The sequence below is a fragment of the Eretmochelys imbricata genome, chromosome 4, assembly GCF_965152235.1.
Source record: "Eretmochelys imbricata isolate rEreImb1 chromosome 4, rEreImb1.hap1, whole genome shotgun sequence".
In the NCBI taxonomy this organism is placed as follows: domain Eukaryota; kingdom Metazoa; phylum Chordata; order Testudines; family Cheloniidae; genus Eretmochelys; species Eretmochelys imbricata.
This window is the reverse complement of record NC_135575.1, coordinates 95,476,018-95,589,696: the sequence shown is the minus strand read 5'-3', so window position 1 is coordinate 95,589,696 and position 113,679 is coordinate 95,476,018. Positions and strand designations below refer to the sequence as shown.

At 39.6% G+C, this 113,679-nt stretch overlaps 2 protein-coding genes across 4 annotated transcripts; both read right to left on the bottom strand.

Annotated features, from left to right (window-relative positions):
- Nucleotides 1-2,146: 2,146 nt before the first annotated feature.
- NFXL1 (nuclear transcription factor, X-box binding like 1) lies at nucleotides 2,147-89,043 on the bottom strand. Of its 3 annotated transcripts, XR_013345987.1 has the most exons (23): nucleotides 88,823-89,043; nucleotides 86,065-86,232; nucleotides 84,432-84,541; nucleotides 81,318-81,451; nucleotides 73,365-73,543; nucleotides 72,960-73,121; nucleotides 72,703-72,803; nucleotides 71,909-72,023; nucleotides 71,361-71,485; nucleotides 69,463-69,585; nucleotides 65,676-65,766; nucleotides 52,229-52,349; nucleotides 47,741-47,897; nucleotides 46,715-46,806; nucleotides 40,678-40,699; nucleotides 32,915-33,055; nucleotides 26,309-26,475; nucleotides 21,931-22,000; nucleotides 15,555-15,659; nucleotides 13,731-13,817; nucleotides 10,866-11,058; nucleotides 9,714-9,767; nucleotides 4,037-4,102 (listed from the first exon to the last, which is right to left on the bottom strand). XR_013345987.1 is itself a non-coding variant. In XM_077815691.1 (22 exons), exons 1-22 carry the CDS (start codon nucleotides 89,019-89,021, stop codon nucleotides 3,929-3,931), a joined length of 2,697 nt encoding a protein of 898 aa, XP_077671817.1. In that variant the 5' UTR covers nucleotides 89,022-89,043; the 3' UTR covers nucleotides 2,147-3,928. The 3 variants fall into 3 exon arrangements, 1 of the variants encoding a protein (XP_077671817.1); XM_077815691.1 differs by lacking the exon at nucleotides 10,866-11,058 and having other exon boundaries at nucleotides 2,147-4,102; XR_013345986.1 differs by having other exon boundaries at nucleotides 4,009-4,102; nucleotides 9,714-11,058.
- Nucleotides 89,044-94,190: 5,147 nt separating this feature from the next.
- CNGA1 (cyclic nucleotide gated channel subunit alpha 1) lies at nucleotides 94,191-113,335 on the bottom strand. Its single transcript, XM_077814582.1, has 9 exons — nucleotides 113,229-113,335; nucleotides 111,247-111,363; nucleotides 107,065-107,229; nucleotides 106,320-106,382; nucleotides 105,924-105,950; nucleotides 105,714-105,827; nucleotides 98,263-98,370; nucleotides 97,387-97,493; nucleotides 94,191-95,575 (listed from the first exon to the last, which is right to left on the bottom strand). The coding sequence occupies exons 1-9, from the start codon at nucleotides 113,333-113,335 to the stop codon at nucleotides 94,191-94,193; spliced, it is 2,193 nt and encodes a 730-aa protein (XP_077670708.1).
- Between the last annotated feature and the right edge of the window lie 344 nt (nucleotides 113,336-113,679).

The following is a 113,679-nucleotide window of genomic DNA, read 5'->3' as shown; positions in this document are numbered from 1 at the left end:
CACCAGAGAAGTAACACCCCCCTAGGGAGGGTTGCATATCGTGGATTCTCAGACACAGACAAGGACTGTGGTATAAAAAGGCTGGGTTTAAACCGACTCAGGGGCCTTCTCTCTGACCCAGCACATGGACCTTCTGTCCAAGGGAAGCCCCCAATCCTTCTGGAAGGGTGGGGAAGATCGTGGCTTACTCGGGCCCCGTAACACTGAATGACTCTGGTAAGCTTTTAGCATGTATATAGGAACTTCCTCTTTTATGTTTTTTCTGTAATGCTTTAATGAACATGCTTGCTTAGAGCTGCGTGGCAACTGGAACCTGTTTCTAATATATTGTTCATAGCCCTTGGAGACAGAGCAATGCATGGGCCCTGGCTATTAGGCAGACCGGCTTGCTGGAGATACCACTGTGTAAGGCAGGGAGCTGTGCAGCCTTAAAACCCCTTGTCAAAAGAAAGTGCGAGAAAGGTCCCACCCCAGAGATAGGTAATGGCTGGAGTCCTGACACCTGACTGGGTGCTCCTGGAATGGACTACGGGGCAGATACAGGTGCAGTTACCGTAAAACTGTTTGTATTTAAGTTGGATGTATATTTGAATAAAGTGCCTGGATAGGGATAATAGTGCTGATATACCAACATGTTGGTCAAAGAGAGCTGAAGACCATTAATTCCCTCCCACACGATCTACTTGAGTGGACTCCCCCTCTTTCAGGTTTCACTTTTGCCAGTGCATGAAAATGAAGAAATATGAATAAATAATTGCAATGTTAAAGTTGCCTACTTTGTTGCTCTATCTACATTCTCTCCTCTCCCCCCCTTTCTCCCCTTTTCATCCTTTTAGTTATTAAGCAAAACCATCAAATTAACTTTATTGACAGAGAATGGATATTATAAAGGCTTGAGATAGGAGAGACCTATTAAGTCACCTTCTCTAACTTTGCAATAGTTCAGCATTGTTCTCTCATCTACAGTAGACTGGATAAAATCCTGGGGAATATAATTTTAAATGACAAGCAAGGGAGCTACCACCACTTCACTTGAGAGAGTAATTCCACAGTTTAATAGATCTCAGTTAATTTTTTCCTAGAATAAATTTAATCTCCTTCCTCCTATTTATAGCTCAGGGACTGAAATGAATCTCCAGGAGGGGCAAAGAGAAAATCAGGGGAGTAGCCATCAAAAAGGGGGATATGACAAGTAGGAAATTAACAGTTTTTCCATTTTGATCCATATCAAAGTTTACTGTTTAAGTACTGTGCGCTCCTTTATCATATTACTACTTGAGAACAAATGCATGATCTAGATTTTATTCCATGTTTATTGTCTGGCTGGGTTTTTAACAGATGACTGTAAGGTATACAGTGCCAAAAGGTATGCATGATACTTTACAGATAAATGACAGTTCTCCTGCTGCCAAGGGGCTTATAATCTAACAGCCCAATCCTCCAAAATGCTGAGTGACCCCTGAAAGGTAAGGGAGCACCTTTAACTCCTATTAATACTAGTGGGAGATGAGGTTGCTTAGCACCTTGCAGGAGTTATTCAGATTTGGAAGATGCTTTGTACTTAAATATATAGCTAAATATACTGTATTTTAAGACTAACAAGTATGTATGCTAATCAGACACTTCCCTTCTAGTACTTATGTCACTTGGGCTGATATAGACTTCCCCATTCTTACTTTCTTTGCAAAATAAAATTCTTAATATTTGAATGTTTGTTCATTATGTTGTAATGTAGTAGAAACATACTATTTAAATGATTGCAAATAAGCTTCAATATTTTCCCTATACAAGTTATAAACAATTCAAGTACTGAGTAAATCATAAAATGTGTTATTTGCATGTTGTACTTCCAAATACTTTGTTGCATCTATAAACAAACTGACTAGCTCCTCATCCAACATTAAAATGTAAGTAATCAAATGTATAAGATCATATAAGTGGAAGAGAAGTTAGTAATCTGTTGCATTTAAGATGCAGATTGTTTTAACCCACTCACATTCCTTGATGCTAGGATTCATGAATACTTATTCAACAAGCACTGCTTGTAGCAGACCTACCAACTTTAGAGAGTGCAAATGACTAAGATGCTTTTCTGTGATTGGATTATACACCACTAGTTTTGATATCTTTCTCTCATACCAACAGATCAGGAGATAATTAGTCCCTTTAATAAGAGGATGTGTCTTTTACATATGAAAAGAAATAATTTAAAAATGGCAATGTGTTTTCCTGCCAAACAAGAAATACAAATATTTAACATGATCAATGAAGTTGCCAGTATTTCCCTCCAATATTTTACATCAAGTTGATAAAAAATACTCAAAAGCAATCTACACAAAGCTTCTGCTGCAAGAGCAGACCATTTTCATACGGTTTCTCTATTTGGAGAGATGGATTCCTTCTCTTTTGGCAACAGAAGTAGAGCTAAGCAGGCAGACGCTTTACAATGTATTTGTTTTAATGAAGAAATAGCCAACACGGTCATAGAAAAAAATGAGTTCGTTTCAAGTAAGGTGAGAACTGCTTCAACAAAGCCCTGCTCACATTGATATGAATATTGGTCCGCAACATATTACTTGACAATGGAACAGACTATCTCCTCTTTTCTCCTCTCTTCATCAAAAGGAGGATTACTTGGCATAAGTGTTCACAAAAAAATACTGTTTGCTCTCTGGCCTGGAAGAGCAAAGTCCGCATTTATGGCATGGATTTGGAATAAGCCTCTACTTATCACTAAAGGAATATATGAAAGCAGAAAAATAAAGTGGGTTTTTCCTTATACTGTAAAGGAAATTTGTTCAAGAAAAAAAAGTGTCACAAGACAGCACAGCTTTGAGAGCTCACTTCATTGTCAAGCAACTTCCCATATGATCAGCACAAGTCTGCGATTCCATTAGGCTTTTTATTTTTTTTGAGGCACAGAAAAATTAAGGGTTTGAAAAGTAACGATGTGAGACCCACTGTACTGTTTGTGATAGCGCAAGCGAAGTAAATAAACCTTTTGTGAGGAAAGCTGACATTTCCACTGTGGAAAGCCCAAGTCTTCTAGACCCTTTGAAGTTCTATATTCAATAAAATGATGATTAAAAGCTGCTGAAGGATGGATCTTCCTATTTTGTTTTGTATGAATTATGATTTATCTAAATCAAAGACTAAAAATACTAATCTTTATTAAGAGTGTCAACTCAAGGCAATCTGCTGCCCTAGGCGACGCTTCAGTGCACTGCCTTCACATCACTGAAATATGGCCTGGCCACTGCTCCATCATGACAGAGTGGTGGCCAGGCCAAATCTGAGAAAGTGGTATTGCAACCTAGGGCCACACCACCACTCAAATTTGGGCTGGCTATCTCTTCTGTCATCATGGGGTCACAACATCACTCAAATTTGGCCTGACTGTCCCCCATCATGACAGAGGAGCAGCTGGACTAAAATCTTCCTTTCTAGGCAGCTGCCCAGAAATCTGCCATCCTAGGCAGCTGCCTAGCTTGCCATACACAGAGCGGCCTCTGCTTATTAAAGTGGCAAAAATACAACGTTGATTTACTGCAAATATGGCTCAATTTAACCTTATTTTACAAATGTACTGGTATGCAGTACAACCAAATTAAAAAACCTATGCTTAATATTGCAAAGTGGAGTTAATGAGACATAATACAATATATTAAAACAGATGGTGAAACTATGCAGGATAAACTGCATGACCACATGCACTGTACAACTTTAAATCATTCTACTCTGAATTCATATTTTTGTGCTGTTAACTAAGATTTAAAAGCTTCACATGCTTTTTGTTTTTCCCCTCATGACATCAATTAAATATACAACTGAACTATGAACATGAAGTTCTAGTATATACAGACTAACATTCTAGCAATAAGAGGTACCGAAAGCCCAACTGAGGAATATTACAATAGATCAAATTATTTCAGTTGTTGTAAGCCATGAGCCACGCAAGCATCACAACAGCAACTCCACATACTGGCAGCATGATAAAATTCTTATATTTTTGCCACACCGATTGCTCAACTTCTACGTCATCCTTTCTTCTCTTGTTTTTTCGTCGTCCTTTTAACCTGTTCTCAAAAGCCTCTAGTTCAGCCTAGGTAGGACAGAAAACAAATAGTTGACATGTTTTCAGCATTAAAAACTTGGAAATAATACATTTATATTTTAAATGTCAATTTATGACAAGTCAGTGGCTTATGAAATAGATCTGTATACGACTGGGGGGTTGGTAGCACCACCTACTATTCAGATTGCCCCAAACTTCCCCTTTTAAGACCTTGTTGTCAGTTGCTTATAACATAGCTAAAGTTTAACCATTAGGGCTGAACTTTTACATGCCAGATGTCTGCCTCATTAATTAATTAATTTTTATTATTATTTTGGAGAGGGAAAGGGGAATTTAAGCCAAAACTGTTCAGTCATCTCAGGGAAAGGAAAAATACATTTTGTCCAGATTAAAAAATTCTGGAGACCTCTTCTTTGAACAGCTCTAGAGCACAGACCTGATGTTTTATGGGGGTGACCTGTGTGTCAAGGATGTGCCTTTTGCCATCTCTGTAAAAGAACGCTCAAATTGCTCCAAATTATATATTTGGGAAAAAAAATCCTTTGGAAAAAAAATCACAGTTCACACATGCTCAGTAGAGACTTTTCAGATTTTAATAGCTAAAAATCATTGAAGACTCCATCCTCGCCAAGTGCTGACTAGACTGCACATGCACCATCCCACAAAGCAACTGAGCATGCTTCTGACCAGGCAAACAGAGGTGAAGCCAGACTTTCCCTGTAATGGCTGCTCCAGGCCATGGTGGAGCTGGGCACCCAAACTGACAGCAGGAGGCCCATCTCTCCTATGTTCTCCGTGACCCCATTCCTGGCACCCCGGCAGCAAGAGGAGGACCAGCTGATTTGAATGCAAAGGGGACAAAAGCCGGACAGGGGGAAGGAAAGGAGTATATTGGGAAAAGGAATCTGAAACTGGAACTGGTTGGGCAAGAAAATTAGGACTAGGAGCCAGGGAAGCAAATGAGCAATGGGGTGGGGAGATGATGAGATTAGAGAAGGGAGATCAGGATTCAGACCCAGGACGTGTGAAGGTGTGGGGAGGAAACAGGAGAGACCTGATAATGACCTGGACGTGGGAGAAAAACTGGGACTGGCTGGGCAAAAAGACAGACAAGGAGAGTGGGAAGACAGGGACAAGGAGCCATAAAGGGGGTGAGGGGAAAGACAGATTGGATGAGGAGCCTGGGGAGGCAGACTAGGTCTAGGAGCCAGTGGGAGGGCAGAGACACGTCAGACAAGGAGCAGGAAGAGAAAGGAGGGTTTCACGGTTAGGGGCAATTGAATGCTGCACTGGAGAACTGGATTCTATCCCTGCCTCTGCCACAAAATCCCTAGTAATGTAATGCTAGTCAAGCCCCTTAAACCAGAACTTTTCAGTTTTTCATAGGTGGCCACGAACTCCATTCCTCATTTTCTAGGTGTCCAATTTGATTGCCTGTGGTCTGATTTACAGAAGAAGTGCTGAGCACTTACAGTTGAAACTTAAGTCATCTGGAGCTGTGGTTTGAACAAGTGCTATATAATCCTAAGTCCTCTAAATAACTGGGTTGTACATGTCTAAAATGGGGCACTCAAAACTTAGTGGAAACTTGACCTTACTCTCTCTGTGCCTTGATTTCCCAATCTGTATGGGGACAGAGCCATCCCCTCACCTAGCAAGATGTTGTAAAGTTAAATTAACCAAAGCGCTGTACACTTTGTAGCTTCTCTAGGCTGAGCTCATTGCCCTCTATCTCCCGCCCACAAGGTTTCTCTGCACAACCCTTCCATCACCCTCTATTTCAGGGACACCCTGAAACCCCCACCTCCACATTCCAGGACCTCTGCACCCCCCTTCCCCTCTCCAGCATATGCTGAGGCTCTGTGTACCCTCCATGTCCCTCTTCCCACACACTACTGTCCCCCATTTCCCTCCCATGCCAGGGGGTAGGTGTGCCCTTATTCTTCCCATGCCCTCATCCCCTCCATTACATGGAGTCTGTATCCTCCCCAGCCCCGCCCCACCTGTCAGGGATTTCATGCGACTCCCATTGCCCTCACGCCAGGGTCCCAGTTCCCATCCCTCCCACTATGCCAGGGGTTATGCACACTTGCCCTTTCCCTCCTGCCCCTCCACCATTCTTATTTATTTTATTTCTGGGAGATAAATCATTCATGGTGTCAAGTGTATTGGGAGGATCAGCAGAGCTGAGATGGGGTATTGTTATGCTGGAAAGTGTTAACGGGTTCTTTGATCTATAAGCAAGGGTCCACAAACTTTTTGCTGCCATGACCTTGTTTTAATGAAGTATTTCCTGCCAGGACCCCCCAGATAACATGGAGGACACTATTCTGAAGAGCAAAATGGCATTCTCAGCCCAGTGGGGCCTTGCACACACTGTACGTTGAGGTCATGCCGATCCCTATTGTGTGGAGGACACCTTTTTCCTCTGCAGAATGTGACCTTGTACATATGGTGCATGTGAGGTCACGCTTCATCCATTGTTTTCTCACATTAACCATATACGCAAGGTCATGTTGTGCAAAGCAAAAGGATATCTTCCATATGTTAAGGTTCACCATGACCCCATCTGCTGATAGCCTGACCCTATTTGGGGCTGCATTCCACAGTTTGGAAACTGCTGCTCTGTAGACAACTGCAGACCTGGATGAAGCTGCTGGGCCTGCTAGCCAGATGCCAAAGGCTCCATATGTCCCCTATTTCCCCCTTCCAGTTTTTCTCTCACACACCAAAACCCACCAATAGGATCCTGTCCATTGATGCCTAAAATATTCCCATAAATGTTGCGATTTAGCAGATGTTGTGTTCAGAAGTTATCACATTACTGGGGCACTTCTCTGAGTTGAGTGTGAACATTTGTCTACACGTGAAAATTAATTCAGAAAAAGGTAGTGTGTGAATTTAAAGCAAATTTACTATTCCTGATTAATTCTAGGAGTGGTGGAATGGTCTAATTCCAGAGGCAGAGTGGACTTGTTTATATATTAGAATTAGAAAAGGTACAGAGAAGAGCAAAAAAAAATAAAAATAAAAATAAAATAAATAAAGGATAGGAACCAGCTTCCATATAAGGAGAGATTAAAAAGACTGCAACTTGGAAAAGAGATGACTAAGAGGTTTACATAAATCATGACTGGTGTTGAGTTAGCGAAAAAGGAAGTGTTATTTACTCCTTCATATAACACAAGAACCAGGGGTCATCCAATGAAATTAATAGGCAACAGGTTTAAAACAAACAAAAGGAAGTACTTCTTCACACAACACACAATCAATCTGAGGAGCTTGTTACCACGGGATATGGTAAAGGCCAAAATTATAACAGTATTCAAAAAAGAACTAGATAAGTTCATAGAGGATAGGTCATCAATGGTTATTAGCCAGGATGGGCAGGGATGGTGTCTCTAGTCTGTGTTGCCAGAATCTGGGAGTGGATGATGGGGGATGGATCACACAATGACTTCCTGTTCTGTTCATTCCCTCTGAAGTATCTGTCATTGGTCACTGTCTGAAGACAGGATAGTGGGCTAGACGGATCATTGGTCTGACCCAGTATGGCCATTCTTATGTTTCAAATTACCTTAAATCAGAATAATGGCATGGAGTTAATCAGGAATAGCTATTCTGGAATAACTCCCTGTATAGCCAAGCCCTTAGACTTCACTGTGCTTAGCCAATTAACATTTATGAAGCACTGTGATTCTATAGTGATAGGCACCATAAAAAAGCCCACAAGGAAATTAATAATTTTATTGTCAGAGCTGGGTTTGATTAACGCACAGTAAATAAAGTCTACAGTCAAATCAGCAAGGGAGGTTAAAACAAAATATTGAATAGCAGCTGACTAAGTGAGCTCTATTCATCCTGTGTGCTAAATGAGACAGGGGTCCTGTAGAAAAAAAATAGTATGTGATCATGTAATTAAAAATGGAATCATAATGCGCGCACACACGGGGGGCTGGGACAAATTAAGTTTGCATGAGCAACTATAAATCCTAACTTGTTAGGGCTTGACTTTTCACCCTTTCTAAAATGTTTTTAAAATCTTTTTGCATACATAAAAACATTTAATTACCTATCATCAGCAGGGTTTGAACCCTGACCCTCCAAGACTGCAGCAAAAGACCACCACCACTTGCGCTTCAGAACTAAATACATTAACTGCCAGCTGCAGAAGTCTGTTAACGCAGAATGAGGGATGGACAGCTAGATCTACAGGGTTGGGCAGCCCAGCCTGGCATTGCCCCTACATGGAGGAAGAGAGCACTAAGAAACTCCGGCCCCATGTGGTGCCTCTGTGTTAGGAGAGGAAAGGAAGATGGGTTGCTGGATCTAGGTGCTGGGTCTAAGGGTGGTCTATGGTGAGGACAGGGAACCTGACCAGGCACTCTTCCCCCGCCTCCACTGGGAAAATGGGGGATCCTCCCCCATGTGATGTCCTCAAAGGGGCTTGGGCACTGCGGCCATGTGTGGTACACAGACCAGCTCTCTCCTGCCCCATCTCTCTGCTGCTACAGTACAATCTGCTGCTACCACTATTTTGGCATCAGCTCAACCTTAGAATTTTTTTGTCCAGTTATCTTGGAAGGCTACCAAGATTTTCCTGGGGCATGTGAACAAGAGAAGAGAAATTGCAATTTTAAACAATTTCAAGCTCCAAAAGTGTGAGCAAGGTTTCACTGAAGAAAAAGAAAAGGCACTTCTGCAGCCTGAGTGCTATCAGGCCTGCTGCAAAATAATGGAGGTGCGAAGTTCTCAAATTAAGAATATTTTATAAGTGTGAAGTGTTAGAGGGGTTGCTACGTCAATATAGCTAATCAAGCATAGGCATTTATTTTAATAAAATATGTAACTTTTACCTTGTCAGAAGGAGAAAGCACAAACAGGGGATGTTTTATTGTACTACAAGGTCCCTAAGAAAATTGCAGCCTCCATTTAAATGCTTACAGGGTCTGTTTCTGCAACCAAAACTACATTTTCCCAAAGTTTATTTTTCTTATTTTATAAAGGTTTGGCAAAATGTAAAAGAGCAATTGCATACAAAAATACTAATTTAATACAATACTTAAGATATTTTAACTCATGAAACATGAATAATGCGTTAATCATTTATACATGATTTTGCACATACTTATAGATGTTTGGTGATGTGGAAGAACACTTCGGCTTTACTATTATAAGTCACTCATAACACAGGCCTGAGTTCTTTGGGCCAGAATCCTTAGCTGGTGTGAAAAATCTTGGCCCTTAGCATCTGAAGACAATGTACTGCAAACCTTTAGCTATGCATAAATTAACAGATTTACCAAGCGAATTAAGGCCATGTCTACACTACAGTTTATGTCGGCATAACGTATCACTCGGGGATGTGAATAAATCAGCCCCCCGGAGCAATGTAAGTTACACTGACATAAGCGCCAGTGTGGACAGCACTATGCTGGTGGGAGAGCTTCTTCTGACAGCACAGCTTCTGCCACTCACAGGGGCTGGAGTAGTTAAGCTGACAGGAGAGCTCTCTCCCCCATCAGCTTAGAGTGGCTACACTGGAGAGCTTACAGTGGCGCAGCTGTAAACTCTCTAGTGTAGCCCTGCCCTAAGACTTGGGGAGAGGTGCTGGGGTCAGAGGAAGAAGGGTTGGTACCTGTTGCCTTCGCTTTTCTTCTTCAATAGCAGCTTTGGCTTCTGCCTCTTTTATCTGTTCAAACATATACAAAATAATGGGTAACTGACATTGTAAGTTACTGATTATAGTATAAATTCTGTTTTCTGATTTCTCACAGGATCATTTTGGCTTTTCACAGAATGAGACTCATTACAAAAATACCAAAAAAGTGTAAACTTCCTCCTGGGTGAGCTTCTAATCTACTACTTAGATTGCAAGATACTCAGGGCAGAAATTGCATTGTCATATATTGGGGAAGTATCTAGCACATAGCGGGGTGCCTTTGGTTTATAAATAATAATAGCATGCTGTGATAATTTGTGAATCCGTCTATAGAATTTATTAATTGCGTTTGATACTGGGGGCTTTGTACATATCTGTGGCAGACTGCAAATTCCATTTTCAGCGTGCAGCCTTTTGCCTTCTCTATTACTTGTTTGCCTCCATGCTGGACTGAAAATTTCAAAGGCTGGTGGCAAAAGAACAACAGAGTTGTTAAAATATGATGCTCAGCTTTCCAAATGACAAAGATCAGGAGAGAGATTGCCTTGACTACAAAGTCAATTGGCAGGGCTCTCTGATCACCTGGGGATGCTGGCAGCAGGGTCACCTGACATAGGGAGCCAAAAGTTATAAAAATGGGGGGATTGGAGTTTTCTGGGCCCTTTGGCCATTTTGTCTCCAGCTAAAGAGGAGAGAGAAGCATCCCAGCATGTAGGTACCTGCAGGAGGTAGGGGCCCTGCCCAGTTCCCCCCACTCTCATGGGAAGGGTAAGCTATGAGAGGCATTGGGGTTAGGACATTTTTAGTCTTCTAAATGATGAAATAAAAGAGAAATGACATTAGACTCTGGTAAAGTAGTAAATACTTTACAACTATCCTGTTTCCCCCTGAGAGAGTTCACTGATAAAGCAGAAGGCTCAAACCTTGAGGTGGGATTCTGTGAGAGGGTGTCTAAGTACAGGGGAGTCCGAATGGTCAGCCACGAATCTAAAGGGGCTAGGCTGCTGAACAGCAGGTTTCAGTCCTCAGGATGGTGAGACAAAGGATCAGAACCCTACAGAGTGTGCCTATGGACCCCGAGGTTAGGACAGTGACTGGACTCTGTTCAGGCCGAGAGGCTTAACACACCTGGGGATCCAGTGACCCAGAGGCTTGGACTCCCTTCACAGCAGTCTTGTGGGTGGCCACCAGGGGCACTCAACCAGATCTGACACATGCAACGTTCAGCAGCTCTAAGTTCCTCAAAGATGTACTGAGTTTCCTGTTACACATTATACTTCTGGAACACCATTTCTCAGAATACTATAGTGTAAACAGTGAACTAGCAGCAAGTAGGAAAAATAAAACATTAAATATATATAAAATGAAACTATTCCTTGTACCTGAAATCAGCAAAAAAAAAAAATTTCACTCACTAATGTGAAGTCAGGGTTTAGCTTTAGCTCTTGGCAGTGTTTCTTGAAAGCAACGGCATTTCTAGACCTTTAATATTTTTAGCTATTGTATTACTCTGATAAAGTTACATTCAAAATCTGCTTAATAACCTGAAAGCAAGCACCATTTAGATCCCAACATTAAACTTGAATAGATATTTCAATTATTTATTTGCATTCGGACAGTGACAATGTGCTAAACATTGTCCACATAGACAAGTCCCTGTCCCAAATAGCTCATAATCCAAGAAGAAATGTTGAAGACAAAGTGGAACTCTCAGAAATTTACACTATATAGTACACCATGTACATGCTCATCACTGAAGGCAATTTAATAAGCAGCCCAATACCTTTGTAGATTTTCATGTACCCTTTTAAACTGTTGAGGCAGGAAGCTTAAAAAGCCACAAAAATGGCTTACAGAATTAAGAACTGCAACAAAATGCAAAGTGAAATAAAAAAGACTTTATTGGAAAAATATTTCAACCACATATACTTGTACCCAAAAAGTGTGGCGTGAATAAGTATACAAATTCCAAGTGTCTGATATTTTACCGCCACCTATTGGTAAGGCATCAGCTCTGAAAGATGAGTTAGCCATCCATGATATAACACAGCTAACGGTATGAAAGAGAGCAGCAGACTACTGTGGTTGAATTTGAACCAGGGGGAGAGGATTAACCAAAATGATCAGTGTATGTTCCACTGAGAAAATGAGGTAGAGTCGGTAGAAAAAATGTTCTTAAAAAGAAAAGAACGTGCATTAAAAGAAATCTCAAACTACTCAGCAGTGCGCATTCATTAGGCACTATTATACTGGCTTGTACAGTTAAAATGTCAGTGATTTCTGGAAACTGATGGTCACCTTGTAACACTGCAAGATGGTTTCTTTTGTAAATGTCTGCAGTCTTAATCAAAATGCTGCTCAGTCTTGATATGCTGCTCTGAACTGTAATTATGTGGAGTGTACATAATAGGAGTTAATTCTAGTTTGTCATTATCAAGCCTTCATATGTTCCAGAATATTGCCTAATAATAAGCACTTGTATAACACTTTTCAACTTCAAAGCACAGAACACTCAATTCTGAGGCAGGTACTCAGTTATCCCATGCCCAACATGTCTGTGGCAACGCATGCAGTGAAACCTGGGAGTGCTTGGCTACTAGTCTTATGCTCTGTGCACTAGACAATTCTTCCCTGTGGATTACAACAAGATTGCAAAAAACAGCAGAGGGGGTACAGCCAATTTATGCTGTCACTTGCTAGTGTTTAATTTTGAGTCTGAAAATCTCAGTTCTTAAACAGAAAAGGTCTAGTCTGAGACTGTTGAAATGACTCGTAAGATAACCAAAGTATTTTTCAGCTAAGCCATGGACATAAGTGGCCAGATTGCTTGTCGTCATCCGATTGCTGTTCAGCTGCTACTGAGTTAGTGGTTTCAGTCCAGTCTCTAGTGAACATGTGCCCACATCACTAAAATTACGATCACAAATTGTGGTCTTAGCAAAGGTGCCAAGGACTGAACAAACAAATTCTTCTATTCCTAGTGACTGATTTCTAGAGCAAGGTGGAGGCATATTGATTGATGAGAATGCTAGTATTACAACTACATGTGAGGACAAAGGATGTCAGTCTCCTTAGAAGTTGCAGTCACGCTGGCACTCTTTATCAAAACATTTTAATTGAAAAGCACCTGTAGCTAACAAGACTTGTTCAAAATCCTTCATTATACAGAGAATGGGCCAAACTCATCCATCATTTACACTTTCATAAATCCAGAATAATTTCACTGATTTCAGAGTTATTCCAGATTAAGGTCAGAATAAATGAGATCCCAGTTTAACCCAATGTATTTTCTACCAGCTATTGAGAAAGTTCTATGATTTCCCAAACAGCTATTCTAACTAATTGCAACAGGGTATATAGAAACCATATGGCTACCTTGCACTGCTTCTGATGAAGAGGGATAATTTTGGCCATTCATAGTTTCCGAGTTAAATTCATTCTCTGACATGACTGAAAATCAGTGGTAACATACCTTGAGCAAGCAATGTTCCTGGGGGACAGTTAAGAGGTGCCCCAGAATCAGAGTTGAATAACTATATAGTTTGAGGATTTCAAGGGCACGTCCTGTTCCCATTCCACAAAAATACAAAACCCTCCCCTAACAATAGTATAAAAATGGGTCCTCCACAAGGTCAACTGTGTACAGACTGAAGCATTTTTCACTCCCCTCAAAGGCTTTGCCATAGTATAGGGCACAATTTAGCCCGTGAGACAGGCTACGACACACGAGAAAAAATTACCGGAGTATTATTCTAGCATAACCCAAAAGTTCACTAACTCATACTTATGTTAAGTATTAGCATTGTGTCTACAAAAGAACTATTTTTCCACATTTAACCAAAACCAACAGTCTGAAGCAGCAGCTGTTAAACATGTACATTTGATTTGATTACATGATATTTCTTGCTGGTATTGTCTTGGAAAATAAAACTGTATTCATTTCTTTTTTTCTGAAGCAGTGAGAATATATTATAACCACAAGAGACACATTACCTCAGATGCTTTCCGTTTCATTTCCTTACACAATGTGTCACATTCTAGTGAAACCTGGCCTTCTCGTACCTTGCTGCACTGTAATTCCTGTAGGTATGAAAAAACTTCAAATTTGAAAACCACTTCTCTACATAAAGTATACAGTTTATTAATTATCAACATAAAAGATATGACAGATTTCTATTTGATAAAACATGCTATAAAAAAAGCTAATTAGAACATTTTCAAGTCTATAATTTTATTTTTGTAATTCAGTGAAGATCAAAGTATCAATACAATTAATACCGTGCAAAGTGATTTTTTTAATTAGTTATGTTTATATTTCACCATTTTCATTGTCTCCTCCACCCCGCACAGCCTCAGAGGTGGGTGGAGGCCTTTGTCTGGGCCAGCAAGGAAAAGAAAATCCTTGGCCCTTTTAAAGAATTACATCCTTAAGTGTAATGCAACTAGCACCTTGAACATTCAGGTATAGACTGGGGTGTGAAAGCATTTACTCCACTCCATTTGAGAGCAGAGTGAAAGCTCTCTCAATTTGACATTACAATCTTGGGTGTCATGGGTACACCCTGGGCTGGCATCAGACACTTATTGGGTTGTTTATTGAGCAGCAGACTTTGCAACAGGATATCAGACTACCAGAAACCGTAGCAGGTTCTAGCTAGGTTATTGCAGGGGTGAAATCTACCAGGGCTAATAAGGAGACAGAAGGGCAGATTCAGATGGGGACTTTGGTGTTTAGGGGTTTGTAATGGGTTAGGAGAGAGATCTGCCAACCTGAATCTCAGAGTGTCAAAGAAACCAATTAAGGGCTGACAAGGTAAGTCATTATACTAGGAGTGTTGGGAGGCTGGGATTTGGCCAACCAAAGCAGTATAAACTTGCTGCGCATGGAGGCTGCTGGTGCCAGGATGCTCTTCCCTCACTGGGAAAGAAATTACCTCAGAAAAGAAGTTTCAGTTCACAGTGATGTCAAAGAAGCTGTATTTCTGAGGTTCTCCTATTGAACTGGGATCCCATTTGTTCATGACTGTAGTGGCTGGAATAGGGGCCAAAGGGGGTATCTCTATCAATGGTGGTATCCAAATGCAGAAAGGGGCATGGAGACCCATCAGGGAGGATATTCAGTGCCTTGTATGTACTAAACTCTTCCTATTTATTCTTTCCCTCACAGGAGTTGGTGACGGGATGTTTGGGCACAACACTGCATTTGACTCATAGGTAGGTGGCCGGTTCATGCTGGAAATTCACTGCTGGGCCTCAGTGGTGAGGCAACTCTGTGTTGGTCTGGGTGAAGGGGCATGCTCTGGTGCCAGCAGATGCCCTTTTATGTCTGTTGGCTAGGGAAAGGCCACATGAATGGATCAATCTATTACAACCTAATGATGATGCCACCATATTTGCATTCAGATTTACACAGAAACTTAGCTGTGTCAATGGATTTTTTAAGTAATTAAATATGCACTTCCCTGATCTCTGGTCAGAAAAATGTACTTTGTTTCTTTTATCTGAAATAGTTTTGAGTGAGACTTATCATATACTAGTCTCCCAGTGGAGCTATAAAAATCTAAGTGTATTTGAAACAATTCACTGCAATATTACAATATTTGTAGGTTACAGAACAATTTTACATCTTCAATGAATACTTTGATACCAAGGGTAGGCTCCTCAGCTGACATAAGTGTTTTAGCTCCATTAAAATAATTGGATCTACTGTATACCAACTATTTACTTCAGTGATGATCGTGCCCTGTGGATGCAGAGATAAAGCAAAAAAGGAAGTTTACAGCTACAATTCTCTCAAAATTACAACATGGAATTTACCTTTTTCATTCTCTTGCATGGACATCTGAGTTTAACCTTCTGGTTGCAATTTTGAGGACAATCACCGGAATGGCAAATCTCTTTACATCGATGACCACAGGGCAACTGAGAAACAAAGAGACCGGTTCTCTGCAACTGGACTATAAAATGTTTCTATTTCAAACACAGCATTTAAACAGAAGTAAAGTCACGAAAGCGCAATTAATGTATCAGTTTCCCACGCATGTAGTAACTAACTACATGAAGCTGGGAATGGACAACAGAGGACGGATCACTTGATTACTTGCTCTGTTCATTCCCTCTGGGGCATCTCGCATTGGCCACTGTCGGAAGACAGGATATTGGGCTAGATGGACCTGTGGTCTGACCCAGCATGGCCCATTCTTAGGTTCTTAGCTTGTTCATTAATATTTGCTTTTTATTTATTCACAGCATTTTTAGTTCCTATTACTAGAAACTATGCAACATGCAAAGTATGATTTCTCTTTATGAACTTCATTTTCACAGTTTGATTGAAAACAAGATCCAGTTATTTTAAACACAAATTTTCAGTAAGTACAATATCTCCTTTAAAATGACACACACAACAACAATATACAAGTCCAGCCATGTATATTTTGGAGGGAGTAAGGTCTGGAAGAAGGGGGAAAGGAGGGAAAGAAAAAATTAGAAGCTGTTGTTCTGCATTCCATATCTTCAAGTTATATTTCAAATGGGCGAGAACAAAAACAGAAGGAAATGGAAGTTTCTACTATGACGTATTTTGAACCATAAACTGTACAATAAGGATATACTACATCAAAGGTTTTTTTAGCCTCCTTTCAAATTCAGAAAATCTTAAGTGTGAGGCTTTGAAGGACTATCCCATTTCTTGTCTTTGGGATATGGGGGACTACAAACTTTTTTCCTATTATAAGTAGAAATCCTTTAAATAAGACTACAAAAAACACAATTCAACTGCTTTTTTAAAAAAGATATTTTTATTATCCTATATGACAGACATTTTTTAATGTTAACTATGCCTGTTCTTGTAAGTGCTCATTGAAGATTTCATTAATTTCTTACAACAGTATGGTGATTATAATTAATTTAGGGATGCACCAAACACTGTATTAGATATAAAATGCCAGAGGACAGAGACATTTTTCATTTAAGGTAAAGAACTTAGCTTCACATAACCCTTTACATATCTATGAAAATACTTTTTTCACCCCTCAACTGCTAAACATGCTTTTAATAACCTAAGCTGCTACCTAAAGGTAGCACGTTTGATTAAGTGATTTATAAATGAACTTTAATTCCCAAAACTGTTCAAAAATTTTATCTGGAGATACTCATAGTTTAAAGTAAACTTTCAGTTGTAGTCAAGTGATTAATACACTCTGGAAAATGTCAAAGGGAGCCACAATTATTTTAATATTTAGGATGTGTGTTTTTCACATTTACTGGTAACTGTAAGTTTATAACATATTACATGAATAAATCCAGAAGAATTTAACATTACGTACTATTATAAAATAACCCAATGAAGTGCATATATATGTTAGTAAATTCAGATTCACAGACTTAAAAGAAGTATTGATTAACTGATTTAGCCAAGAGTCTATAGATACAGAGTACATGCTTCAATCACAGAACTTGCATGATCTTTAGATAGAAAGTTTGTGCACATACCTGTTCCTACTATGTCTCAGACAAAATTTCTTTGTGTAAGTAGGTAGCCCTAGCAATGTCGATCACTATACTATTAATGTACCTATCTTTTTGAATGGAGTACAGTTGACATTATGCAACAGTGTTTGACTGTGTTTACCTGCTGGTGAGCATAAAATTTGTCTTTTACAGGTTCTGACAAAGTTTCCTTGCACTGCTCAGCAGTGCAAGAGTCTCAAGGAAGAGCAGAAGGAACTGTGTTTGCCTCCAAGACAGAGAAATAAAATGTCAAATTATATCTAACAAACACTGCATGGCACAGCAATATTTGTACCCCAATATTGCAGTTCTTACTCACGTAAATAGTTCTGAAGTGAGTGAGATTACACACAAGTGCTACAGGACCAAGCTCCAAGGCCTACAATGTTTTTTCTTAAAGTCTCCCACTGTTGCACTGCCACCAGTGTAACATCAGGGTGGGACTGCTAGTGTAGACCACCTGTTGGCATTTCAATTAACATGAGCCGGGTTAGATAACAGTGGTAAAAAACCCTGTGCCTTCAATTTAAATTAGATCCCACTGTTGCTGCCGCCAAATTAGATCACCACTAGTGCAACTGTGGGAGAATTTTTTTAAAAAAAAAGCTTAGTGTATATACTCAGATCAATCAAGAATGCAATGTCTACATTCCATTAGCTCCCTTTTACACTATGCAAAAATCACACTCTCAGTAGTCCATAGCAACTAGACCAAATGCTGCACCTATCTGACTAGGTAGTTGACAGATGCCAAACATTTTAAAAAGAAAATCCTCTATGAAAAACACCAAAACCAAATAAACCAAAAGCTACAAGTATGAAAACACAAAATTCCAAAACTTCTTTCATCTGGGTGCCCAGTTCAAATCCTGTTCTCTGCTTCATAAGGAGTGGAAGAAGGGCTACTGCAGTTTGCTGCCTCAGCAGAGAGTGAGGCCACACCACTAGGGTGCCCGCCCATGGATTAGCATACAGATCTAGATACTGGGAATTGAGGTGATCATTTTGGTTGGCTGATTCTAAAATTTTTCCTCAAGTGCATGATCTAACTATACTATGCATAGGTCAAGGTGGAAAGTGGGAGGAAACAGCTGGTTGTTTCCCACAGGGTCAGAGCACCTGAACGGTCAGAGCTGGATGAAGGGATTTTTAAAAGAACAAAAAAAAAGGGAAATAATTTATCTTATATTATACTAAAAAATAAATAAGATAAAGAAACTAGAGATAGAAAAGAACTAGTCCATTATGTGCATATCCCTGTCAGGGTCCTGTGTGTGTGAAAATCAGTAGTAATCTGACTGAAACAGTTACCATTTTTGGGTGTTCACTGGTTTCCATAGTTCTAGTGAACAGATGTCTGTCTCTTAAACAAAACCACCACTCCTGAATGGCACTCTTTTTGGCAGCCTCAGAGGCAAAGTACAAATGGAAACAAAAATATTCCTTTCAACCCGAATTGTGGGCCCTCAAGTTTAAAGGTTAAAAGACCTATTATGTGGGGCTATGTGGGAAAGCTTATATTCCTCCTGCCATACCTTGTTCTGTGTGGCCTTTATCTGCGGGAAATTATTTCACAAGTACTGCATTTACTTTTAAAAAAAATTTACAGCAAGCTGCCTAAACTGTCAATATTTTATGTTACAACTCCAGTAATTAAACTATAGAAGGAGAAATTTTATAGCTGTACATCAGCAGGTAAAAGTTAGAGCTACTACAGGTTTTCAAGTATGACTTTTACCTTTACAGTGCTGGAACGTTAAAATAAACTATGCCAAATCACAGGTCATGTATTACTGTTAAATTGAAAACCAATCTCCTTTGTAATAGTAAATTCTGATTACAGAGAACACAGAAGAGTATAAAGAGTAATATGTTTAAGCAAAGATTGATATGGACATACAAACTTGGAAAAGTTTCTAAATTGTGAACACTTCCCTTTTAGAATTGTCCTAAACATTTACAAAATGTGTTCTGCATAAGAATTTGAGTAGTCATTACTGATCTATAATTTCCTTCCTCAGGATATTTGGTTTTACTGCCAAATAAAAAAAGCACTTTAAAAATGTTTTAACTTTACTAGCATCTCTGGCAAATCAAAGCCTTTGCTATTCCCTAAAGCAGAAAGGACATCTGAAATAAGAGAGTACCATTTGTATCAGACTATGGAAGTCCTCTGAGTAGTTTGTATAACCATAGCCAAAACACAACTACGAAACTTGGCAAAACTTTTACAGTTACTGCTATATCTTTTAAGCCACCAGTCTACGTAATTAAGGGTCTTTCACAATTCCCAACAGTAATATCAGACTTACAATTCAAATATTGCATGATTCTGTCTATTGCAAATTGCATCAATTCAAGTAAAAAAACAGTAGTGTCTAAAGGCTATGACTTAAGAAATAAAACAGTTTATTACATTTTAGAGAAGTAAATTTTTATTACTCTGGACTTCGGTGGAGGTTTCGTTACAAAGCAATGTGCAACGTGCAACAACAAGTAACAAGGTCACTAGGCTTTTCCATACTAACATGGAGCCAGTCACTGGCACTTATATGAAGATTTGCTCTCACAATAAAAAGGAAAATTACATTTGGATAAAAGAAAACAATCAAGTTAACATGGCATTGATTAGCTTTTTTTGACTTTGTCAAAATAGTATGGGAACTCATGGTGCAATGGTATTAATTACATATTATGGAGGCATTGTTTGCAGCACCATTGTTAAGGCTGAAGTGAGTTTCATCCCTGAAACTCTCACACTATCCTTCAAAGAATCTTTCCATTTACCATTGGCCCTTTTTGTAAGCCTAAACCATTCAGCTCCCACTATCCATATCACCATTCTGACCTGTGGCTTGTCTATTAAAATTTCTGGTTTCTGAAAGATCTCTCTGCCATATTCAGTAGCTGATTGATCTGCATTGTATTGTCAGTCTCTGATTTTCAAATTTACCTAAAATTCCTCTAATGGCTTTTGTGCCTGTCCAGGTCCTACTTCCATATATTAGAATATTTTCAACTTGGTTCTTTTTAAAAAAAACAAACAAACAAAAAAACCCCACAAACTTGACAGAGCTACTTTCAAAGCCTCCCACAGTGTGCAGTCCTATCTATATCCCCTAATCTTTGAACAAGTCACTTAATCCTTGCCAGAAGGGGGCCACAGTTAGCTTGGTCTTTTCAGACTGCAAAAGGTAAATATGTTCTGAGCCTGTTCCTTTGTATTTTGCACCTGTTTTACATATTAATATTTCCTTTAAGGTTGCAAGAGCTGCAGAAAGATTTTCTAGAAAATGGTAAGATATGACAGAGTGACAGGAATAAAAAAGACTAAGTTTTATTCAACTCCCATTTAAGTCAATGGCAGTCTTTTAATTAACTTTGCAGATCTGTGGCCTTCTCCAGTTCCAGTGAAGTAGATTGGAATAATCCAAGAAAGTTCTTAAAACAAAAAGAACAATTTTAAACTGGATCCTAAAATATGTGGGTTTTGAATTTTTAAGGTTGCAAGTTATGTGGTCTTGCTTTTTTTTGTGGGTTTTGCTTCTCTGTGTGTGTGTGTGAAGCTGGGTCATTGAAGTCAGAGAAGTGAGTTACAATAGTCAAGATGAGATATAGAGGAGGTTTCAGAAGAGGTGGAGTTGAGGCACTGGATTATTCAGTAAATGTTGCAGAGAGACAGGTACATTAGTAGACAGGAGGAGGAAATTTCAGAGCAAAGGACTCCAAGATTACAGAAAGTCAAATGAAAGAACTCAGTTAAGGAGGTAGATGGAGGGGATAAAACTGTGTTTGAGAATGCTCCTCTTGCCCCCAAGAAAGCACTTTCAGATACCTAGCTGAAGGAAATTGTGATAAGTCTACTTATTTACTTGCTCAAGATAAGGAGAGACTGAACAGGGAAGAGTCATTAAAAGGCACAAACATGGGCTGAAAGCAGCAGAGGGAAGGAAGTAAGAGGAAAAATAATTCTGAGCCTGGAAGGCTGGTTATGTGTTTCTTGTGAGCCTGGAAATATTGGATGGGAGGATCAGAGCTGTGAAGAGGTTAGGCAGGAAGAGAGGGATTCTCAGTCTGGGGTTTATATATAGATGTATCGCGTTTCTGAGTAGGCTCGCTTGAGGGGAGCTGGGGGAATTTGGAGTCTGAGCTGGCAGGGTTATGTGAAAGGAAATGGAGTTAACTGATGAATGAAGATTTAAGTGAACTGGCGGGCGTATGTAGGAGATAAAGGGAATTTGTGGGGCAGAGGTAGATTGGAGAGGGACAGCCTGAGGCTAGGAGAAAACAGTGAAAGTTCGGTAGAGTGATAAATATTGTCCTCCTGTCCCACCCCGCTACCCTTTAATGTAAAAATGCGTCCCAGTTTTTCACTCTCAAGTGGGGAAAAGATTGCCCCTTCTTCATACCCAACCTCCTCCTCCTATCTCCCAAGAGGATGGCTTTTCTGTAATCTCCCTGACTGCAGTATCCTTATTTCCCTTCTTGAAAATCCTACCTGCATTTGGGAAGGGAAGGAAGAAATTGCTATTTGTAGCCCCTCCAGTTAATTTGGCACTAGCCAAAGAACAACGGTATGATAACCCAGAGAGAGGTGGTGGACAGAAAACAGAAAAGAATAAATTGCTTCCTGGGAATACCAAAGAAGAATCAAAGTAAGCATTAATTTACCAATACAGCTTACCTCTTTTGGACACTGATTTTTGCAGGAACTGAGAAGATCCTTTTCTTTTAAGTCAGCACAAGTTATTTTTCTATTAAAAAAGAGAAAATGTTTAACAAGGCCAAATTAAAACTAATTCAATCAAGTATAGTTATGAACACATTTAACTATATATTTTTGCGCGGCAAAGAGATAGTTTCAGCTGCCTGCATGTTGTACAAAGAGAAACTGTCTCAAATAAAAATTCTTTAAGATCAATTGACTTTATGGACAACTCAGATCACCACCATTATGCTGGCAATTTAATAACGCAATCAGCTTCTTCACTGTCAAAGCTTAAAGCAATTGTTGACGCAGCTGACTGAGAACATTAAATTTAAAGTGCGAAGTGTTAACAAAAACAGGGAATTGTTCAAAGATATCCTGCTGGATACCCAAAACACCCAATTCAGCAGAGGTGGAAAAAAAGCCGTACTGGTTAAAAGGATACGTGGAAACAACGACACACACATGAAGCTAAAGGAATCAATGAAACATCAGTGGCCAAGAAAGTTAAAGGCATTTTAAAAAACATTAAGAACCAGAAAAGCCCTGGTCTGGTCTACGTCTATCACTAGATATAGACAGTGGAATAATAAATGTTGATGTAGAAAAGACAGAAATGTTTATCGATATTTTTGCTCTATACTTGGAATGAAGCAGGATGTTGTGGATGGAACAGAAAGTTTACCATCTGTAACAAAGAATAATGTGAGGTAGCATTTGTTAAAATTAAACATTTTCAAATCAACAGGCCCAGATAACTTACATCCAAGAGTTTTAAAGGAACTAATGGAGAAGCTCTCTGAATGGCTAGTTAATTTAACAAATCTTGGCAAATTGGGGCAATTACAAAGGAATGGAGGACTGCACATGTAGTTCCAATATTTAAAAAGGGCAAAGAAGGATAACCCAAGGAACTACTGACTAGCTAGCCTGATGCTGATATCACGTAAAATAAAGTAATGCTTTATTGGGGATTCTATTAACAAAGAATTAGAAGCTAAAAATATTAATTAATGCCAGTTAGCATGGTTTCATACAAGGTATTTTTCTGATTATTATTTTTTTTTGTAAACCACCCTTGGCCATAGGCTTGGTTGATACAGGCAGCTGTGTTGATACAGTGTATCTGGATTTCTCCAAGGCATTTGACTTAGTACCACATGACATTTTGATAAAAAAATTGCACTGTAGGGAATTAACACGGTATGCATTAGATAGATTAAAATCTGGCTTAGAGGGGTCCACCAGGAATTGATTCTTGGTACAACACTATATATTTTAATCAACAATCTAGAGGATGACATAAAAATCTCTGCTGATATTTGCAGATGACACAAAGATTGGTGGGGCAGTATATAACAGGTCACCACTAGAGGGATCTGAATTGCTTGATTAAATCATCACAATCCAACAGCCAAATGCAAATTAATATATCTTGGGAACCAAGAATGCAGGTTATACCTACAGGACAGAAGATTGCCTTGGAAAGCAGTAACTCAGAGAAGGACTTAGAAGCATCATAGATAAATTGCCTCAAAATGATGTTCCAGTATAAGGCTATGGCAAAAAAAAAAAAAAAAGAGAATGCAATCTTTAGCTGGATTAAGAAAAGGGAATATCAATTAGAGTAGGAAAGTGATCTTGCCTCTGTACAAAGCATTGGTAAGACCAACATCAGAACTGAATATAATATCAAGAAGGTATGGAGATACTGGAGAGAGATCAAAGAAGGGGACACAAAAATGATCCGGGGGTTGAAAACAAACTTTATAATGGGAGGTTTGAAGAGCTCAGCTCACTATTGATTGGTGTCTTTAAAATGAGATTAGATATAGTTTTAAAAGTTATGTTTAATTCAGCTTCTGGGGAAAATTCTGCAGCTTGTATGCATGCACTTGGGCTGGGTAGTCGTGATGATCTCCTTCTATCCTTGCTGTCTGAAACTGTGGGTTCCCTGTTCATCCCATTCCTTTCTGGGCCACAGAACAAGATTATCTGCAGTGCCCTCATCATAACTGTAACACTTGCAGACTCTGCATTAATATAATCACTATAATCAAATCTCACGCTTCAGCTGGTCACTTGCAGAGGTCAGGAAAGATTTTTTTTTTCCTCCAATGCACAATTGGCTAGATTTATTCTTCATTTCCCCCTCCACCCAGTTTTCCTCTGAAGCATCAAAGACTGGCCATAGCTGGAGAAGGGACATGCCAGATCAGTTCTCTGAGGTGGCACAGAGAATCCTTTGCAGGTGCCTTGCTGGTGTGTCTTGCTCACCAACTTCTAGTTATACTGATCACCAGATTTGTGGTTGAGAAGGAATTTTCCCCCAGGTCAGACTGGCAGGTAGCTTAGAGGGTTTTCATCTTCCTCTGCAGCATAAGGTCATCCAATATTTTGAAAACAACTGGCTGAAGACCTTACTGGAACATTATTGTTGATTTTCAATAATGCTTGGAGCACTGAAGAAGTTGTTCTAGAAGACTGGGAAAAAAGCTTATATACCCATATTTAAAAAGGGTAAATGGGATGAGTTAGTTACAGGCCCATCAGCCTGACATCGATCCCACACAAAATAAACGGAATGGCTGCCATAGGATTCAATTACAAAAGAATTAGAGGGTTACATTAATGACAATCAGCAAAAGTTTATAGAAAACAGATCCTGTCAAATTAACATCAAGTTTGGTACATAAAGTAACTAGTATTAATGTAACAGACTTCTGTAAGGCATTTGACTTGGATAACAAAACATTTTGATTAAAAAAACTTGAATACAAAATCAAGTAGGCACATGTTAAACGACTTGAGAACTGGCTAACTGGTAGGTCTCAAGGTGTAATTGTAAATGGGAAATTATCAATGAGTGGATAAGTTTCCAGGGTGGGGTCATAAGAAACACAAAAATGGCCATACTGGGTCACACCAAAGGTTCAGCTAGCCTAGTATCCTGTCTTCCGACAGTGGCCAACGCCAGGTGCCCCATAGGGAACAAACAGAAAGGTTATCATCAAGTGATCCATCCCCCATCGCTCATTCCCAGCTTCTAGCAAACAGAAGCTAGAAACACCATTCCCGCAGGGATTGGTTCTTGGCCCCACACTATTTAATATTTTTATCAATGACAGAGAAAAAAATAATCAAAATAATAATTGATAAAGTTTGCAGATGTCAAAAGGTTGCGGGAGTAGTAAATAATAATGAAGAGGACACGTCACTGACAGAAAGCAATCCAAATTGCTATGTAAACTGGGCACAAGCAAACAACGTGTGTTTTAATGGAGCCTCATATAAAGTCCTATCTAGGAACAAAGAATACAAGGCCATACTAACAGGACAGGGGATGCTATCCTGGGAAACAGTAACTGAACAAAACCTGGGAGACTATGGTAGATAATCAGCTGAACCCAAGTGCAATTCCAGGGCAATGCTGTCACCTAAAGGCTTATGCAATCCTTGGATGTATAACAGGGGAATATCGAGTAAGAGTAGAGAGGACATATTTGAGTGCTACTCAAATTGTAGACACAAAAACTAGACAGTAAGCCACAAGAGTGTTAATAGGAGATGGTTCATGAAAGAGCCGCAAGAATGATTAAAGGATTGAAAAACATGCTTTATAGTGATAGTCTCCAGAAACTCAATCTATTTAGTTTAGCAAAGAGAAGGTGTGTGACTTGATCACAGCCTATAAGTACTTATCATGGGGAACAAAAATTTAATAAAGAGATCTTCAATCTAGGAGTGAAACACATAACAAGATCCAGTAACTGGAAGTTGGAGAGACATATTCGGACTAGGAATAAAGGCACACATTTTTAACAATGAGGATAATTAACAATTTGAACAATCCACCACAGACATCATGGCTTCTCCACAACTGGCAATTTTAAAAATCAATGCTGGAAGTTTTTCTAAAATATAAACTCTAGTTTAAACGGTAATTTGAGAAAGTTCTATAACCTGTATTATGACTATAATCTATGAATTACAGAGTTTTAATTGAAAAGATCTTTACAGAACCTAGTAAGTCTGTGTACTACATTCATTCTAAAACTACCCAGGAGAATAAAGTCCATTTCTGGCATATGTTACCAAAAATTCAACTACATCCACAAACCAGTTATGCTCTTAACACTGTTGTAGAGTCTTAATATTTTAACTGGCAATAGTGAAACAGATCTGAATGGACAGAAAAACAGATGGAGATTTTTTTTAGTGCTGCTTTTTCTGAGCCACCACCAATTGTGTAATCTTCAAATAAAAAATTAAAAGACCTGACCAAGAGACATTTTAAATGCCTCCTTCCAAGCAGTCATATTTCTGAATTCAAGCTTCCCCTTTATCTACTTACATGCATTCAATATACAGGTTTGTGAGTTTGCAGTGACACTTTATTTTAAGCATTTGGACACATGGTGGACATTGGTCAGGATGACAGGGCAAAATGCACGAGTGAGGGCAGCCTGGTGGTCGTGGCTTGGTACACGCCTCCTCACAGTGAGAGCATTCTGGACTAGCCTAATAAAACAATACAAGAAAAATTATTGAACCAAACAGTTGTTTTGCTAAACATCATTTTAGTGAACTATTACATCTAGGGACAAATTTATGTAAAGAGGGAGCTTTGTTCTTCAATGAGATGTCTATCAAACTAAATATTAAAATATGTTTTTAATAGAATGGAAGGAATGCCTGCAATCGGTAGTCAAAGAGAGAGGCTCCTACGTTCCCTCCCAGACATAAAGAGGGCCACTTAAGGTTAATACTTTGAAAAACTGCCACTCAGCACTACTATAGTAAGTTTGCATCATTAAAAGTAGTTAGTCAGGAAATGCTAAAGTTAAGACAGCATATACAAAACTTTAACTCTGCACCCCCAGTGTATATTCATCATGCTGCAGTAATCTTGTAACATACTACTTCTGAAATACATTATTTTTTCTACAACAGCTTTAAAATACACTTGTACTAATGTAAGTTTCATTATGGTCCAAAAACTACTGATTTAGTACCACGTTTTGAGGGCTGCTGAATACTGCCTCAACTATGTACAAGTTACAAAGTCTACAAGAGCCCTAGTCAACAGGGCAGATCACATAGAGAGTTCGCGTTCCTTAGATGCTCATTTAGCCCTTGATTGTGCTATCAGATCCACAGGATGAGCAGATCTGACTGTACAGATGGGGCCTTAATGAGCACAGCAAAATATTTCTACACAAGATCACACTCCAGTTCATAAGTTAACCAAATTAAAGAATTTCCTAAAGAATTAGGTTGTGCATTGCTCCTCCAGGAGGACGATCTTCAAGCCACATTTCAACTCCATAATGTTCTGACTGCAGGGCTGTTCAAAATAAGGTCATAAGATTTTTTCATTCATTCATTCAGTAAGGAAAACGCCATTTCCCTCCAATCCCTCTCATTCTGCTCACACACGGTTGAGCTGTTTTCATTAACATTTAAAAGAAGTAGGCACCTCTGGGTAGTGATTAAGCATGGAAAGTGTCACCCCAAGAAGTGCACCTTCCAGTTACTCTTAACTTTCTGAAAGCAGGTTGTAAGGTTGCATAACAGCCTTCTTTAATGATAGCAGGTTAACGAATAGAACAGATATTAGTACAGTGCTTTTCACCTGCAAAGTTCTGAACAAACTTTAACTTGATGCAGGAAGGAGTCCTTGCTCAGAGATCAGAAAAATAAAACTAACCAGGCTTTTATAATAAGTCTGTAGTTTTGTATCTGCCAAAGAGCAGAGAAAAAGTCCTAAAAGTAAGGGGTTAAAAACTTTATTTAAAAAAGTATTCAAAGCAAGCTTTACGATTTACCGTTATTCTGCACTTTTTGCATTTCTCCCCCCTCAAACAGCAGTTTGAACAGCATTGGGATGGAAACCTACTATATAGCAGGCTGAAAAATTAGTACATCAGGATTATTGTATGATTAAAGTATGCATTTCAGAAAAAGGACAAAGACTCAATTCCACACGACATGGAGAATAATCTTTAAAAGGTTAAATTTTTTTTGTCTGTATTGTAGTGAGGTTTAAATTTATTCCAATAGGGTTATTTACTTAGCAAATTCTAATCCACGTTAGCACAGAGTCAAGGAAACAAGCACTATTTCCTTCAGTGGTTAATATAAATCTCATTACTGAACAGATAGAGTACACTGGGCACATAAAGCAACAGCTTTACTTTCATTCATACACTAAATGTGCCACTTTTTTTTTTTTTAAACTTTAAAACATTTACTTTAAAACATTTGTGGAATATAACAGACAGTTAATATTTAACCTTCAGAATTTTATAATAGCATTTGACTGATAAAAAGGGTAACATTTACTTCTATTGTTCTCTGACGCCGATATCTTCCAGTTAGGCTTATTCAGATGGCCATCAACATGCCATCCAGAGAGCACTTCAAACCATATAATTTCCTAGCTGCCTTCCCTATCCAGTGGCAAGTAGATCTCAGGGAGGGGCCTATGTCTCACCAGCTGAGCTCAAAATTGAGTAATGGTGAGTAATAAGGTGCTTTTTCTCACCATCAGCTCAATTTTGAGCTGGGCTAGTGAGACATAAGCCTGATCTATACACACAATATCAACTAAAGGGTGTTATTATAGACCAATTTAGTTACACTAGTGCAAACCATTACTCTTACAATCAGTTTAAACCTGGCATACGTTGGGGTTTACCTTGTGTTGGTGAATTTGCAGTTGCAAGCTAAACATCTACATAACCAGTTTTATACAGATTGGGGAGTGTCCAAATAGGGGTTTACACAGTTTTAACCTAGTTTTTTTTTTAAAAAAACAGTTTTTAGTTAAATCAGTGTAACTTATGAGCACAGACAAGGCCCTATACAGATTGTTTCTTTCCAAACAGAAACACACAATTTCAGGTAAGTAATTTGTCCTCACTCCAAGAGGCAAGTATTGTTGGAGTGTTCCACTTGTGAAGATTAAAATTTTACAGTGAGCCATGAAATGCATATAGTTAAGCTAGACTCAGAACAGAGAGTAATTGAAGGAATAGAGTAATAACCTTTATAATAATTTCTTTGATGAGACATAAAACTAAGAAAGACGACAATTTATTTAAAACTTACAGGTATCCCACAAGACTAAGATTCCATTACCTCTATTGGCTCCCTGTTTTATACTTACAACAAATTCTGCACATCCTCATCATTATTGCCTTTTGAAACTCTGCCCCTCCCTTTTTTCCATTTTAAATGAGTTCTGCCCCTTCCACTCCAACAATGCTATGCAAGATCACCAGTTTGTCTATGTCCCCAAAAAGCATATTCAAACTTCTTCCATGCTGCTTCTTAAATGTGGAATGATCTTCTTGAGTTAGCCCATAAACTCCTCCTCAAAACACACTTCTACCATGCTGCTGACGGGAAAATGCAAATTCATAATGGCTAAGCAGAGGGCCAGCAGGGATCAGAGATATTGATTTTGTTTATACCTTACGATTTAAAAAAAAAAAAAAAAAGCAAAGCAATTCATCATCATCTAATTGAGCACAGCTAGCCAAGGCAACCATGTATTTTAGGGAATGGAATGAAGACATAATGATTGTTACATCAGCTTGTTGCATCTTGTCTTAAATTAAGTAGTAAGAACCAACACCTATCCTAAAGTCTAGTAACGTGTTAGTACATTGCCTAGCACATCAGTGCCCCCAATCCAGAATGAGACTTTTGGATGCTGCCATAACAAATAAAAGCCAGAATTCTGTAACATGGAATTAAAACAGGACATTCCATCTATAGGAGGCAGCATGAAAGAAGCTTGTCAGAGAATCGGGAAAATCTACACTAAAACCTCAAATCGCTGACTTGGTGGTGATAAAAATTTAGATGAAAAAGGTTCCATGCAGTTGGCCTTATAGCTCTCATGGAACGAGGTGACCAGTTGGTTAGCATCACTGACAGGCTCTAACTACCTCTTGTTCTGTGGTGGCACTGCTTCAAGAGTCAACTGACAAACAAGTAATATACGACTGGCTAGCATCAATTTAGCCAAGGAAGATGATGGGTTTTTATAAGTCTGCCTCAGAGAAAACCCAGGGTGCATTTTTATGTCCAATTTACAGAGCACGAAGAAACCTACACTGGTAGGTGGGTTCAATGGTGGTTAGGATCAAGTTTTACAGTGAGTCCTCCTACCTCCTTATCCTGTTGGGAGTATAAGATACAACTTTCAGAATTAAAGTTATATTTTGTACCCCAACTGAATGCTGCTCAACTGTCCAAATTTCTAGCATGCCATGTAAATCCAAGATCTCTGGACTAATCATTGGACATGAAACCCTTCTTGGTGAGCTGCTCAACTGAGGTTAAGCATACCGGAATTAACAGAACCTGTATCTGAAGAGCTTGTAAAGTTGTCTTTTCATACCCATGAATGGCTCAAAGGAACTGCTGAAACAGTCAGCCCCAAAACTCGTGCCTTTGTTCTAACTAGAATTTTACTCTGCCCAAGTCAATAATCCTCTATTTGGAAGGCCCTAATAATTGGAACTTGTTAGTGTCCAAAATCATCTTGGTTGTAACATACTTTGCGAGGAAGGAACAGATCATCTAACAGACTGAAATGTTCAATGAGAAAATTTCATGAGTGGTTCCCAAATCAAGAAGGAAATGTAATCCTTTGTGAACTGAGACAATCAAGATGAACCTTTGCTACACCTCAGCAAAAGATTTACACTCTTCTCCATGCAGTATGAGGGTTCAAACACTTTTTCTTCCTCCAATTTTTGCAGGCGCACTGACCCTGTGACCCAGGGACCTCTAGTGCCAAATGGCAGAGGGCACAGGGAGTGCTTAGTTTTAAAGGGATCCCCTGCATTGGATATATGCATAATACTTCACTATGAATGGCATCTACCAAGAGCCCACTGGCATCATAATCATTGCAAAATGTATGAACAGATAATGTCTAAGGAATTATGTAGCTGTACTGAAAATTATGTTCCTAAGGTATATGAGATAAGGCAGGTCACCAGAAGGTGATAAACATGCTCCTTTCAGGTAGGAGGGAGAAGATTCTCATCTCTCCTCTGTCTGGTCACACATGTATTGTACACTTCACAACAGAGGCCTATCTGCAGTCTGAGCCAAATGCCAATCAAGAGATTGTGAAGTCGACAAGAAAGAGGCAAACAGGAAAAAGCAATTAGCAGCGGGACTTCCTGTTTATGAGTAACAGCAATGTTTTAGGGGAGTATTGCTGGGGGTACTGGGAGACGCCCTAAAGCTTTTCCACTGAGGGAAGCAGACAGCATGACTTGCCTCATGAATGAAAGATTACAGCCAACCTGGCTGTAAAATGCTGGAAGGACTTTGGGGGTAAGCATTAGTTACATAAGTCTAGGTTTTAGAATGCATGTTATGATTTTATTTTATATGCAACCATTTATTTCCAATATTTCTACCTGCCACCATTTGGATCTCTTTCCTTTGTTAAATGAACTTTTAAACTTATACTTTAACCTTATTTAAGTGCTACAAGATAAACAGAGCGATGAGCTCAGTGGTAACTGGCAAGCTGGGGAGTACTGCTTCTTTGGGAGCACTGAATCTGTAACTACTGTAAGTGTTCAGTGGAACAGGGACTGGACACTCCAATGGGACACTCGGAGGGCTCAGGGGTTGAAGTGTGCCCATCACTAGCCTGCAGAGAAACATTAGAGCCTGCATAGGCTGAGAGGGAAGTGTTTGTGTTGCCTGTGGTCAATGGAGCCAAGACTTGACCCACAACAGACACAAACAAGGCTTCCTCATGCTAAGAGCTGGCGGTAGCAGGGTGCCTCACAAACCTAGGCAGACCCAGGAAGGACCACCGACCCTTAAGTTAGATTAGGACAGACACCGTGACCTTAGTTGCCTTTACTGGCTACAGTAAGTTTTGTTTCCAGTCCTGCTGGATCTGATCAGACTGAGTATGCCAGTTCTGATGACTAACCCCCCTTTTAGTCCTATTACTACAGTGGTGTTAGTGGACCATCTTCACCTTGAAAGGGCCCTGGTAATGTGTGTTACCTACTTATGTTTAAAAATCTGTTCCACCTAGTATTTAGCTGTGACACTTTGAATACTTTTCCCAGACCTGAAGAACTGCTATGTGTAAGCTTCAAAGGTGGTCTCTCTTACCAACAGAATTTGGTCCAATAAAAGATATTACCTCACCCACCTTGTCAACTCAAAACTAGGGCAGTTCTTCATCCCTGCCCAATCTCTCATTTTTGTTTCATCGTACCTCCAGCAACTACAATCTTCTAGCCCCTGGCTTCACGTACTCAACAAGCAAATCTTATAGTGTAGGAATTTTTTTTAAATAGTCTCTAGTGGTCTCTTGATGGATCTTAACATGCAGTCTCACTACTTTTTTGTGTGTGGAAATCTCAGCCTTGTGGTTCTGACATACTTCTAGTGATGAGGTAGAATTTCTCTACTGTTAAAGGGTTTGCTGGCTTTCTGTACTGCAAGTTTGACTGGTGAGCAATTTCTCCCCAACAAACTATCATGGGGTTTGTGAACCCCCCTTACCTCACCCCTCAAGATAAACTTGGATTCCTCCCAACACTACATCAGTAGGCCACACAATCCAGGAAGAGTTGTCATACTTGACTTTGGAGGAAGTTTATAAAAATACAAAAAAGTGATACTGGACGGGGGAAAAAAAAAAAAAAAAAATCTACGTGACTACTTAGCTTTAAATGTTACAACAGAAATAATAACAGTGCTTAATATTTACAAAATAGTTAATTAACAACTATCCCAATTTTAAAGATGAAATGAAAACACAGAAAGGTTAAGTGACTTGCTAAAGGTCGCCAAGTAAGTCACTGATAGAGCTGGAAACAGAACCTTTGTTTCCTGACCGCAAATCTTGTGTTCTTGAGCCAAGAACAGACGAAAGAAAAATACAACCTCTAAAACTTACCTTTTGCCTGTCAGTATTACCATTTACTTTGGTAAATTTATGACATTCCTTCATGCAGGTATGATTCTTACAATCAAGCAGCCGTCCACAAAATCTTTTACATGAGTAGGGGCCCGCAGAGTGACATGGTAAAGGACTCGCCTAAAAGGTTAAAAAAACCCAACGTATGGCATTAGTACCACGATAGAGAACTTCTGGTGCTTCTGAATGTCTGACAAATAACCTTAATTAATACAGTAAAATGAAAAGTTCAATTAAGTTTATGTACTTGATTTTATATTATACCTAAGTAAATAAAAAAACTAACAAGCTTGCTTTCTGAAAACAGCCGCTGAATATCTGGAAAACAGACTATCAGTTTCAGACTTTCAGTGTGTTTTAGTAATACTTTGCACATCTATTGTGCCTTTTGCTAGAGACTTTCTAAGTGCTTTACAACTGTTAAAGAATTAAGCCTCACAATAACCCCGTGGAGACACTATGTATAGTGAGCTCACTCAAAGTCCATTCTAGTTCTAGAATTAAGCTCCAGAATCTCCCTACACATAGGATATATCATCGGATACATCATCTCTAAAACCAGAACTTTAAGCATATCCACTGTAACTCCACAGAGAAACAGAATGCAGAAAGGTGTCCAACATCAAACAGCATGTCAGTGTCAGAACTAGAATTTAAACTTATTCACTCCCAGTTCCCCTCCTTTAACTAATGCACCATGTTCACATTCAAAATTGTTTGTGATGCTGTCACCCATCCATTAGGAATTGAAAATTGATAATTTCACAGAGCACTGAATACAAATTTTGTCAGAATAGGATAACTTTCAGTAACTACTTACATTTTGGCTAGACTCCAACTGAGAAGTTAGGAGACTAAAGGCTCCATATTGTTACCTATACACTGACACTTCCAAATATTTTGTGGGCCTTATGCAAAGTTCTGCCCCTGCCCCATATAACTGGGCTCTCCCCACAACTCTCACATACACCTAATTTCTATAATAATTCCTTTTTGTGGCTGTGTGGACTTGGTGACAGTCCTTTCAGGGGCTGGGAAGACAGAAGATGGAACTGAAGTAGGATATCCTCAACAGGGAATCTGAGAAGTGTTCTGGATGGCAGGTTGGTTATATGATTGTGGCATGGGACATGTGGAAGGCTGTCATTGCCAGATTACTCCACTTCTCCACAGTATCATGTGGAAATTGAAGCTATCTATGCTGGCTGAAGCGTGAGCCATCTTTCCAAATACCTAGAAGTATGTGGCTCTTTGGGGTAAAAAAATTACACTTTAATATTTTAAGTTGCTTCCTTTTCTTCTCAGGTTTCACTTCCACTTCCTGACTTCAGGCAGGTATTAGTCATTCTGCTGTGAATGTCAGTGACAGATCAAAAGAGCATCTTAAAGAAAACATTATAGTGTTCCAGCAGCAGGAGACTAAACTAGAATGACTATATAATTAATCTCACTACCATTATCAGCACAAGAAATCCATAGCTTCAAGGAGGCTGATGGGGTGGAGATAATAGGAAAAAAGTTGATGAGAGTGGAAGGTCACTTTTAGAAACTGATTAGGAACAAGTAAATATGGCCTCACCATTTCCCAGTACAGATCTACCAGAAGGAGACTGCAGAGGGACAGAGCAAAAAGAGGAAGTACAAAACCTTCTAAATTTGAGCAGTTCATCCCAGTCTTTTCTGCATGAAAAGTGGTTTTGATATCAGCAACAGAACAACCTAAAGACCTGCCTGCAACTGGAAAGCGGAATTAAAACCAAAGACAAAAATATAGAGGAAGTTTAAATACTAGACATGGAGGATTTAGGAGTGGATGGACTGTTTGTTTTTGGTTTTAAAATTAGTATTTGATTACATTTTAAATAGGTAGTTAGGGAACTAAAATCACAATAACTGTACTTTAGGCTAAGACTGAACCACATCTAAAAAGGAGCTAGCATAAAAGAATGTACACATGCAGAGTCAGATTAATATAATCTATTGCCACAGAATTCAAAAATGAAATTAAAATTATGAGAAAAAACAAATTAGAACAAAATCAGAACATAAAACCACAATGGAAGACACCACCAAAATGGTTGTACAAAAAAAAAAAAAAAAAGAACAAAAGCCTGGCTGTTCTTTGCATACGGAGGTCAGAACATGTAGGGATAAAGTGAGAAAGGCTAAAAGTCAAGTAGAGTTGGACCTTGCAAAGGGAATTAAAACCAATAGTAAAAGGTTCTATAGCCATATAAATAAAAGAGAGAGAGAGAAAGAGAGAAGTGGTACCGCTAAACACTGAGGATGGAGCGGAGGTTAAGGATAATCTAGGCATGGCCCAATATCTAAACAAATACTTTGCCTCAGTCTTTAATGAGGCTAATGAGGAGCTTAGGGATAACGGTAGGATATGGAGGTAGATATTACCATATCCGAGGTAGAAGTGAAACTCGAACAGCTTAATGGGACTAAATCGAGGGGCCCAGATAATCTTCAACCAAGAATATTAAAGGGACTGGCACATGAAATTGCAAGCCCATTAGCAAGAATTTTTAATGAATCTGTAAACTCAGGGGTTGTAACATATGACTGGAGAATTGCTAACATAGTTCATATTTTTAAGAAAGGAAAAAAAAATGTGATCCGGGTAACTACAGGCCTGTTAGTTTGACATCTATAGTATGCAAGATCTTGGAAAATTTTCTGAAGGAGGAAGTAGTTAAGGACATTGAGGTCAATGGTAAATGGGACAAAATACAACATGGTTTTACAAAAGGTAGCTCGTGCCAAACCAACCTGATCTTCTTTGAGAACATAACAGATTTTTTAGACAAAGGAAACGCAGTGGATCTAATTTACCTAGATTTCAGTAAGGCATTTGATACCGTGCCACATGGGGAATTATTAGTTAAATTAGAAAAGATGAGGATCAATATGAAAATTGAAAGTTGGATAAGGAATTGGTTAAAGGGGAGACTACAGCGGGTCATACTAAAAGGTGAACCATCAGGCTGGAGGGAGGTTACCAGTGGAATTCCTCAGTGATCAGTTTTGGGACCAATCTTTATCACTGACCTCAGCACAAAAAGTGGGTGTGCACCAATAAAGTCTGCGGATGATACAAAGCTGGGAGGTATTGCCAATTTAGAGAAGGACCAGGATATCATACAGGAGGATCTGGATGACCTTGTAAACTGGAGTAATAGTAATAGGATGAAATTTAATAATGAGAAGTGTAAGGTCATGCATTTAGAGATTAATAAGAATTTTAGTTATAAGCTGGGGACGCATCAATTAGAAGTAACGGAGGAGGAGACTGACCTTGCAGTATTGGTTGATCATAGGATGACTAAGAGCTGCCAGTGTGATATGGCTGTGAAGAAAGCTAATGCGGTCTTGGGATGCATCAGGCGAGGTATTTCCAGTAAAGATAAGATGGTGTTAGTACCGTTCTACAAGGCACTGGTGAGACCTCATCTGGAATACTGTGTGCAGTTCTGGTCTCCCATGTTTAAGAAGGATGAATTCAAACTGCAACAGGTTCAGAGAAGGGCTACTACGATGATCCGAGCAATGGAAAACTTGTCTTATGAAAGGAGACTCAAGGAGCTTGGCTTGTTTAGCCTAACTAAAAGAAGGTTGAGGGGAGATATGATTGCTCTCTATATCAGAGGGATAAATACCAGAGAGGGAGAGGAATTATTTAACCTCAGTACCAATGTGGACACAAGAACAAATGGATATAAACTGGCCATCGGGAAGTTTAGACTTGAAATTAGACGAAGGTTTCTAACCATCAGCGGAGTGAAGTTCTGGAATAGCCTTCCAAGGGAAGCAGTGGGGGCAAAAGACCTATCTGGCTTCAAGATTAAACTTGATAAGTTTATGGAGGAGATGGTATGATGGGATAACATCTTCACAATGGGAAGAGTCTATCTTTGAGTTTATTTTTCATTAAACAAGGTAATTCCATAGAATTATTCATTAAAGATAGCTGCAAATAGCTTCTTAAAGCACTTAAATACTACTCTATCATGTCAGGTTTATCTACATAATTTATTAGATTGTGTTTAGTTGCCGTATATATGTTTGGGGAAGTTTTAGCTTATGTATTTTTCTGTAGGGGGAATTTTAGAAGTCTATGCACCAGCCTTTAGAAGTCACGTAATCAAAGGGGTGCAGTAACATGCAGATTTCAAATACGTTCATGAGGATTTATTTATGGCACATCTTTGGAGTTCATGACAGATTACAACTTACATGACTTAGTACTATAAATTTATCCCAAAGCCCACAAATATCTCTAATGTGGATGGGGCAGGGGGAGGAAGGATGACACTGTCTTAAAGGGGTCTGTGCTACAAGTAGTGACATACGTAGAACACAATCCTATACAGCAATGAGATATAAAAGGACACACGAATTCCAAAATCCAATGAGTGGGATTGTCCCAGCCATGCAGGAAGGAAGGTAAAATGCAGCAGATGTGATTTAATTAGGTGGCAATTTTATTAACATACCTCACCTGGAAAATACTCTGCAATCGGTTGTACAGCACAGGCCACCATTATTTCCTTAATCATTCCCACCTATTTGGGAGTACTGTTGTCAGCCCTCACCCATCCTAACCTGATCCTGGCCCATTGTTGTGACCATACCACCTCCCCATACGAGGGTAGGAGAAGCAATTGGAAAAGGGGGGTTGTCTCCCTACTGTACCAGACATTAAGAGAACCAAACCCTTTTCCCAGCTTCATTAAGGGATGCCTTTCCCAAAGTCCATTTCCAATGTCAGTTTTATGAGGGAACTGGACTCCTTACCTGCACTGGACTCTTGCTACCTGCTAGGTTGAGACAACTAGACCTAACCTCATTACCTACCCCAGTACAAACAATGGCCAATGTCCCACCTGAGCCAGCCTCTTCCAGTTGCCCTTGGCTTTGGAAACTGTCCCCTTTGCTCTCCCTGCATAGGGGAAACTTAAAGGCAGTAGGGGAAACTTAAAGGAGCCACAACCCCTTTTCATCCTGCTGAGTGGACAAAACCCCACTATACTGAGACTGCAGTGAGTACAGACTCACTGCAATCTTTGAGAAATAGCTTGAAGTGGTTGAAGTAAAACAGAGAGAAAGTCTGAGAAATGGTTGACGTAAAACAGATAGAAAGAAGGTGTGCATACATGATGTTGAAAAGGAGACTACTTACCACAAAGAAGAAATTATTTAGATCAACTATAAAATTACCGAGGTCAGTAAAAAATACTGATTTTGGTTGCACACATTAAGTCTATCTGTACAGAAGGCAATTTCTATAAAAAAATTCTAATACTTTGAAGAAAGCACATGTGAAGTGTATACCTTTTATCTAACCTCTGAAACTTTTCCTCCCACTGAAATTATGCACACACAAAACCATAAACCTAAATCTTGACTCTCACATACTTCACAAGTTTCCACAGATAAGCACTAAATGACCAAGGAAAAAAAACACCAATTTCATTTAAATCAAAGGAGACATACCGTACATATTTTTTTCATTCACACTACAGAACAATGTGTGCACAAGATTAGGACAGTTGTTTGCCAGTATTAAATATTTACTTAGTCTTTTAAAGACTACATACATCTTTGTAACATTTGACCTTCCATATTACTATACAAGATGGTGCCATTTCTACTTCAACTTTCAAAACTAATTTGTAGATGCACTTACATGATATCTACATCATCAAGCCAACAGTACATGGTGTACCAAAATGCAGACACTCATTTTATATAAAAACATTCCAGCATAAATTGGAAATATATTGAGGAAAGTTATATGGGAACAATGAACATCTGATTTAAAAACCTCATGGTTATGATTACAACAATTATGTGAATTATGAATCATAATGACCGCTAACAAATAAACTTTACACCTCGATTGTCTAATTTAAAAGGGATCTAAATTAGAATGTCACTGATATTACAAAAAGGAGTACTTGTGGCACCTTAGAGACTAACAAATTTATTTGAGCATAAGCTTTCGTGAGCTACAGCTCCCTTCATCGGATGCATTCCGAATGCATCCGATGAAGTGAGCTGTAGCTCACGAAAGCTTATGCTCAAATAAATTTGTTAGTCTCTAAGGTGCCACAAGTACTCCTTTTCTTTTTGTGAATATAGACTAACACGGCTGCTACTCTGAAAACTGATATTACAAAAACTTGACATATTAGTGAAAAGTCTGCAATAAGCCTAACAAAACACCTGCTAATGCTATCATTAAAATGTAGCTGTAATTTTAAAATTAGTGAAAAATTAATTATAAAAAGTGGTAAATGATTTTTGGATTACTTTTCTAACTGTTAAATGATTGTGAAAATTAATTACATTTTCCTCTAGAGCAGTGGTTCCCAAACTAGGCTTCGTGAAATGTTACAGGGCGTTCTCAAGAAAAAATTCCCTAACGGCGGACAGAGCTGTCCCTCAGGACCCCGGGGCCAGCAGCCCAGAGCCCCTGGACTTCCAAGAGCTAAGCAGTTCAAAGCCAGCATATCTAACACACAGAGGAGATTTAAACTTCAAGACTCCTTATAAGAAATACAAAGGGAGGTAGATTTTTTTGCTGTTCTTAAAATGAAAGAAGCAGCTAGTATCGTTTTTAAAATTATGATGAACAAGTTTAAGCTTCGTTGTAACCTGAGTGGTTTGCCTGGACTGCTCAAGACCTGAATGCTTGTATAGGAGGAATTCTTGATGTGAGTTGGCTTTTTTAAATCCCTACATGCTGTTTCACATCTGATACTCCTTGATGAAACCTAGGAGCCTTGTTGTTTAACAGGCTTATTCAAAATGATACAAGCGACAGAAGTGAGATCTCAGAAGAGTGTTGCCATTTTCATAATATAATAAAGTACTATAATGATAAATAATAATAAATACATAGTGTGTGATCAGGACGTCATAAAAACCAATTTTATATTGCCAAGATCACTGCTTTTCTAATTTATACTCAGGTAAAGGAGAAAATCCCTGGAAATGTTCATTTTTAGGAGGGGGTTCGCGAGACTCGGCATTTTAGTGAAAAGGGTTCACGGGTTGTTAAAGTTTGGGAACCACTGCTCTAGAGAAAATCTCTACTACTAGATTATAGAAGGCTGCACCAAATGAAAAGTTAATTCGCTGGATCTCTCATAGGAGAGTCTCCACCCCATGTCCAATCTTCCCACTCTGCATCTAAATCACACAGTGGCATTACCATTTACTGTCGCATATGCAATGCAAAGCCTCCATCCCTTCTGAGGAATAGTGTAGTGATGGCAGCTACTTGGACAAGAAAATTTGATGGGGGAGAGGAGGAACATTGCTTACATATAAGCCAAACGAAAAAAAGGAGCGAAATATTTAATGAAACAGACAACATGCAATTAAATACACTCACTAGTCCAAGAGCATTTCACCATTATAACCTGTATAAAATGTACAAAAACAACAATAATTTTGTGGATACATTTTAACACGGCTACCCCAATACTTGTATAAAATGTCGTTTCAAAAGCCAAGAACTCAAACTTTGATCAAACAACCTAAAATTCAACTGTTATACATTTTCTAATACAAAATGCTATAATACTGTCCTAATGAACACGACAGCACTCAAATAAAAACACTTCATAGATTTTAATGCAAAAAATACTTTTTGTAAGAACTAATTAATCAAAACAAAATGATGCACACTTCATATTCACTCAAATGGTCATTTCTCTGTGACTCACCTCATGCTGCCCAAGACATTCCCTGCAAAGAAGGGAAAAAAAATATTGAGAGAATTGCGAACAGGTGTACTCCTTAAAGCAATAAGGCATCTGAAGCAATGTCCATGTTTTGCTGTGGGAAATAATCAGTTATAAAACATCAGTTCCACAAATGCATAGAACTTCTGATGCAGCTGTGCTGCTACAAGGTCTCCTCCATAGCCACCCTACGCCGATGGGAGAGAACTCTTCAGTCAACATAATTAAAACACCTCAACAAGCAGCGGCAGCTGTCAACACTGGTGCTTCTGTCAGTGCAACTTATGTCGCTCTCAAGGGTGTTTTTTTCACATCCTTGAGTGATGTAAGTTATACCAACAAAAGTGCTAGTGTAGACATAGCCTAAGTCTGAGAGTTCACATGAATTTAAGGGCATTCCTAGATATGGCCTCAGTTAGTAGGAGTGACCAGTACCTTTTAGCAAAGATGCTCCCTAATCCACTTGTTCTAATTCTCCCCTAACACCACCCCCTTTCAGCAACAGTCTCATGGAGGGCAGCTCTACATGGCACCATATCAAGGTCAAAGGGTGGGTCCAACGTTCATGCTGCTTTTGGAGCGCAACTACACTGTTAGATCAATGTGTTAACCTCTAATTTTCCATTCTTACTTGGATTCTAATTTATCAGTTTTATAGACAGAATAAAGTATTCCAACTGCAGACTCAGCAAGGCTGTATAAAGAAATGTATTATCTTTATTGCAGAAACTTCTGAATTATTGTTTTCTAAGCATACTCCTTTGAGTCTTTTAATAGGCATTATTTTCCCTATTTCACAATTTCTTTAGAGGCTTTTTCGTAAGCGGTCTACTCCTGTAGAAATTTATTTCTTCCTTCAGATGGTCAAAGATACAAAACAATGGCGGAACCCAGGAGAGCCTAAATCAATCTTCTGCTCAGTTTGTGTGTTGATGGTGCTTACTTTCTAACTTTGGTTGAGTACCAGATTCAGATCTGCAGTATCTTTTCCGAAGAGTATCATTCTCATTCCTCTACTGGAACCTTCTATTGCAAGCTTCACTAAATTTCAGGTACAATGACCCCAATCCTCAGATCTGGCTAAAGAACATGGAGGAATTTAGGCTAGAAGGCGGGGGTGGCAATAATTGTTCTGACATACGGCAGCTACCAACAACTCCAAATGGCCTTTCCAGTTGCCACAAAACAGCAAGATACAGGGACACCCCACTGATGCTACTTTCTCCTGGCTACAAGAAAGAGTTGGGAGCACAGGAACCTTCGAGGGGCTCTACATCATTGAGGAATCCCCATATCCTGAGATGATTCATGAGTAGTCAGTTAATCTGGTTTACAGCATCTTTGTCCTTCATATCAGCACAAAATCTGTCCTAGTGCAGGAGGAAAAAGCTGGCCCAGTACGTTCACAATACTTAACTTTCCAGACATTCCTTTTAAACTCTTCATAAAGGCCGATATTAAATTTGTTTTTATCCAGCCCTTTGGCCTCTCACCTATCTAAAGTTGTCAAATAACGATTAACAGAACTACTGACAACTGTTTATGAACATGGTTGTTTTGCTTTATCCTGAAGTGTGCTTTCTACATCTCCAAGCCCCTTTCACCTCAAGTACTGAACAGGCCCCACCCTGATTAACTTTTAAAACCAGATGAGATCATGTATGTTCATCAGACTAATATCAGCTGTTCTTCAAAATATTTTGCATTTAGCCATTGTCTTTTCAAATGCAAGTTTCTCCCAACCTCAAACTATTCATTCCAGGATACCATTAGGAATGTACCATATCTGATTTAAGGAGATGTATATTTTGTGGTAAGGCACTTGACTGGAACATTGACTAAGCAGGGCAGAAATATTAATATTTATAATATTACTATTCATATTACATCATAAACAAGAGCTCAGAGACAATTTAACAACATTCTATTTTGAGAATGGTCATTTCCTTATTTAGGCCCCAAAGCTGCAAATGTTTATTCATATGAGTAGTAACAATGAAATCAGTAAGAACACTCACATGATTAAAGTGAAGCACATGCTTACATATTTGCAGTATTTTAGTGAACTCTGAATGCTCAGTATCCAACCTTTAGATATCTGTAAATGTCTTCAAGCAAGGCAAAGCATGCGTTCTTCATTCAGAGCTATATACTGTAGCTCACAGAGCTGTCTTTTGCATTTATTTTATTCAGCAGTAATGCAAGGAAACTACAGGCCTGTTTCCTGTAAGACATTGGCTTTAGCATTTAACATCAGGCTAGAAGCCTGTTAACTCTGGCACAGATAAATGGCCTAATGGTCACCTCTCAGTTTTGGGGAACTTGGAGTAGAGTGCTTAAGGGGGAAGTTTGTCCATAACACCACCAGCCAACAATAGGAACATGAGCTAACACCAGCTTTTGGATACTGTAGGATGGGAACCTCTGCAGATGTCTGACATATAGGATAATAAATTGAGATCATTAATATACTAACCTATAGGAGAAGGGCACCCCAAAATTAATAGGGTGAGGAAATACAAATAAGGAAGAGGGGAGAAACTCCTACTGAATATGCATCAGACACAGAGGCTTCAGCATAACATATTATAAAAGCGTATCCCACACTGTGGGCAGAAGGGGAGAGATATCCTTGGGAGGTGCCAGGATGATGGCCACTGGTGGTGATGAGGAAAATACTGACTAACATTTCAGGTTGTTCTGCAAGATCTGGTGCAAATATATGGATGTTCAGATATACATTCTGTATTATCTCTATCTACCTTGTTAGGTTAGAGTGTTTGTGTCTTTGCTAAATGTATGAATAAACTATTGCAAATACAGAAGAGTTCCTAAAGTGAGCGTGTTGTAACTGCACATCGGGGTTCTCAACTAAACAGTAATTTTAATAATACTGGTCCTGATCTTGGGACAAGAACCTGTCAAATCTCAGAGTGATAATTGTGAATTCTTAAGTAATCAATATACAATTCACAGATCGGGCTACAATATACGTCAAATCTGAAATGAAACAAGTGTTCAAGTTACACAACAGCAACAGAATTGACAAAAAAGTAAAATATTAAATAGGAGGATAGGTATTTACTTTCCATGCATGGTTATTCAAAATGACTGGACAGGTGAGTTTTTAAGGAGAAAATGTAGCTAATTTTATTCTTGTTCTCAGCACAAAACTGTACTCTAGAGAAAACTCTCTTACACAGCAGTTTAACACAGAAACGACATCTATATCAACCTTAAATACAGCACTGCTATATTCTTGTGTGTGTATTTAGGGGGCTTATAGCTTTACCTAACTTTAATCAGGCTGAATTTTTCCATGCGGGGTGTCTGCCTCACGTGAAATCTGGGAAATTCAAGGACAGGGCTATGGAAAAAAGGGAAAATATGTTTTGTCCATGCTAAAAAAAATTCTGATATTTTATTTGAAAAGCACTTGCAGACCCATGCTTTAGAGAAGGAATGTGAAATTTTGCAGGGGTGTGACCTGTGTTTCATGGATGTGCATTTTGCTGTCCCCATGAAAATCCATCCAAATTTGGCCAAGTCATAAACCTCTGAAAATGTGGGGAGGAAAAGAAATTGGAACTAGAAGCCTGGAGAGGGGGACAGGACAGAATCTGGGCCTAGCTAGGCAAGAAGACTGGGGATGAAGAGCGGTGGTGGAAGGTGGTGAGAGGAGACAGATTTGATGAGAACCCTGAAGAGTGGACAGTGGGACTGGCTAGGTGAAGAGAATGGAACTGGAGTGGGAAACAGACAAGACTGGGACAGGGCAGAAGAGGTCACACTGGGGGGACATGGGTAGTGTGCCCTCTACCCCAGCCTGGAAAGAAACCCAACTTTCCTGAGTTTTGTCATTTCTCTGCTATCAGCAAAGGTGTAACAAAAGTGTTTATTCGCCCTCTAGTGCTGGTCCATTTAGATTACTACCTTATGACTATTAATTACTCCAAGAGTTCAAGTGCCACGTCTGTGTGGTGGATATAAAAGCTCCAACCCACCTGATGAACCATGCTGGTGTCAGTATGATGCCATGTGATCAGATTTGTTTTCCAGTTTGCTAGGAAATTACACACACAAAATGTCTAAAAGAACATTAAGTTTGCAAAGGTAAAGTGCTTAAAAACTAAGAAATGCCAGAATTAAGGTTGCTGGTGCCACCTGAATTTGCCCTCCTTGGGTGTATGCACTATGTAATCACATACTATTTTTTTCCCCACTGTAACCCTGCCTCATTCAGCACACAAAATGGAGCTGCTCTAGGTAAAAAAAAAAAAAAAAAAAATCATACTTGTTTAGTGAAGGAGGCTGTTGTCTGTAGGACCCTGCTTCATTTGTTCCAGAAACTCGAAAGTGAGTATTGAAAGAGGCAGGAGACTACAGGAAGACAAAGGAGGGTTTCATGGTAAAGGCAGTTAAATGCTGCCCTGGAGAAATGGATTCTATCCTAGCCTCTATCACGTATCTGATTGGTGGTGGGTTGCCAGCGGGGAGAGCCCAAACTCCTACGAAGGAAATCCCAACCTCTGGATCCCTGTGTGTTTTAAGCTTCCCTGGGTCTCAGAAAGTTACAGCACTGTTTCCTTCCTTCATCCCTGTGGCACATTTCCTGCGCACCAATTCTCAGTCTACTACACCTTACTGAGTAGCCCACCTGCCTTAGGCCCCAGGACCATGCTGGCCCCCCAAGATACCCCAACAGCTGGAAAATATACTCTCCCAGAATCCCATCAAATACACAAGCCTTCTGGGTTATAGTTTAACTTTCGATAGAGGCATGTTGTAGTTGTGTATATGTTATATGCTTCACGTTTTGCACAAAGACATTATTTGCTCTTTAATTACTCAGATGAAAAATATATGGATCTTTAAAAAATAAACTCTACGTGCATTTCCCTTCACTGTAGCTCACCCTTTCCTTGGGAGTCCTTTGGGGACCACCTGCATTGGTGGTTCTCCAGTCCCCTTGCCTCTGCCAGAGCCTGCAGTAGCTTCCATCATCCTGAGGTAGTAAAAATGGCTGAAGAGAACCCTGAAGAGAGCAGTTCCTGTATTTTTATAACCTTCCTGTCCCTGTCAGGTGACTCCCAGGATCAGACTCCTCAGGTGATCACAGAACCCTGCCAGGTAACTTCAAGACTACATTTCCCACAATAAACCAACTCCTGATGGGGATACAGTGTACTGTTTAGGGATATTCCTTTTCAATGGAAGGGCACTTCAGATTTAATGACCTTCTATTAGCAATCCTATCCCACTATGCTGTTGGAATTTCAGTCCAACATGGAGGTAAACTGATAATAGAGAAGGACAAAAAGAGGATGTACATTCAAAATTGAGTCAAAAGATACATACAGAAGGTTCATAATTTCACAGAGAATTAGAATGTATCTGTACTATCTTTTACATCATCAGAGCCTCTGCAACGGAGTTCCTATGTGATGCTAGTCAAATCATTTAAACCAGACTTTTCAAAGGTGGTCACTAATTCCCCATTTTGTGGGTAACTGACACAAGATACTGGATTCTAATTTACAGAAGTGCTGGGCATTCAAAGCTGCAAGTGAAGTCAATGGGAGAAGTCCTTTGAGCATGAAGTGCTATATAATGTTACATACTCTGAAAAATAAAGTCTTACGTGTCTCAAATGGGACACCCAAAATTAGTGGATATTTTTGCTCTCTCTGTGCCTCAGCCTCCTATCTGTAAAATGTTCTTTTAACACAGCTTTGTGCATTTGTTTATACAGATTTTAAAATCAGGCACTTATTTTACTCTTCCTATCCATCCCTTAGTGCATCGAGCAGACCATTCTAAGATGCTACCTATTAGCCACCAAAAGAAATTCCCTGCCTTTAGAGATACTATGTTTCCACCAAAAATGTAAGTCAGACATGCTGCATCAGTACAAAACCTTGTAAAATTCTGAAGCACAAAAAGTGATGCCTTCAAAAACACATTATATAGCAATGAAAAATTTGATACAATTTCAAAGCAAAACTCCTTTTATACTTACGTTAGTAAAGGAATCTGACATGGGGGGCAAGGTAATGCAGTTTGAATAAAAGCTGGCTCAGATGGCTGTTCCCAAGGCCCGGCAGGTTGGTGCTGAGAGCAAAACAAATACATTGCTGTGTTTATATTATTGCATTATATAAATTGTGGCGACAACTCTGAGTCAACTGTTTAGCTATAAATATCCACAATGCCTGGTAAGATCTTAGTTCTAACAGGTCTATTTTCCCCCATCTGAAGAAATTCTATTACTAGAACTAAGACATGAATGCAGTACATGCCTGGATAATCATTTCATTTTCTGTCATGGCTAAGAATAGGAGACTGAAGGCCAAGTGGCTTTATTATACCACAAGTCACGATTTCATTCCCTTACTGTTTAACCTGAGGACAAGGACAAGTCAAAAATTAATAAAATCATTCTAAATGTTGAACAACAGAGGAAAGGTAAGTAAAATTAACAGTACATTCTCACCTGTTCAAAATACTCTACTCCAGGAGTATGATTACTTTGAAGTTCTTACTATACTTTGCACATGAAGTTTAAGGTCTGAAAGCTTCAACGTAGAGTTTCCTATTTTGAAACATAGTTTCCTATTTTGCTTCCTAATATGATAGTTTAGCAAATACCTGCCAGCTAACCATCAGTTTTAATACAGAGGCAAATAAAAATTAAGTTGACAGCTGATATTAAAAGCAAACAAGATATTAAATAAAATTGTTGACAAAAACTTAAACAACATGGGGTGGGGGGGAGGAAGAGGAAAGAAAAGGAAGACTAGATTTACCTGTGGAAATACATGAAGAATCGAGTATCAGTTATGGCCAGGATAAAAAGCAATTAGATTTTAAACAAGGCAAGTAGAAGCAGAACCTTAATTTTTCAATTAAGTATCACGCAGCATATCGATCCCTAAATATTTACTCCTAGTAGCTATACTTTCCAACATAAAATCAGGGACAGAAGTGTTCATTTTCTTGTTAAGCAGAGTGCTAGTACTTAATACATTTCTGGCTATTGTCTTACCAAGCCAGTTTGCTTCACAAGAGCTTCATCGTGGCAAGAAGCAGGACACAAGTGACCGCACTTTAACACTTTCTGGCAGGACTGACGACAGGCAGGGCAAGGACCAAAGTGACAACTGTGTTTCTCTTGGCTGGGGTGATGGCAGGTTGGTGGCCGACTAAAGTAGAAAACCAAGAACAAATACAATATGAAACATGTAACTGCAGTCCCTGGGTATATGCATTAATACAATCACAAAAAATTAGGGAGCACAGTTTACTGTACTTAATAATTTTAAATAAAACCGATCAGTTATATTTAGCAGTGCTTTGATATGCTTATATAAAGCCACACATACACACACACACAATGTATTTCACTAACTCAAAATGACCTTAACACATAATGTCTGATTTGCCATACTAGAAAAAACCACTGGTCCATCAAGTCCATTAGCCACTTCAGGGGAAGGTTAAAAAAAATTTTTTTTATACACACACACACACGCACGCGTGTGTGTATGTATGTATGTACCTACCCAGTTATAAAGAACTATGTATTAGGGAAATGCCTTCCTTCACGTTATACCTTGAGCAGGATTAAAAATTTACAGAGCTTAGTAATCATAAAATTATCCAGCAATGATATTTGACTCTGGGCCCCCTGTGGCAGTGAATTCCAAAGGCCAACAAAACACTGCAGGGAAATGCTTCTCACATATGTTCCAAGATGCACGAACCATTGTGGAACATCCATACCAATACAGACAGTCCAGCACATACAGTGTTTTCCAGCTCCACCTATTAGGAAGCAAGAAGGTAAAGAATCTAACAAGACCCCAGTTTGTCCACTATGTTCTTATATGGCCTCAAACTCTGTGGAAGCCAAGCACCTCACAAAAAAACACTGATGATTCATGAGTTCATCCTCACAATGATTGGGAAGAATGATCTCCAATTTATAAATGGGCAACAGACATGGAAGGTCCACAGAAAATGAGATATAGGAACTGAATGCAGATTTCAATTGTCACTCAAGTACTCTAATCACCAATCTTCCTCCGCCTTCCACTCCAATTTAGACACTGCCTACTTCTCACATTTTTGCAAACCAGCCTTTTGCTTTCATCGTTTCCCCACCATCTTCTTCTCAAGACAAGCTGCACCCAAGAGACTTCAGCAGCCCCATCATCTCCTCTGCTGCCTACCAACGTAAGCAGCTCTACTGAGATCAGGCTGGCTCAGCTTCCACCTTTGCTTTAAGTGAAAAGTCAAACGTGGCACTTCAGGGACTTCAGCCACTTCTTCTCAGGACAGCCGAATGAGCTATTAACTTGAAAGTGTTATGCTCTTCTTGGGCACTTTCACTAGTGCTTTCTCTCCATCCCTGTAAACCCTCATGAACCATCAAAAATTTAAGATTTTCTGGATAAGAGAGCCATTCAATCAGTTGCCATAGGCAATCGGGGTAGGTCAGCTCAGTATTTTACTTTCATTACTCTTTCAAGCACAGGAATATGAGGTTTTGCAGTTGCGTCCTGCACTTGTGCAAATGAAAGGTTTGGATGGAAGCCTTAGGTCTCCTACCCCCCGCCCCCCCCCACACACACAGAGGAAAGTTTCCATTGCTCAGCTGACCTTCAGGATACTTATCTCCATGTCCCCATCCACCTGGGCCACTGGAATGTTCTCTACCTCGCGACTGACAAACACTACCAGTTTGTCCCTCACTCCTTCAGTCTGTTCTATATAGGTTTTTTACATCATCCTCTTCCCTGTAGCATCTAAGCACTTTCCAGTAGTGCACTATATGACAAGATTAACATCTGTCACATGTGGTTTGTTCTCAATCCTCAGTTTTTCATCTATCCCCCTGGAGCTTCACAAGAACCTGGCAATTCTAGTGGCCAATTTTGATCAGTATAGGATATACTTGTTTCCCCCTCTCAAAGGCATCCTGATCAGAATCCTGTTGAAGCAGTTATGGGACAAGGTTCTGTAGTACCATGCAACCCAGGGCTTCCTAATCAATCAGGACAGTTCACATTTGCTTCTTTCAGGCTCTTCTGATCCTGGACAGTAAAGTGGCAAATGGACACACTTCTCCAGATAGGCTTTAGGGCTCTATTGAAAAGACCCAAGACGTGAAATAATCTGGTCAAAACCTCTCTTTTTCTTCTGAACCACATTGTATCCTGTGGTGAGCTACATCCTGGGTTTATTTTCAGCATCTACAATACTTCCCTCTGGCCAGATGGCATTCTGCCTCTTCCTCCAAAAATCTCCTTTTCCACCAGCTGTCTCTTCCTTCCTTTCTAGATGTTCCAATTTACCCGATAACATGGTGAACCTTTCTTTTGCTACCCTTTTCTAGTTTCTGACTATGGATACCAGTCCGAGGATATGACTTGCACCAGCATTCCCGCACACTCTAGCAGACTTGGTTCCTTCACAGAGACTGATCATCAGCTGACTTGAGTCTCAGACCATCTTAGCCCTTCAGACACAAAAGGTATTGTACTTTCACAAGTACCTTCTGATTCAGCCTGGCAACTAGGCTGAGCAAGCAGGGACCAAGTGCACGCTTACTTTCAGAATCCCTCTCCTGGATCTGGGAAAGAGTGTCACTTCTTGTCACTTCAGGCAGTCTATCTGCAGGGGAAAACTGGAAGGGCAGTTCAGCTAACACCAACTGACAATCAGTGAATGACATTTCATTACCCTCAGCTTCAAGCAAATATGCTGCATCCTGGAATTTCAGTGATTGACTGTTACAGAATAAACTGATCTATCTTCCTTGCTCTCTGTACACTCAGGGCCTCATGCAAATATGTTAATCTTTAGCCCAAAATACTAGGCAAAGAGCCAAGATTCTGCTCCCCACAACCTTACTCCTCCCGCTCCCCTCAGTGCTTAAGGTGGTGAAACAGGACAAAGAAGAGATAATACTGTTAGTCTCTTGGTGAGACAGACACCCCTGGTTTCAGGAGCTGATGAGCCTGTTGGCAGATTGGGTCAATCTTTGAATCACATCAAACTATCATTTTCCCACTCTGCCAAATTCTGCTTTTCCCAGACAGACTTCACTTCCCAGATAAACAGGTTGACATTCTTTGTGTCTCATTCACAAGCATTCAGAGAGGTGTAGCAATTATTTTGAGAACGGTCATAAATCCATCACCACCAGACAGCATCTTGCTTGCCCACGAGCAAGTAAAACACCAGGGTCACAAACTGGTCAAAGATCAGTCTGCTAGTCATAGCCACTCCCCAGACTGAGAGTTGAAGACCTCATTTCAAAGGTGTTTAAGAAGCAGTGCAGTCTTCTCTACAAGTGGTAAAGTGCTGTCAATCCAGATCTGTCCATATCTGAAAACTGTTCCTTCAGATGCAGTTCTTCACAGGGTAATAAGTTAAGATCTCTTTCATATGGTAGTGCTATAAAGTTTGCTGTGTGTCAGTGATTGTCCCTACTGCTGGGGTAAAAGAAGAGTGATGTACAAAAGAAGTTACTCATTGGCAATTTCTTGTGTCACTGTCTCTCCCATACTACATCTCACTCTTTTTCCATAAGATGAGATGCTCCCTTATATACTTAAATCTCTTCCCTTCAGTTCTCTAACTCTCCTGCAGAAAGACACTTCCTAAGAAGGCAGGACTGTGACCTTATTTATAGTTTGACAGATTCTTTGCCTCTTTGAGGTAGAGCCATGACACTGTATGTCCTGCAATGTTCCATAATGGTAGAAGAGGACTGAAAAAAATAACTGCAAGCAAATAATTTTCCTTTAACATTATTTATTTTAACTTCATAGTGAGACAGTCAAGCTGGATCTTTAACAACTCAATAGAACCATTAAACCATTTAAATATACATGTACTTAATTATTAAAACTGTTTTCCTTGAACAAAGATAGCTGACCAAATTGTTTTCAGGCCTATGCCACAGAAAAGCCTATCAAGCTATTAAGCTTTAAAACGAGCACATTCAAATCAATAAAATACATTTTCTATGGATTTCAGTGTGTTTTCCTCTTCCCATACCCAAAGACCACTGATTTCAGTGTACTTTCATATCATATACAGATTTTTTTTTAAATGCCAGCTCTATTGGCAAATGAAAAGATTTCAGTAGTGCAAGGTATAAGCCACTAAAACCATACTTCAAGGGTAAAAATGAGAACAAGGCCTTTACTCCTCAACATCAACAACTCTGACCAATTAAGAAGGAGAACTGTTGAGCTGCAAAGAGATGCAGTCTTCTGAGGACAGAAGAATAAGAGCCAGCCAACTAAAGGGGGAATCAGAGTGCAAAGGACATTGGTGCAATCATCTGGTACAGAGGAGTATAAAAACAATCCTGGGAAGACAATGGTCTTGCATACCATAAATCTGACATAATGCATCCCTCACAGAAATAGAAGCAAGTAAGTATTTAGATGCATTCAAATCCTTCAAGTCATCCAAAGAACTGGAAATTAATGTGTGCGCATAAGTCTTCTGTACCAACCTGCACAGCTCTTTGCATTTTGGAGGCTTGGTGCTACGTTCTCTGCCACAGGGTACTTTGAGAACAGTTTTACCGCAATTGCACAACACATCTACTGTCTCTGGGCATGGGTAGCAACTACCTAAAACAAATACATGAACAGAGTGATAGTCAAAATATCCCATTGCTTCTAAAACGGTAATCACCACAATTCTGAATTTGGGAACCTTTTTGTACTAATCTGTCTATGCTGCAGGGTCTGAAGAAATAAAACCTGATGTTACACTTGCATCTCGATTCAAAGTTTCAAGAACTAATTTGAAGAGACAATTTCAGATGTTTGAAACAAACATTAAGTTTGACTGTTCTATAGTGATATACTATCCAAGAAAGAAAAGTTCAATTTGTAGACTTAAAATGGAAGGCAGTATCATCAATGCAAGACAAGTCATCCTGACCAAATGGCATTTACATAATGCTATTTATATTTCACAGACTCTTATGAATGTGAAGACAGATTATAGCCTTTCATTAATTTCTGAAAGGTCAACAAAGAAAATCAGATTTCTGACATTTATAAGATGCCATTTTGCAACTTTTATCATGCTTGACAAAAATGCAAATTTGTTGCTTAACTGCACAGACGCTGATAAATTGCACCTATCTAATAAGTCTTCCTCCTTTTTAAATGATTCATATTAGGAAATACTAATAAATATTTCAAAATTAAAAAGGTAAACATCAGAGAAGGTTAAAACATCTTTTTTTAAGACTCTTCCACTCATTTTATTTATCAAATACCAAATGTAAAGTTTTATTGTGTGTGCCACTCCTGACATCAATTGCATAAGAAAGCAGATGCAGAGATGGAAAGATTCAGGTTTTCACCCAATATCTGTAACTATTTTCTTGTTAAGTTTATGAAAAAATATGTATAGTTTAAAACCATTAATGGGGATATAACTTTGCGGATAATCCTGGCTGTCTCAATGGTATCGGAGATGCAATATTTCTAGAATCAGGAGTCCTCTCACTGATAACACAAACAAACTGCCCAAAAAGGATATGCAAGTGTCCAGTTTTTATAAAAAATTAAAAGCTCTACGGCAAGGCTACACCTCAGACTCTGGATAATGCGTGTACAACTTATTTAAATATTTGCATCAATGGGGACAAATACTAGCATTTCTAGAAAAATGGAAGGGGCAGATACGAGATTTGACACATTTGGGGCTTTCCACATTTTGCATTCCTACGTTTAATACATACTTCAGAGGGTCATTCATATTTCTGCCTACTTCTGTCACTTTTCAGCTGACAAATGCACCTTTCCATGAAGAACAGGTGATAGCCATTGTGCATGCAAAAGATTCTGGAACTGCCCTATCAGTTATGCAGCAGCAGAAACGGACACACCCAAGTTAGTGATGAAAGGGACCAGTGCCATTTTCTTTGGGAAGGACATTTTTGCTGTCAACAAAAGAGGGCAGCAAACAGTACCATGCTAATGCATAAAAAGTACTTTGCCAAGGTTTGCAGCATTTTCTCATCTGTCTTGCACTCATTAAAACAGTGGTATTCCTGAGGTCAGTGCTCTTCCCTCTCTCAGTGCACAGAGCATCAAGAGTGTTAACTCTGCAGTTACTCTTGCATTCAGCACCCTGATGTTTTTATAATTTAAAAGTGAAAATAAAGTTTACATGGTTTAGGTAGGAAGAACATACCTACATTAGGGAACAGTGTAAAAAAGAAAGAACGAACAAAAAATACTCGAGGAATCACTCCTTGTTTAACAGGTTTCAGAACAACAGCCATGTTAGTCTGTATTCGCAAAAAGAAAAGGAGTACTTGTGGCACTTTAGAGACTAACCAATTTATTTGAGCATAAGCTTTCGTGAGCTACAGCTCACTTCATCAGATACATACTGTGGAAAGATCTTTTTATACACACAAAGCATGAAAAAATACCTCCCCCCACCCCACCCTCCTGCTGGTAATAGTTTATCTAAAGTGATCACTCTCCTTACAGTGTGTATGATAATCAAGTTGGGCCATTTCCAGCACAAAATGTTTAACACTTGTTTAACACTACCTCTTGTCAGTGCTAGAAAAACGGACCTGTTTAATAATTTGTTCCAGATCTTTCCAGGTCTCACAGGTCTATAATTCTCCAGGTCCTCTTTGTTCCCCTTTTTAAAGCTTGGTAGTATATTGGCCCTTCTCTAGTTCTCTAGGACCTCATCTGTTCTCCCTGAGTTCTCAACGACAATTGTTAATGGTTCCAAGATTGCTTCAGCTAGTTCCTTAAGTCCTGTAGGATCAATTTTATCAGACTCTGCCAATTTGAATACATCTACCTTACCTAAATATTCTTTAACCTATTATTCCCCCCCTATTTTGACTTGCTTTCCTTTCCCTTTGTTAATGCATATTGTGTTAATTATCTGGTCATACTCACAATTAACCTTTCTTTAGTGAAAACTGAAGCAAAATAGACATCCTGATATTCTTTTACTCTGCAGTTATAAGGTAATGATACTATGAAATAGCTTACACTAGAATAATGTATTTTTGCATTAAAACTTGAAGACCTGATTTTAGACCAAGTTATTTTCAACTGAAAATGTTCTAAACCATTTTAATATCCTTCCCTGCATCCTGAACTAGCAGTTTTCTAACTACATGAATGTTATCTTGTTCCCTTCAAACAAAAATGCATGGTTGTCAGGCAAGAAATAAAGAAAAGGCCACTTAAAGTCTCCACACATTCCAAACCATAAATGAATGGCCTCCTGTTCTTTATTCCCAGTTCTCTTTGTTTATATTTCTATTTAACACTTTGAATAAGTCTGTGTTAAAACACTACACTAATAAAGTTGGAAACAAGATTTAACGCTCCAAAAATGTCTTAAAATATACTTAGTATCAAAACAGAGCTCTCAATTTGTGACACAGAATAAGCTACACATTGACAGAGAAACCTACACAAATAACACTAAAAGGAACAAACTTTTCCCACATAAAGAAGCTACAATTACATTTGGACAGCAAAATGAGACCATAAACCCAAGTGTCTGCAAAATAAACGTCTCCAAAATTGTTTTGGAGAATTTATCATCTTTCAGCAAACACTATTGGTCCCAACACAGCCACTAATGCATCTCTTAATGTGCAAAGGAATTAATTAATTTAAGAAGTAATCTCACAACATTCCTTAATTCATAAATTAAACAACCCATGTTTTAGCCATCCAGAGAACAGTAAAACTTTAAGGCCAAACCTCATTTTATGACATTGCTGTAAAAACGTAAGGAGTTCAAAGGCTTTCTGAAAGGAAGTGGCCATTATGGAAAGAAAGAAAGAAAGAAAGAGAGAGAGAAAGAGAGAGTGTGTGTGTGTGTTTATACACACACACACACACACACTTTTTTACTAACATTTTAGAGGTTTTGGTGTATAAAATTCAGTGTATGCACATATATTAGTAAATCTAGATATGCTGTTTTAACAATTACTAAGTTATAGTAGAAGACATTAACATGTGACACTAATGTGTTCATGTGACTACGATACTATTATGATAAATCAGAACTGGCATATGAATTTTATTCTTATTTCACAGCACCTATAAATGATCAGATCTCAAAGTTTCACTTCTGCCTCATGTGTTTTCCCTGGACATCCACATACTATGTGATGACAGGCAACAGAAAGTGGAATATGATATTAGTATAAAATAATTTTAACCAGGCTGCAAGACGTATCAGTCACATTGGATTTTTATTATTCAATTTAAGCCAAAAGTTAAAGAGTCTATAACATATAACAAACTAATTATTGTATGCACTATTATTAAGGCTAAGAGTCTGTCATGGATTCCATTACTTTCCATGACCTCCATGACTTCTACAGTGGCTGGTGCTGGCTCAAGGGCTGCCTGAGCTGGGCAGCCGCAGGGCCAGCAGCAGCAGTTTGGGTGTGTGGGAGAGTGCTCAGGGCTAGGGGCAGGGGGCGGAGGACTGCAGGGGGCGGAGGACTGCAGGGGGCGCTTACCTTAGGGTGAGGGACTCCCCAGTTCTCACTGGCATGGCTTCCTTGCAGCTCCTAGGCAGCGGAGGGGTCTCCGCACCATGCGCTGCCTGAGCCCACAGCCAGCACTTGTGGCAGAAGCAGCGGAGCCCCTGTATGGCCTCTGCCTCCGTCGCCTAGGAGCTGCAGGGACATGAACCGAGTAGGAAGCCCCTGCCAGCCCCACCAACTCCTCCCCCCAGCACCAGCAGGAGTCCCAGGCCACCCCGCCCAGCACCCGCAGCACCCCTGGATCGCCTCCACCCACCCAAGTTTTAGTCAGGGTGGGTATTTTTAGTAAAAGTCATGGACAGGTCACAGGTCCATGAATTTTTGTTTACGGCCCGTGACCTGTCCATGACTACCAAAAATACCCATGACTAAAACATAGCCTTAACTATTATTCGCTTACTGTTTTAAAAAAATATAAAATGGTTTGCACAACTTATTTTCTGCAATTTGGCTGCACTAGTACAAACTACTGAGGTAGCAGTAACACCCTGTTTTTCCCCCACAGAACAAAATTAGGGTTTCCACAGTTTTGGAACCTACTAGCACACCATAACAATGAACCTGCAAGCTGAACTATAACTGAGCTGAAGTTCAGGCTAATGCTATATTCCTTCTGAGAGGCACATCACACACAGAGATAGCTCTGACAGACTGCAGACTCTAGTCAATATAAGAGAGACAGCTTAATAATGATAAAAGCTGCCAGGTAATTTGTTATTGTTCTTGTCTTTTTCTTTCACCCAAGAGTTCTGAAGGAGCTCTGATATGGAATTGTAGAACCCATCACTTAAATTAGCCTCTGTATGAAATGATTGGAAGATAGCTAATGTAATACCAATTTTTATAAAAGCCTCCAGAGGGGATCCTGGCAACTACAGGCTATTAATCCTAACTGCAGTACCAGGCAAACTGATGGAAACCTGTACTTAAGTACAGAATTACCAGATACATAGATGAACACAATATGTGGAAAAACAGTCAACATGGCTTTTGCAAAGGGAAATCTTTTAGAATTCTTTAAGGGGGAGGGGGGTGTCAACAAGCATGTGGACAAGGGTGATCCAGTGCATACAGTATACTTAGATTTTCAAAAAGCCTTTGACAAGTCCCGCTCCAAAGGATTCTAAGCAAAGTAAGCAATCATGGGATAAAATGGAAGGTTGTCTCATGGATCAGTAAATGGTTAAAAGACAGGGAACAAAGGGCAGGAATAAATCATCAGCTTTACAGTGGAGAGAGGTTAATAGTGGAGTCCCTGAAGGATCTGTACTGGGACCAAAGCTGTTCAATACAGTCATAAATGGAAAAAAGGGATAAACAGTGAGGTGGCAAAGTTTTCTCAAAATACAAAATTATTCAAAATAATTAAGTTTAAAGCTAAATGTGAAGAGTTACAAAGGGATCACGCTACACTGAGTGATTGGGCAACAAAATGGCAGATGAAATTCAGTGTTGAAAAAGCTAAGTAATGCATGTTGGAAAACTAAACCCAATTACACATACAAAATGATAGGCTCTAAATTAGGTGTTACCACTCAAAAAAAAGATCTTGGAGTAATCGTGGACAGTTCTCTGAAAATATCTGCTCAATGTGTAGCAGCAGTTAAAAAAGCTAAAAATGTTACGAACCATTAGGAAAGGGACAGATAAGAGGACAGAAATTATAATGGCACTATATAAATGCATGATATGTCCACACCTTGAATACGGTGTGCATCTCTGATCTCCCCATCTCAAAAAAGACACATTAGAATTGGAAAAAGTACAGAGAAGGGCAACAAAAATGGTCAGGGGTATGGAACAGCTTCCATATTTGGAGAGATTAAAAAGACTTGCACTTTTCATCTTGAAAAAGAGAGGACTAAGAGCAGAGACCAATAAAATCAGGACTGGTATGGAGAAAGTGAATAAGGAAATGTTATTTACCCCTTCACATAATACAAGAACCAATTAAATTAACAGGCAGATTTAAAAAAACACAAAAACAAACAAAAATACAGTAACTCCTCACTTAAAGTCGTCCCGGTTAACATTGTTTCATAGAATATCAGGGTTTGAAGGGACCTCAGGAGGTCATCTAGTCCAACCCCCTGCTCAAAGCAGGGCCAATCCCCAATTAAATCATCCCAGCCAGGGCTTTGTCAAGCCGGACCTTAAAAACCTCTAAGGAAGGAGATTCCACCACCTCTCTAGGTAACCCATTCCAGTGCTTCACCACCCTCCTAGTGAAAAAGTTTTTCCTAATATCCAATATCCTTGTTACGTTGCAGATCAATTAGGGAACATGCTCGTTTAAAGTTGTGCAATGCTCCCTTATAAAGTCGTTTGGCAGCAGCCTGCTTTGTCCACTGCTTGCAGGAAGAGCAGCCCGTTGCAGCTAGCTGGTGGGGGCTTGGAACCAGGGTGGACAGGCAGTCCCCCCATCAGCTCCCCATTCCTCTAAGTTCCCTGGGCGGACCCAGCAGGCTATCAATTGCAGACAGTTCAGCTGTCCCTCTCCGCACTGCCATGTGCTGCTCCTGCCCTCTGCCTTGGAGCTGCTCTCCAGAACCTCCTGCTTGCCGTGTGGGGGAGGAAGAGTGTGTTTGTGTGTGTGTGGGGGGGGGGAGGGGCGAAGGGGGCGGGAGAGAGAAGAGAGGGACTAAAGTCAGGGTGTCCCCCTCTGTCCTGTTCCTGCACCCTGCTTACCCTTCCTTCCATAGAGCAAGGGGACACACACGACAGGGCTCAGGACGGAAGGCGCTTCCTAGCAGCAGCTGCTGTCTCAGCTTGCTGATTTTCTTAAAAGGGCAGTTTACTTAAGAGTGGGGTCAGCGTACTCAGCCCTGGTCTACACTACGAGTTTAGGTCGAATTTAGCAGCGTTAGTTCGATTTAACCCTGCACCTGTCCACACGACCAAACCTGTTTTGTCGACTTAAAGGGCTCTTAAAATCGATTTCTATACTCCTCCCCGGCGAGGGGAGTAGCGCTAAAATCAACCTCGCTGGGTCGAATTTGGGGTAGTGTGGACGCAATTCGATGGTATTGGCCTCTGGGAGCTATCCCAGAGTGCTCCATTGTGACCGCTCTGGACGGCACTATCAACTCAGATGCACTGGCCAGATAGACAGGAAAAGGGCCAGGAACTTTTGAATTTCATTTCCTGTTTGGCCAGCATGGCGAGCTGATCAGCACAGGTGACCATGGAGTCCCAGAACTGCAAAAGAGCTCCAGCATGGACCGAACGGGAGGTACTGGATCTGATCACCATATGGGGAGAAGAATCCGTGCAGGCAGAACTCCGTTCCAAAAGACGAAATGCCAATATATTTGCCAAAACCTCCAAGGGCATGATGGACAGAGGCTACAACAGGGACACACAGCAGTGCCGCGTGAAATTAAGGAGTGGAGGTAAGCCTACCAAAGACCAAAGGATGCAAACCGTCGCTCCGGGTCAGAGCCCCATACATGCCGCATCTATGATGAGCTGCATGCAATTCTAGGTGGGCCCCTACCACTACCCGTGGACACCTGCAAGCGGGGAGTCTCACGCAATAGGGATGAGGATTGTGAGGATGAGGAAGATGAGGAGGATGTGGTGGTGGTTGAGGATAGTGCACAGCAGGCAAGCGGAGAATCCCTTTTCCCCCAGCAGCCAGGAACTGTTCATCACCCTGGAGCCAATACCCTCCCAAGGCGTGCTCCCGGACCATGAAGCCAGAGAAGGCACCTCTGGTGAGTGTACCTTTGTAAATAGAATACAGGGTTTAAAAGCAAGCATGTTTAATGATTAATTTGCTCTGAAGACTTTGGATGCATTCACAGCGAGTATAGCTATTGGAAAAGCCTGTTAATGTGTCTGGGGATGGAGTAGAAATCCTCCAGGGACATTTCCATGAAGCTCTCCCGGAGGTACACTCTGTGTTAGCCTCAGGAGAGTGATATCATTCATGGTCACCTGGTTGAAATACAGGAAATTTGTTTAAGGAGACATTCAGAGGGTGCCTGTTCCTGCTGGGCTGTTTGCCTTTGGCTGAAAAGAAATCATCCCCGCTGTTAGCCACGCAGTGGGAGAAGGCCCGTTCATGGTGAGCTGTTCGTGTTCGGCCGACAGGGATCTTCCCTGATACTAGCCACGCGGTTTGGAGGGGGGGGTGTGTGGGTGTGAAGAGATTATCCCAGAGAATTGGGGGGAGTTCAGTTGTGCTGCACATTCACCCTAAAACAGCAGCCCCTCCTTTTAAATGGCTAACCCAACGGACTTTGTTTGATATGGGAAAGGAGGGCGCTGCTGTTTGAAACCGTTCCATGTTATGAAGGTTGAAGAGGCTGAACCCTTTGCCTTACCATGGCTGTCTGCAAGCCTAATTCTGTTGCCCAGCCAACTGTGTGTGATGTCTCACACCAAACCGACAGGCACTCAATATAAGAGGCAATATGCGACCTTGTACCAAAAGCACATGTGCTATGTAATGTGAATCGCTTGATTCAGTGTGAAATAGTCTTTTCTTTGTTCTCTAAAATGTATCTTTTTAAAATATTACTCTCCCCTTTTTCCTCCCACAGCTGCAAATATTTCTACGCTCCCCCTGTAATCTCCGTCCCAGAGGCTAGCACAGATTAGAATGTGAAAAAAACGCACTCGCAATGAAATGTTCTCAGAGCTCATGCAGTTCTCCCACACTGAAAGAGCTCAGCAGAATGAGTGGAGGCAGAGTCCAGGAAAGCGTTAAATGAACGCGATGAGAGGAGGGAGGAGCGCAATGAGAGGAGACAGGTTGCAATGCTGAGGCTAATGGGGGAGCAAAGTGACATGCTCAGGCATCTGGTGGAGCTGCAGGAAAGGCAGCAGGAGCACAGACAGCCACTGCAGCCCCTGTATAACTGCCTGCCCTCCTCCCCAAGTTCCATATCCTCCTCAGCCAAATGCCCAAGAACATGGGCGGGGAAGAAGGTGCTACGGGCACCCAGCCACTCCACCCCAGAGGATTACCCAAGCAACAGAAGGCTGGCATTCAATAAGTTTTGAACTGTAGTGTGGCCTTGTCCTTCCCACCTCCCCTCATCCACCACCCCACCCAGTGCTTCCCTCCTCACGCACCCCTCCCAGGCTACCTTGCGAGTTTTCCCCCTATTTGTGTGATGAATCAATAACGAATGCATGATTTTGAAACAACAATAATGACTTTAATGCCTCTGAAAGCGGTGATCAATGGGGGGAGGTCGGTTGGCTTACAGGGAAGTAGAGTGAACCAAGGGGGTGGGTTTTCATCAAGGAGAAACAAAACAGAACTGTCACACCGTAGCCTGGCCAGTCATGAAAAGTTTTCAAAGCTTCTCTGATGCGCAAGGCGCCCAGCTATGCTCTTCTAATCACCCTGGTGTCTGGCTGTGTGTAATCGACCGCCAGGCGATTTTCCTCAACCTCCCACCCTGCTATAAATCTCTCCTCTTTACTCTCACAGATATTGTGGAGCACACAGCAGTAACAATGGGAATATTGGTTTTGCTGAGGTTTAACCTAGTCAGTAAACTGCACCAGCGAGCTTTTAAACATCCAAATGCACATTCTACCACCATTCTGCACTTGCTCAGCCTATAGTTGAACTGCTCCTTACTTCAGTCCAGTGTGCCTGTGTATGGCTTCATGAGCCAAGGCATTAAGGGGTAGGCTGGGTCCCCAAGAATAACTATAGGCATTTCAACATCCCCAACAATAATTTTCTGGTCTGGGAAGTAAGTTCCTTCCTGCAGCTGTTCAAACAGACCAGAGTTCCTGAAGATGCGAGCGTCATGCTCCTTTCCCGGCCATCCCACATTGATATCGGTGAAACGTCCCTTGTGATCCACCAGTGCTTGCAGCACCATTGAAAAGTACCCCTTGCCGTTTATGTACTGGCTGCCAAGGTGGTCCGGTCCCAAGATAGGGATATGCGTTCCGTCTATTGCCCCCACCAGAATTTGGGAACCCCATTGCAGCAAAGCCATCCACTATGACCTGCACATTTCCCAGAGTCACTACCCTTGATAGCAGCAGCTCAGTGACTGCATTGGCTACTTGGATCATAGCAGCCCCCACAGTAGATTTGCCCACTCCAAATTGATTCCCGACTGACTGGTAGCTGTCTGGCGTTGCAAGCTTCCACAGGGCTATCGCCACTTGCTTCTCAACTGTGAGGGCTGCTCTCATCTTGGTATTCTTGCGCTTCAGGGCAGGGGAAAGCAAGTCACAAAGTTCCATGGAAGTGCCCTTACGCATGCGAAAGTTTCGCAGCCACTGGGAATCAACCCAGACCTGCAACACTATGTGGTCCCACCAGTCTGTGCTTGTTTCCCGGGCCCAGAATCAGCGTTCCACAGCATGAACCTGCCCCATTACCACCATGATGTCCAAATTGCCAAGGCCTGTGCTTTGAGAGAAGTCTGTGTCCATGTCCTGATCACTCACGTGATCGTGCGGTCGTCGCCTCCTCACCTGCTTTTGCAGGTTCTGCACATACTGCAGGATAACGTGCGAGGTGTTTGCAATGCTCATAACAGCAATGATGAGCTGAGTGGGCTCCATGCTTGCTCTGGTATTGCGTCTGCAGGAGAGCAGAGCTGCAGCGGAAGCGGTGATGACGACGGATGCCACAAGAATAGATACTTATACAGAACGACAAGAGGACCTGGGAGGTGGATTCATGGCACCAGTAGAGCAGAGTTGCAGTGGAAGCTGTGGATGACGACGGTTAGCAGCCCTACTGCACTGCCTGCTGACAGCAGTACAGCGTCTGTGTGGGAAAAAAGGCGCGAAACGATGGTCTGCTGTTGCTTTTATGGAGGGAGGGGCGACTGATGACACATACCCAAAACCACCTGCGACAATCTTTTTGCCTCATCAGGCATTGGGAGCTCAACCCAGAATTCCAATGGGCAGCGGAGACTGAGGGAACTGTGGCACAGCTACCCACAGTGCAACACTCCGAAAGTTGACGCTAGCCACGGTAGCGAGGATGCACTTTGCCAACTTAATGCGCTTAGTGTGGACATATGCAATCAACTGTATAAAAAACAGATTTCTAAAAATCTACTTCCATAAGATCGACCTAATTTCATAGTGTAGACATACCCTCAAAGGAGCAATGCACATTTCTCTCTCTCTCACACAGACATACACATGGTGTGTGTCTGTCTGCCATGCTGTCTCCCCTCTCTCCATTCATAGAATTATAGAATACCAGGGTTAGAAGTGACCTCAGGAGGTCATCTAGTCCAACCCCCTGCTTAAAGCAGGACCAATCCCCAATTTTTGCCCCAGATCCCAAATGGCCCCCTCAAGGATTGAACTCACAACCTTGGGTTTAGCAGGCCAATGCTCAAACCACTGAGCTCGTGCTGCCTTGTAGAGTGTGAGGCTACATTAACAACAATGAGTTAACCCTTGAGGGCTCAGCCAACTGCTAGTTCATCATTTAGCAGTAAGGCGTCCCCTGGGAAATATCCAACCCTCTGACTTCACCACCTCAACCAAGGTTCACAATCATCGCGGTGTACCAGTATTGTTTGTTTAAAACTTATACTGTGTGTGTGTAGTCTTGTCTTGTGAAAAAAAATTCCCTGGAACTTAACCTCCCCTATTTACATTAATTCTTATGGGGAAATTGGATTCGCTTAACATCATTTTGCTTAAAGTAGCATTTTTCAGGACCATAACTACAATGTTAAACGAGGAGTTACTGTACTTCTTTACACAACGTAGAGTCAACCTGTGGATCTTGTTGCCAGGGGATGTTGTGAAGGTCAAAAGGGTAACTGCATTCAAAAAAGAATTGGATAAGTTCATGGAGGATAGGTCCATCAATGGCATTAGCCAGGATAGTCAGGGACACAATTCCATGCTCTGGGTGTCTCGAAGGGTAGGTCTACACTACAACTTTACATTGGCGCTGCTGTAGTGGTGGTGGTGTCTGGTGAAGACGCCCTATGCTGACAGGAGACAGATTTCCCATCGGCTTAATAAGTCAACCTCCACAAGAGGCAGTAGCTATATTGGAAAGAGAAATTCTCCTGTCAACATAGGGCTGTCTACATGCAGGGTTAAGGTCAGTATTACTGAGGGTTGTGGATTTTTCCCACCCCTGAGCGATGTAGTTACACTGGAGTAAGTATGTAGTGTAGACCAAGCCTACACCTTTGACTGCAAGAAGCTGAGAGTGGATAACAGTGGATGGATCACTCAATAAATAGCCCTGTTCTGTTCATTCCCTTTGAAGCATCTGGCACCAGCCACTGCTGGAAGGGAGGATGCTGGGCTGGATGGTCTGACCCAGTGTGGCTATTCTCATGTTCCTTTGTAACTGGGATCTGGGGCTGCTGGAGGGAACTTTTCTTAGGTTCCTTGGTCATGTGTTTAGTAACTGGTTTTTATTTTTTCTAACCGGCAAAATACCAAACATACTCATCTTCTATCAAAATAAAAAAAATAAAAAGAAAAAATTGGAGCCCTCTAGCATAGGATTTCTCAACCTATGGGTCAAGAACCAAAATGGGGTCACCAGAATGTTTCAAAGGATCATGTGGCAGCTCCTTTACCATGGGGCTAGCTGGACTTGCCTCCCTGCTCCCGGCATTGCAAATCTATGGGAATCCAAGCGCCACTCACATTTAGCCCACTTGTCATGACGACAGGAGTCCAGGTAGGCCAAATTTTAATGAGTAGGACCACAACCCTATGAGCCAGATCACAATTCCACTCTCACAAGTCCAGTCAGGAGGACAGGGCCAGACCCGAGAAGCACTGCAATCCTGGAGTTTGCAATGCCTGGAGCAGAGCGCCACACCCAGCCAGCCCCACAGCACAGGAGCCGTAGGATCTGCCATTGTAGAGTGAGTGCCAGGCAGGACCCAACCCCCACTGGAGGGCAGGATCCGACCAAAACCACCCCCAGACTATTTACTGGTTTTCAACAGGCCATAAACATTTACAAATGGCTCATGAGCCCCAAAAGGTTGAAAACCACTGCATATTATGTTTCAGAAACCACCAAACATGACCACATGAACAATATGTAGATATAACTAGGCCTCACACATTGCATATTCAATAAACACAGTTACTTTTGTAGGTTAGTTTTTCTTTCAAAGACCAAAACAGTTATTACGATAGGTATTCCCTCTCAGTGGAACTTTGTCAAACAAAAGTTACCAGGTAAGAAACCCTGAAACTTGGCTGTCATTGTGCAAAATGAGAAGATCCAAATACCAGTTCCTTACTTATCCCTACACAAAGAGGCAGACAGACATCCAGGAAAGGAAGACAATTCTTCCAGGCAGCATGGTTGGAAAAAACCCATTCTAGTGCCAACAGAAACAATATTCCAACAAAAAGGCATCAATACAACAGGAATTTTTCAACATAGTCTTACCTCTGTGGCAAACTGAAGGACATTTGTGATTTCTACACCCTAAAGTCCGTCCGCAGAGTTGATCACAAGGTGGACAGTTTCCAGAACAACACTATAAAATAAAAAAAAACAAAACATTCCACGGAACTGGCTATTTTATAATTTCCAACATGACATCTTCTTACAATGCCATTCATATGAGAGACAGCAGAAGTACAGAAACTGAGCGCTTGTAATAAAAAGATGACACTTTCAAATGACTTTCTAGTGTCATTTCAATACATTAGCAAGGATACAGATCTTCTAGTAAAAAAAGCCCACACACCTATTAAGATGAATATCTAGAATACTTTTGCACATGGCTGACTTGTGAAGTCATTTTAGACTTAATTACTGCACAGTTTGTGTGACTGATTGTCATTAGCCTGGGTCTCCCGCAGCACTCTCCAAGATCTGTTTTTCCACCATCTCTGTGCCTGCAGCATGGGAATACTGCTTACACTCCTGTGGGATTTGTGGTCCATTCACTGTGCTTATTCTCAAGTGTGTAATACTATCCGTTCTGCCCAGTACACATGTATCAAGCAGAACAAGTGAATGGACTCCAGGGTAGGAGACAGAAATCGCTCTCCCTGTGAAAGAACTGAAGAAAGAACGGATAGGGATTAGCAAAAGGAACTTGGGCTTTTTTTTTTTTTGTTCAACTGAAAAATGGCAACTCTTTGTTCTCTTCACTGTACCGAAATTTTTAAAATGCTTCAAGAGTGTGCCAGTCAAAACTAAGAGAGGTTTCAGAGTAACAGCCGTGTTAGTCTGTATTCGCAAAAGGAAAAGGAGTACTTGTGGCATCTTAGAGACTAACCAATTTATTTGAGCATGAGCTTTCGTGAGCTACAGCTCACTTCATCGGATGCATACCGTGGAAACTGCAGAATGCATCCGATGAAGTGAGCTGTAGCTCACGAAAGCTCATGCTCAAATAAATTGGTTAGTCTCTAAGGTGCCACAAGTACTCCTTTTCTTTTAGTCAAAACTAAAAACCAGTTATCTTTACCTCAGTGTGACAAATCCAAATTTTTAAAAAGTAACTCAAATGAAAAAGATTTTCAAATTTTGCCTGACTGATCTCTTTTTAATTGGGCTCAAATACCCAAATGTGCAATTGGTATACATTAGCTGTTCCATGTTCTCCCACCCACATCATCTTAAAAAATGTCAATACTAAAATACCTCTTCTATTTCTGAAATATTTACTTTTAACATTTAGAGGATAACTAGTCAAAGGTAGGAAAAGGGCCCAAAGGAACTGGAACTCCCTGCTAACTACAACATTTCTTGTTCTTCGTCTTTAGAGAAAGAAGAGAATTACTAGGTCACCTAGTCTACCCCACTGAAAATTCAAGATTGCTCCTTACAATACATTTACTTGTGCTTTGTCTAGTCTAGTTTTTAAAACTGAACTGCAGAGCTGAAAAATGTCTGTACCTTCGTCATTTATGATGCATATAGATAATCTTAAAATTTTTTCTTTTACTTTGAGGAATGAAGGTTGTTTGTCTTTTACATTAGAAGTAAAGACTCAGCATCTCATCTCCTCTTCGTTGGGAGAATGAAGGAAGGGGAAGGCTGCAGCTCAGATGACAACTTTTTGTGACATTATTCCGGTCCTTCAATAAAAAGAGGAATTAACCCCTGATATTTCAAGTGTTAGAAAAAAGTTTTGAAGTGTCTGAGGCAGCCTTTGTATAGCATAAAATAGCAGTGCAGACAGTAATTTTGCTCAGCAGACCATCTTTAAAATAAGTGTGCTTGAAATAAAAAACAAAACAAACATCAGCTTGTAGACTCCGAGTCAGAAACTCCACCTTCCTATGTTTGTCTAACACCTCACAGATTCTGGATACTACAATACTACTAAGACTGCTGAAAAGAAATCCATAAACCAAAATCAAGCCAGAAATTCACCCATACAACTCAAAACACATAGTCAATCTGGTCATTTTCGTTAAAAATGACTGGTTGGGTCACTGAGATTTCTGAGGACATCTGATAGGCAAGCTACCAAAAAAGGGAGAAAAATAAAGACTGCTTCTTCTCCTCTCTAATATCCTATGGCTCCCTTACTGCATTCAAGGACATTCTTAAGGACGACAAAGAACAAATAATGAACAGGAAAAGGTACAATTTCAGACCCCTTACAGCTTTCCTCAGGTTCCACTTCTGAATTTTGCTCTTTCCAAATATGAATGATACAATGGGGGTAGAGTTACACTTATTTGCAGCAGTCAAATCTTTAAAAAGAGTCAGTTCCCATTTGGGCTGAGGTGTTTGCCTTGGCATACAGAGGAACATCGGGAGTTTTAGTTATAATAATGAAGCAAGCAATAATCAAGCAAAAAGCAACTTGGAGCCTCTTGACTATTAGTGCTCTCTCTACATACAAAACTGGAAATTATGCTTCTATGCATATTTAATTTGGCCTCATGGATCTACATATAGCAAATATAAGAAAGGAGAATTTTGAGAAACGGACTGCCTAAACTGATTTTTATAATCAAATTCTAGTACAGCCGCTTAGTGCCGCACCCGCATACCCTGAACACAAATGTCAGGAGCTATGAATCTCTCTAATGGATGATCTGATGTATAAGTGTACTCCAACTGCAACAATGATTATATTTGGGAGTTTTCATGTTTAAGTTTACTAGATATGAAATTATTTCAGAGTTGAGCACAGACTAAAACTTCTACAGCAAATTTTTGTGGTAATGTCGCCACATGAGCATACTACTCAACTCATACTGTAGATTTTTTCCATTGTGAAACTTCCTAATACCTAAACCACACTAAAATTGTAAACAAATAAAATTCTCTGAATGATCTCTGACCATTTCATTACTAAATGTGTATTTTACCCACCAATATTAAAATCTATAACACCAGCACTGCTGGTATTCTTATTGATTTTAATATTGGTGGGCTAGGTACACATTCTGTACCTACTAATATGTTACAGAAGAGCCGAGAGATACACTACAAAAGAAAAATCATTAAGTATGCTGTACACTTTCACTACACACACACACACACACCCCTCATTCTTTTCAGACATGAGCTCTTCCTTTATGTTAACAAAAGGAATACAGCTGGGTTGAGGTTTAGATAGGCTGCTAGATATGCAAAGAGGCTTGTGGGGGAGGTGGGAAGGATATTATTTCTATTAACATTTAGATGAAGATTTTCTAAGTCACAAAAGGTAGTTTAGGCACTGAAGTCCCAATGAAAGCAAAAGCTGATCTACTTGGCGACTAGCTCCCTTAAAGCTGAGTAAGCTGCAAAAATCTACTAGGTACCCTCTAAAGACAACTTGCCAACAAATTAGCCCCTCAGGTCAACAAGAGAAACTTTTTGCAAAGGCTATAGATGTTCTGAGACTTTTGAACAACTTTACCGTCAATTTAAACCTTCAAAAACATATGCTGAAATAGAAGGGGAAAGTTATTTCAGAAAAACGGAGATATTTAATATCAAAATATAATCCCAGCAGCATAGCTAAAGCAACCTGTGTTCTTCGGTTTTGGAATTTGCCACAGAAACTACCCTATGCTGCAGATTGAGCTTTTATTTATTAATTAGCTAGCCCTTACAGTTGAAAGAAAGCCTTCCAAATGTAAAACAAAGGTATGTTGATGCAATTGTACATTTGTACAACAAGAATATAAAATTGGACCAAAAACTGAAAGAGCCACATTTAGAACTTTAATGATTGCTGTGTAAGTGTACTGTTAATACACATTTTAACACTCACCTTTCTCTTACATTGGTGCTTCTGGCAATCACGAATTTTAGTACACTTTGTCTCACACAGATACGGTTTATGACACGGCATGCGTTTAGTATGCTTTCCACAACGACACTGCTTTTCAACTTCCTGGGGTGGGGGGGAGGGGAGAAAATGACGACACATTATAGTTGGAAGCTAAAAAGAGTTTTCTACTAAGAACCATAAGGCAAACTGACTAATTTTATTACAGTATCACCCAGAGACTGCATTATGTTAGGCACCATAGAAACATAAGGACACTGTCTCTGCTCAGCTTACAACCCAAAAAGACAAATGACTCAAAGATGTGAGGAAAGGGGATACAAATATACACAGTTTATGTATAAATTAAATAAGCAAGCTTATCTGACCCTCTTTCCAACTACCATACATTAGCTAGTATCCCACAGGCATTGTAGCTGAGTTTATCTGAAGGCGATAATGGAAAGAGGATGGGGAGTAGATCAGTTGAAGATCAATTGAGAGAGCATTCCATGCATAAAAGGACAGTGAAAGACCCCAGCACCCAAACAGAGGATATAGTCCCAACAGATTCTTTCCCGATGCCACGACTTTTAATGAAGATTAATGACTTAATTCAAGGAATGCAATTCAACATAATCATCTATGACTAAGAGGCAGAACTGAATATTCTTTAAAAACCACAATGTGGGCCTTATGGTCTCTAGTTGCAGCAAAATGCCATGCACAGAACTATGGCACTGAGCTCAATACACAAATCACTTCCATGCTCTCTGAGCTGTAGTGCTGCACACACACATCAAGGGAGGGTAAATTAGTCCCTTGGAATGCCCTCAACTCATGTGCTTCTGCTAGACCAGAAGCAATGTCAAGTGGCTCTGAGTGAGCCATGTCCAATTAGCCTCATCATAGACAGTATAGTTGTTGGGAAGGCATGCCTTCAATGGCAAGTTGGAGGGAAACCTCCTTCCAAATTGCCATAAAAAGTGTTTTCAAGCCAACTTATCACTAGAATTCTAAACGGAACCACAGATCTCCAGGTTGTGCCAAAAATAAAAGGAACAACGAACATACATCTTAGGTACTTATATAGCCTCCATTACTATAGTATCTGAGCACCTCACAATCTTTTCATGTATTCATCCTCACAAGCCTCCAGGGTAATACTATTATTCACAATTTACAGATAGGAAATTGAGGCAGACAGACTAAGTGATTTGCACAAAGTCAGTGGTGGAGCAGGGAACTGAACCTGGGTCCCTAGTACTCAAGCCAATGCCCTAACCACTAGACAGTCCTTCCCCTCGGTCATGTTAATTAAAACTTTACTATTATGAATAGCTAGTTTTAAAAAAAATTCATTTTATTAACTTGTGTCTTTTATGCAGCTCGTTTTTCACATTTAACTCAGCTTGGACTAAAAAAATAAGAAGTCAGTTTGACTTCTACATTCTCATGTCTTGTGAAAAATTTTATTTGGGTTAACACACTCCCAGGGAATACCTTAAAAAAAGAATTCAATACTGGAAACTTACAAATAATAAAGCCTTTTCGCCACCCACATATTTTAAAATTTTGGCTTAAAAAAGTTCTCAGCATCACTTTAGCAATGTTAGTAGCCTATATTCCTTTTCTTATGGTGGAAGATGTGCATTACCCACACAGGGACTTCCAGTTAAGTTTGCTCAACTACCAGTTCAAACTTGCCTTTAACATGGCCTTTAGAAACTGGTTAGGTCAAGACAGGGTGTAATGCATTTTTCTGAACACATTTACCCCAAGAATCTTGTCTTAGATGGGTGCTTTTAGTGACAGATATGCCAGATTCTTAGGAGGCAAAAAACCTTTATTAGAGTTACAAAGTATTTAAAAGCCACATGCTGGAAGAGATTAAAACTAACCTGTCTACAAATTTCACAGGGACCTCGATGACAACGCTGCGAACACCTATGGATTCCACATTCAAGAACTTTGTCACAACTATCTCCACAAGTAGGTACATCTTCCGTACAGGGCAAAAAAAACACTAAAAGAAAAAAGACAGCACATGTACTAAAGAAAACACACAAAGATACATCTAGATATGCAGTTGACAATTTGACTTGTATTTTCTAGCTTCACCCTCTCATTTTTAAAGAAACTCTACAGAAAATATATACAAATATATTGAATTAAGTTAGTACCTCTATCATAAAATCATATTTAAATTAAGTAATATCAAACTTGTAAAGAATCAAGCAAGAAAGTTACATAAAACTTGCAGCTTTCATTGCTTATTGGAACCTGCTAAGTAACTGCACTGCAGAAGTAAGCAGTTGACCATCACTACGTAAAAAACATTTATAAACCTGAGCTACAACATTCTCCTGTAAATTCATACTAGTTGGGGAATGTTTGAATCCTATTACAGCAAACAGATGTGCTTCAATGAGAGAAAAAAAATCCTTACTTGATTTCTCACACGGACAGGGCCTTTTCCCAGATCGAGGACATTCGCCACAGGGACCAGAGTGACAAACTTGTTCACATGTGTGATTACCACAAGGCAAAGTTCTCCCACATACCTTAAAGAAAAAATAAAACTATAATACCTCAACAGCTGACAGTGAGCAATTTAACAAGATAAAAGGACGCAAAACCCAATGGGATTGTGAAGGAGAAGGGAGTTTTTTCCTTGAGCTTTGAAAGTAGACTTAAGCTACAAATTAAAATCAGAGGTTCTGCGCTGTCTTATGAGAGAGCTCATCTTTTGCTTTCCTTCAATTTAAGGTTTTTACGATCTACAGTGTCAGTTGTAGCTCTGAGCCACAAATATTGAATCATTCTTAGAAAATTGATTAAGCTTTTCATAGATGCTACTAGTAAATAAACAAAGCACTAGAGCACATACTAAGCTGTGTTTCATACTTGCTTAAGATGGCAACAGAAGTTTCTCTCAAAAGAATCTAAAAGTTACTCAAAATGATGGGGACTGAAAGTAAAGTTTACTACTGTCATAAGCATGCAGAATTCCAACATAGTCAAAGCTGTGAATACTAATGTCAAGAGTGAATTGGACCCATGTAATGTATCCGTCTTCAAATGACCGCTGCCTAGATTTGCGTGTGTATGTTTAAAAACCACGTACCTTAAAAATTAAATAATAATAAACTCTTAACAGGTAACACTTTTCAATTTTCCAATATAGGAAGTAGCCCATTTTCTTTAAGATAAAGACAATACAAAAAGACTTCTGAAACATACCTGCTCACACTGCCAAAATGGACATGCACAAAGTCTTTCTGTTATTTGTCTACCACAGACACACCTTTGTTTACTGACTCGTGGGCAAGACTGACAATCTCCTAAAAATAAGTGATTAATATAGACTTAATTGTGAGGTGACAGAGGGAGAAGAATTACAATAATTTTTTCCTTTTAATTAGTTCATACAGGCAAGCTTCAACTCTTAGTAACTAATGCAAAACTACTCTCTGAACAATTAAGAAGATCAGGTCTACCTGGGTGACAAGGGTTCTCACAACTGTGCTGTCCACATGGCAGTTTTCGACCACATGGTAGCTGACATGACCATTCTTTGGTACTGCACCTTCTCGGCACTGGTTTAGCCTTCTTACAGTAACAGGCTATTGTGACCATCTTTGGGCAAGGAGGACAAGGACCTGAGAATGGTTAAAAGGAAACAATAAAATTAACATTTCATCACTAGCTCCATAACTCATTTTATTCTCCTTTCATTAGCATTCAATAACTTTTACTTATAACTTTTAATAATGCAATTTCCCACAAATATTCACTCTCTCCTATTTATTAAAGTTTTAAGTCCAGTGTCATAATTGATTTTAAGCACGATAGTTTTCATGACTAATTGTGAACAGTTAATCAATAGCATAGAAGGGACTTACCTGGGTGACAGAGCAGTAGGCACTTATGTCCACATGGAGGTCTAAATTCCCTCTCACATACTTGGCCACATGAGTGAGGTACCAGCCATGGGTCCAACTCTGGATCTTCTACCTTCCCACAGTAGCAGTAGTATCTAGTGGGAGTTTCAGAACGTTTGTACTCAAACCTACATTTTGGACTGATATGGGCAAGAAAAGAAAAAGGACAGTTTTACTAATTCTGTTCGGCAAAGCAACACAGATGTTATCAACTACACAGATTTTTGTCCACCCTGAAAAAAAGCTGTATGATTTTTTTTTAAAAAAGTCATACATACAATCATTTTATTTAGACTTTTTTATTTAAAAAATAAAGCTGTTTAAAATATAAGTGTAATATAAAATACGTTAAGGCCTAAATTTATAATCTCTTAAAACATTTAAATAAAAAAATATATGATGAAATTAGCTTCTATCAGAAACTTTATATAGAAAAGCAGCCTTTGACTCAAAGTATCAGAGAAAACGCATCTAACATTTGAGGTTAAGCTTTACAAATATGGCACAACAGGTCAGCTTAAGTAACTTAGGAGCCTGTCTCATTTCAGGAATTTACAGTCCAGTCACTTCCACTTAGGCATATTTGAAAAATCTTCCCAGGCTAAACAGAAATAATCAGTTTTATTAACCGAACTGAGTGCTTAACTATAGTCAATAAATTCATATAGTTGTAAACGTGAAATATATTTTGATAAGCACATGTATCCAAAAAATATTTAAGCTTTTGTTTAATAAAAATAAAATGGTATATGCTGTTGTGTGTTTAATTAAATTCCAGTTACTACCCTAATGCTGCTTGATACAAATCATGAGCCAAAAGTTAATAAAGCAATAAGTCATTCACTATTTTCTAACATACCAAAATGTACAATTAAGACTCTGAAAGTATTAAACTAAGTAACTGCTTAAATAGATGTATATAGTTATAGTGTACCCTCCTAGGTAGCAAAAAGATGTGTGAAATATAGTGTAAAGGCTCTATTTAATTGTAAATCAATGTGTTGACCTATTGAGGTCCCTTCCAGTCCTACACTTCTATGATTCTATGTTTTAATGGTTATGTTAACCAATGAGAACACACCTTTCTTTAGAAGATAATTGAAGTACAAATGGAAAAGTTGATTAAAATCAATTATTCAAATTGAGGCTTTCTACTTGCTGATTTAAAATCAACCTACACTGCTTTTCTACAACTGTTTTAGTTAATGATATAGTTAAATTTATAATACACCAGGGTGGCTGCTACATACTAATTTTTAAATGCACAATTTCACTATGACAAATTCTTCAGGCTCCCAGCTCCACCATACCTTTTCCATGAACAAGTGTAAAACTTGAGAGCATTTAGTATAGCAAACCTTGAGAATAATATTTTACACCTCAAGTAATATCCAAATACTACAATTTTATTCCAAAACAGTACCTGTAACAAAATTATTACTTCCTCTGCATACGACCACGAATAGTGACATTAAAAACTGGGAACTCTTATTGGACTAGACTCCTAAGATATTCAAATAAAAACTTAGTGATGCTAACACATTAAAAATATAGGTCTACAAGAGATTTCAAGTTACAGCTGGGACTTGCTGTAATCAGTCCTTGAAATGTATCGGTAGACTCAGGGACCAACGACAATTCACAACCACAAGGGCTATAAATAACAGAGGGAGTTTGACTGGGAGTTGGCCTGGGGAGAGCCCACTGAGGCGAGAGCCCCTCCCACTGTGGAGAGCCCATGAGAAGCAAGTCTAAGGAGAAAAACAATTGAAGACAGTTGGCAGTTTTTCAGAGAGACATTATTAAGGGCACAAGAGCAAACTATCCACTGCATAGGAAAGATAAGAAGTATGGCAAGAGATCACCCTGGCTTAATCAGGAGATCTTCAGTGATCTAAAACTGAAAAGAGTCCTACAAAAAGTGGAAACTCGGTCAAATTACAAAGGATGAATATAAACAAATAACACAAATACGTAGGGACAAAATTAGAAAGGCCAAGGCACAAAATGAGATCAAACTAGCTAGGGACATAAAGAGTAACAAGAAAACATTCTACAAATACATTAGAAGCAAGAGAAAAACCAAGGACAGAGTAGGCTGGGCACTCAACGACAGGAGAAAGACAAATCACAGAAAATGTGGAAATAGCAGAGATGCTTAATGACTTCTTTGTTTCAGTTTTCACCAAGAAGCTTGGTGGCGATTGGACGTCTAACATACTGAATGCCAGTGAAAATGAGGTAGGATCAGAGTCTAAAATAGGGAAAGAACAAGTCAAAAATTACTTAGACAAGTTAGATGTCTACAAATCACCAGGGCCTGATAAAATGCATCCTAGAATACTCAAGTAGCTGACTGAGGAGATATCTGAGCCATTAGTAATTATCTTTGAAAAGTCATGGAAGACAGGAGACATTCCAGAAGACTGGAAAAGGGCAAATATAGTGCCCATCTATAAAAAGGGAAATAAGGACAACCCAGGGAACTACAGACCTGTCACCTTAACTTCTGTACCCGGAAAGATAATGGAGCAAATAATTAAGAAATCAATTTGCAAACACTTAGAAGATAATGAGGTGATAAGTAAACAGTCACCATGGATTTGTCAAGAACAAATAGTGTCAAACCAACCTACTAGCTTTCTTTGACACAGTAACAAGCCTTGTGGATAATATGGAAGCAGTAGATGTGGCATATCTTGATTTTAGTAAGGCTTTTGATGCTCTCTCACATGACCTTCTCATAAACAACAGAAAAGCAACCTAGATGGAGCTACTATAAGGTGGGTGCATAACTGGTTGGAAAATTGTTTCCAGAGAGTAGTTATCCGTGGTTCACAGTCATGGTAGAAGGGCATAACGAGTGTGGTGCCACAGGGATCGGTTCTGGGTCTGTTCAATATCTTCATCAATGATTTAGATAATGGCATAGAGAGTACACTTATAAAGTTTGCAGGCGATACCAAGATGGGAGGGATTAAAAATGCTTGGAGGATAGGATTAAAATTCAAAATGATCTGGACAAACTGGAGAAATCGTCTTAAGTAAATAGGATGAAATTCAATAAAGACAAATGCAAAGTACTCCATTTAGGAAGGACGATCAGTTGCACACATACAAAATGGGAAATGACTGCCTAGGAAGGAGTACTGCGGAAAGGGATCTGGGGGTCATAGTGGACCGTAAGCTAAATATGAGTCAACAGTGTAACACAGTTCCAAAAAAAGCAAACATCATTCTGGGATATAATAGCAGGAATATTGTAAGCAAGACAAGAAATAATTCTTCCGCTCTACTCCGCACTGATTAGGCCTCGATTGGAGTATTATGTCCAGTTCTGGGCGCCGCATTTCAGGAAAGATGTGGACAAATTGGAGAAAGTCCAGAGAAGAGCAACAAAAATGATTAAAGGTCTAGAAAACATGACCTATGAGGGAAGATTGAAAAAATTGGGTTTGTTTAGTCTGGCCAAGAGAAGACTGAGAGGGGACACAATAACAGTTTTCAAGTACATAAAAGGTTGTTACAAGGAGGAGGGAGAAGAATTGTTCTTCTTAACCTCTGAGGATAGGACGAGAAGCAATGGGCTTAAATTGCAGCAAGGGCGGTTAAGGTTTTACGTTAGGAAAAACTTCTGGCAGAGTGGTTAAGCACTGGAATAAATTGCCTAGGGAGGTTGTGGAATCTCCATCCTTTGGGATTTTTAAGAGCAGGTTGCACAAACACTTGTCAAGAATGGTCTAGACAATACTTAGTCCTGCTTTGAGTGCAGGGGACTGGACTATATGACCTCTTGAGGTCCCTTCCAGTTTTATATTTCTATGATTCTATCATATCATCATCCTATTTGTATACCTGTATCATTTTTGTATCTGAAGTTATGAATATTGACTATGTCTCTGTATTTCAAAATGTAGTTACACCTGGGAAACTCCCATTAGACAAGATGCTTTCAGTCTAGCCAGTGGGTGGGGAATAGGCCATTAGGAAAACAATAGGCCTTAGGAGAAGCTTATCTCCCTCTTGGCGTGTCTTCCTGAGACCACTAGAGACAGCCTCCGAGAATGGCTGCTAGGACCCTGCAAGGACATGTAATGAGACCATTACTCTAGACTCTAGTCTCTAGACTCCATCTTGGGATATCAGTGTTTTCCTACAGACCAGTCTGGGAACCAAGCTTTGAAACAAAGGATTCCTGCCCTATCCAAAAGCTATATAAATAAGATCTTCTAAACTTTCCACAGTATGCATCCGATGAAGTGAGCTGTAGCTCACGAAAGCTTATGCCCAAATAAACTGGTTAGTCTGTAAGGTGCCACAAGTACTCCTTTTCTTTTTGCATAAGGCAGGAAGTGACATCAACTGGGGTTCTTCACTCCCCACACAAGAAGATTCCTGGAAATACCTGAGGAACAAAGACTGAACTGATGGAAGTGCTGGAGCCAGGCTAAAGGGATTTTTGGCCTGTGAATAGAACACCTGGGGATTCCAAGCTGTAAGCAAGCGCAACTTGCTCCCTAAGAATCTGCAGCCTGCTTCTATCATCTCTTACAGTGAGAATCTGCTATTCATATGCAATCTATTTAGTATATTAAGCTTAGTTTGTGTTGTTTATTGACTAGAAAATCAGCTTTGATCTGTTTGCTATCCCTTATAATCACTTAAAATTAGGGCTGTCGATTAATCGCAGCTAACTCATGCGATTAATGAAAAAAATTAATCGCGATTAATCACAGTTTTAATCACAGTTTTAACTGCACTGTTAAACAGAATACCAATTGAAATTTATTAAATACTTTGGATGTTTTTCTACATTTTCACATATATTGTACTGTGTTGTAATTGAAATCAAAGTGTATATTGTTTTTATTAGAAATATTTGCACTGTAGAAACGATAAAGATAGTATTTTTCAATTCACCTCATACCAGTACTACAGTGCAATCTCTGTTGTGAAAGTGCAACTTACAAATTTATAAATTTTTTTCGTTACATAACTACACTCAAAAGCAAAACAATGTAAAACTTCAGAGCCTGCAAGTCCACTCAGTCCTCCTTCTTGTTCAGCCAATCGCTAAGACAAACATGTTGGTTTACATTTACAGGAGATAATGCAGCCCTCTTATTTACAACGTCACCAGAAAGTGAGAACAGGCATTCTCATGGCACTGTTGTAGCTGGCACTGCAAGGTATTTATGCTAAAAATGTGTAGCTGTTGACGCTCATTAAAAAAATGCATTAATGAAATTTGTGACTGAACTACATGGGGGAGAATTGTCTTCCCCTGCTCTGTTTTACCCACATTCTGCCATGTATTTCATGTTATAGCAGTCTTGGATGATGACCCAGCACATGTTCATTTTAAGAACACTTTCACTGCAGATTTGACAAAATGCAAAGAAGGTACCAATGTGAGATTTCCAGAAATAGCTACAGCACTCAACCACAGGTTTAAGAATCTGAAGTGACTTCCAAATCAGAGGGACGAGGTGTGGAACATGCTTTCAGAAGTCTCAAAAGAGCAACAGTCCGATACGGAAACTACAGAACCCGAACCACAAAAAAAAAAAAAAAATCAACCTTCTGCTGGTGGCATCTGACTCAGATAGCGAAAATGAAGGTGTGTTGGTCCGCACTGCTTTGGACGGTTAATGAGCAGAACCTGTCATCAGCATGGATGCATGTCTCTAGGAATGGTGGTTGAAGCATGAAGGGGCATATGAACCTTTAGCGCATCTGGCACACAAATATCATAGAATATCAGGGTTGGCAGGGACCTCAGGAGGTCATCTAGTCCAACCCTCTGCTCAAAGCAGGACCAATCCCCAATTAAATCATCCCAGCCAGGGCTTTGTCAAGCCTGACCTTTGTCAAGCCTGATCTTGCAATGCTGGCTACAACGGTGCCATGCAAACACCTGTTCTCACTTTCACATGGCATTGTAAATCAGAAGCAGGCAGCATTATCTCCTACAAGTGTAAACAAACTTGTTTGTCTGAGTGACTGGCTGAACAAGAAGCAGGAATGAGTGGACTTGTAGGCTCTATTTGTTTTGGTTTTGAATGCAGATTTTTTTGTACATAATTCTACATTTAAGTTCAACTTTCATGATAAAGAGACTGCACTACACTACTTGTATTAGGTGAATTGAAAAATACTATTTCTTTTGTTTTTTTACAGTGCAAATACTTGGTTTCAGAGTAGCAGCCGTGTTAGTCTGTATCCGCAAAAAGAAAAGCGGTACTTGTGGCACCTGAGAGACCAACAAATTTATCTAAGCATAAGCTTTTGTGAGCTACAGATCACTTCATCAGATGCATACAGTGGGGAGATTTTATATACACAGAGAACATGGAACAATGGGTGTTACCATACACACTGTAACAAGAGTGATCAGGTAAGGTGAGCTATTACCAGCAGGAGAGCGGCGGGGGGAACCTTTTGTAGTGATAATCAAGGTGGGCCATTTCCAGCAGTTGACAAGAACATGTGAGGAATAGGGGAGGAGGAGGAGGAAAGAGGAGAGAATAAACATGGGTAAAGAGTTTTACTTTGTGTAATGACCCATCCACTCCCAGTCTTTATTCAAGCCTAAGTTAATTGTATCCAGTTTGCAAATTAATTCCAATGCAGCAGTCTCTCAGAGTCTGTTTTTGAAGTTTTTTTGTTGAAGAATTGCCGAGTGACCAAAGAGATTGAAGTGTTCTCCAACTGGTTTTTGGATGTTATAATTCTTGACGTCTGATATGTGTCCATTTATTCTTTTACATAGAGACTGTCCAGTTTGGCCAATGTACATGGCGGCATATATCACTTGGTAGATGTGCAAATGAACGAGCCTCTGACAGTGTGGCTGATGTGATTAGGCCCTATGATGGTGTCCCCTGAATAGATATGTGGACACAGTGGGCAACGGGCTTTGTTGCAAGGATAGCTTCCTGGTTTAGTGGTTTTGTTGTGTGGTTGCTGGTGAGTATTTGCTTCAGGTTGGGGGGCTGTCTGTAAGCAAGGACTGGCCTGTCTCCCAAGATCTGTGAGAATGATTGGTCAATATATTTTATCAAAAATATAAAGCAAGTACTGTATACTTTGTATTTTGTGTTTTAATTGAAATCTATATGTGAAAATGTAGGAAACATCCAAAAATATTTAAATAGATGGTATTTTATTATGCTTAATCACAGGGGTTTTTTTTTAAGTTGCTTAAAATCTCTCTTTTGTAGTTAAACTTATTTTTGCTTTATCTAAAACAATGTGTGGAAATCATAACTCAAGGGCAAAAAGCTGTTGCATATTCCTCTCCACATAGAGGGAGAGAGTGAATTTTATGAGTTTTGCTGTACAGCTCCCTGTGCAGCGCAAGATGCTAGAATTTTGGGTTTATACTCCAGAGTCGGTGCATGCTTGAGAAGCTGGTAGTTTCCCTAGCTGTAGCCTTCCCATGCAAGGGCCGGTCAAAGAGCCGTTGCGTAACAGGAGCTGGGTGTGTCCCTATCTGTGTATGCAGGTGAAAGTGCAGGCTGGAGAGGGCTTTGCAGCTTGTCACAGCAATACAGTGCAAAAAGGAACCCAGACTGGTGGGTCAGGAAGGCTTAGTGGTACTCCAGTTCCAGGAGGTACACCAGGGGGGAAACCCATCAAAACCACATTTTAACTGAGAGCAAAACATGATATCTGTACAACAGTCAAGTTACTGTCTTCACAAGTTGAAATTTCAATGCAGTGATTTTTTTTTTAATGCTTCCTAATCACAAACTGTGCCAGTGTGAACTTCAAACAAATTCACAGAACAATGTGAAAGCAAGTATGGAGTACACATTTTCCAGTTACAAGTACTGTTACTTTTTAAAGTGAGTCAGTTCTCACTTACTCCTCAATCAAGGCATCTTTTTAAATGTAACATGCAAAGCTTACCAAGGCCATGGATAATCTTTCTTCCCAAAATCATCATCTGTCAAGGGAGAAGATATAAGAAAAAGGCTGTCCTTAGCCCACTTTTGGATACATGGCATGTGAAATATACAGAAACATCCAGAACAGCTCCAGACCTAAAAGATAAACATAAAAGAAATGACTAGCACCTATTAGGCTTGCTTCTGATTAAATGAATGAAAAAAAAAACAGTGTCTAAAAGGGATACCAACTTTAAATCTATTCAATTAAAAAAAAAAAAGGTAAAACTAGTTTCATAGAGCCGTATTCCTGTATTCACCTGCCAATTTTGATGATTTTACTACTACAGCTTCATACTGTTGTAAAATGTTGTTCTCTCTTCTATTGCTGTGTAAGTTTTTCCTGTTGCTTATGTGGGCCTAATTACACAAAAGAAATAGTAAAACATTTTTTACCTCTCTAATCTTAGGTGTTACGTGCAACAATAATAAACCAAAGACTCATGCAGAAGTGTCAGTTTAAATGTAGTGTCCCTTTTAAAGCAGGTACTTTCATAACTGACAAACTTAAAAAAAAAAAAAAAAATCTAGTAATTTATTGCGGCCAGTCTCCTTCTGTGCTCTCCTTGCCATAACTGAAGTTGTACGTTCTTGCTCCTGGCTGTCTTTCTTTGCTGATCCTGAAGCGAAATCATTATCGTATGCTCAGTACGTCAGTTGAGAATCAAGTGAAATAGAATAAATGTAGCTTTATGATTTCACTACAAGATGAAATAGAAGGTGAGTGGTGAAGGAATATACTCTGTCTAAAAGAGGTAACTGGAAACCTGCAAACAGGATAAACACATAAAAGGTGTTATGAAAACACCTCAATGGTGAATAAATTTGTACCGTCAGTCTGATATTTGAAAGATTACTATGAAAATTATCTCAAAGCAATATTATAAGCAAAAATATACAAAAATACATCCAATTTAGGCACACAGCCTCCAGTGCATAAATGTGAATCAGGGTCTGTGAACATAAGTATGTATGTATGCAAATCTTGTGCAATGCCCCAGGAAGGCAAGTCTGTACACACCTATGTCACAGCCCTTTAAGTTAAAATGTCCTTGTTTGCAAGTTTATAGTCTAACTTATGATGTGACGCCCTTTAGGGTATGTCTACACAGCCCATGGCAGAAAGTCTCCCAGTCCAGGCTTGCTCTACTGTGCTTAAAAAAACAAAACAAAACCAACTGTGTACGCAGCACTTTGATGTCATGGCTTGGGCTGGAGCTCTAGGTCTGAAGTCTACCCCCCTCCCCAGGGCTCAGAGCCTAAGCTGCATGTATGCAAATCTTGTGCATCAGAGCCTAAGCTGCAATGGTATTTTTAGCACGGTAGCATGAGCCCTACAAACCTGAGTCCGTCATCCCAGAATGGGAGGCTCACTACCATGATCTCCATAGACACCTTAAAAGATTCAGTGTGTTGCAGGAACCAGACATAATGGGGTAAGTGAAACAGCTGAAGATTTAAGTCTGAATTTCCTTTTTCTCTGGATTTACCCTTGGACATTTTAAAATGGAAGCAGGTTATTTTATGTTTAGCTTGTGAAAAGCAAGAGAGAAAACATTTCCAATCTTCTGACAACGTCAAAAGTGTGTTACCCCAGACCCACTAAAAGTTACTAACAGCTCAATTGCTCATTTCCAAAACTAACATTTATAAACAGTTGACAGGTTTACTAAATTTGAATTAAAATACTCAATGGAAAAAACAGTTAAGGATCCAAGATGAGTAACAATGTGTTGATTTAAAAAAAATGAAAAACAACAAAACACAAACAACTTTCATTTAAGTTTCCAAATGATTTTAGGTCTACTCATAAGTCAAGTCAACTGTCACAGGACAAATCAAATTAAAAAAATAATTAAAAAAAACCTCAAAAAACCTGGCCTTGACACTATCCACCATTTAAAAAAAAAAAGGAAAGTTTTTCTGCACACTACCTCTTTTGCAGCAAGATTTGTTATTGCAAACCAAGGGCATAGCCAGTCTGTTTCCCCTTACAATATTTACTACAGTGAAGTATGATGGGCCCAATCATGTACCTATTGAATTAAATGGAGTTTTCCACTGACTTCAGTGGGAGTAAAATTTGGCTTGAGATATGTTGGGTTATGGAAAAATGTGGCTGCATGAAATGAAAAAGACGTGGGTCAGGAGACGTGAAGTCATTTTGGCTATATTTATTCAATCATGCAGATCTCAAAACCCAGACAAGCAAAATCCCACATTCTTCTCTCATTGTACCTTACTGACCCATTCTGCAATACTGTAGCTTAATTTTGGTTCCCCTTACTATATGATCCAACTGTGATACTCCCCTATTGCGGACTGTAACAATATCTTAACCAAGATTCAACAACCGTATCCTTTTGAAGTGTAGGCCCTATTGCTGCTGCTTTTTGTATCTGTGACTTTCTAAAATTTAAAAATGTGATCCTTCTAATTAGGCCTGAAAGGCCTAAGTTTTTATTGATAAATATCAAATAAATTTCTCTTTATACACACAAATCAATGAAAAAAATATTTCCCTAGATAGTAATCAAAAATTTACAAATTTAAGAAATGTACCTCCTGAAAACTTTTAAAGCTATTTATTTTGTATGTTTTGACATATTGACAATTTGTATTTTAACAGTAATAAAGCTTTACCTTTTTGAATCTCAATGTTATTAGCTAAATGTCTGACTCCCCTCCCCTAATTTCCTACAACTGTGAAAATGTAAATAGTTAAAAATATTGATATTATCCATCAAAATTATATTAAAATAAAAATCAAATTATGTCAAGCTTACTTACCATGACCACAGGTTTGACAGGAACCTCACAGAACAAAAACCAAAATTCACCACTACGATTTCAAGTTATGTATGTACAAGCTTTGATACTGCACAAACATGACAGCTGAAAGTGAACTATAATTTTTATGTAGTATTTAGCACTCCTAGAAACTTTCATATTAATCCTCAACACTCCAATAAGTCAGGCAAGTGTTCATACTTAAATATTTAACATTTGCTTGATACATATTAATAAAAAGCAATTTAGCTGGTTAATACCTTGAAGACTATTGTAAAATACTTACAGCTTGGTTTCTCTTAACTGAAGCAATGCAAATCAAGCATGTCAAAGCCCCAGACTGAAATGCTTCATTCACATATTGTCTTGTACGTTCTAGTTCACTTGCATCTCCATCTTTAATACACAAAAAACAAAGCCTTCTTGTAAGACCATTAACAGTGTTTGATCCTCTATTTATATCTGAGCACCCAAAGATGAGCACTCACGTTTAAAGATAATCAAATGTTCATTTGTGTAGCATTATTTCCAAGCACAAGTCAAAGAAAATGTCACGTTAGAGTCTTATTGAGCTTAGAAGAGGAAAGGAAAAAAAAAAATCACACTAATCAAGATTGCAAGTCTGTCCACCCAGCATATAATTGAGTATAAATAGTCAGCAGGTGCACAAGGATTTAGTTAGTTTCATTTCAATTCTTGGGACCAAATGGCTAAATCCTGCAGCCCTCTTCCTCACCTGCATCTCACCAGATCACTTCTTCCCCCCATCAAGTAGTGGCAAGTATACCAAAGTTGCTACTCCCATCTCCCCTTGCTAACTTCTGCCTCAGAAGGCACACTTCCCACTCCTCAGCTGCTACCTATCCATACCCTACCAGTCCAAACACAGCCCTGCCTGACCAGTTCTGCTCTGTTACTCCTGTCATCTCCTCTCCTTAAATTTTCAGGAGCTCTTCCACCACTACCATTCCACTTCCCTTGCCCCACCAAATAAAACAAAAATGTAGACATGAAAGAACTAAAGAACCGGAAAGGTCCAGATGCTACATCTCCCATGCATGGGACTAGCTTACCCAAGTTGCAGGGCTATAACAATTCAGCATAAGGAGTTAGGATACATGTAGGCATTTATTCTCTCTCCAAAAACAAAACAATACAAACCAATGAAAAACCACACAATACAAACCAATGAAAAACCACACAATACAAACCAATGAAAAACCACACAGTTCTGAAGCCTTGTTTTGCAAACCTGAGACTTTTCTTCCCCTTTGCCTAATCAGCCAGCTTTTCTCCTCAACTAGCTGGCCTGGTGTATAAGTGGCATATGCAACTGTGATAAGGTGCTAGCAGCAGCATCCTTATCAATTGCTGCAGTATGAAGTCTGCTGCAAGCTCAGCTGTGAACAATTAAACACTTTCTGTTGTGGGATTATGAGCACCTGGGTGGTAATACTGGGCTGACATCATCATTGGGAGGATATAAATAGAAGGAACAGGAAACAAGGGTAAGCTCAGAAGGGAAGCTCAGAGAGTGAGCTGTACTAAGGAGGGAGGCTATATTGAAAACTTCTGCTACACAATACCTGTGTGATATTCTGTGCATTTAAAAAAAGCAGAGGAATAAAAGATACATGTAGTGAAAGGAAAACAGCCTGGGAGCGTTTGTAACTGTGAGGTGACACAAACATTCTAGACAGCATAGCACACCAGGTAGTGACAGAGATACCCTGTGACAAATCTTCTACCAATCTTGACCACCACAGAAAATTAAGTATTTAACATCATATGTTAAGAACATTACAATATCAGAATTATCTATCTCTAATTATCAAAGCTTTTAAATATAAGATGATCGTGCAATGCTGCCAATTTTTTTATGCTACAAACAGAGATGTCAATATATTAAAATATTTTACCAGTTTGATTAGTATAAGTTGTGAATGTTTTGGCCATTATCTTTCCATGTTTTCCTTCGCTATCTTCATCTTCTTCAGAAGAGGAACTAAACTGGTCTTCAACAAGCTTTTTTGCTGCCTCTTGATTAGCCTTCTTAATTTCATCAAATTTCTTCTGAGAAGATAATTCTGTATAAAAAATACATTAATTTTAATACCATATTAAATTCTGAAGACTCCACTGTCCTTTTTAGTTTTTTTTAAACTTAATGTTCTCAGTAAGTATTCTCTCCTTACAGCCAGTTCAGCATTTTAGTGTTTCTAATGCAGGACAAGTAAATATGGCTTCCCCTCCCCCCCCAAATACTGTGCATCAGCATGAATGTTCAGTTTTGGTAGTACTTAATTGCATTTGATGCACCAGTATCACTATTTCAAAAGAAATATTAATCTAACCAAACACACACATCCTATCAAAGTATGCTGGCTAGACAGTACATACTGCTGCTTTACCTAAAGGCTATTAAAAACACTATTCCTTTTTGTTGGGTCAGGCACATAAAATTTCACAACTGTTTGTAACAGTGCATCTGTGCTATTTTGCGGAAACTTTGGAGGTACATTTAATTGTTTATTACTTTGACAATTGTGACTTTTGGGGCTCTCTCACCAGTCCATTGCATCGCTACTGCAGTAATGGATCCATGCCACCACTTCATTTGACAACATTAAGTAGCCTCCATATGGTCATTTTAACAGATAATTTGTTAGACTACCAAGTATGATGTAGCAGGAGACTGGATCTGCAGCTGGGACTCTACTGCAAAGTCTTACTTCCTTCCTTCGCATTTATTAAGACTATTAGTCTCTCTCCAATCTTGCGCCACTTATATTCATTCAGAATGCTACTACAAAGTTAATTTTCCTAGCCCATTGCTTTGACCATGTCATCTCTTTGTCTTTGCATCTCTCCACTGGGTCACCCTTTTTTACTGCAAAGAAACTACCTGCTTTCATTTTCAAAGCCCATCACAACCTATCCCTACCCTACTAATCCCTTATTTGGTATCAAAAGGTTGATTCTTAACTTTGATCAACCGATGATACCAGCCTCCATCAGGCACTTGTTAAATTTTCAAACAAGAACTTCCATACTTTCCCCATACTTTCTCGCTTGGGAGGATGTCCACATCAGTGGTCCCTCTCATTTTTCCCATGCATGTATGGAATGAATTTTGTTATATGCACCAATATGGAAGTGATGTGACACACATCACTTCCATATTGGTGCACATAAAATTCATGTGGTGGGGCTGGGGCTGAGGGGTTCGGAGTGTGAGAGAGGGGCTCAGGGTGCAAGAGAATGAGGGCTCCAGCTGGCGATGAGGGCTCTGGGGTGGGGCCAGGGATGAGGGGTTTGGGGTGTAGGCTGCCCAGGGGCTACAGTGGGGAAGAGAGGACCCCTCCCCCAGCTCTCTCTCACTGCCGCAGCATGTCTATGCTGGGGGAGAAGCGCCTCTCCCCTTGGCAGCCCTGAACCCCTGCACAGGGCTTAATAGGCAGCTGCATGGCCGTGCAGCTTAGAGGGAACTTAGGTCCCCATAACTGTCTGCAAAGCTACCTCATATCCACCTTCATAACTCTCATCTGCCATGATGCATACAAAAAGCTTGGTAATAGTTAGGCTGCTGATATACTGAGCCCACTGCCCATCCTGTCAACCAATACTGTTTCACTGCTCATATGTACTCCCCCCACTGTCTGTATCCATCTATTATCTCTTAACTTATATTTAAATTGTAATCTCTTTGGGGCAGGCACCATCTTTCTGCTCTGTGTTTGTATAGCACCTAGTACAATGGAATCCTGGCCCATGACTAGGGCTCCCAAGCACTACAATAATATAAATGAATACTAATAAAATCACAAACTAGTCTCCTTGGGAGACTATACCATGACCTAACTCAGCTTGCTGTAAATAAAGAGGAGTTTACTAATAAAGAGAAGGTGGGTGAGGCAATGTGTTTTATTGGACTAATTTCTATTGATAGAAGAAACAACTTTTTGAGATTCACAGAGCTTTTATTCATGTCTGGAGAAAGTAACCAGAGTGTCACAGCTAAATACAAGGTAAAGCAGATTGTTAAGCTTAAGGGGTTAAATATTTATTTACAAATTTTTCCATGCCCCTCATCAACATAGCAGCTCAGTATTTCACAAACAGAGAATGTATATTCACAATACTCCTGTGAGATACTGATAATCTCCATTTTACGAATAGGAAACGGCGGCAGAAACTAGGGGCCAGATTATGGGGCCCTTGCCCACACTGGGGAGCACGTATTCAGGTGAGCAGCCCCACCAGAGGGAAGACTAGACTTCGCTGGCTGCAATGTCTTACGTGTTTGGGAACGATCACTACAAGGGTGCAGGCTGTGACCCTCGCACAGAAGGGTGGGAAATCAACAGCGCCACTCAGGGGAGCGGAGGCTCACCAGCGCGGGCAAGGCAGAGAGACACCCCGGCAGCGCCGGGAATTAACTCAGGCCTCCCGACCCACAGCCCTGGGCTGTCGGGTACCTCTGGCTTGCGTGGCTGGGGCTTCAGGCTGCGCCCCCCACTATTAACGAAGCCCCTCTGCGTTGGCCCCAGCCGGCCAATGTTGCTGCTGCCCTACAAGCGGGGGCCGCCAGCGGCTCAGGGCGCCCCGTGGAGCCTGCCGGAGAGTCCAGCCCGGCGTCTGCCTCCCCCGGCTGCGCCGCCCCGGGAGGATACTCACCTCTGGCTCCCAGGGAGCTGCTGCTGCCGGTGAGCGGGATACAGGTAGTGCCGCCGCCGCCGCCTCCTCTCCCCCGGCCGGACCCGGGCCGATCGGCGCCGCCGCTAGCTCCCCCGCGGGCACAGAGCCCGATCCCGGCCTGGCCGCTGGCCCGGGCTCGCCCCCTGCCCCGGCCGGCCTGGCGCCACGCCGCCTCCATCCCTCTGGCCAGGCGCCGAGCGGACCCCTTGTCCGCCCGGCTCCTCCGCCCGCCCCCCACTCCTCTACCCGGGCAGCGCCAGCAGCGGGAGATTAGCCCCGCCCCTTCCGCCCGAAGCTCCGCCCCTTCCGCCGGCCGGAGGCCCCGCCCTGGCTGAGCCGCCGGACGGCCCGAGCATGATCCGACCAGTTCTTTAGGGGCTGCCCCTCAGCGAGGTTAAGCCGGAGGCGGTTCAGCTAGGGAGGAAGGCAGGAGACATGATCGCAGCTCTGGGGCATGGTTACCGTACTCATCTTTTATGGTGTTGCACGTAGCAAGGTCAACTGTAATTTAACAGTGTTGTGGTGTTTTTGTTTGTGTTATTTAATAAATAATTGAGTCCAAACTAGGCTGTTCCAATTATATTGATATTTATTGTCCTTCCTTTTTTATTGCTTATTTACCTGCTAGTTTGCAAAATTCAATCAGTCATAATAGGTCTCTTAGTTAGTGCTACTATTACATCTTTTTAATTACACTTTATAAACTAAACTTCATAAGACCTCTCATAATTAGGATCAAATGCTAGAACTCAGTGTGCATAGTATATAATATTCATTTGTTTTTGTTGTTCTTAACTTACTTTAGGTTATGACTAACAAAGGATCATCTTGTAAAGAAGCCTGACTGGATTCTTGTTTTTAGTTTTCTATAACTAGCAAAATAGATGTATAACCTCTTGGCAAGTAAATAGTAGATGTCTTTGGTTGGTAAGCATGCTTGTATTTTCAGTACTAATGTGTATTTACTTTTCTAATGCTGACTTTTTATTGAAATTCCCTCATAAAGATATTACAGTAGAACCTCAGAGTTATAAACTGACTGGTCAACCACACACTTCATCTGGAACCAGAAGTACACAATCAGGTAGCAGCAAAGACAAAAATAATAAAGCAAAGATAATACATTACTGTGTTAAATGTAAACTACTAAAAAAACAGGGAAAGTTTAAAAAAAGGATTTGACAAGGTAAAGAAACTGTTTCTGTGCTTTTTTCATTTAAATTAAGATGGTTAAAAGCAGCATTTTTCTTCTGCATAGTACGGGTTTCAAAGCTGTGTAAACATTGGAATGAACAACCATAAAATTTTGTTCAGAGTTACGAACCACCTCCGTTCCCGAGGTGTTCGTAACTCTCAGGTTCTGCTACATATATGTGTTGTTAATTCTTGTTGAGGGAATAAATGCACCCTTATCTATAAAGTAAGTAAGTTGGGGGAAGAGTGTTGCTATTTGGAGGGTTTTTTATGTCTGTTTGAAAGGATTGTTAAAATAGGAATGAGCCAAATTTAAATATGAAAATCAGTTGTGATTTTTTAATCCTCTTCAGATAGGATTATATTAATGCGAATGAGAAACCTTTAAGTTTGTGCCCACAGCCTCTACACAGGGAAGTTACAGCACAGCACTCTGGTGCCCACTGCTCTTCACACCCTCAGAGCTTGAACTGCAGGGCTGTGTAGACATGCCCCAAGTCTCCATGTAGATAAGCCCTAAGTAAAAGAATGAAAACTGCTTACTGGAGTAATTCAGGACATATGTGAAGAGGACAGAAAAAAAAATCTTAAGTGTCAGGCCAGTAAGTCAGGGTATTCTGAGTTATGGATAGAAAAGAAGGGCCATACTGAACTGTTACGCTTAAACAGAGTAGATTACAATCTAGATAGAACATGTTATTTAATAAATAATTAGTCTGTTGTGAGATTAAAAAATCAACCACTATCCATACTCAGCAACTTCACTATAAGAATGTCTCAGAAGATTTTTACTTCACAAAACAGGAATTGAAGAATATGTTTGTAATCGATGGGATTTACTTCAATGACAAGTTCTTAAAAGTTGTTGCAATACTGTAGATATTTATTTCATACACCATAGATTTAATCTATTAAATACACAAGATTTCCTAACCATATTTGTATACATTTGTGACTGACAGTTGCTTCACTCTTAATGGTAAACTCTGGAGTTGAGAATTCTGAAATAAAACACTCCAGTTTTGCGGGGTTCTTTGAAATCCAAACCCACATTTGAATACAGTAGGATCTGTGTCTATAATGGACCAAACTAGAACCCCAATTGCTAAGTCCTGATCCTGCAAATACTGAAGCTTGTTCACAATTTGACTCATCTATGAAGTCCAATTGACTTCAGCAGAACTACTCACGGAAGTAGTGTTATGCATGCACTTAAAATTTTGCAGAATTAAGGTATTTAGGAGCTAAGGTATTTAGGAGTTTTACAAGAGCTACAGTGTCTTTAACATGAAACTTGAAACATTTTTTAAAATGTTGACAGATAAACAATGTGGAAGAATTTTAATGTGACTGGAGTGTACACATAACCCCTACATTTTTATTTCAAAGTACTTCCTTTGTCAGAAGAAAACTTTAAACATAGTTTTATTTTAGCAAATACATGCTTGTTAAAGTTAAAAATATCAATATTTTACATTATAAAACTTCTATCTGTCTGAAATACACCAGCGTATGATTTGATGTTTCTATTAGAAATACAGCATTTTGTTTTGTATTCAATGATTTTTGGTTCAAGATTTCTATTGTCAAGAAAATTTGTTCATGTAACAACAGTGGCATCTAGTGGCTATTACTGATGTTACAGCCTGATGGGCCAATTAAAATAAGCCAAAAATTGTGGTTATGACAATAGATATCCACTTTTCTTCACTAAAACACATCAACACCGTAACAGTGATATCTGGCAGCTACTTCATGTTACTATCACTGAACCACAAGTTTCACTACTGTAGATAACATCTCATACCAGGGATTGGCAACTTTTGGCACGCAGCCCGCCAGGGTATGCCCCCCTGGCATGCCGGAACGTTTTGTTTACTTGCCATGTCCACAGGTTCAGCTGATCGCAACTCCCACTAGCCGCGGTTTGCCACTCCAGGCCAATGGGGGCTGCGGGAAGCAGCAGCCAGCACATCCCTCGGCCTGCACCGCTTGCTGCAGCCCCCATTGGCATAGAGCAGCAAACTGTGATTGGCCGAACCTGCGGACGCAGCAGGTAAACAAACCAGCCTGGCCCGCCGGGGGGCTTACTCTGATGGGCCGCGGGCCAAAGGTTGCCGATACCTGTCTCATACCCTTCTTCAAATCATGAGTTTTATTACTTAGACTCTTAGAGTAAGCCATTCAACGCAGGGATAATCTGTTTCTGAAATATTTGTACAGTGCCTAGCAAAACAGGACTTGGTCCTGTAAGTGCTGCAGCAATATAAATAATAAACTACATAATATTCTTTTACTATAAGGTTTTTTTTAAGGTTGCCAAGCCAAACACTAAGAAGTTAGGAAATGCCAAAATTAAGGTTGGTGAGGTAATATCTTTTATTGGACCAACTTCTGTTGGTGGAAGGGACAAGCTTTCAGGCTTCATAGAGCTGCTTTTTAGGTCTGCAAAAAGTAACCAGAGTGTCTCAGCTAAGTACATGGTGGGACAGCATGTTAAACATAAAGGGTTAAACACATTGCAAGAAACCAGTTAAAATGAAGTGGGCAAGTAACACCTCTGCATTCATAGGACCAAACAAGGGTTAGTGGGTTACAATTATTGTAATGAGCTATGAAATCATGGTGTCTTTGTTGAGACTATGATTTTTAGTGTCCAGCAAAGTTATGAATTTAAGTTCCCCAACTTGTCTTTTGAAGGAGTTGTGCAGGTTTCCTTTGAGGACGAGAAGTAATGGGTCAGAGATGAAGTGATCGCTTTGTGAAAAGTGTTTGCCCATGGGTGATATGTTGTTTTTGTCTTTTATCATTTTTCTATGAGTTCATTTGAGAGTGTAGTAATTGTCAGATTTCACCCACACACTTGTTTTTGGGGCTTTTGATACACTGGATGAGGTCCACCACAGGTTGTGATAGGCATGTATAGGATCTTGAAAGGTGTGTTGTGGGAGGTATTGATCATCATAGCTGTGGAAATATGTCTTCAGGTTTTACACCTATTGTACATCTACTGGCAGAGTGTGGTGCCACTTTGAGTTGGTGTGTCCTGGTCTGTGGGGAGCTTGCTTCTGGCAATGAGGTTGGTGAGGTTAGGGGCTTGTTTAAAGGCCATATTACATTTATAGTATAACCTCAGTTATGAACACTAGAGTTACAAACTGACCAGTCAACCACACATCTCCTTTGGAACCAGAAATACATAATCAGGCAGCAGCAGAGACCCCCCGCCCCCCATAAAAAAGCAAGTACAGTACTGTGTTAAACATAAACTACTAAAAAATAAAGGGAAAGCAGCATTTTTCTTCTGCATAATAAAGTTTCAAAGCTATATTGAGTCAATGTTCAGTTGTAAACTTTGGAATGAACAACCATAATGTTTTGTTCAGAGTTAGGAACATTTCAGAATTATGAACCACCTCCATTCCCAAGGTGTTTGTATCTCTGAGGTTTTACTGTATACGTATGCATACTTCAGATAACCAATAAAAATGTCACCAAATGTTTCCTTATTTACATAGTGAATGAGAAGGAAATTATAAAAAATAATATGGAGTACAACTTTGCATGGCTATCAACATATTATAGTATGTAGATTAAATGCACTTGTTTTTACAACAATGTTACATAAAGGATAATATAAATAACCCATTAGCAAACATTTTATATTACTGATATTTATTATTTATTTTGCTTTAGGGCCTAACAAATATACCAGCTATTTTCAAAATACAGAGGAAATACAAATACACAGTCCTTGTCCTGAAGGGCCTACAATTGTTAAAGACAAAATGATTGATAGGTTTTTATTGTAACATTTTCACTGAGATTAAATATCAAAACACTACATTTATGTACGCACTTCATAAATATAACTGCAAGCCCAGGACCGAGTAGCATTTTGTAGCATGAAAACAATGATATTTATGCTCCTTTCTTATGCCTGATTCTTCATCTTATTTTTTTCTTGACGTTTACTGTGTATGTATATTGCCTAATATGAAATAAGTGATGTTTCATGACTAAGTAGTAGCTTATAATAAAGGGCCACATCCTCAAGGATCAGAGTTGAGGGCACTCGGTAGCTTACAAGATTTATCCTTAACTGCTAGTGGCAGTCCCCAGTGTTTTATTCTAGTGTTGACACATTTCAGATTTATTTATCTAATTCTTCTAAATCTGAGAATTCAAACTGCATAGTTGATTTCAGTATTTTCTCAACCTCTGTCAGTCGTTTTTTCAGTTTCTGCTGTGTGGCATCATACTCAGCCAAAAGCCTGGCAAGCTTGGTTTGTAAGTTGTCCACTGCTCCTTCCATTTGAATGACCTTTTCTTCAATGTTTTTAGGGTCGCTTCCTGTATTTGCAACATCTATATCCAGTAACCCATCCTTCAGCAAGATTTCCTTACCTTTCTCTTCCAGCAGGGCCTTTGCATCTGGGTATTCTATTAAAGCCTCCACAAGGTCATCTTTAGATAGACAAAATAAGTCTGAGTATCCAATGCTTCTAATGTTGGCTGTTCTTCGATTGCCAGCTTTGCTGCCTTTAATATTAAGTATGCTAATCTCCCCAAAGTAGCTGCCATCACTTAAGACCACAAATTGTGTAATTCCATCATCAGCTACTACAGCAAGTTTACCTTCTTTGATAATGTACATCTCTCGTCCAATGTCCCCCTTTCGGCAGATGTAATCTCCTGGACTGAAGACTTGAGGCTGCAGTTTCAAGACTAATTCAACTAACAAGCCAGCTTCACAATCTGCAAAAATTCGAACTTTCTTTAATGTGTCCAGATGAACACTGATTGCAATCTCTGCTCTTAATTTATCTGGTAGATATTTTAAAACTTCCCTTTCATCCACTGCCTTTTTATTTGTCCACAAGTAGTCGAACCACTTAATAACTCTTTTTTCTATTTCTTTATTCACATTTCGAAAGTGCATATACTGCTTGATAGCATCAATCCTTCCTTGAAACTCTGCTCTGGCTGCATTCATATTGGAGATCATAGAACCAATGTTACCAACAATAGTAGCAAAAATCAACACCCCAACCAAGAAGTCAACAACCACAAAGAAGTACTCAGAATCCTTTACAGGAGGAGGTGTTTCCCCAATAGTGGTCAAGGTCAGCGTCGACCAGTAGAGGCTATATACATATTTTCTCGCCAGACGGGCAAATTCAGGATCAGAGGTGTTTGGATAGACCCATGTGTCTGCCCCAAATCCAATGGCTTTGGAGATAGAATAGTACACACATGCATTCCAGTGAATAATAATCACTATGTACATGACAAGAGTAGAGATCCTGAAGATATTTGGATAGTTTGTCCTTGTTTCTGTTCGCTGGAAGAACTCAAACATACGAGATACTTTAAGTATTCTGTTTATTCTTAATTCTGGATAGGTCAGACCTAATTTAAAGTACAGCAGATCAGTTGGTATGACTGACAGTAGATCTAGTTTAAATTGTAAAGTTCCTGTATATTTCTGTTTAAGTTTAAGTTCTTCTTTCACCAACAAACCTTGCTCCAAATAACCTAAAATAAAATATAAAATCTTTAAAATTCTTTGACTTTGACTTTTTTGTTGCTTCATCATCTATTGCATTCTGTTATATGTGAATTTCAAATTAATCTTTAAAATGATTTTGGCTATAGAGTTTCTGGCTGTACATAATTTTCCAACTTTTTATTAAGATGCATAGTTTTAACAGCTATATATTTTAACTGGATTTGAACTTTAAGGCCCTATGTTGAATTTTTGTAGCTAAGCAATTGGGGCCAAATCTTGAACCTAGCTGACTTGATTAAGCAGAGCCATCTGTACTGCCTGGCATGGCTGGGCTCTGTGGAGTCTTATGGAAATCCTGAAGGGAGGAACCATCCCCCATGGTGGAAGTGTCACACTTACAGCCTCCCAAGTTCACCCTCTTCCTGCTACAGTTTGTGCTGCCCTAGCACCTAGTAACCTCCATGGCCCTTGTGTGGGAGAGAGAGAGTTAGAATGAGGGCAGCGCTCATGCACTCATTCCATTCCTTGTTCACCCATCCCACCCACAAACAACTCTCCTTCTTGGGTAAGATTTGTAAAAATGGATACATGAATAAAATGAAGCTAACTGGAGCTGCTGTGTGGTCATCACTCTCGAAAATCAGGCTAGTGATTTAGGTGCTTAAATATGGAATTAGGAACCTAATTTTATTAACACATTTTTGAAAATCTTGATCCTAACTCATGCAGACAGCAAGTGGATTCTCTGCCTTGTCCTGTACCAGATGGGTCTCAAGTTCAGCCAGCAAAGGTTGCAGGTGGCTTAAATGGTGGCAAGAGATTTATATATTCCTTACTACTTCATAAAGGTGGTGCAGGGTTTTATCCACATGATATATCCTGGTTTGCAGTTCATAAGGTAGGTTCATTACACCTGGGGTAAGGAGGTATAATTTTATTTTTCCTCCACCAATATGACCCCTTGCACACCAGGGATTCACCACAAAAGAGGGCAAATGGTTCCTCTTCCTTGGGGTTTTCTTCTATTCTTTTAGAAAATGTTTACAACTTGGATTATAAAGATATTTTAAGATCTTTAACAAAGGGAAAAAAAGATAAAACTTCTAGCTTTAGTTTGATTAGGCAGCATATATAGTTTGAGTATAGTTTCAGTGATTGGGGCTTTCTAGGAGTTTTGTCAGTGGAGAACACAAATCAGCACATCCCTACCATATGTATAATGTTGTTCTCTATTTAGCAATTTCACCTACCATGTCACGTTTCCTGCCAAAGCCCTGTTTTGAGCATAAGCAGCTGGACACTGCCCTCCTTTTTCAGGTAAATTCCAGTTGAATTTCAATGGTGGTTGTGCCTAAAAAGGGATTGCTGGATTGGTCCCTGCTTTATGGAATATTTAAATTAGGACACTAAAGTAGATTACAGATAAATTTATGTCTGATTTATAAAACATGATGAAGTACATTACAGGATAGAAACAAGTGTGTGTGTGGGTGAAATATTTGAAGTGTAACTCTAAAACTGCAGAAATTATGTTTGCAATGGAAGGACTTCAGTTCCTTTCTGCTAGAAATCAGGATGACCTTGTATGTCAAGATATATTTCAGTGTGAAGTCCTTCCAGCCTCCTTTATTGAGGGAACATTGCCAGCAAGATACTTCTTTACTTCGTCATTTCATAGACATAAAGTGTAACTGGAAAGTCAATTTAACTGGTCCATTCTAGGAGAGAGCCAATTCTTCTTTAATTGTTGTATTTGGCCCCTAAATCATATACTGATGGGCACCTTAAAGTGCATAACACAGATAAATGTAGATAACTAAACAGTGAGTACATCTACCTGTTCTTGTCCGCACAAACATATCAGCAATATAGATTATATCTGATATATAATCAAAAATGAACCACATTCCTAAATGGTCGTTCTGAAGTTCGTCAAAACAGGCTCTGGATAGGAAAAGAAAAAAAGCACACAATTTAAATAGTCCCATGAGACCAGTAATTAATACAGTAAATTTGCCATATATTCAGAGGCCCTACCATTTTTTTAATGTGTCTTTAAAGGATCTCTGTTATGCTTGATCAAACTTTGGAAAATGTAATATTTTTATCAAAACTTATAACATAAAAACAAGTATTTTAAAGCTTTGTGGAAAAACCTGTTTTCAGATCTCCTTTCAGAAAATGTTTACAACTCAGATTATAAGGATCTTTTAAAGTATTTAACTGAGAAAAATTAATTTGAGTAACTGTAGATGGAGCTGATAGTTATGCCAATGATTAAGATTGCCTAACACTTTCCTTTATAAGATCCTGTTTTATGTTGCTTTTAACTTTTCCAAACCTCCATTAACGTGTACGCATTTCATTATCAGGGAGCATAAGACTGATAAAATATTGAAGCTTCAGACAGAAAAATATAATGAAATTAAGTTAATGAAAGTCCTTTATTGAACTGGACAAAAGACATGATGGAAAGAACTTTAGAGATTGTAAATAAATGTGTGTGATCTCTGCTATTGAACCTAAAAGACTGTAGACTATTCAATACCAGACTGAAAGGATAAACGCAGTAAAAGTACTAGGTCAATAGATTATTTGTATCCATTCTATCTGATAAAAACAAGGCTTTCCTTGTGGCAACCAGATGTGAGGATTTCATGACTTTAATGGGGAAAGAGAGAGGATAGGGAAAATACACACTGTTATACATCACCTTGCAATGATCATGGTCCAGTTGTACATGACGGGTAATGTGATGCAAAACAGCCAGTAGTAATACAAGTTTCCTGATGGATCAATAACAAAAAGATCTTTCTTCTCCCTGAGCAGTAAGCAGAAAGGAAAGGGAATATTAGTGAGAAACTTATAAAAATGGAAATGGGTTTTAGGAACCACAAAAGATGTTCTATGGTTACTAACATATGCTGGTCATTTAGTTTAGTAGGCAGTTCATTTGTGCAAGAACACCCTTACATGAAAATTAGCCTCCTTTCTTGAATGCCTGGATAAAGAACTAGTTGGTGAAGATGATTTGGATTCTAGAACCTAGGACACAAGGGAAATTAAATTGGCAGGCCTCAACACAAAGTAATACTGACACATGTAGTTTCACCCTTTTTCAAAATAACCTGTTTCCCACTAAGTTTAATTTTCTTCTTTGTAGGATAAATGACTCAAAGCATCTATGCCTCATTTTTTCAGAAGGAAAATGGTTATGTGGCCATTAGTATTTGAATGTGTTGAACAGATCATGCCTTCACTATTAGGGGAGTGACTGGTTGTGAAAGATGAAACACTGCAAAGGATTACAAAAGAAACTGTCTACACTACCTACCGGATTGGAGGGTAGTGATTGATCCCCGATCGCTCTGCCGTTGACTCCTGTACTCCACCACGGCAAGAGGCAGAAGTGGAGATGACGGGGGAGAGGCGACAGTCGACCCCTGCGCCATGAGGACATGAGGTAAGTCGACCTAAGGTACGTCGACTTCAGCTATGCTATTCTCGTAGCTGAAGTTGCATATCTTAGGTCGATCCCACTCCCTAGTGTAGACCTTAGGGCACTTCATTGCTTTACATTCCTCCTGGCCCCCCAAATTCTATTTATTTACAAAGTAAAATGCCTAAACATACTAAGAGAAAAAAAAGACTCTTTACATTGTAGGTGCTGTTAACTCGCCTTTGGATCAATATGAGTGGATGAGGCTGCTTTATTGTGGCCCAAGTACATCCTTGCAGTGAGTTTTCACAAGGATGGTGATGAAGTTTTATATGAAGTTCTGCATAGTTCCATCTTATCACCGCTCTTATTCAATATTTGTGTGGCATTACTGAGAGGGTTAACAAGGAGACAAGGACTGCATCATTTCCAGTATGGTGATGACATGCAGCTTTGTCACCATTTCATGTGACCAATTAAAATGCTCAATAAGTTTAATATGTGTGTGAAATTGGGGCATGGATGACAGCTAGATAGTTGACATTCATCCCAGTCAAGACTGAGGTGGTGATACTTTTGGGAAGAAGCAACAAGAATATGTGGCAAGAATACCTCTCCTTTTAATGGAGGGCACCTCTTCTACCTGTTGGTTAGGTTTCCAATCGTCTGGCTGGATTTCCAACTGCTACTAGAAAATCAGGTAGCAGCAAGAGTCAAATCACATTTTTATCATTTCTGTATAGTCAGGAGAATGTGCATGTTCCTTTTGGAAGAAGTCATTGTGACGGTCATTCCTGTCTTTATCATCTCAAGACTGAATTACTGCACTGCACTCAATATCAGCTGAAGCTTGTAGAGAATACAGCAGCCTGTTTGATCAGTGGAGGATCTCACTGGGATCGTAATCATTCGACAAGTGCTCCAATCTCTGCACTGGCTGCCTGTAGAGCTTCAGGTGAAGTTTAAGGAATCGGTTTTGACCAGTGAACATTTATGTCTCAGGCGCTACCTACATGAGAGACCACTTCTCTCCTCATGCTAAAATACCATAGCAGAGAACAGCAGAAGTGCCAGAACTAAAGCCTGGTGTTATATATTGGGCTGCTGATGGGTCATTCTCTCTGAGGGACCCACAGCTTAGGAATTCACTCCCCACGTTGCTTCAGGAAAGCCTGAATCTGATGAGCTTCAGAGCATACTGTAAAGCTCCTCTCTACTCCCCAGGTATTTGAAAAGAAGGTAATTGCTGGACCGGAGGGGAAGGGGGTTTGAGTTCTTAAGTTGTGTGGTTTGCTGGTGCTCGGTCATACTGAATTGTACTGCTTCACTTCAGTTCTCTTGAGATAGTTTGATGCCTTTTAGGTGTATAGCTAGGTGCCCTTTTCAGCATTTATATAAATCTAATTCATAGATAAATGTAAAACAATAAAGAGTCAGAGTGGCATTAGTAGCCACTTCCATAATTGGACACTGCACCAGTTGCAGTTCCTGGAGGCATTTTGCCCGTGGAAAACACAAACAGATAAAAATACTGTTTGAGGGCATTGCCACAGTGCACCATAGAGCAGCATTTAGTGCATCCTTTAATGGTGCAGTTTGTACTTCTCCCACCACTCACCCTGGTTGTCCAGCTACTGGTGGAAAAGGAGCAAGGGTATAGCCATACTCCATCATGCCTCCTTTGGAGCTCTCTTACTTTCCCTCAGGAGCACAAGCATCACAGTTTTGGCTGCCCCCTGCACAAATGAGCAAGTGGAGGTGCTCTCTTCCCCCTTTACACACTCACACAACAGCAGCCAGAAACTGGCCCAATTATTCTTTACATGACATGCAGAGAAATTTCAGTACATTCATTATATACAATACAATAGTAAAAACACATGCAAAGGTAAATGATAACACTAAGTGGTAAAACATACACAAACACAAACAAAGACAGTTTTGCAAAGCTGTCAGAATGGTGTATAGGTTTGTATTTTCTGTAATACTCGACCTTTATTTCTGCCTTTCGTGAACAGCACATGCCCTTCAATACCTGTTGTCATAAATATAAAGGGAAGGGTAAACCCCTTTGAAATCCCTCCTGGCCAGGGGAAAGCTCCTCTCACCTGTAAAGGGTTAAGAAGCTAAAGGTAACCTCGCTGGCACCTGACCAAAATGACCAATGAGGAGACAAGATACTTTCAAAAGCTGGGAGGAGGGAGAGAAACAAAGGGTCTGTGTCTGTCTATATGCTGGTCTTTGCCGGGGATAGACCAGGAATGGAGTCTTAGAACTTTTAGTAAGTAATCTAGCTAGGTATGTGTTAGATTATGATTTCTTTAAATGGCTGAGAAAAGAATTGTGCTGAATAGAATAACTATTTCTGTCTGTGTATCTTTTTTGTAACTTAAAAGTTTTGCCTAGAGGGGTTCTCTATGTTTTGAATCTAATTACCCTGTAAAATATCTACCATCCTGATTTTACAGGGGGGATTTCTTTATTTCTATTTACTTCTATTTTTTATTAAAAGTCTTCTTGTAAAAAACTGAATGCTTTTTCATTGTTCTCAGATCCAAGGGTTTGGGTCTGTGGTCACCTATGCAAATTGGTGAGGCTTTTTATCCAACATTTCCCAGGAAAGGGGGGGTGCAAGTGTTGGGAGGATTGTTCATTGTTCTTAAGATCCAAGGGTCTGGGTCTGTAGTCACCTAGGCAAATTGGTGAGGCTTTTTACCAAACCTTGTCCAGGAAGTGGGGTGCAAGGTTTTGGGAAGTATTTTGGGGGGAAGGACGCGTCCAAACAGCTCTTCCCCAGTAACCAGTATTAATTTGGTGGTGGTAGCGGCCAGTCCAAGGACAACGGGGGGAATATTTTGTACCTTGGGGAAGTTTTGACCTAAGCTGGTAAAGATAAGCTTAGGAGGTTTTTCATGCAGGTCCCCACATCTGTACCCTAGAGTTCAGAGTGGGGGAGGAACCTTGACACCTGTACTCCAGTCATGACCACTATGCCACCATATTTCTGTTATCCCTATAATATCTGGTGTCACTTCCTGCACCAGTTGTTCTAGTTTTTCCATTTTGTTACCCAGGCTCCTTGCATTGGTTCACAGACATCTTAGTTGTTTCTGCTTAGCTTCACCCAGATTCCTCAACTGAGTAGGTACAGTCATTCTACTACCGGTATCGCCTGCCTGACAATTAGCATCATTGGTATTGGCACTGTCTTTCCTCTTAATATCCTACCCACTGGTGTTCCTTTCTCCATTCCTGTAGTCTCTCTTTCTTGATTTTCCTCTTGGTCAATATTAGCCTTTGAACGCTGTTTCAAAACTTCTGATGGTTTGTCCAATTTCAAGTCTAAACTCATTGTTGGCCAGTTTATGTCCATTTGTTCTTTAGCCAGCACAGGCCCTTAACTGAAATAGCTCCTCTCCCTTCCTGGCCTTTATCCATCTGATGTATTTATAAAAAGCAACCATATCTCCCCTCAGCCTTTGTTTTGTTAGGCTAAACAAGCCAAGCCCCTTAAGTCTTCTCTCATAAGGGAGGTTCTCCATCCCTCTGATCTTCCAAGTAGCCTTTCTCTGCACCTGTTCCAATTTGAATTCATCTTTCTTAAACATGGGAGACCAAAATTGTACACAGTATTCCAGATGATGTCTCATCAGTCCCATGTATAATGGTAATAACACTTTCCTATCTTTCCTGGAAATATCTTGACTGATGCATCCTCAGATAGCATTAGCATTTTTCACAGCCACATCAAATTCGTTGCTAATAGTCATCCTCTGATCAACTAGTACTCCCAGGTCTTCCAACTGATAGCAAAAATTCTTCTTGTTCTTCCCTAAGTGCATGACCTTACACTTTGCACTATTAAACTTCATCCCATTTCTAATATTCCAGTTTTCAAGGTCATCTAAATCTTCTTGTATGATGTTCCAGTCCTCCTCCTATATTGGCAGTACCCTCCTAGTTTGTCTCATCTGCAATTTTTATTAGCACATTCACACTTTTCGTGCCAGGGCTATTAATGAAAATGTTAAATAAGACTGGACCCAAGACTGATCCTTGAGGAACTCCACTGGAAACCTCCTTCCCACGTGACATTTCATCTTTTAGCATAACCTGTTGCAATCTTCCCTTTAACTAGTTCCTTACAACCCTTTTGATTCTTATATTAATTCCCATCTTCTCCAATTTAACTAATTTCTCCTGTGGAGCTGTATCAAATGCTTAACTGAAATCCTGGTATATTAGATCTACTGCATGTGTCTCCGTGTACGAATATCTATTCACTGTTGAGTTTAGTAATAGTGAAGTTATCAAGATTCTGAAAATACAGTACTGGGATATTTAGACTTTTAAACTAAAACAGGATACCAAAATCTATATACCATATATTCAAATTTCATTTGATTTGAAATTACACCCTGCTGTTAAGTGGAACAGTAACACTCTGTCTTGCAGAAGGAGTGGTAATAGCTATGAAAATGGCCTGACTTAAGTGGATGGAAGAATTTAAATACATAAAGGGCTTGGTCTATACATAAGAGATTCTACACATGGAGTTCTGCTGATTAATTTCATATATGGACATTCTTATTCTGGAATAAGAGTGCCTTGTCTCTGTTTAGCTCAACCCCTAAAAAGAAACAAGACACATTTAGACACTCCAGTTCTAGAATAAGGTTATGTCTACACTAGCACTTCTGTCAGTCAGGGACATGGGCAGCAGGTGAACATGGGCTAGCAGGGACATGGGCTAGCAACCTGTCCTACATCTTTTGGCCAAGGCCACATCCCTTCTCACTTCTCACAGGTGGTCTGAGAGAGTGGAGCTCCTCCCCCATGGCCAGGGACTGCAACGGCAGAGCTCCAAGCCCCTCCCACATCTCATTCCTTCTCCTGCCACCCTGTCCCTGTTCCACTCTCAGTCCCTCCCCCAATCCACTCCCACTCTGTCTCTTCCCCCCAGGGCCCTGCCCCCAGCTCACTCCTTTCCAGACACACCCCGCTGCAGCCCCAAGACTGGAAAAGCTCTGTGGCCCTAGCAGGGAGTCAGATCTCCTCCAGTCCTGGGGCTGTGGTGGGAGGAGATTTTTCTGGGGGCCTCAAATTGGCTGGGACCCCTGGGAATGGGTTCTATAGGCCCGTGCAGTAATCTGTCACTGCTCCCCACTTCCCCCCCGGGCGGCGCAAGGTTTGGGGAGATATTGCCTACCCCAGCCTCCATTATGTGCTGCCTATGGTCAGGTGTGTGAAAAAAACACCCCCTAAGCGACATAAATTTCACCAACAGAAGCACCAATGTGGACAGCGCTATGTCAGTGGGAGACACTCTCCCACCAACATAGCTACCGCCACTTGTTGGGGGTAGTTTAATTATGCTGATAGGAGAGCTCTCTCCCCTCGACATAGAGCAGGCTACACAGGAGACCTTATAGTGGGAAAAAAACAGCCCTGACCAACAAAAGTTTTACTAAGGAAAAGTGCAGTGTGGACAGAGCTATGTTGGCAGACGATTCTCTCCCAGTGACAAAGCTACCGCCCTCCATTGGGGGTATTCTATTTTGTTGGCAGGAGAGCTCTCTCCCGTCGACAAGGAGCAACTATAACGGCGCGGCTGTACCAGCACAACTGTGCCGCTATAAGGTGCGCAGTGTAGACATAGCCTGTGCCTTGTTCCTGTTTAGGATTTAAGCTTAACAGAGACAAGGCACTCTTATTCTGGAATAAGAGTGTCCACACATGGAATTAATCAGGAACAACTTCATGAACATACAAGACCTAACAGTGGTCAGCATGTTCACTTATCTAGAGCTAACATACACAACATGCTTGCAGTATACCTGTCAAGGTTCCTTCCCCACTCTGAACTCTAGGTACAGATGCGGGGACCTGCATGAAAACCTCCTAATCTTACTTTTACCAGCTTAGGTTAAAACTTCCCCAAGGTACAAACTATTTTACCTTTTGCCCTTGGACTTTTGCTGCCACCACCAAACGTCTAACCAGTATTATTAGGAAAGAGTCCGTTTGGAAACGTCTTTCCCCCCAAAATCCTCCCAAACGTTACCCCCCCTTTCCTGGGGAAGGTTTGATAAAAATCCTCACCAATTTGCATAGGTGACCACAGACCCAAACCCTGGGATCTTAAGAACGATGAAAAAGCATTCAGTTTCTTAAAAGAAGAATTTTAATAGAAGAAAAAATAAAAAGAATCACCTCTGTAAAATTAGGATGGGAAATACCTTACAGGGTAATTAGATTCAAAACATAGAGAATCCCTCTAGGCAAAACCTTAAGTTACAAAAAGACACAAAAACAGGAATATCCATTCCATTCAGCATAGCTTATTTTCTCAGCCATTTCAACAAAACAGAATCTAACGCATATCTAGCTAGATTACTTACTAAGTTCTAAGACTCCATTCCTGTTCTGTCCTCGGCAAAAGCATCACACAGACAGAGAGAGAGGCTTTGTTTTTCCCTCCCCCCAGCTTTTGAAAGTATCTTGTCTCCTCATGGGTCATTTTGGTCAGGTGCCAGTGAGGTTATCCTAGCTTCTTAACCCTTTACAGGTGAAAGGGTTTTTCCTCTGGCCAGGAGGGATTTTAAAGGTGTTTACCCTTCCCTTTATATTTATGACAATACCCATGACTGGATTCAGTTGTGCAGACAAGGCAATTTTACTAGAAGAACATAACACTATTTTGAAACCAAATGAAGAACACTTACTCCTCTTTCTTGTCTTTCTTCTTATGCTTATCTTTATTTCTGTGTTTTTCCTTTTTTTCCTTGTTCTTTTGCATTTCTGTGTCCTTTTTCTTTTCCTTTTTACCATCAGACTTGCTGAAACAATGGATTAAAATGTTATGGTTTTACAGAAAGACTAGAATGATAGCTTGTAAAGAAACTATCTTCTAAAATGTAATATTATTGTCTTACCCCTTCTTTTCTTTTTTCTGTTTCTCCCTAAAAAAGAAACAATATCTCTGTGATTGGCTCTTGGGATGCATATAACTATTATTTCCACTATTTTTCCTGTTAAAATCAGCTGAGTTCTATAAGTCTAACATTATGCTTAAGATTTTGGCCTTTGAATAAAACCTTTGTTTATAGTTTTCAACTATTTCCATTTTTACATGATTAAACAGGACACTAAGAACTTTTGTGTTTGAAAAACATTTGCTGTGCATATAGTTCAGATGTACATGTAATTTCTTATTGGATTACTTGTATGATGCTGCAATAATTTGCAAGGAAAGAACTAGGTATATTGCTTTTTTTCTTACTATTCTCTACAATATATATAACTTTATAGTGAAACTGTAGAGTACTTACTCATCTTTATTACTGTTGTTGTTGATATTGTACTGTGCAATGGCACTAGGTAGGTAATGTTCCCTACGAAACAGCAAAATAAAATAGTTATATCTGCTGCATGACACTAAATAGGCTAGTACTTGTAAACCAGTCTTTTAATGTAAGATTTACAGCTGCATAAGTTAGTTAAGATTGCCTAACTGGTTTGATAAGTTTAGAATGAAAATATTCACCAGTTAAGTACAGAGATGAAGAAAACCACTGAAATGTTGATTATGTCTCTGTTTTCCTTTCTTGGAGTTTCAACACTTCTGAAAAGAAAAGGGGTGAAATCTTGGTGCCATTGAAGCCATGAGGAATTTTGCCATTGACTTCAGTGGAATCAGGATTTTACCGTTGATGTTTGCCCTGTTAAATGCCTGATCACATGGATTTTGGTTTTAAACTGCAGGTGTCTTCATAGCCTCCTAGGGTATTTCATGTTTAGACATTCAAACTGAACCATATTTTTATGACTGAGCATACTGAATGCTCAGGTAGGGAATCTGGTTGTGTTATCAAGGTGCCTGCGTTTTAAATCTAGGCCGTGAACATTAATGTTGCCCCTAATCAAAATAGATTTTACTGAAATTAGATAAAATAAAATTGTTTTGTGGCATAAAGTGAGATACAAAAACAAGCAGATAAAAATCCACATAAACAGGACCATATGGACACAGTCAAAGATTTGACATATACCCCATACAAGGAGCACAAAACTCACATGATTTCTTCTGATATCTCACCACAGAGATTCTGATTATTAAAATTATTGCTCCATCTTAGCTGTGGACCTTGAATTTTTTCCAAGAAAGAGTCTGAGGTTTGGCAGCCTTCATCAGAAACCCTCTTCTTCCAGTATTTTAAAGTAACCAAAAAGTTGGATATTCTAAAAATAGATAGAAATATTAGTTAATATTTTTAAAAAACTTAATTTCTTTGTGGAGGGAAAAAAAAAACCTTTGTAGGAAACCCAAATGTCACAATGCATTTGCACATATGTAACTTTCACTGTAGATTTCATTCACCATGCAGAGTGAGGATGGATGGCTTTGTACAAATCAGACAGATCCAGAAGAGGAATTGCTGCCAGACTGTGGAAGTGGGGAGTCACAATACCTCCATCCTTCCTTGCGCCTATGGGACAGGGAAAAAATCACTGAATCCAGGGGGACAGCAAGAAATGAGCTAATAATATTGCCCACACACATACACAGAAGAGAAAGTCACCAGCTGCAGGGGTGGGACCTGAAGAACCCACACAAACTCCTTCACTTAGTAAAAATTCCTTTTAAGTAAAAGAGAATTTCCTAACTTCCTCCCAGAAGCCAGGTTGATGGATGACACAGCTCCCAGTAGGTGGAGTCCTCTCCCACCTGCCTCATTTTACCAGTAGGAGGGGAAAGAGAGCCACAACACCTCATTCCATCGGCAGGAGAGATTGTAGAGCCTTTTGCCTTACCAGCATCTAGGGGAGCAGAGTGTAGATCAGTGTATTCTGTGGGTGGCACACTGGACTTACATCCTAAAACAAGGCCCCCATTAGAGAACTTCAAAGAACGAACACATCGGGAATGGAGGTTGTTTGTAACTCTGAACAAAATGTTACAGTTGTTCTTTCAAAAGTTTACAACTGAACATTGACTTAATATAGCTTTGAAACTTTACTATGCAGAAGAAAAATACTGTTTTTCCTTTATTTTTTAAGTAGGTTATGTTTAAGATAGTATTATACTGTATTTGCTTTTTTTCGGGCGGGGCGGGGGGGGAGGTGTCTCTGCTGCTGCATTCTTGTGTACTTCTGGTTCCAAATGAGGTATGGTTGACTGGTCAGTTCGTAACTCTGGTGTTCATAACGCTGAGATTCTACTGTATCTCCAATGTGTTAGCCCTGAATTCTGAGGCAAGGTGTAAATTTTGTGACTGTATGAAATACATGGTTAAACATTCTAATTGTTATTGAACTAAGTATAATGGTGTTGATGCTGTTATTTTAATTTTTAATTCAGTGAACACTTTTACATGCCATAGTAGTCAGAATTTCCCATGCCATAATAGTATAATTTTATTCTTCTATGCACCAAAGATACCAAGGACCCTGGCACATAATACAGATCAAGTGTTGAATATCATAGGACCCTTGCACTCAATATTACTAGCTTGAAGACTATCAGAGCAACGTTTCTCTCCAGTAATTTTTCCATGTTGTGTTAAATGTTATGGCAACTAAAACAGAAAAGTTGAAAATAAATCTGTCAGTAGTATATCAGCTTAAGTTTAATTTTCTCCTTATATGAACAAATATTTTAAATTGATACTGTCTAGTTTAGATATCACAGTGACAGGATAGGCTTAGAGAAAACTAAATAGAGAGATCTGAGTATAGTTTCATTATTTCAGTTTTTAAATACTTTTCTTACAGGCTGAATACAAATCAATTAAAAAAACTCTGATTTCTAAAAAATGTATATTAATACATTTTAATTTTTCAAATTAAACCTACTTAAAATTAAATTTGAAATTATCTCATCCTCTATTATGGCCTAAATTTACTAAAATCTGTTAAAGTTGCTAAAATTATATTTTAAAAAATCAAGCAGTACATGTTTGCTGCCAAAATTTTAAAGAAAGTCAAACCACTGAACTGATGAAAGTCATTGGTTAAGCACCTGAAACCAAAGTTTGTTGAAGTGCTAAACCAGTTTTTGACTGCAATAGCCTCTTCTGCAAGTGCAAGGAGAATATTTTCTTCATTTCAGTTTATTTCACTAGTTCAGTTTAATGACTAGTTGAATCAAAATTGAGAAATAGATTAGGAGTTGAAAGAGCAGGAAAGCTTCTTTTTCTCTTCCAATCTATGATGTGTGAGAGGATGAGATATACTAGTTCTAAAATTGTGGAGGATGTGATGACCAGAAACAATTAATTCAGTTCACGAACAGCAGATAATACTTCCTTTGTTTAATAAATCAGTTAGTTTTAAATGCAAAAATATGTTTTGATAAACTTTTATTATGTATCCAACATATTTAAGGTAAAAAGAAAAGGAGTACTTGTGGCACCTTAGAGACTAACACATTTATTAGAGCATAAGCTTTCATCATGAAAACCATATTTAAGGTAATTTCAGTTAGCTATCAAACCATTTTAAAATGCTGGTTTGTAAATTTTAATTGAATTATCATTTCCATCCAAATTCAGCTTGATACAAATCACAAGTAAAAAAAAAGTTAATCATCTAATAAATAAGAAACGTTATTCATTATTTCTAACATAGTAAAAAATGTAAAAATTAAGAAGCTATATGTATATATGTATGTTATGCTATATAATTGCTTACATTAATTTGTTTAGATATAATGTATCCTCCTGGTTAGCAAAAAGAAGTATCAAATTTAATGTAAAACCTATATTTAGTTGCAAATCAAAATGTTTTAATAGTTACCAACCTTTCTTTAAGAAAATAACTAAAAAGTTTAAATTCAAAACAACATGACAACTGATTTAAATTAAGGTTTTCTTCTTGCTGATTAAAATCTGTGATTTAACTCACTTTGATTTAAGTCACTCCACACTGTTTTATTATATTGCATTGTTTGTAATTCTCACTTAAAAGCCTGAAAATAAGATTACTTGTCCTATGAATTTTGCCCTTTTACAGTTGGAATACGTATTTTTCTTGTGTATTTTCAGTGGGAAAAAATTGTGGGTTTTGTTCCTTATTTGTGTATCAGCATCACTGATGATAATAACAGTGATGTCAGCTCACCACAGCAATCAGATAGATTGCTTGTTTTTTTAATTGCCTTTGGTTAACTAGTGCTCCCTTTGTTGACTGGCTGATTCTGCAGTAAACAAAATATTTAAAAATCACAAGCCAAAATCCTCCCTGGAGCAACTGTCCTTATTAGAGAGAAGAAGAATGGTCTTGTGATTAAGGTACTGCATTATTATTATTTATTTTACTGTTCGTATTGCAGCAGCACCTAGGTGCCCCAATCATAGTGCAGGACCACAGTGTGCTAAGTACTGTACAGTCCCTGCCCCAAATCTTGGGACAAAAGAAATCAGAGTTCGATTTCCAGTGCAATCATGGACTGACTTTGTGACCTTGAGTGAGTCACTTAATCTCTCTGTGTCTCAGTTTCCCAACCTTCTCCCAAACTTTGTCTGTCTTGTCCTTAGATTGTATACTCTTTTGGGGGCAGAGATGTGGGATATGTTGACCAGAGAAAAGGAGTACTTGTGGCACCTTAGAGACTAACCAATTTATTTGAGCATGAGCTTTCGTGAGCTACAGCTCACTTCATCGGAGAAGAGCTATTAGAGATGGGACAAAGACCACAAGGAAGACCCCGAAAAAGGTGCTTTGAGATGCTGAAGGAAGATATGAAGAAGGTTGGTGTCAGCTTGGAAGACACACTTTACAAAAATATTTGGAAACACAGAACAAGAGCTGCCAACCCCAAATGATGGGAAAAGACAAAGGTGAAGAGACTCTTTGGGCAGGGACTGTTTCTTACTAATGATGTGTATGTATGGTGCCTAACGCGGTGGGGCCCTGACCTGGGTTGGGGCTTCTAGGTGCTAATACAATAATTATTGGTATAATTAATTATCAGAAACAAATCTGACACCATGCCATAAGCTTCATATAACTAGTGATTATTGCTGAGAGTTTCTCAGTTGCTTTGATTTCAGGGCATTTCCTTCCAAAAATAATGTATATATGTCAAGTTTTAATCGTAAACTCAAGAATGTCCCCTTAAAATCGATGTTTTAAACGTGAGAAAGATTACCAAAATATCACCACTAAACTTGTGTAAATAAATGGATCCATGGAGAGGTAAACACATAAATAGGTAGGTACCCTGTGCTAAACATGGATTCCTGGGATGTACCTCACCTCTGTAGCACTCCTTTCACTGCCTGTGAGTTGTTTGTGGAAGAATAACCGGGGCAGCTGTCCCCATGCTCCTGTGTTTGTAATATGGATGAACTATCATACACTTCAGCCAGAGACCTATAATTAAACAGTATGTACAATGAAGAAATTATCTACTGTACTACAGCAACAATTCATAAATAGAAAAGGAGTACTTGTGGCACCTTAGAGACTAACCAATTTATTTGAGCATAAGCTTTCGTGAGCTACAGCTGCTCAAATAAATCGGTTAGTCTCTAAGGTGCCACAAGTACTCCTTTTCTTTTTGCGAATACAGACTAACACGGCTGTTACTCTGAAACAATTCATAAATAGTGGTTCCCAGGCATGATTTACTTATGTGTTTTATCTCTAAACCTTAAAGTTGCATTAACATTATTTTTTGGTATGGACTTTTGTTATTTGTTAAGAATTGAGAGTGTGCTGTGCTGGGAACTCTACAAAACACAGAAGAACTTTCAGTACCTGTCCCCACATAGTCCCTGACCCTGCAGAAATGAACAAACCTAAGGCCCCAACCTTGGAAAGTCAGTGGGACTACCCACATGTGTAAAGTTAAGCGCACACAAAATCTTTGCAGGGTTAAGGATTAAGGAAAATGTACCCCTGTATCAGTGCACGTTACTTGGTTATAGGATGTTCCCATGCAATCCATGATGCATTCTTTAGTGAACTAGAAAGTGGATTTCATAACAGAGGGAATAGCAGTTTTAACAAATTAAGTTAACATATCTGTTGAATGCCCTGTTGAATGTCTGTTGAATGCGACAGCCTGTAAATGGCAGCTCTGAGCACACATTTCTGGCTTTAGCACACTTTTCATTTAACTTTAAAATTCACCTGTTCTGTGAGCCAATTTTTTAAACCAGCCTCCAAAATTGCAGATACACCAGACGTGCATTGTACATGCAAATTGTCTAGTTAGATATTCCTCAAGCAAAACTTGCAAGCACAATTTTGTGCTGAACACCTGTAACTCCCATTGAAATCAATAGGACTTTCTGCAGGTGCTCATCAGGCCACTTTTATTTGTCTAAACTTAGATGCCTGGACTTTAGGCACCCAGGTTTGAAAAATGTGGCCACAGTGACCAGTCTGTAAACAAACCATTAGGCTACAATTTGACTTCAGTGGGAGCTCTGGGTGTTCAGCACCTCGGAATATCAGAATACTTTTTATTGAGAAACCAAAACATGGATTGAGTCATCTAAATTTGGACAGACAAATATGAAAGTATTAGCCCCTGAGCAGTCACAACTTGTTATTCACTTTTTTTTTGCTATATGATCAATCATCTGAGTCACAGGATATTATTTCAGTTCCCTGCTTTGATGAACTAAGCTTTAGAAACTTGAAAGAATCCCCTTTTCTGTGTGTAAAATTTATCTACAAACATTTGTAACTGTGTAGTGGTTTTCTGCAAAAAAGTTTTTCAAAATGGTTTTCCCAGTGTTTAATGCTCACAAATATTTATTCAGAATAGTATTCATCTTGCTTAGCTTTTAGTGGACTTTCTTGGTAATAAAAAGTGGCTCAGTTGAACGTCTACAAATAATCCAATAAAAAGGGTTGTGAATGCCAGCGAAGTGGGATTTACTCACAACTATATTTTTTACAGTATTGTCCCAACGCAAGGCATGAGCCACTTTGCAGGATGGTGAAACACTCAAATAGTCATTACCAAGTTATTTTTTGACTAGCTGAACTCATTTTTAAGGAAGCCAAATAATTTGACTAACAAATGTAGTCACATTTTACCTTATCCTAATGAATTACAATGGGCAATGTATCACAGGTAGGTTAAAAGCTAAACTTCTTATGAATGGAAGAGGAAAGACACTAAGACAGGGACAGACATCTGTCTCTTGTCACTCTCATGCAAACTAATAAAAATTAAAAAATCCCGAGAGCAGAATTTGACCTACTTAGTATACTTGACTTACCTCCTGTTTCTATTCTCTATCCTTCCTACGCCCGCATCAGCATTCTGTACTGCCAGTCTGGGAACATTTATATAGGAGCGATGGGTGTTAATCACACCAACCTTCATGGTCAGATTGGTACTCCTTGGTTGAGAGGGGAGGAATTATTTCAAAATGAAAAAAAGTACTTTTATGGTTCTATACAAAAAGAAACCCCGGAATGGCTAACATCTGCATGTTACATGCTCTAGGGCAAAGAGTAGAAAATTGATCATAGAAATTAGAGATATGCAATTTAAACATAGATCTCTTTGCTCCTGATTCAATCATTACACATCTGGAAAATAGGAGGTAGAATCAGGAAAAAACAACCACCCAGAATGTCTTCCACAATAACAGAAAATGGGACCATTCAACCAAACAAAAATATAAATGTAATAAGACACAATTGTGTGTTTTAAGAATGTTAAGC

Bases quoted from the DNA above. Each gene is read 5' to 3' on its own strand.
- NFXL1 (XM_077815691.1), bottom strand. From the start codon at position 89,021: ATGGAGGCGGCGTGGCGCCAGGCCGGCCGGGGCAGGGGGCGAGCCCGG. The intron at 86,233-88,822 runs GTGAGTATCCTC...TTTTTTATACAG, and splicing joins CAGCTCCCTGGGAGCCAGAG to AATTATCTTCTCAGAAGAAA. The intron at 52,350-65,675 runs GTAAGACTATGT...TATTTGTTTTAG, and splicing joins TCCTTCAGTTTGCCACAGAG to GTAGTTGCTACCCATGCCCA.
- CNGA1 (XM_077814582.1), bottom strand. From the start codon at position 113,335: ATGAAGGTTGGTGTGATTAACACCCATCGCTCCTATATAAATGTTCCC. The intron at 105,828-105,923 runs GTAAGACAATAA...CCATTGTTTCAG, and splicing joins CAGAAAAAAGAAAAGAAGGG to CAAGTCTGATGGTAAAAAGG. The intron at 95,576-97,386 runs GTAGATGTACTC...ATTTTATTTTAG, and splicing joins GTTTGTGCGGACAAGAACAG to GTTATTTGGAGCAAGGTTTG.